Source organism: Sphaerodactylus townsendi, linkage group LG07, assembly GCF_021028975.2.
Source record: "Sphaerodactylus townsendi isolate TG3544 linkage group LG07, MPM_Stown_v2.3, whole genome shotgun sequence".
NCBI lineage: Eukaryota > Metazoa > Chordata > Lepidosauria > Squamata > Sphaerodactylidae > Sphaerodactylus > Sphaerodactylus townsendi.
In genome coordinates, this window is record NC_059431.1 from 1895926 (window position 1) to 2040104 (window position 144179).

Consider the following 144179-nt stretch of genomic DNA (forward strand, 5'->3'; position numbering starts at 1 on the left):
TAGACTTTGAAACATTCATTACATTTTCTTATTTTGCCCTCATCAGTCATATAACATACATTTTGGTTTCAGAGTGTACCTTTTGCACACTCTATGTCATTCTGCCATACTGTACAACCCTGTCTATCGAATATAGTTTTGTACCCTTGTTCAGCTAAACTTGGGACGCTCAACAAACAAAAATCCAGTCCAGGAACACACAACACATTTTGCAACTTTTACCTAGGTATGGTATGTAGGCAGTTCCCCCTTGTACCATAAACCTTTTGGTGTGGTGGCTGCCTTTATTTTGCTCTTTCTGATCTGCGTGGTATAGCTATTTCTCCAGTTTGCTCAGCCCTCCTCTCCCCTGGCTTCCTGATCACTATCACTGTTCTGTTGTTGCTTAAGGCTCGAGCAGATGTGTGACCTGAACAGGGAGTGGGGTTGTGTGCTGTCACTAGGCACTGTGTCATGGCTTACTGGTGGTAAGAACACTTCAGAGTTTTGATGCACATGTTCCCAACCTGTATAAGCTTTCAAAGTTGGTAATCTCATGATAGCAATTCTTCCATGACCCAATGAAAATCTATAGCCTTTGGTATTCTCATGATATCCCAAGCAAAACGCAGTCTCTGCCATTTCTTTGTCCTTTTTCCGTTGTCTGGGAATGAGGACGCTATAAACTCCCAAATATTCTAAGGTGTTTCAGGGAAGGCCTTTTGCCAAACATTCTGAAAAATGGTGTTTCATTGATACTTGAACCTACAACCTGTTTATTACATGTGTGGCAGCTAAGACACCCTCTCCCCAGAAATGGAATGGAACCCTATCATTTATCATGCAATCCCGCATTGTTTGAAGAATGCCTATCTCCTCCTCAGCTAATGCATTTTCAGTCAGTTGGTTCTGATTTGTTCTCCTGTGGCTAATACCTTTCTGTGTCAGCCATGTTTGGAATTTGTTCCCATGAACTCACTTCTGCTTCTGGGATTGCAGGCAAGCTACACCTTGTGAGGGAACTCCTGCTCAATCATTGAGACCCATTCCCAAACCTTGTAAAGGTTTCATCCCATTTCAAATAGCAAGCAGTAAGAATACATTCACATAATCATCAATCAGCAGAAATAATATATATCGTAAGTAACCCCTTCTGCTTGATTGGAAAGGACCAGCTAAGTCTGCATGGACTAGTTCAAATGGTCTTTCCATTTGTCTGTAGCTCTTTTGGGGATTGGATAGGATTTCACCTTAACCCCACTACAGACTGAACAGTCTAGGAACATTTCTTTGTAAGCACTTTACACCTCAAATCACATACCTTTGCCAACTGCTTGATGGTGGCAAACTTGCATGTCCTAGGGACTCTGTGAAGATAGTGCACACAATCATCATGCATAGGCTTATTAGCTAGACTTGGAAACATTCATTACATTTTCTATTTTGCCCTTTATCAGTCATAACATACATTTTGTCGCAGAGTGTACCTTTTGTACACTCTATGTCATTCTGCCATACTGTACAACCCTGTCTATCAAATATAGTTTTGTACCCCTTTGTCTAGCTAAACTTGGGACTTCAAATAAAACAAAAAAAAATCCAGTCCAGGAACACACAACACATTTTGCAACTTTTTACCTAGGCATGGTATGTAGGCAGTTCCTTGCAGCGTAACAGCAGCTGGTGATCCATCGGCCAAGCTGACATGCTTCACACTTGCCTTGGACCTCAGTCAATAGGTGATGTGAGCATTTACTGCATGCTCTGAGCAGGCAGAGTCCAAGAGCCAGATGTGGGTTGGTTTCTCCCAGTCAATAGGTGATGAGCATTTAATGACATGCTCTGAGCAGGCAGGAGCCCAAGAGCTAGATGGGCTGGTTTCTCTTGGACATCGGTTCTCAGCAATGCCGCCAAGTAGTGCTCTCAGCAATGCCGCCAAGTAGTGCCTCCTTCTTTCCTCCCCCCCCGGGTTGTCCTTTAGCCCCCCCCTGTGGGTATCTCCTCGAGAAGATGATTAGTAGAGCCACAACGATCAACGCCGAACTGCATATGACCTTGGACAGTCTAGGAAAGTTGGTTTCACTTTTGCCTCTGGAAACAGCAGGCTTCACTGTGGCTTCAAGGCAAACTCTTTGTTTCTGGAGCTCCAGAAGCCGTGCAGTCACATAGTCTAGGGTCAAATCATCTTCCTTTATGCTCTGCATACTATAGACAAAATTGTCCCAGCTGTCATCTAGGGAAGATAGTACAATATAGGCCCTATGCTGTTCAGTGAAAGTCATGCCTCTGTCTTCCAGCTCGACGAATAGTGTACGCAGCTGTTGGACATGGTTGGCCACATTTTCACCTCCTTTCAGCTTCAAATTGTATATAAACGCCTGTCAAGATTACCTTTGGAACCAGCACCCCTTCTGTGGCATTCTCGAGAAGATGATTAGTAGAGCCAATAACGGGAAACAACGCTTCTCAACCGTATATGACCTTGACAGTCTAGGGAAGTTGGTTTCCACTTTGCCTCTGGAAACAGCAGGCTCTGGCTGTGGCTTCAAGGCAAAACTCTCTTTGTTTCTGGAGCTCCAGAAGCCGTGCAGTCACATAGTCTAGAGTCAAATCATCTTCCTTTATGCTCTGCATACTATAGACAAAATTGTCCCAGCTGTCATCTAGGGAAGATAGTACAATATAGGCCCTATGCTGTTCAGTGAAAGTCATGCCTCTGTCTTCCAGCTCGACGAATAGTGTACGCAGCTGTTGGACATGGTTGGCCACATTTTCACCTCCTTCAGCTCTTCAAATTGTATAAACGCTCATCAAGATTACCTTGGAACCAGTAGTCCAAGTGCCTGTACAGGTCCCTGGTACAGGTCCTTCAATCTCTTCCAGCAGTCAGAAGCCTCTCAGCAGCCGTAGATAGATGAGCTGGGAGTTTTCCACAGCCAACATTATGGACGCCTTGGCTCTGGCATCTGCTCTCTGCTCTGCTGCTGTGCCTGGGTTCGGTGGGGTCTCACTACAGCCCATAAATCTTCACTGCATGAGAAAGCTCTTTACTTTTCACACCTCATGCTGAGTATTCCTGCAGTCAGCCATTCAAAAGGCAAACTGCACATGGTGGATGTCATCGTGTCACACTGCCTCGACACTCTCTAGCTTCAGTGGTTAGGATACTGGGCCCATAACCAAATTGTTGGCCTAGTGCACAGCGGAAGGACTAGGTGCCAACTCACCCTTGCTAGAACAGGAGGTAACTGTTTGCAGTATAAGAAAAAGAAACACTCAGACAGTAGATTTAGTTCCAACAGGAATACTTTATCTCTTGTTTCTCAAAGGAACAAAAATAACAATAACTATCCAGATAGATGAGCTGGGAGTTTTCCACAGCCAACATTAAGTGGGACGCCCTACTCTGACAACAATCTGAGCCCTCTGCCTGAAGGTGAAGGAGAGGTACCTGAATTGCATGGCTCCTTTATATAGTTTGTCTGTCACAAGTTGTGCCTGGGTTCGTGGGTCTCACTACAGCCCATAAATCTTCACGTATGAGAAAGCTCTGCATTTTCACACCTATGCTGAGGAAGTTCCCCTGCAGTCAGCCGTTCAAAAGGCAAACTGCACATGGTGGATGTCATCGTGTCACACTGCCTCGACACTCTCTAGCTTCAGTGGTTAGGATACTTGGCCCATAACCAAATTGTTGGCCTAGTGCACAGCGGAAGGACTAGGTGCCAACTCCCCCTTGCTAGACCAGGAGGTAACCGCTTGCACTATAAGAACCAGCACCACTCAGCCAGTACATTTAGTTCCAACCGGAATACTTCTTTATCTCTTGTTTCTCAAAGGAACAAAATAACAATAACTATCCACTTCTACTCTGACAACAATCTGAGCCCGAACCTGAAGGTGAAGGGGAGAGGTACTGAATTGGGTATGCAGTCTTCTTATATAGTTTTGTCCAGCAAATCATTAGCTAGATGATCTAATCATCCTGGCCTGTGACCTTTTCACTTCTGCTGACTGTTACATGCCAATCACTGCAGACCCAGACAGAGAGGCTCCGACCTTTACAATTCTGCTGACTGTTACGTGCCAATCACTGCAGACCCAGACAGAGAGGCTCCGACCTTTACAATTCTGCTGACTGTTACATTCCAGTCATTCTAGACCAGCATATGACCACCTTGCAATTTTCAATATCCTGACAGTATCAACACTCCACTATAAAACACAGAGTTTGTTGGGGTGGCGCCAAACACAGAACAAGGGATAGGGGACAAGGAAATGGGCAAACAATTGATCTGACTCCAATAGGTTGCCACAGCCTTCAATTGTCACACCATCTGGCAATCGATAACAAAACTACGACATCTCTCTATAAATCACCCACCGGTTATTTGACTTTGGATGACCGTGAACCCACAGGTTACTGGCAGAGGTAGGCATTGTATACCAGTAGCAAATAGTTGGTGTAACCAACATTGTTGTTGTTATGATGATAGCAATCCAATGCTTAGTATCCATCTAGAGTTGCGTCTATAATCTTTAAAAGATATTTTGCTATGCTTTCGCAAAAGCAAGGATCAAGGTTATCCAAGATTAAAGGAATCCTAAGAGCATCAGTTAAATGATTGTATAGGAGTGGAGCAATGATGGGTTGGGTCATTCTGATCTTGGCAAATCTTGCACAATGAAACAGAGCGTGCTCCAGTGTCTCAACTTGGCCCGAGTTGCATGGGCACTAGGAACGTATTCGACAGTCAAACTTACTGCTTTCGGAGGTGCTGGTGATACAATCCTGTCTTGCCTGTGCCGAATACGCATGAAACTGGCCACGCGCTTTCACGTCGGGATTTGGCAAAACTGCGCATGTGCAAAGATGCTGCCATTTCAAACTCATCGAAAGCCATCAGCATCACTATGGACTACTTAGAAAGGGGGTACCCATGTCACATGTGGCAGACAACCACATTTTGAAGTCACAGCTGACTTATTTATTTATTTATTTATTTATTTATTTATTTATTTATTTCATTTTTAAACCGCCCTCCCCCGAAGGGCTCAGGGCGGTGTACATCAACATAATAATACAAATATAAAACAATCTATAACAATTTTAAATTAATAGAATTTAAACAAATTAAAATTTACAATTTACAGTTTACAGATGGCGACTTATCCCAACCCCATTCCCGCCCACGGGAGACCAAGATGGTATGGGGGTCAGATGGTCATCCTGGCTGGCCAAAAGCCTGGCGGAACAGGTCCGTTTCTGGTGCACTCCTGGGCTTCCCCATCGAAAGGCGCCGTTTCGAGGAGTGCCAGGAATGACGCGCGCTGAGGGGGCGCAACAGCGGCAGTGTTGGGGCGGCTGCGTTGTCACCGCCCCTGTAGAGGGGAGTGCCGGGGGACCCCGCGCTACTTGGGGAGAGTAGCGCGCAGCAGCAGGTAAGTGTGGAAACGGCCTTAGATACGCCCGTGCCTCTGAAGTCTCCTCCTGTGAAAACCCTGCTCCATAAATTGAAACTCGTTCAACATGCGGCAGCCAGACTACTTACAGGAACAGCTAGTTGGGACCAGATTACTCCGGTCCTATACCTTCTACACTGGCTGCCCATCGAGTTCCGGGCCATCTTCAAAGTGCTGGTCTTGACCTTTAAGGCCATTAGCGGCATTGGACCTACATATCTGAGGGATCGTGATCTCCTCAGCATCGTCTCTACTAGGGCCCTCCTCGCCCCACGGAGGAACGGTTGCTGGAAACTCTTTTCTGGCCCAAAAAAAAAAAAAAAAAGATCCGGCTGGCATCAACAAGGGCCAGGGCTTTTACTGCCCTGGCCCCTACCTGGTGGAACAGGCTCCCTAAGGAGACCAGGGCCCTGCGGGACCTTCAGAGTTCACCAAATGGTTCACCCAATTGGCCATGCTGGCAGGGGCTGATGGGAACTGTAGTCCATAACATCTGGAGTGCCAAAGGTTCGCCACCACGGTCTTAGGGACTTCCTTCCTTCCACCTTCTTCTCAAGACTTCTCCATCTTACTTTCACCATGCCTGGAGGGAGGATGGGTTTGCCCTGGGTGGGCCACGGAGGGAGGCCGGAAAGCAGGTGGATTCTAATCTGGAGAACCAGGTTTGATTCCCTACTCCTCCACCTGAGTGGCAGAGGCTTATTTGGTGAACCAGATGTGTTTCTGCACTCCTACATTCCTGCTGGGTGACCTTGGGCCCTGTCACAGTTCTCTCAGGACTCTTTCAGCCCAACTTACATCACCAGGTGTCTGTTGTGGGGAGAGGAAGGGATAAGAGCTTCTAAGCCACCTTGGGTCTCCCTGCAGGAGAGAAAGGTGGGGCTATAAATCCAAACTCTTCTTTTTCCTCTTCTCAACAAACCCTGGAGGGTAGGATTTTATGGATGCGTGGTGTATATTTGCAGCTGTTTTATATGATTTGAGGCAGATTTCTCTAGTTCAGCAATTGCATGCTGAGTAGCAAGCGAGCGAGCCGAGGGTGGTGGTAGACTCTCCTTCAGGCTATCTGAGAACAGGCGTGCACGAAAAGAGAGCCGTACTGTGCTGTTTGGTCGGGAAGGTCCACAGCGAAGCAACCTGCCAAAAAGCCAAGGATATTTCAAGAGTGCTTTGATGGTGTCTTCCTGCATGGCTGGGGGTTGGACTCAATGGCCCTTGGGGTCTCCAAGAGTTTGGAGCAGCAGTGGCGTAGGAGGTGAAGAGCTCGTGTATCTAATCTGGAGGAACAGGGTTGGATTCCCAGCTCTGCCGCCTGAGCTATGGAGGCTTATCTGGGGAATTCAGATTAGCCTGTGCACTACCACACACGCCAGCTGGGTGACCTTGGGCTAGTCACAGCTTCTCAGAGCTCTCTCTGACCCACCTACCTCACAGGGTGTTTGTTGTGAGGGGCAGTGGCGTACCTAGACAAAGTGGAGCCCTGGGCAAAACCTGGGTTTGATGCCCCCCCCCAACAACAACAACAACCTTTATTAGGCATTGAAAGAATAAAATAAAACAAGAAAACAAGAATTGGCAGGAAGGGGGTGGATTTAAAAGGAGAATCTGGGGACATTTTTAGGGTGTGCCTGCTGACAGGGGTGCAATTATTAAGATAGCAGCACCAAAATTTCAGAGTATCTTCATGAGCCCCTACTGATGATATCACCCAGGTTTGGTGAAGTTTGGTTCAAGGGGTCCAAAGTCATGGACCCTCAAAGGTGTAGCCCCCATCTCCTATTAGGTCCCCTTTGGAAACAATGGGGGATGGGGACACTCCCTATGGGAGTCCATAACTTTGGACTCCCTAAACCAAACCTCGCCAAACCTGGGTGATATCATTAGGATAGTCTCCTGAAAAATCCCTGAAATTCTGGTGCTGCTAGCCTAAAAACTGCACCCCCTGCAGGCCAAAAACAGAAAAAACACTGAAAATTCAAAAAAATCCCACCTGCATTTTTGGCACCCCCCACAAGGGGGTGCCCTGGGCAACTGCCCACTTTGCCCAATGGGAGAAACGCCTCTGGTGAGGGGGGAATGGCAAGGAGATTGTCAGCCCCTTTGAGTCTCCTGCAGGAGAGAAAGGGAAGATATAAATCCAAACTCTCCTTCTTCTTCCAACTCTAGGATTCTACGATTCTATGTCAACAAACAGTCAAGTTGGTCATTGAAATATCAGCTCCCAGCTCCCAAACATGAGCATGTTTGGTGTTCTGTAGGGCCTCACTGGAAGGCCAGTGCCCTTAATGAGAAGCTGTCAATACGACCACTGGCCATGAATCGTCCGGGGGGCGGGTGGGGAAGGCTGCTTCCCAGATGGGGAGACCTCGCAGTTTGCCCTCGCTTCCCCTCTTCCTCCCCCTGGGAAAGGTAGCAAGACCTTTAGCCTCCTGCAATGTGCTCTTCTGGGGGCTCCCTCCGACAAACCTTAATTCAGAACATCACAGCTCGTCTTTTAACTGGGGTTAATTGTTTTCACTTGACCTGACCTCGGTGGCCCAGGCTAGCCGATCTCATCAGCCTTTCGAATCTGAGCAGGGCTGCCCCTGGTTAGTACAGATGGGAGACCACCAAGGAAGGCCAGGGCGGCTACCTGGAGGCAAACCACCGCTGTTTGTCTCTTGCCTTGAAAACCCTGTGACCAGATGCTGTAAGTCAGAAGTAACTGGGAACTTCCCGTAACCACTCACTGTTTTCATTATAGTGCATCTGTCTGGGAGCAACTGTATTTCCTGGTTCTTCTTGTGGACTCAATTGCAGATGATGGTTTTGCTCTTTTAAGCCTTCATGGACCACCTGGAACAAGGATGTCCCACCTAGAACAAGGCTACTTAGCAGCTGCTTTGCTCTGCAGTTCCTTATAAAAAATATAGCCTGTTTTGCAGAGTGAGGTGTTTGCAATCAGCGGTGGCGAACCTTTGGTGCTCCAGATGTTATGGACTACAATTCCCATCAACCCCTGCCAGCATGGCCAATTGGAGCAGCAGCAGTGGCATAGGAGGTTAAGAGCTCGTGTATCTAATCTGGAGGAACCGGGTTTGATTCCCGCTCTGCCACCTGAACTGCGGAGGCTTATCTGGGGAATTCAGATTAGCCTGTGCACTCCCCCACACACCACCTGGGTGACCTTGGGCTAGTCACAGCTTCTCGGAGCTCTCTCAGCCCCACCTACCTCACAGGGTGTTTGTTGTGAGGGGGGAAGGGCAAGGAGATTGTCAGCCCCTTTGAGTCTCCTGCAGGAGAGAAAGGGGGGGGGGTATAAATCCAAACTCTTCTTCTTCTGCCAGATACATGCATGAGCAGCAGTGGCGTAGGAGGTTAAGAGCTCTATCTAATCTGGAGGAACCGGGTTTGATTCCCAGCTCTGCCGCCTGAGCTGTGGAGGCTTCTCTGGGGAATTCAGATTAGCCTGTGCACCCCCACACACGCCAGCTGGGTGACCCTGGGCTAGTCACAGCTTCTCGGAGCTCTCTCAGCCCCACCCACCTGACAGGGTGTTTGTTGTGAGGGGGGAAGGGAAGGAGATTGCAAGCCCCTTTGAGTCTCCTGCAGGAGAGAAAGGGGGGATATAAATCCAAACTCCTCCTCCTCCTCCTCCTCCTCCTCCTCCTCCTCCTTCTTCTTCTCCGCCACCACTGGTCTAGCTCCTTTGAACAGGTTGCCTATAGAGGCAAAAACTGCCCATTACCAGCCTGTTTTTAGAAAAGCCCACGAGACTGTCCTCTTCCGGAAGGCTTCTTCATGATTCTGCTGCTCTTTGTATTGTCCGTGGGTTCAGCTTATTGTTGGGATTGTGATGTGGATGATGGTTTTCTTTTTTATTGTTATTTTATTGTTGTTGTTCTGTATGCGTTGTAGCACATTTTTTGTTAACTGCCCTCGTCCTTCTATGTAGAGAAAAGCAAAAAATCATATCTCCAGTTCTCTCGATTCCCCACGTGGATGGAAAAGTCTACACCGTGGGGCCACGCAAAACTTGGGTAAATGTTTTTGCAAATCTGGGAAACTCCCATTCAAATCTGGCCATTCTAATGTCAAAGGAGAGGCCTGCCAATATGAAGGCACCTCTGCTGAGAAGCTCTGTCTGCTGTTGCTGGCCACATGATTCCTGCAGGTAAGGGAGCAGAGAGCAGGGCGGTCCTTCAGGTATGTTTGCCCCCAAGCCATTTGAGGTCTTAAAGGGAAGAGCCAGCAGGCTAAATTATGCCCAGGCACAGGGCTGCCAACCTCAAGGAGGCTCCTGGAGTATGGTGACCAGACATCCCGCTTTTGGCGGGACAGTCCCGCCTTAAAACAATTTGTCCCACGTCCCGCGGGTTTTTTGAAACGTCCTGATTTTGGGAAGGCTGCCGTACTGCCTTCTGGGGCGCTCCCATTTCCCGCCCTGTCACAGGGCGGCAGCCGCCCGCCCGGGTCCCAATTTACAAAGGTGACAAATCTGGTCACCTTAGCCTGGAGATCTCCAGCAATTGCAATTGATCTCCAAATGACCAAGATCCGTTCCCCGGAGAAAGTGGCTAGTTTGAACTAGGGTGGATTCTGTGGCACAGAACACTGCTGAGGGCCTTCCCTCCCCAAAGCCCCGCCTTCTTCAAGCTCCCCCCACAAAATCTCCAGTTATTTTCCAACCCAGAGTTGGCAACCCTTCCCGTAAACAGATGGGCAACCAGCGCAGAAAGGGAGAGATTTTCATGGGTTATAATGCTGTAGAGCCCACCTTCCGAAGTGGCTGTTTTCTCCAGGTAAATTGTCATCTGTTACCTGAAGATGAGTTGAAAGTAGCAAGAAAATTCCTAAGAACATAAGAACAAGATAGCTGGATCAGACCAGAGTCCATCTAGTCCAGCACTCTGCTACTCGCACCAGGTGCCTTTGGGAGCTCACATGCAGGAGGTGAAAGCAATGGCCTTCTGCGGCTGTTGCTCCCGATCACCTGGTCTGCTAAGGCATTTGCAATCTCAGATCAAGGAGGATCATGATTGGTAGCCAGAGATTGACTTCTCCTCCATAAATCTGTCCAAGCCCCTTTTAAAGCTATCCAGGTGAGTGGCCATCACCACCTCCTGTGGCAGCATATTCCAAACACCAATCACATGTTGCGTGAAGAAGTGTTTCCTTTTATTAGTCCTAATTCTTCCCCCCAGCATTTTCAATGTATGCCCCCTGGTTCTAGTCATCACCTAGAACTTGGCAACCTGAGATATGACCCCTGTATCCCTGCAGCTGTATTTTTTTTGATTGACTGATGTTTCCAGACCTATTTCATAGGGAGACCCACGTGAAGCGCCTTCCAGTAATTTAATCCGGATGGGACCAACAGAGCTTCTGTGAGTGGCGGAGGTCAAGAGGAGGCCACTGCAGAAGATCTCAGACCACAAGAAGGCTCTGAATTCCTTGAGCTGTGGCCCCGACCAGGACCCTACACCACCGACAATAACATTAGAAGATGAGTCTCTCCTGGAGCTAAACATGAGAACTATACTGAACAGGAAGAACAACAGACTCTAAGAAACACCCCGAATCCCAACCATCTCAGCACAGGGTGAGTCCAAAATTGCAGGTGGCTTCCAAACCTTCCCTCGGATTCTGCAAGTTCATTTGTGTATAAAAGAAACCTTAATCCTCTTCTATCCTTTTTAAAGTCATCCTCTGCGCATCCCGCAAAGGTCCCTGCAGCCTCAAAACTGATGTCATGAGAAGGCTTCACTAATTGAATTACGGTCCGTTTTCTCTGGCCCCAAGAATTAGAAGCAACTAGCGGACATGTCCCTCTCTCCTTGTTTCTGGCCAAGGAGATCAAATGTATCCCAAGGCGTTCAATAATATTGCTACATCTGTGCTCTTTGGCCCTCCCCGATGGGCTGAGTTCGACCTCCCAGAGTTTGAATGTCCTGCTTCCTTTCCAAGTTAGGTCTGCGCTATTGTTTGTGGGAGGGAAGCGACTCCATTCCTTGGAGCTCAGCGGGGATTATGGGAAGGAAAAGCACCAAGCTAGGAGAAGAGGCAAGAGAGGATATTTAGAAGTTTTTATTAGAAGCACGGTTTTTCAGTAGACCAGAGGAGGCGATGGAGTATTCACGCATTCTAAAAGGTTATGTTCAAAATGGGGCAGCTGGCCAGCGGGGGTCTTACCATAAACTGAGGCCTGGTGTGTTGGTCTCACTTTCGGAAGTGATGATGTTGTATTGCTGACAACATGAGAGATGCCAACAGCTGCAGAGCTTGGCAAATAAATCTTGTTCACCAACAAATATGTCAATTCCTTTCACGCAGGGATACCCAGCCTATTATATTACAGCGCTCACAAATCCCATACACAGGAGAGCCTATATGCTGGCTAGATTTAACATCATGCCATCTCCGCTACATAGAGGAAGACTTAAAGGTCTTCCAAGCGATAAGAGGTTCTGTCCCTGTAGCATAGGATAGCTGGATTCCATCCCACACATTCTCCTGAACTGCGTATTATACCAAGAACTCCGATCCAGCCTGCTATCCCAAGCTATAGACCCTATGATTGATTATACTGAATCAGATAAAGTAGTTATGCTTTTAAATTGTCAGGATTTTCATTGTTGCCTCATAGTGGCAAAGTTTTTGTCAGAAGTTTGTAAACTGAATGTATGACAAACGCTAAGTTTTTTACTATTCACTTTTTAACTGGAACTGTATTTTTATACTATTGTGTATATGCCAATAAAGGCTTACTGAATTGAACATGGGAGATGCTCTGGTGTGTGGGAAAACCTCTATGGTAAAACCAGCTTCTACAGCAGAGTTTTTCCCAAATATTGTAGGCGCAGAAGGCATAAGAGGGTTAAAAGCAAAGGTTTTCTTCTTGCCCCCCATTACTTTCTTTCTGTAAAGGGGAGTTGGCAACCATAATGTAGCCGACCAAAGTAAAGATGCAGGCTTGAGAATCTATTTTTTTCTTGTTACTAGGCAAGCTTGATAGCCCAACAGAATGCCCCTTGTTCAGAGTTATACAGAATGTGCAAACTCAACTGTTTTAAGGTCTTACTGCTCCCAGACAGATACCTTGAATTTTAGGGGGCATACCTTTCATGAGAAACATGAAAATGTTTAGGCTCTTTGTCTAGGAAGAAGGGCAACAAAAGACAATAGAGATAAGAAAGAAACAGGCCCTAGTTCGTCTTGCGTCAAAGGATCAGGTGCCGACATCTTCCAATAAGGGTCTTAGACAACCCCAAATGTTTTGGGGAAAGGGAAAATCTCCACCTTTCTGTATGATTGATTGATGATGTGGGCATTTTGGGGTGTATTCTTTTCTGCCATTTTGATGTAACCTGCTATAATGCTATAAAAGTAAGAACACTCTGCCATTTTGAGTAGGCTCCTCTGATACTCTATTGCCCATGGTTGGCTGAATAAAAATCAATTCGATTTTATTCTGTATCGGCTTGAGCTTTCTTGAGCTTCTTTTAATTTATTGGTTAACCCACATTAACAATATCAGTGTCACCCACATAATCAGCAACGTGACGATGTTGCTTCTAGAAATGACATCAATGTGCCAAAGGCCACTAGGCCAAAGCCTCAGTTTACAGTAAGACCCATCACCCTCCACCACCAGTGGCCAGGGAGTAGCTGAAAACCACGAGGTCACACCTGGAAATCTCCCACTATCCAATTGATCTCCAGATGATCAAGGTGAGTTCACCTGGAGAAAATGGCTGTTTTGGAAGAGATGGACTCCATGGCTTTATCCACAGCTGACCCACCTCAAACCCCACCCATCCTAGGCTCCACCCTCAAAATCTACAGGTATCTTCCAGCACAAAGCTGGAAGCCCTACTTAGGGTACACAATTCTTTGTGAGAGACCACATACACAACACCTGGGCTGGGTGTTTCCATTTCAAGGTCTCCTAAGGAGGAGGGCCTGCTGTGTGGTGTTATTCTTGCTCTTTGGTCAGCCTGGTTTCTATTCCCTAAACGCAGAGGTGGGACCCAGCAGGTTCTCACAGGTTCCCGAGAGTAGGTTACTAATTATTTGTGTGTGCCGAGAGGGGGTTACTAATGGGTGATTTTGCCACGTGATTTTTGCCTTAGTTATGCCCCTCCTCTCAGCAGTAGCATGCAGAACTTGAAGCAGTCTAGCAGGAGGTGCACCGGCGTCCGTGGCGGCCTGCGCCTGCGTGCATTCGTTTCCCGCTCAAGGACCGGCACAGCGGCTGCATCCTTGCCACAGCCCTGCCCAGGAATGCCCCACCCCTGGAATGCCCGGCCACGCCCCTGTCATGCCCCACCCATCCCCATTGGCTCTATGCCACAGTTTGAATCCCACCACCATGGGAACCTGTTACTAAAATTTATGGATCCCACCACTGCCTAAACGGATTCTTTGAGGCCACCAGATTCTCTTTGGAATCCTCGCAGGGGTCTGCCACCTGCGGCTCTCCAGATGTTCATGGACTACAATTCTCATCAGTCCCTGCCACCATGGCCAATTGGGGGAATTGTAGTCCATGAACATCTGGAGAGCCGCAGGTGGCAGACCCCTTCTCTGGAGAGCCCATTGTATCATCTCTGGCTCTCCTTCCTCTCCTGCCCTCAGCCGTTTCCTGTAGGGCCCATCCCATTTTCATAACCTCTCCACATACAAGCAGCTCAATGGGCTGATGATTTACAGCCTGCTTTGATAAGAACAAATTTGTTACATTAATGGCCCCCGTTTTGATTTATCGCCTCATGAATCCCATCTGCACAACTGAGAAATTGTTCTCAGGTGGACATACCGGGACGTAAAAGCATCACGGCCCGAGGCAGGGACGGGTCTATAGAACACGAGACGGCGACACGTACAAATTAAGAAGCCTTCCTCAAAAGGAAGAGCTGGTAGAATTCCACAGCGTTGACATTGTGAGATTCCAGCAATGAGTCATTGGAACAGAGTTTTTGGACGCCAGTCTTGAAGAATGTACTGCTTCCTCAAGAAACCTCATATTAGTAATTTGCGGTGGCTGCACCATAAGTTAGTCAACCAGTCCACTCTACATCCAAGGCTAACACACTTGCAAGAATTCATAGAATCATAGAGTTGGAAGGGGCCGTAGAGGAGGAGGAGGAGGAGGAGGAGGAGGAGGAGGAGGAGGAGGAGGAGAAGGAGAAGGAGAAGGAGAAGAAGAAGAAGAAGAAGAAGAAGAAGAAGAAGAAGAAGAAGAAGAAGAAGAAGAAGAAGAAGAAGAAGAAGAAGAAGAAGAAGACGACGACGACGAAGAGGAGGAGGAGGAGGAGGAGGAGGAGGAGGAGTTTGGATTTATATCCCCTCTTTCTCTCCTGCAGGAGACTCAAAGGGGCTTACAATCTCCTTGCCCTTCCCCCCTCACAACAAACACCCTGTGAGGTAGGTGGGGCTGAGAGAGCTCCGAGAAGCTGTGACTAGCCCCAGGTCACCCAGCTGGCGTGTGTGGGAGTGTACAGGCTAATCTGCATTCCCCAGAGAAGCCTCCACAGCTCAGGCGGCAGAGCTGGGACTCAAACCCGGTTCCTCCAGATTAGATACATGAGCTCTTAACCTCCTACGCCACTACGCCAGTTAGACCAACCCCTTGCCTAATGCAGGATCAGCCTAGACTAGAGCATCCCAAATAAGGGTCTGTCCCACTGCTGCTTATAGTGAGAGGGAGCTCACCATCTCCCTAGGTCCGTGGTGGCGAACCTTTGGCACTGCAGATGTTAAGGACTACAGTTCCCATCAGCCCCTGCCAGCATGGCCAATTGCCCATGCTGGCAGGGGCTGATGGGAATTGTAGTCCTTAACATCTGGAGTGCCAAAGGTTCACCACCACTGCCCTAGGTAGCTGATTCCACTGTTGCACAGCTCTTACTGTAAAAAAGTTTTTCCTAATAGCCAGACGGCCCCTTTCCGCCAGTAATTTAAACCCATTATTGCCAGACTTGTCCTCTGCTACCAACAGGAGCAGTTCTCAGCCCTCTTCTAAGTGACAGCCCTTCAAATGCTTAAAGAAAGCAAACATGCCAGTGGTGAGATCCAAAAATTTTAGTAACAGGTTCCCATGGTGGTGGGATTCAAACTGTGGCGTAGCACCAATGGGTCTGGGCAGGGCACGACGCGGGCATGGCCAGGCATTCCGTGGGCGGGGCATTCCTGGGCAGGGCCGTGGCAAGGACGCAGCCGCTGCGCTGGTCCTTGAGCGGGAAACGAACGCACGCTGGCGCAGGCTGCCACGCACGCCGGTGCACCTCCTGCTAGACTGCTTCAAGTTCTGCGCGCTACTGCTGAGAGGAGGGGCGTCACTAAGGCAAAAATCACGTGGCAAAATCACCCATTAGTGACCCCCTCTTGGCACACACAAATAATTAGTAACCTACTCTCGGGAACCTGCGAGAACCTGCTGTATCCCACCTCTGAAACATCCCCCCTCCCCTCTCAAGCCTTCTTCTCCAGACTGAACTGGAAGATCTGGAATTACGGCAGATCTCCCGAAGATAAATATCAGCTCCTCTGCAGAAAATGCCTCCTTCGGAGAGCAGGAGGCACAACATTATATTCCACCGAGTCCTTTCCCTCTCCGAATGCTGCCCTCCTCAGACTCCACGCCCAAATCTCCAAAAAATGTCTCCCCCTGCAGTCAGCAACCGCAGAGACCTTGCTGCTCCCCTTCTGCAACCTCAGAGCGGCTCTCGCCCAGAATATCTAAATTAGCAGGGGATAATTTACTTAAAAAATTAATAGACTGAACCTTCCCTGATATAATTGGCCTGAAAATTATTTTAACCACGTGAACCTGAAATGTGTAAATTAGTTAGAACTAGTCTAATTAGCAACGGGAGGGGGAGCGAAAGAGACTCCCGTACATGTGGAGAAGTTCCTGGGCTGGAACTTGCGGTAGCTGCGTGACCCTCCAATTACCTTGAGTTAATTTGTTTGGCAGATAAATACATTTCACCGGCCTCGCTATAATTAGCTCCTTTAGAATTCTGGGACTCCTGACCAAGTCCAAAAAAATTACCGTGTATGTGCCAAAGCAGGCTTGGGGGGCCGGGGGGGTTCACAATCCAGTGTGTGAACTCAGCAACGAGAAGGCGACCCTTTCTTCAAGCCAGCAACACACAACAAAAGCATCCATCGGCTCCGACTGCTGTAAACAAGAATGGATAATTAAGGTTAAATTAGGGCCAAATTCTGCACAATTCTGCCCAGCGACTGGATCGACGAGGTTCACTGCAGCCTTCCAGATAAACAGGATTCATAGTTCCCATCATTCCCTGCCAGCATGCTGGCAGGGGATGATGGGAACTGTAGTCCATAACATCTGGAGGGCTGCGAGTTGGACACCTAGAGGCTTTCAGGTAGCACCTGCAGGAGGGGTGGAGGCTGAAGATCAGTGGGGGAGTATCCGTTTGGCAGGCAAAAGGTCGAGGTCGTAGGTTCAACCCACGGCATCTCCAGTGAAAAGGCAGTAGGTCAGTGATGGCGAACCTTTTCGAGACCGAGTGCCCAAACTGCAACCCAAAACCTGCTTACTTATCGCAGAGTGTCAACACGGCAATTTAACCCGAATACTGAGGTTTTAGTTTAGAAAAAAATAGTTGGCTCTGAGGTGTGCATTACTCGGGAGTAAGCTGGGTGGTAGTCGGTGGCTTTACTTTGAAGCAACAGCACAACTCTTCCAACGGGTGAATCACGACCCTAGGAGGGTTTACTCAGAAGCAAGCCCCATTGCCAGCAACTGAGCTTACTCCCAGGGAAAGGATCGCGCTTTAGTTCTTCGCATGAAAATCAGTGGGGTTTAACAGCGCTTAACAGGGTTACCTGCACTGCGTCCCCAAAACTAGGTTTAATGCTAATAATCGAGCCCAGCAGCCCAGGCCAGCCTAGATGTGTGTGAGGGGCACTCTGCGCGTGCCCATAGAGAGAGCTCTGAGTGCCACCTCTGGCACCCGTGCCATAGGTTCGCCACCACTGCAGTAGGTGATGTGAAAGACCTCCACCTGGGATTCTGGGGAGCGGCTGCCAGTCTGAGCATCAGTGGCGTTGGAGGTTAAGAGCTCGTGTATCTAATCTGGAGGAACTGGGTTCGATTCCCAGCTCTGCTGCTTGAGCTGTGGAGGCTTATCTGGGGAATTCAGACTAGCCTGTGCACTCCCACACACGCCAGCTGGGTGACCTTGGGCTAGTCACAGCTTCTCAGAGCTCTCTCAGCCCCACCCACCTCACAGGGTGTTTGTTGTGATGGGGAAAGGGCAAGGAGATTGTCAGCTCCTTTGAGTCTCCTACAGGAGAGAAAGGGGGGATATAAATCCAAACTCCTCCTCCTCCTCCTCCTCCTCCTCTTCTTCTTCTTCTTCTTCTTCTTCTTCTTCTTCTTCTGCTCCAACACATACAGAACAACAACAATAAAATAACAATAAAAAAGAAAACCATCATCCACATCACAATCCCAACAATAAGCTGAATCCACGGACAATACAAAGAGCAGCAGAATCACAAAGAAGCCTTCCGGAAGAGGACAGTCTTGTGGGCTTTCCTAAAAACAGGCTGGTAATGGGCAGTTTTTGCCTCTAAAGGCAACCTGTTCAAAGGAGCTACACCTGTGGTGGCGAAGAAGAAGAAGAAGAAGAAGAAGAAGAAGAAGAAGAAGAAGAAGAAGAAGAAGAAGAAGAAGAAGAAGAAGAAGAAGAAGAAGAAGAAGAAGAAGAAGAAGAAGAAGAAGAAGAAGAAGAAGAAGAAGAAGAAGAAGAAGAAGAGGAGGAGGAGGAGGAGTTTGGATTTATATCCCCCCTTTCTCTCCTGTAGGAGACTCAAAGGGGCTGACAATCTCCTTGCCCTTTCCCCCTCACAACAAACACCCTGTGAGGTGGGTGGGGCTGAGAGAGCTCCGAGAAGCTGTGACTAGCCCAAGGTCACCCAGCTGGCTTGTGTGGGAGTGTACAGGCTAATCTGAATTCCCCAGATAAGCCTCCACAGCTCAGGCGGCAGAGCTGGGAATCAAACCCAGTTCCTCCAGATTAGATACATGAGCTCTTAACCTCCTACGCCACTGCTGCTATATACTTGTACTCAGCGTGTCCTGCCAATTCCAGCAACATGTAGTTTTCCTATTTTAAAAATTTTTTGAGGAGTCATCTTGAAAGAAGCTATGCAGGGTGTCTTCCCAAGATGCCTTTTTTAGCGTTCCCAGGATGTCTTATCTAGGCTGTGCGGAACAGACCGCTGTGTGCGTTTGCGCAGACACGTAGTGTGAGAACCGGGGCAATCAGGTTAGAATCCAGCCAACAGAACAGGTGGAAAGTCGGCGCACCACTTTCAGAAGCAATTTGTTTGAGAGGATGTTTCTTTCCAAGGGGAAATTCCAAACTCATTTTCCTGGCACAGACAATGGAAATACCCACCGCTCCCATCCAAAAGAAACTGTCCAGTGCTTTTTAACTAGAAACGTCATTTCAGATTTATGCCTTGACACAGAATGTTGGTTTTAAATAGCGGCAACAACCGGGTTTATTGTTTAGGCTGACAAATTAATGCAAATCTCTCGAAAATGGGAATTCAAACGCTCGCACAAGTCATTTCTCCACAGAGGAGACTTTGCTCCGTTGCAACGAGAAATGCGCAAAAAAAACCCTCAGCCCATGAGAATTTGCACTAAACGTAATGAAACTTTTAACTTCCCTTGACATCTTTATAGACGTTTCACCTGAGTGTTCCAAATTCACATCAAAATGTTGCTTTGGGGGAAATCTGCTGACAATTCTGCCATTACCAGCCTTCCCTCTGCTCTGAAATTTGCACTAAATTTTGCAATTATGAGAGACCCTGAAGTCTGAGGGGAGAGAGATGACAGCCATGAGTTATACGTCAAAAGAGGCAGAAGTTTGCACAGTTATACGTCAAAAGAGGCAGAAGTTGCACAGTGGCGAATAGGAAGGCGCTCCAAAGGGTGATCACCACTGCACAAAGGATTATCGGCTGCCCTCTCCTCTCCTTGGAAGAAATCTATAATGCCCGAAGCCTAAATAAAGCCCAAAATATTCTGAGGGACCCGTCTCATCCAGCACACTCTCTTTTTAAACTGTTACCATCTGGCAGACGATACAGGGCCCTCAGAACTAGGACAAAGAGGCTTAGAGACAGCTTCTACTCTAGAGCTGTGGCTATGTTAAACTCCGCTGCTTCATATTGATGTATTTGGGGCTGTGTAGGGATGGGTGGAGGATGATGATGTATGAGTCTGGAATTGTGTGCATCGAGGAATGCTGCTGTAAATTTCGTTGTGCGTGCACAATGACAATAAAATGCTTATGCTTATGCTTATGCTTTTTGTGGCACATCAAAACCAGCAAGATTTTGCTTTAGTAGAAAGCAGCCTACTGGTCCCTAGTCCATGAAAGTAGAAAACAGGATAACACCGTCTTGGGCCCATTATCCGGGGAGTGCTTATATATAAGAATGTATGTTTTTAAAGTATGCATTAGTCTTAAATATGTAGACTGTAACATCATGTGCATGCATCTGTGCATGTATTTTTATCTGTAATTTTTGAACTTCTTTTTTTTGTAAATCTTTATTAGAGTTTCCCATATAAATACAATAATATATCACTTTCATCTACAATCTTACATCAGAGTTGTACAGTGTATAATAAAAAAGAACTACCAATTGCTTTAATGTAACTCAATATTGCTCCTTTGTTTCTAGTGCTCATTCCCTCCCACTCCTACCCTCCCCACTTACCACCCTACACCCTTGACTTCCCCTCTTATCTATAAGATATTTCGTCTTTCTGAACGACTAATTTCTCCGTTTCCAATAATATAATCTAACCCTTCTTACCTATTTCAATTTATTATTTACATTTTGTACTATATATATAACAGAAACAGTGGTAATTTGCTTAGCATACTAAGCTTTTAACTTCAAAATTTTACAGGAGTTATTGTGATATCATACATTCTAGATTGATACATTGTCCAAGGAAGCCAGATTTCTTCATATTTTTCTGATGGTATTTTCTTAACCTGGAAGGCGAGTCTATCCGTTATATATAGAGTCTGTACTTTCGCACGCCATTCCTCCAGCGTTGGTACTTGGTCCGATCTCCAATGCCTGTAATTTTTGGAATTGCTGCTATAATGTATTTTAATGAATTTTAATGTTTTATCGCTATATTGTATTTACGAGACCTTATATTGTATCTGTTTTATGTCTCATTGTACACCACCCAGAGTCCTTCGGGGGTTGGGCGGTTTATCAAGCCTAATAAATAATAGTAATAGTAGTAGTAGTAGTAGTAGTAGTAGTAGTAGTAGTAGTAGTAGTAGTAGTAGTAGTAGTAATAATAATAATAATAATAATAATAATAATAATAATAATAATAATAATAATAATAATAATGCAGTGCCTAAAGACCTTGGACGGCACTTAAAAACAATCGGCGCTGACAAAATCACCATATGTCAGCTGCAAAAGGCCACCGTACTCAGCTCTGCACGCATTATTCGTCGATACATCACACAGTCCTAGATGCTTGGGAAGCGTCTGACGTGTGATGTAACACAAAATCCAGCATATTGATCTTGTTTGCTGTGTATAACTGTTTTTGTATCAACATAATAATAATAGTTGACCACAGACGTGCTTGAATAATTCTTTCCGTTATATCATACTGAAAAGCAAAGTTCCATTTTCTCTTTAAATTCGTGTTCTGGTTGTCTGTTTACAACAAAGTGAGTCAATTTAGATCTAATGAGGTGCTCTCTCATGTTGCCTTCCCGATTTTCTTGATCGGGAAATCTCTCCATTTTCCAACTGGACGCAACAGTAATTCTTGCTGCTGTTAGTAAATACAGGAATAGCCATTTGACTTATGTGCATGACAGCCAACGATCGATCCATCCTCTGTAAACATGTTTATTCTTTTTTAAAGAACAGCAACAACATCTTAGCCAGGGACTATCCCCACATCTTGTGCAGTGAGTCCCACAGATCTGCCCACGGGAGCAGAGCATTTGCGACCGGTTTGGCTCCTCTCTCCTCTGGGCTAGTCTGTTGATGACATGTAGATGTGTAGCCTTTCGTGATTTGTCCTTATTGTTTTCTAATATTGTAAGCAGCTTTGAGTCCACAGTGAATGGAGAAAAGTGGGCTAAATATTACCCAAATAAATAAATAACTGCCTCTAGTCCTTATAGAGCCATGGTGGCGAACCTTTGGCACTCCAGATGTTATGGACTACAATTCCCATCAGCCCCTTCCAGCATGGCCAATTGGCCATGCTGGTAGGGACTGATGGGAATTGTAGTTCCTGAACATCTGGAGAGCCGCAGGTTCCCTACCCCTGATCTAGTCCAACCCCTTGCTTAGTTGGGTTCAGCCTAAAGCATCCCTGACAAGTCTCCATCGAACCACTACTTGAAGGCTGCCCGTAAGGGGATCTCACCACCTCCCTCGGCACCCAATTTCACTGCTGAACTACTCTTACTATTCAGAAAAATGTTCTAATACCCAACCAGTTGCTTTCCGGATGTAATTTAAACCCATTACGGTGAATCCTTTCCAGCTGTTGGAGTTGCAGAAAGAGGAGGGGATGTCAAACATTTGAAAACACTAATCAAGCAAGGATACAGTGTTGATGCCCCTGATAACAGAGGTTGGACGGCAATTCGTGAAGCAGCCTTTCGTAACAAAAGTGGCTGTCTGAAGCTCTTACTTCGTGCCACACCTTCAGATGACTTCATTAGAGCAAAGACGTTTGACGATACCTGTCCGCTGCACCATTCCGCAAGTCGGGGAAGTTTGGAATGTGTTGCTGTTTTTTTAAAAAAAATCTGGAGCCAATCCTAACGAGGTTACTAATGATGCAACCACACCGTTGTTTCCAGCGGTTGAGCAGGGACACACTGGTCGAATCCCCACTTGAAATTTGCACGCAGATCCAAACCTGTTCGTTGTGAAACCGCGTCCTCTTCATTGGAGTTTCTCCCTCCCCACTGCAGCGAGCACACAGCAGACACACCCGGTTGCAGAACTCTTAGCAATCCCCATTACCAGGCTAGCTCGCTTCGCCAGTCTCCCCTGATTGGTTGGCGTGCCTTGATGGGGTGGGACCTTTTCCCACTGCGGAAACGTACATTGTACACGTTACTTGTGTAAACCATTAACAATTCAAAGTTACGCGTTTGACTGTTTAATGTTTGCATCCCCTTCTGCTGGCCGATCGCAAAAGCGGAAATAAAACCAAGGAAAGGCTGTGTGCACATCGCAGCGCTGATTGGTTGCCCGAATTCCGCTTCACACTCCAGGGTGGGAAACGAGTCAGGGTTTCAACCCTCATCCCTCCCCTCAGATCAGCTCTGAACCATGATAATGGGGTCTCTGCCACTTGCAACCAGGTCCTGCCGGAACGCGGATGAACGGGGAGAACGAGCGCCAGAAACGGAATCTGCCACGCAAGCAATGGGGAGGTCGTCCCTCAAACCTGGTTAGTTTGTGTTCTGAAACCTGGCTAAGACGGTAGTGGGGATTCGACCACTGATGTCATAAAGCTTCTACTTCATCGTGGGGTCCTCTCCTCTGCTTTCAACAGGATCAGCTCCCTGCCTTCCACTAAGTGACAGCATTTCCAATACTTCCAGAGAGCCATCATTTTTCCTTTGGTCAGCCTTGAGTCTACTGCCGATGAGTTGCACAGGGCGCTCCTGGTTTGCGGGTATTATGGGGGGCATTTGTCCTCTGACTCCACACCATTCCTAATTTTGTAACCCTCCACCCTTCCATCACTTGATTGAATTTTTTTCTAAATGAAAAAAAAAACCACACGATGTCTGCCGGGGCAATTACGCCAACCCCGAGAGCTGCCCTATTCAGCACCTTTTAAGAACATAAGAACATAAGAAGGAGCCTGCTGGATCAGACCAGAGTCCATCTAGTCCAGCTCTCTGCTACTCGCAGTGGCCCACCAGGTGCCTTTGGGAGCTCACATGCAGAATGTGAAAGCAATGGCCTTCTGCGGCTGTTCTCCCAATCACCTGGTCTGCTAAGGCATTTGCAATCTCAAATCAAAGAGGATCAAGATTGGTAGCCATAAATCGATTTCTCCTCCATAAATCTGTCCAAGCCCCTTTTAAAGCTATCCAGGTTAGTGGCCATCACCACCTCCTGTGGCAGCATATTCCAAACACCAATCACACGTTGCGTGAAGTAGTGTTTCCTTTGATTAGTCCTAATTCTTCCCCCCAGCATTTTCAATGGATGCCCCCTGGTTCTAGTATTGTGAGAAATTTTTGTGAGAAATTTTTCTCTCTGTCCACATTTTCTACCCCCTGCATAATTTTATAGACTTCAATCATATCCCCCCTCAGCCGTCTCCTCTCCAAACGAAAGAGTCCCAAACGCTGCAGCCTCTCCTCATAGGGAAGGTGCTCCCATCCCTCAATCATCCTTGTTGCCCTTCTCTGCACTTTTTCTATCTCTTCGATATCCTTTTTGAGATGCGGTGACCAGAACTGGACACAGGACTCCAAGTGCGGTCGTTCCACGGCTTTATATAAGGGCATGACAATCCTTGCAGTTTTATTATCAACTCCTTTCCTAATTATCCCCAGCATAGAGTTTGCCTTTTTCACAGCTGCCAGGCGTTGAGTTGAGATAAAAATTGAGATGCCATGCACCTTTTCCCATTTCTTCTACATCCTTTTTGACATGCAGTAATCAGAGCCAAACGAATCACATCTGTATTGCAAACAGGGGCCACGCCAGGGACTGAGCACCCGTGCCAGATCAGACCAGAGGTCCATCTTGTCCCACATCCTGTTTCTCACAATGGCCAACCAGGTGCCGTCCGCAGCCGACAAACAGGCCACAGAAACTCTGATCTCGCACCCCAGTCCTTGGGGTCACAGGTTGGCTGCCTATGAATATTAAGGTTCCCTTTACTCCCCATCATGACTAGTATCCACCAATAACACTGCTTTTCAGTCCACCCATGCTTTCACCATGACCCAATGATTGGTGGCGGACTGAATTAAGCATTCAATTAGCTATTCATTAAATGAAGAAGTATTTCCTCTTGCCTATCCTGAATGGGTTGGGCCCCCCTGAGGTCACTTCTTCCTTTTCATTTTATCTAAAAAAAGAAGAGTTTGGATTTACACCCTGCCTCTCTCTCCTAGACAGAGTTTCAAAGCGGCTTTCAAGCCCCTCTCTCCACAACAGACACCTTGTGAGGCAGGTGGAGCTGGGAGAGTTCTGAGAGAACTGTGACTGGGCCGAGGTTACCCAGCAGGCTTCATGTGGACGAGTGGGGAATCAAACCCAGTTCTCCAGATTAGAGTCTGTCATTCATGTGGGAAAGTGATTGAACACAGTTCTCCCTTGGGTCTCAGGCTGGGGTCTTTCACACGCACACACACAGAGGTGGGATCCAGCAGGTTCTCACAGGTTCCCGAGAGTAGGTTACTCATTGTTTGCGTGTGCCGAGAGGGGTGACTAATGGGTGATTTTGCCACCTGATTTTGGCCTTAGTTACGCCCCTCCTCACAGCAGTAGCGCGCAGAACTTGAAGCAGTCTAGCTGGAGGTGCACCGGCGTGCGTGGCAGCCTGCGCCTGCGTGCATTCGTTTCCCGCCCGAGGACCGGCGCAGCGGCTGCGTCCTTGCCACAGCCCCGCCCAGGAATGCCCCGCCCCCGGAATGCCCCACCCAGCCCTATTGGCACTACACCATAGTTTGAATCCCACCACCATGGGAACCTGTTACTAAAATTTTTGGATCCCATCACTGCACGCACGCACGCACACACACACACACACCACTGCCTGGTCCTTTTTAAAATGGGAGGTGCTGAGGATTGAAGCTGGGACCTTTGGCATGCCAGGCAGATGTTCTGCCGCTGAGCCTGTGTCCCCAAACTGGCCCTGTGATCTGCGCACCCGCTCTGCCCTGGGCTCTCTTTGCTCTCCTGGCCATGGCAACCGTGGCTCTGTCCTTTCCTCCTGGGCTTTCCGTCCTGCTTTTAAAGTTCCATTTAAGTATCTCATAAATATTGAAGGGTTCTGATTTTTTAAACACGAAATTAGTTTGCCACTGATGAGCTATTAACCTTAACACAACGTCCCTCTGTGTTCCCAACATGACTTTGGTTGTGTAACTGGCAGATGGGGGGTGGGAGGGGAGGGGGAGAGAGAGAGAGAGAGAGAAGATGGGATGTTTCAGAAGACTGACCTGATTCCAGCTTCACCTGGGGAAGGGTTGGGCTAGTTTTACAGTCCTCTGTTCAGGTCCCCTGTTTTTTCAGTGTCCAATACAAGCAGAGGCGTATCTAGGGAAATGGAGCCTAGGGCAACATCTGAGTTTTCTGCCCCCTCCCCCCAAGGGCTCCATATTCCCTTGATGCAGGTGTGTGTGGGGGGGGGAGAGAGAGATCAAACCATCTGCTGATCTCATGGAGGAGCACCCAGGTCTACCGCTGAGCAGGCTGGGAGGGGCCAAGTCGGCATGCTGGCACAGGTTCCAGCTCCGGAGGGTCGGTGGCTTGTAGGGCCAGCCCGCCAGCCCATGAGTGCCCTCGCCCTGCCTCGCAACCCCCACGATGGGCACACAGAGATTTTCACCGGGGGAGGCGTGTGTGTGGCTTTGGTGTGTGTGTGTAGGGGGGGTGATTTTGCGGCAAACCCATTCATTCCCACGCACATTTTCCTCCCGTTTTTTCCTAAGAACAGCCCTGTGATGTAGGCTGGCTGAGAGAGGGAGCAACCCACTCAGCCGCCCAGTGCATTTGATGGCTAAGCGGAGATTTAAACCAACGTTAACACACTATATCAGCATGGTGGAGTGGTTCAGAGTGGTGGACTCTAATCTGGAGAGCCAGGTGTGCTTCCCCACGCCTCCACACGAGCAGCAGACTTTTATCTAGAGAACTTCTTTTGTTGCTTGTTTTCTGCTGCCTCAGAGACTAGGACACGTAGTAATGGATTCAAGGCAGTGGTGGGATCCAAAAATTTTAGTAACAGGTTCCCATGGTGGTGAGATTCAAACTGTGGCGTAGCGCCAATGGGGCTGGGAGGGACACAATGGGGGTGTGGCCGGGCAATCCGGGGTGGAGCATTCCTGGGCGGGGCTGTGGCAAGGACGCAGCCGCTGTGCCGGTCCTTGGGCAGGAAATGAATGCACGCAGGCGCAGGCTGCCATGCACACCGGTACACCTCCTGCTAGACTAAGGTGACCAGATTGTCACCTTTTAAAACCGGGACTGCCTTTTGGGGTGCTCCCTGGATTCCCGCCCTGTGATTCCGGGAACCGGGAGCACCCCAGAAGGCAAAATCGGGACAGGTACAAAACCCCGCAGGACGCGGGACAGATTGGTGTAAGGCGGGACTGTCCCGCCAAAAGCGGGACGTCTGGTCACCTTATGCTAGACTGCTCCAAGTTCTGTGCGCTACTGCGGAGAGGAGGGGCGTAACTAAGGCAAAAATCACATGGCAAAATCACCCATTAGTAACCCCCTCTCGGCACACACAAATAAGTAGTAACCTACTCTCGGGAACCTGTGAGAACCTGCTGGATCCCACCTCTGATTCAAGGTGCAGGAAAAGAGATTCAGGAAAACAAACAAGGTGTCTGTTGTGAGGAGAAGGAGGAAAAGGAGTTGGTCAGCTGCTTTGAGGCTGCTTACGGTTGAGAAACGCAGGTTATAAAAACCCATTTTTCTTCTTCTAGTTGACTTTGGTCAGACTGCAGCCCGGTGACCACGATCAGACTCGTGCAAAGAAGCCAAATGGTAGGAAATGCCCCAGAAACGTGGGGTCAGAAAGACAGGGGACCCCTACAACAGGCGATGGCCACCTTTCTACCCCTCATCATCCCCGGAGTAATAGTGAGGGAAAGGCCAAGGGTCAAGTAGAAAATATCTTGTCTGTCACAGGAGACGGCTGCGTAATCTGGAGCGCCTGCCCCCATCACTTGCAGCTCTGATGTTTGCAGGAATAATAGTCCTATCGTTCATTATTACGAGACGGGCTTTCAAGGGAGAAAGAGAGAGCACCGGCTTCCCTCTCCTTTCTGGCGGATTTTGACACTTTGCTCCGTTTCTTCCTCTCCCCTTTCATCTGCTCATTCTTTGCCTTTTGTTTCCTTCCTCGCTTCTCTGCCGTCCTCCAGTTCCTGGTCTATTTGCTGCCGGCCTTTTCAAGTCCCTGCCTTTCATTTGGATTCGCTAAATGTGTCTATTATCGGGTCTCTTTCAATGAAGGCCAGAATATTTACCGTGCGCTCAGTTGCAGGGGTAGCGTTCACTTAGGGGAGTCCAAAGTTCATTTCCCTCCAGCCCTGCATTTTCTTGTCGCCTGCATTCTTCACAAGGACAATTGGCTTTCAGCGCTGCACTCCGGTCCCTTTGGTCACATCCTTTGTCTAATTTTTCTTTCCTTTTTTGGCCACAGTTTCCCTTAAACTAGAAGTTGCTGTTAACTGCATTGGGCAATGCGTGCTATTAAGCATCCTTGTCAGGGAAAATGCAGAGGGATCTAAAGAACTTGTAATGCAGAACATAAAATAACTCCACCTTCAACAGCGGGTCAGTCACTCGTTAATTACTTTACAGAGCAGAATCACCAACCCTTGGGCTTGACCTTTGAGGCTATTCAGATACTAGCGAGAGGCTGAGTGGATTCTGAAACAGAGCATTTTGGTCCCTCATGAGTTAAATGAAGATCCGAGTCTTGTACGGTTAACACAGATCTGAAATCTGTTGCATTTTGCTTTACTTCTCTGTAAGTTCAGCAGCTGTTAGGAAAAGTACTAGAGAGAAACATATTTAGAACTATATACAGTGGTGGGATCCAAAAATTTTAGTAACAGGTTCCCACGGTGGTGGGATTCAAACTGTATGAAGCCAATGGGCTAGCGGCACGCCGGGGCGTGGCTGGGCATTCCGGGGGCGGGGCATTCCTGGGCGGGGCTGCGGCAGTGACGAAAGGCTGCTGCAAGCCGGGTCCTTGGGTGGAAACGAATGCACGCAGGCGCAGGCTGCCAGGCACGCCGGTGCACCTCCTGCTAGACTGCTTCAAGTTCTGCGCGCTACTGCTGAGAGGAGGGGCATAACGAAGGCAAAAATCACGTGGCAAAATCACCAATTAGCAACCCCCTCTCGGCACACACAAATAATTAGTAACCTGCTCTCGGGAACCTGTGAGAACCTGCTGGATCCCACCTCTGGCTATATAATTATATATATATAATATTTATATTATATTTATTATTGTGGATTCTTTATGCCTGGGACATACAATCTTAACTATGTTCTTTTTTGGACAAAGCTCTCAAGTGCTTTGCTAGTTCAGTTCAAAGCTTACAACTCGATGATATTTTTGTTCCTGGGATTTCTCAGTTTATATAACATTTTTATTTATAAATGCTCACTTTTTTTTTTCTCATGCACTTTAAAATCTTGCACTTTGGTTGTTTTAATACTAGTCTATCCACGTGCATTTTACATTATCTTTCAGATTCCCTGACAAAGCTGCATGCAGGAATGCACCGGGACTGTTTTAGTGTCATTGTGTTGTCGAAGGCTTTCTCGGCCAGAATCACTAGGGTGTCGTGGATCTTCCGGGCTGTATGGCCGTGTTCTAGCAGCATTCTCTCCTGACGTTTCACCTGCATCTGTGGCTGGCACCTTCAGAGGATCTGTGTGGTTTCCGGGCTATATGGCCGTGTTCTAGCAGCATTCTCTCCTGACGTTTCGCCTGCATCTGTGGCTGCCATCTTCAGAGGATCTGTGTGGTTTCCGGGCTATATGGCCGTGTTCCAGTAGGATTCTCTCCTGACATTTCGCCTGCGTCTGTGGCTGGCATCTTCAGAGGATTATTTTGCCCTGGGCTCATGGACAGACGGCACATCACTTTCACTGCTTGTTTCCAGATTTTTAAAAAAGGCGGTTTTGGCATCGTCAAAGAGCTGGGGCTGGACTGAGCATAACCTTGACTTTAGGTTTTCGCTATCATAAAATCTGTAATATATCAAATGCTGTGAAAGATACTCTTTGCCTTGAAGGGATCCCACCAAGCCTGGCGTCTCTCCTCAGAGATGGATGACGGGGGAAACGCCTTTCCGAGATTATTTTTATCTGGATGAGATATCGAGGAAAAAAATTCCTATTTCCCCTGCTGATCAGCTGGAGGGCTCTTCCTTAACCTGTTATCATCCCCATCCAAAAGGCACAAAATAGAGAGAGCCAACAGATGGGAGGAACGCCTCAGGAGCAGTTCCCGTGATGCCACACTTGGGCCTGCGTTTCAGCTCCATCCTCTTCTGAGGTTGTCGTTTTTTTGAAACAATAATTCATCCAGAAGTGTGCATCCTTGCCTGTGGCTGGCCTTTTGTGCTAATGTAACCTCAGCTTGTGGGTTCTGTGGGGCAGGACTTGGAATGAGTTTGCAACAACAAATTTTATAAACAAAATGGTTTACTTTCTTAACATCAAACATCAAACATCAACATTTAACATCACACTTCAAGGTCCTGTTCAGGTTTGCATTTTCAAGTCCTTATATTTACAGTCTACTGATACTGCCAAGTCCAATTCTTCTTTGCAAGTGGGTTGGCTCCTGAAGACTCCAAGGGCTTGGTGAACAGGATGCAACATGATGAAGGTTTCCAGGAGAACTCTCACCCATTACAACCACAAAAAGAAACCCTGAAACAATAAACTCCAATATTTACAACATAGCAAAAACAAACAACTACCTTCCCAGTAGTTCCCAACAATATTGCAGTTACCTTAACAAGGTGTTAAGGGCTAATACAACCAAGGTCCGAGTCTGGTAGCCTTGTCTCCTCCAACTACATGAGGTCTGCTGCAGCCTCTTGCTGCTTTGAGTCTCCACCCCTTTCTGGGTCAACCCATTCTGAGCATGGGGGTTACACTAAGTGGGCCTCTGGCCTGGCCCAACAAGTGCATTTTTCCTTTGAAAGTCAGCTTCTGTGTCTGGGCCACTGGACCCATTTGTGTAGGATAGCTCCCTTGGTTGTGGTTGCAAGATGAAGCCTCCCTGGCCAGGAGCAGTACTGTGTGCCTCTGAATACCAGGTGCAATTATCCTCCCTTTCCTGGTGAACTATCTCAGCGGCTTCTGGCTAGTTATGGTAGGAAACAGAGTGGACGTCAGATCTGATCAAAAAGATTCTTATGTTACTGAAAAAGAAGAAGAAGAAGAAGAAGAAGAAGAAGAAGAAGAAGAAGAAGAAGAAGAAGAAGAAGAAGAAGAAGAAGAAGAAGAAGAGGAGGAGGAGGAGAAGGAGGAGGAGGAGGAGGAGGAGTTTGGATTTATATCCCCCTTTCTCTCCTGCAGGAGACTCAAAGGGGCTTACAATCTCCTTGCCCTTCCCCCCTCACAACAAACACCCTGTGAGGTAGGTGGGGCTGAGAGAGCTCCGAGAAGCTGTGACTAGCCCAAGGTCACCCAGCTGGCGTGTGTGGGAGTGCCCAGGCTAATCTGAATTCCCCAGATAAGCCTCCACAGCTCAGGCGGCAGAGCTGGGAATCAAACCCGGTTCCTCCAGATTAGATACACGAGCTCAACCTCCTATGCCACTGCTGCTCCTTACATGGAGGCTTGCCAATTTCCAGGAGGGGCCTGGAGACATCTCGACTTGCCACTCATATCCAAGTAACAGAGATCAGATTCCCTAGAGAAAATGGCTCCTTTGGAAGGTGGACTAAAGAAAGAGGACTCTTGAGACTCCAGATAAGTTATAACTACACCCCATCAGCCTCACAGCATGGCCAATTGGGGCTGATGGGAATTGTAGTCCATAACATCTGGAGTGCCAAAGGTTCGCCACCACTGTGTTATACCTTCTCGAAGTCCCCCCCTTCCCCAGACTCCACCCCCTTAATCTCCAGGAGCTTTCCAAGGCTGTGTTGGCAGCCCTTCACGATGCATCACCTGTAGCCAACACAATGTCTGGCTGGCCAGTGGATTAATGCTGGCAGGTGAATTCAGCTGCACGGATCTCTGCCAGCACGTCAAACGGGAGATTGAGAACCACCATGCCTACCCCAGGGGGCGCACCTGTGCAGAGGAGTGCGGGGGGGGGGGGAGCGGGGGCACCAAAGGATGGCTCTTCATTAATTCCAAAATCTGGCCCTCACAAAGAGGTATCACAAAGGCCATTTCCAGCTCGGCTCTTTGCTTCAATGGGAAGTGGACCTTCTGTTTCCCATATCATCACAGTGCATTTGTGCAACTCCAGGCATTTCCTGTTTTTCTTTTCCAAACCTGAGTTGCTAAAACGTTTTAGGAAAGATGGAGGCAAAGCGTGGATGGCTGCTGCCGTGGGTGGGGAGTCAATCGTTTCCCTGGTCCCACCTGCCCCGCAGTTGTTTCCCCTGTCCCAAAATACACAGCTGGCTTTACCTCCACTCTCCTCTTGGAGAAGAGGGTTTTTTTTTTGTTTCTCTAATTGTAAAAATGAAATCGTGGTGGAAAGCACCATCCAGTCAAGCTGATTTATAGAGACCTGGAGGGGTTTTCAATATGTTATAACAATGTGTGCTTCAAATCCCCTGAATTACCTGCTTTCATTTTTGTTAAAGTCTCTAGACCTTTTTGTTCGCAGGATATAAGAAGAAAGGCACGACGTCTCCTTAACGAAAAGACCAGGGGCGTACCTAGGCAAACCTGAGCCCCGGGCAAAACATGAGTTTGGTGCCCCTGCCATGGATAGCCAGCCGGCCCCTCTCCGCCCCCATGAACAAACAATGATTTTTTACCTGCTGATTGCTGTCGAATCGCCCATGCTGGGCGGCTGCCTCCCCAGGTGACTCCAAGGCGGTGACTCATGCTTAGTGTAACCTCAGCTTGTGGGTTCTGTTTTGAATGAGTTGTAACAACAATTTTAAACAATTAAAATGGCTTTCTTTTACAATTAAAACTTTTAAAATACCTAACATTTAACGCATAATTCAAAGGTCCTGTTCAGGTTGTATCAAGTCCTTCTATTTACAGCGTCTACTGATATTGCCAAGTCCAAATCTTCTTTTGTGTTATTGCTCCTGAAGACCTAAGGCTTTCTGATGAACAGGTTGCACATGATGAAAGGTCTCCAGGAGAACTCTCACCCATTACAATCCACAAGAAAACCCTGGAAACAATACTAAACTCCAACATTTACAAATAATGTTAAAACAACAACTACCTTCCCAGTAGTTCCTCTTAACACATTGAAATTGGTTTCCTTAACAAGGTGTTAAGGGCTTTATAGAAATCAAGGTCCGAGTCTGGTAGCCTTGTTCTTCTGCAAAAGAGCCTTTTCAGCCCCCCCTCTGCTGCCCGGTCTCCACCCTACTTTCGGGCCTTCAACTCCATTCTGGGCATGGGGTTACACTAGCAGCCCTGGCCTCCCAGGCCGCCAACGCCGGGCCTCGCCTCCCTCCTCCTCTCTGATCACCTCCTGGCTGGTAGGTGGCAGCTCCACAGTCGCAAGTCCATGCCACCGGCAGGAGGCAGTGAAGCAAAGTGGCGGCCTTGCGTGTTCTCTCTCGGAGCCACCGCCAACGCTTCCTGAGGGTCACAGCAGGCCTTAGTAATGCGGCCCTCAAGCAGACTTGGCGCTGGTAAGCCCGCCACATTTTGTTCCCCTAATGCGATCTATAATTTAATGTTTCAAGGCAGCTGCCTTCGTCAAATGGGCAGTCCACCCTAAAGGACTGAATACCCTTTATTTTGCCTGGAACTGGGAATACAGAGACCCTGGTGGCAGTAGATTGTTCAAGCAAGTTATATTAGCATAGCAATATTCCACGAAGTTGATTTTTTTAAAGCTGAGAAAACCATGGTATTGTCGAAGGCTTTCACGGCTGGAATCACTGGGATGTGGTGTGGTTTCTGGGCCGTATGGCTGTGTTCCAGTAGCATTTTCTCCTGATATATTGTCGAAGGCTTTCACGGCCGGAATCACTGGGGTGCTGTGTGGTTTCCGGTTGTCTGCCGTGGCCTCGCAGCAGCATTCTCTCCTGACGTTTCGCCTGCATCTGTGGCTGGCATCTTCAGAGGATCTGATGTTGGGAAAGCAAGTGGAGTATATATATCTGTATCCTCTGAAGATGCCAGCCACAGATGCAGGCGAAACGTCAGGAGAAAATGCTACTGGAACACAGGCATACAACCCAGATACCACACAACACCCCAAAGCCATGATAGATAGATAGATAGATAGATAGATAGATAGATAGATAGATAGATAGATAGATAGATAGATAGATAGATAGATAGATAGATAGATAGATAGATAGATAGATAGATAGATAGATAGATAGATAGATAGATAGATAGATAGATAGATAGATAGATAGATAGATAGATAGATAGATAGATAGATAGATAGAGCCAGTGTAGTATAGTGCTTAAGAGCAGCAGACTCTTATCTGATGAACTGGGTTTGTTTACCTACTCCTCCCTATGAATCCTGCTGGGTGGCCTTGGGCCAGTCACAGTTCTCTCAGGACTCTCTCAGCCCACGCAGATGCAAACCACCTCTGAACATCTTGTGCTCTGTCCCCTTAGTCACGAGCAACCCAGCCGCGGACTTGACCAAGACAATTCCCACATACAAATATACAGTACCTCCTCCCCAAACCCTGCTCTCTCTGCAGTCTCCACCTCCACCTCACTCCCAAATCTACAGGAATTCCCCCTGCCCCAGAAAATCTCCGGGAATTTCCCAGTCTTGAAGCTGGCAATCTTAACAAGGTGTCACATGAACTGGGTTGTTGAGGCCCCCACGGGCCCAAATCTGGGATTGTCAGAGACTGAGACCAAACGGGTCTCCTCACGATGCCCTCCCTACATCAGGCATTCCATGGGAATGTCAACTCAATGCATGGCAGCTGTGAAGAAGGCAAACTCTATGCTGGGGATAATTAATTTCTATCTCTTCGATATCCTTTTTGAGATGTTGTGGCCAGAATTGAACACAGGACTCCAAGTGTGGTCGCACCACTGCTTTATATAAGGCAAGCATGACAACCTGTAGTTTTATTATCAACTCCTTCCCACCATCCCTAGCATAGGTTTGCCTTTTTCACAGCTGCCATGCATTGTTGACATTCTCAGCTGGAACCATATCAACTAAGACTTCAACCTTTCCTGGCCTGTGACTGATAGCACTGACCCCTGTAGTGTGTATGTGAAGTTTGGATTTTTGCCCTATGTGTATCACTTACATTTTGCTACATTGAACTGCATTTGCCATTTCTACTCAATTTCACCTAAATTTATCATGTCCTGGTTTTTTGCAATCCTTTGTGGTTCTCACCACCCTACATAATTCTGTACCAAATGTTCTGGGCCATCACACTACCCACCCCTACTCTGTCATTATGGAATAGGTTAAAGAGCACTGGTCCCACACTGATCCCTTTGGGGACAATTCACTCCCACACTTCCATTGTGAGACCTTCCTTATTTATACCCACCCTTTGTTTCTGTCTCAAATCCAGTTTTAATCCATAGGTACTTCCCTCTTAGTCTCCTCTCTTCTCCATTGCTGAGTTTTCAACAGTCTCTGGTGAGGAACTTTGTCAAAAGCCTTTTGAAATCCCAAGCAGACAGTAACCACTGGTTCCCCTTATCCATGTTCGTTTTTTTTACACCCTCTTTCTTATGTTCTTATTCCTAGCCCATAGGCTCATTGGGTGTCCAAGGCCTTATCTATCCACCCCTGCAACTTGCATCAAACGTTTCTCAAGCAAAAATCTCTCCACTCAGTCAGGTTGCCGAAAGCATGGAGGGAACACATCGGGAGCCGACACCAAGGTGGCTCCAAAAAAAGAAAGAAAGATTCTAATGAGTTGCACCATATTTAAACAATATGTAGTTAAGCTTGCCTGCAGGATGTCAAGTCTATCGTCGTCACATATATTTTCAAGACGTCTGCTATAAATTTAGGATCACAAACGACATGGCTTAACAGAAGCAAGGCATGGGGGCTCTTTTCTTTCCCATCTAACTAATCTCCGAGAGGTGACGGAGACACATGGTAGCAATTCCCCGAGGCTGTCTCATCAAAGGAAGCATTGAGTTAGCTAGCTGCCCTGTCAGCCCTGACTCCTGTCAGTCCCAGCTCTTTCCAGGCCCGCAGTTTTATTTCAGACTTTAAGGCAAAGAAAATATAAGAGGCACCAATCCAGCAATAGCCTTGATTGGGAAGAATTCTGATGGAAACTCCCAGTTTTGAGCTTTGCGGCAAAACTCTCGAGAAATCCTCTGTTCCACCTGCACCTGTACTGGGGGTTTTCCGGGACACATTACCGTGGACGGGCTGTGTGTACTTGCACAAGCCTTGGACCTCTCAAGTTGCAGGAATGGGAGCTGATCCCACCTCCCAACCCACCCACCAAACCTAGTGTCAGAACTCACCTTTTTACCCCTTCCAGAATTTTGGTGGGTCTGTGGGGACAGAAGGACAGACTCCTGTTAGGTTAGTAGGAGGATCTGGCATCTCCAGATGCTTGGATCATACCTCATCAGCCCCTGCCAGCATGGCCAATTGGCTGCCATGCTGGCAGGGGCTGATGGGAATTGTAGTCCATAACATCTGGAGTGCCAAAGGTTCGCCACCATGGCTGTATGCTCTCAGAGCATTCCTTTTGGGGGGGCACTCCAGTGTGAGGGGTTAGGGGCAATTGAACCCCCAGCCAAATTCTGCCCCCCCCCCAATTCTGTGGCTGTTTTTTAAAGGTTGGGGTTTAACAGCTTTCTTTTGTTAGTAGAGTTGCCAACCCCCAGGGAGGGCCTGGAGATATCCCAAAGTTACAACTGATCTCCAGATGACATAAATTAGTTTCCCAGGGGAAAATTCGCTGCCTTGCTCACCTGCTGCCTCCCTCTTGGAGAGCTAGGGGCACAATATTGGAGGGATGGTGTGATTAAATTTGGGGGGCCCAGGTGGCCCAGGCCCAGTTCCATCCAGCAGAATGGGCAGCCAGGTGGGAACAAACTCTCTCCCGCCACACAGGTAACTTGGCCACCATTTTCAGGGGGTTTGAAGCGCCGTGCCCTGATGCACCATGGGAACTCGGAGAAGTCGATCTATGGCTACCAATCTTCATCCTCCTTGATCTGGGATTGCAAATGCCTTAGCAGACCAGGTGCTCAGGAGCAGCAGCAGTAGCAGAAGGCCATTGCTTTCACCTCCTGCATGTGAGCTCCCAAAGACACCTGGTGGGCCACTGCGAGTAGCAGAGGGCTGGACTAGATGGACTCCTGTCTGATCCAACTGGCTTGTTCTTATGTTCTTAAATGAAGTCCCCGGGGTTCTTGATAGGATTCCTAACCTCCAGATGGGCTCTGAAGATCTCCAGGAGTTAAAACTGGTTGTGGAGTTCAGTAAGGGGGGGGGCGCAGTTGAGTGCTGAGCTGCCCTTGAACTCCATGCGGGGCTTGGAGGTGGGGGTGCAGCTGGACCCAGACGCAGCTTGGAATTGCTCGCTCACCCCGAACTCCATGTGGAGTTCAAGCAAGGACAGGTTAGGGGCAATTGAACCTACAGCCAAATTCTCCCCCCCCCCAATTCTGTGGCTATTTTTTAAAAGGTTGGGGTTTAACAGCTTTCTTTTGTTAGTAGAGTTGCCAAGTTACCTGTGTGGTGGGAGACACTCTCACTATTTTCCTTATTTCAGCCTCAGTTATACCCTTAGAGAGAATGGGCTTAATTGTTTTTGTACAGTATTGTGTGGGAGGGAGCCTTAGTTAGACCCTGTCCCTTTAAGAACCCCTCTAGCAAGAGTACTACGGCATTTTTTGTTAATTAGCAGTCCTTCTTTTCCAGTTTGTTTTTGTTTTCAGGTGTCTGGAAGGCTGGAGACAGCAATATCCCAGACATCTAAGATGTTACACATAAGGTGTTAGAGATCCATAGAACTCAGAGTAAGGGGAGGAGCTCTGGACTGTCAGCCCCACCACTCAAGCAGCGCCCAAGGCACGAGACCTGGCTTGCCCCACCCTAGTTACACCCTTGACTGCAGGTCAGTTGCTGGGCAAAAATGGCTGCTTTGAAGGATGGACTCTGTATCATGACACACCACTGAGGGACCTCCCCTCCCCAAGCCCCACCCTCCCTAGGCTCCGCCCCAAAATGTCCAGGAACTTGCCAAACCAGAGTGGGCAACTAATGTGTTGTGGGTTTTCTGGGTTGTATGGCCGTGTTCCAGTAGCCTTTTCTCCTGACGTTTCACCTGCATCAGTGGCTGGCATCTTCAGATGCAGGCAAAATGTCAGGAGAAAATGCTACTGGTACATGGCCATACGACCCAGAAAACCCACAACATACTAGTGATTCCGGCCACGACAGCTTTTGACAATACAGAGTGGGCAACTTTGGAACATCATGTCAGAAACAAGAAACAATTCCTTTTTTTTTTCACTTAAGCCCAAGAAGTGGGTGTTTGATTTTTAAAGGAGCAGCAGTGGCGTAGGAGGTTAAGAGCTCATGTATCTAATCTGGAGGAACCGGGTTTGATTCCCAGCTCTGCCGCCTGAGCTGTGGAGGCTTATCTGGGGAATTCAGACTAGCCTGTACACTCCCACACACGCCAGCTGGATGACCTTGGGCTAGTCACAGCTTCTCGGAGCTCTCCCAGCCCCACCCACCTCACAGGGTGTTTGTTGTGAGGGGGGAAGGTCAAGGAGATTGTCAGCCCCCTTGAGTCTCCTGCAGGAGAGAAAGGGGGGATATAAATCCAAACTCTTCTTCTTCTTAAATACACCCAACCTCACAGTGGCTTCTCGCATCCTCCTCCCTGCCTATCCTGTGAAGTAGATTCAGCTGAGCAATTGCAACAGCAAACTTCTGCGGTGGACATCAGGACTTGAACCCGGATCTCCCAAATCCTAGCCCGAAACTCTAATCACTTTGCCTTGCTGGAACATCTACGGTATATCCCGTTGTCCCTCGCCCTGTTTGCAGTAGAGGCACAAATATTTTGCCCAGCGTTTGCCCAGGAGAAGCAGTGGCGTAGTGGTTAGGAGCAGGTGTACTCTAATCTGGAGGAACCGGGTTTGATTCCTCATTCTGCCACTTACACTGGGAAATTCAGATTAGCCTGTACACTCCCACACATGCCAGCTGGGTGACCTTGGGCTAGTCACAGTTCTCCTGAGCTCTCTCAGCTCCACCTGCCTCTCGGGGTGTTTGTTGTGAGGGGGGGAAGGGCAAGCCCCTTTGAGTCTCCTTACAGGAGAGAAAGGAGATATAAATCCAACTCTTATTATTATTATTTTCCCATTGTGAGCTGAAGCCACAAAACGTTTCTGTTTCTGAAATGAACATAAGAACATAAGAACTAGCCTGCTGGATCAGACCAGAGTCCATCTAGTCCAGCATTCTGCTACTCGCAGTGGCCCACCAGGTGCCTTTGGGAGCTCACATGCAGGATGCAAAAGCAATGGCCTTCTGCTGCTGCTGCTGCTCCTGAGCACCTGGTCTGCTAAGGCATTTGCAATCTGAGATCAAGGAGGATCAAGATTGGTAGCCATAGATTGACTTCTCAATCTATGCATTGAGAAGTCAATCTATGCATTGAAGTCAATCTATGCATTGAGAAGTCAAAAATGCATCTTCCAATTGTGGTCATCCTAAGTGGGAAAACCGCTGGAAGGTTGTTCAGGTATACCTGGACCCCCAATGTGGGCAGGACTCAACTGGCTGAGACTGAAGGAACATAGCATAACTTTAGACGCCCAATCCCTGCTGGAATCTTGGGTCCGTGGTTTCCATGGAGCTGTCAGGTAACCTACATCTCTGCCAGCCAGCAGCCATGTCCCAAATGAGCGTAATCAACTCTCTCTCTTTCTCCCCCACAATCATTTCACTCTTTTATTGTCCCAGAGATTTATTTGGCAAGGAGTTTCGTTGCTGGTAGTTTTTGCTCCTAACGTTTTTCCCCGCTTCTCCGGCTGGCATCTTCGGAGGCGCGTCACGGCGAGATGTGTTCCTCTCAGTAGCACAGTTTCCGTGGCACCGTTTCACTGCTCCATAATTCTGGTTATGACAGAGAGGAGTCACAAAATTAATTCCAGAATCAGAATGTGCACATTCCCCCCTGGTCCTAAGCTCTTTCCGTTTGTCAGCACCTCCCCCACTGATTCACAGCGCCAATGCAGCTCTCTCTGTCTCTACATCTTTATCCCATCCATTCAAGAAGAAGAGGAGGAGGAGGAGGAAGAGGAGGAGGAGGAGGAGAATTTGGATTTATATCCCTCTTTTCTCAACCATAAGGAGTCTCAGGCCCTTTCTGCACGGGCCAAATACAGTGCCCTGAGGACGGCAAAAACGTCGTCCCCAGGGAGCTGTTCGCATGGTATGAAGCAGCTGCAAGAAAGCCGCTACCGCTCTCGCTCCTTAGCGGCGCAAAGCAGCCATTTTCCCACCTCGGCCTCTAGAGCGAGGTTTGGGGTGGTAAACGGCTTCCAGCCACTGCCAACAAGTAGTGCAGCTGGAAGGCGCTATATCCTTCCTTCTTTGTTCAATTGACTCTGTTTTTTCTCAGATCACCGGGCGCTGTCGCTGGAGCCTGGGGAGATGCCCCCTGCCCCAAGTATCTCCCATGTCGCTACAGGGTAGGGGGGCGTGTCCTCTGGCTCAAGCGATTGCCAGACGGTCGCAGAGAATGTAGGCCTGATCTGACGACGCGCCTGGCTGGGTTGAATGATCCCAGGGGGGATTGGGTCGGGCATCTGTGGCGCTGAATCAAACCCCAGCGCGGCAGTACAAGGAAACCCATTTTGCAGAGTGACTTTATAGAATCTCTATAATCTCTTCCCACAACTGATTCCTTGTGAGGCAGGTGGGCTGAGAGAGTTCGTAGAGAACTGTGATTGGCCCAAGGTCACCCAGCAGGCTTCACATGAAGGAGTGGAGAATCGAACCTGGTCTTCCAGATGAGTCCACCACACATTTGAAGGAGTGGGGAATCAAATCCAGTTCTCCAGATTAGAACCTGTTCTTAACCGCTACACAACGCTATGTGTCATGCCCCTGGAGACACTCTCACTATTTTCCTTATTTAAGCCTCAGTTATACCCTTAGAGAAAATGGGCTTAATTGTTTTTGTACAGTATACCTTAGTTAGACCCTGTCCCTTTAAGAAGCCCTCTAGCAAGAGTATTATGGCATTTTTTGTTCTACAGTTAGTGTCCCTCTTTTTCCAGTTTTTCTCTATTTTAATGGTGCCCAGGCTGGAGACAGCAACATCCCAGATATCTAAGACAACACACAAGGTGTTAGGAGAGATCCATGGGAACCTAGAGGGGGTAAGTCTCTCAAATAGATTGCAGGAAAAACAGAGCTCAGTTAAGAGGACCCCGAGGAGAACTCAGAAGCAGCAAGAAGCAGAGCAGACTTCCTTGGAAGCAAGCGAGGATGAGTTGGTGTCTGCAAGCTCTTCAATGATCTCCAATTGTTTCCAGCATCACAAGTGTCCTTTATTAGTTAGACATCACGAGAGGAGTCAGAGTCCTAAACTTTCAATACTATTAAACTATGAAGATAGCAAGGTCAATAGGTGGGAGCATCTGAATAGAAGAATCCTCCAACAGGTACATATTCTCCACTTGCTTTCCCAACATCAGATCCTCTGAAGATGCCAGCCACAGATGAAGGCGAAATGTCAGGAGAGAATGCTGCTAGAACACGGCCAGACAACCCAGAAACCACACAGCACCCAATCCTACTGTTCTGCATTTTGGGGCACCTTCCTGACTGCTGTACAGACCAAAGTGCCATTTGTCAAAGCTGTTTGTCACTTCATGTCTTTCTCTGTCTCTTTTTAAATACCAGCTGGGTATAGTGGTTAAGAGCAGGGGACTCTTGACGTGGGGAACTGTTACTCATTAGTCTATGGGTCTCGCATTCTGTTCTGGATGAGTGCAAGGCACCTGATATTAGATCACTTTGGGGAATGGAACACTATGGCTCATTCCGCACATGCAGAATAATGCACTTTCAAACTGCTTTCAGTGCTCTTTGAAGCTGTGCGGAATAGCAAAATCCACTTGCAAACTGTTGTGAAAGTGGTTTGAAAACACATTATTTTGCGTGTGCGGAAGTGGCCTATGACTTGACAATATTGTACAGACACAAAGGAACCTTGATGCAGTCATGCCGACAATCTCGCCTGTGATGCATTTTTGCAGCGTCTTTAGCGGTGCATGCGTGCACATTTACTTATTTAAGTTATCCACTTCATTTCTATCCCAGCTTCCTCTCCAGTGGGGCAAGTGGTTTACGTTGTTCTCCTTCACCCTATTTCATCCCCCAAACAACCCAGCCAGGTAGGTGTGACCAGCTCAAGGTCACCCAGCCAGCGTTCACAGCAGACGTAGGATTCAAACACGGTTCTCCAAGAACCGAGTCCGAAACTCTGACCGCTCCCCGTGGGAAATGCTTTGTTAATTGTGCTGTTAACGTACAGGAGGAAAAAAGGAGAAGAGTTTGGATTGATGCCCCGCCTTCCCCCTTCCTCTCTTCACAACAGACATCTTGTCATTCCTCAGTCGCTCTCCAGAGAGGGCCTGTTCTGTCCTGCTTGAACAACCGTGTTGCTTTCACGTTATGCTCAAGGCGTGGGGTCCAACCAGGCTGTCTGCTCAGGAATTCCCTCGGTAAGCCTCGTGTGTTGCAGAGGGCTGTAAGGTCCACTCGCTCAGTTCACTCTGTTGCATCCTGGCCATCTGTGCCCTAGAAAACCAGTGGGCTGCCCAGTAAGCTATGGAGGACACACAGGGTGACCAACAGTGGGAGCTCAGACTCTTTGAAATGCCCTGACCAAAGAGCGGAGTGGTTAAGAGCAGGTGAATTCTGATCTGGAGAACTGGGTTTGATTCCCCACTCCTCCACCTGAGTGGCAGAAGCTTATCTGGTGAATCAGATGTGTTTCTGTAACCTCAGCTTGTGGGTTCTGTGGGACAGAACTTGGAATGAGTTTGCAACAACAAATTTTAAAAACAAAATGGTTTACCATATAACATCAAACAGCAACATTTAACATCACACTTCAAGGTCCTGTTCAGGTTGCATTTTCAAGTCCTTATATTTACAGTCTACTGATACTGCCAAGTCCAATTCTTCTTTGCAAGTGGGTTGGCTCCTGAAGACTCCAAGGGCTTGGGGAACAGGATTCAACATGATGAAGGTTTCCAGGAGAACTCTCACCCATTACAACCACAAAAAGAAGCCCTGAAACAATAAACTCCAACATTTACAACATAGCAAAAACAAACAACTACCTTCCCACTAGTTCCCAACAACATTGCAGTTACCTTAACAAGTGAAGGTCCGAGTCTGGTAGCCTCGTCTCCTCCAAACTACATGAGCTCTGCAGCCTTCTGCTGCTTTGAGTCTCCGCCCCTTTCTGGGTCAACCCATTCTGAGCATGGGGGTTACATTTCCACACTCCTACATTCCTGCTGGGTGACCTTGGGCTAGCCACAGTTCTCTCATAACTCTCTCTGCCCCACCTGCCTCACAAGGTGTCTGTCGTGGGGGGAGGAAGGGAAAGGAGCTTGTACACCTCCTCCGCCTTCTTCTAGGGAAGTTGCTCCATCATGAATGGTCTGCTCATTGAATGACACCTAGAAACTCCCAGGAAATCCAGGATGTAACCATGCGACCCCTGGGCCACATAAAGCCTACCCTTTCCCACTCAAGCACCCCCCCTAACCGACAGCGTGCTGGGAGGTTACTGAGAAGTACTTGCCCCTATTAATGGGCTCAAGCTTTCATCCGGCTAAAAGATACTCCAGTCAAGTTCAGCCTGCAAGCAGATTCCTGGGAGGGAGTTCCCCACCCCATGCCGTTAGCTCAGAAGCTATTTAATTCTGTGTCACACACACAGCATAATTTCGGTGCATCCTATTTCACGCTCAATTAGTGCCACTTTTATGGGGAGACGGCTCTGAGTGCAGGGCACCGCGTGGGCCTCTCACTCAGGGCTCAAGGAAATTGTCGGCCTCCTGCAACCCTGTTACCATGGAAACCACAAGTAATCAATCCCCCCTCTCCTGGGCGCACACGCGAACGGATATCAATTGGGTTCTACCGCAGACGTTATGAAAGCCTGCCGAATAGCCCATGGGTGGAATACCTGATATGCTTATCAGGGTAATGGGCTGGCAATGACTTGGATGCAGAAACAGCTGGGAAAGAGAATTTGGCCTTCTCCCCGTCCACCGGAAGGGGGTGGTCTCCGGCTCTCTGTACACAATTTGCTGGCATTCATGAGCACGGGGAACGCTGCATTGCCCAGTACGCTTAATAGTTCCTGAGCTGTCCTTGTTAGTCACTTTGTGGAAAAGAGCTTCAAAATGCCCTGACCAAAGAAATAAATACAGCAAGTTTGTTTGAAGTGCATCCTTTTGCTTGAAGTGCAGTGGCGTAGGAGGTTAAGAGCTCGTGTATCTAATCTGGAGGAACCGGGTTGGATTCCCAGCTCTGCCGCCTGAGCTGTGGAGGCTTATCTGAGATTTCAGATTAGCCTGTACACTCCCACACACGCCAGCTGGGTGACCTTGGGCTAGTCACAGCTCTTCGGAGCTCTCTCAGCCCCACCTACCTCACAGGGTGTTTGTTGTGAGGGGGGAAGGGCAAGGAGATTGTCAGCCCCTTTGAGTCTTCTGCAGGAGAGAAAAGGGGATATAGAACCAAACACCTCTTCTTCTTCTTCTTCTTCTTCTTCTTCTTCTTCTTCTTCTTCTTCTTCTTCTTCTTCTTCTTCTTCTTCTTCTTCTTCTTCTTCTTCTTCTTCTTCTTCTTCTTCGAACGTAGCATTTGCAGGCAGACCTCTGACACAGGTGGCTTTTTTAGAAAGCAATGGGGTCAGCTCTGTTGAGGGCACGCATATTTATTTATTATTTAAATTTAATACACCGCCCACCCCCGAAGGGCTCTGGGCAGTGTACACAATGCATTAAAACTTACAGATAAAACCAGTAACAATAACATAAAACCCATAAATACAAATTAAAACAATGCAAAATAAACAACGGTATCAGATGGCGGGTAGCATAACATGTCGTATCGCGAGGGGTGGTCAAGATGGTACAGACAAGATAAACGAAGAGGTGGCTGAAATACAGAATGAAATACAGCTTGAGGTATAGAGGATAGGAACTAGCCTGCTGGATCAGACCAGAGTCCATCTAGTCCAGCTCTCTGCTACTCACAGTGGCCCACCAGGTGCCTTTGGGAGCTCACCTGCAGGAGGTGAAAGCAATGGCCTTCTGCTGCTGCTGCTCCTGAGCACCTGGTCTGCTAAGGCATTTGCGATCTCAGATCAAGGAGGATCAAGATTGGTAGCCATAGCCATGGGATGGCGCTCACTTCAGCGGCTGCCCCTACCCAAAGGCCCGGCAGAATAATTCAGTCTTGCAGGCCCTGAGGAACTGCTCAAGGTCCTGCAAGGCCATAATGGTGGTCAAGAATTCCACTGGGCAGGGGCCAAGATCCGGGTGGAGGCCAGATACATCACAGAGGGGCCAGGGACCACCAGTAGATTGGCCTCTGCAGAGCGCAGAGGCTGTTGGAACGTTCAAGTCAGCCCCTTTCGTCCTCAATGTGCAGTTGCAATGCTGCTATTTCTCAGTACTCGGGGAAAAGTGTACTTTGTTCAGGCACAGGAACACACCATTCCGATAGCTAAGAACTCAGTGTTGGGTTGAACATCAAATTGGATTCCCCTCCCCTCCACTGGGCATCAGCTGCTGGCAAAATCACAGACTTCTCATGTTCATTTTAGAAAGTCACCTCATAAACCCGTCAATTATTTATCGTTTGGATAATTGTTCGTGGTTGCATTTTCCCTTGGGGCGCCCGCAGAAGTGACAGCCAAACATTGCATAAACTTTGCTTTAAGCCGGTGGGAATGAGCTGTTGAATTGTTTATTCAATGCCTGCAGCACTTGGGTCAGACCTCCCTGAAGAGACAGGACTCTGCCACCTTCCAAAGAGGTAACGCATTTTGCAAACATCTCCTGGCTGCTCCTCCCAAGGCATCTAGAGTCCCGCTCAACCTGGCTATCCTCTACAGGTGTTATTAATGGTCTGTTTACTTCTCCGTCCACACTGTTAAGAACATAAGAACATAAGAACAAGCCAGCTGGATCAGACCAGAGTCCATCTAGTCCAGCTCTCTGCTACTCGCAGTGGCCCACCAGGTGCCTCTGGGAGCTCACCTGCAGGAGGTGAAAGCAATGGCCTTCTGTGGCTGTTGCCCCCGATCGCCTGATCTGTTAAGGCATTTGCAATCTCAGATCAAAGAGGATCAAGATTGGTAGCCATAGATGGACTTCTCCTCCATCAATCTGTCCAAGCCCCTTTTAAAGCTATCCAGGTGAGTGGCCATCACCACCTCCTGTGGCAGCATATTCCAAACACCAATCACACGTTGCGTGAAGAAGTGTTTCCTTTTATTAGTCTCAATTCTTCCCCCGAGCATTTTCAATGAATGCCCCCTGGTTCTAGTATTGTGAGAAAGAGAGAAAAATTTCTCTCTGTCCACATTTTCTACCCCATGCATAATTTTATAGACTTCAATCCTATCCCCCCTCAGCTGTCTCCTCTCTAAACTAAAGAGTCCCAAACGCTGCAGCCTCTCCTCATAAGGAAGGTGCTCCAGTCCCTCAATCATCCTCGTTGCCCTTCTCTGCACTTTTTCTATCTCCTCAATATCCTTTTTGAGATGCGGCGACCAGAACTGTTTGTAATGATGTATGTTTTTGTATTTTTTTTATTATAATGGTTTTAGGATGTATGTTTTTCTTACAATGGTTTTAATAAAGATGTTAATAAAGATGTTGAAAATATCAGCTTTTTTCCCCCATCGAACCCAAATGCAGGCCCCAAAAGCCGATGTCCGGCTCCGCTCGATGCCATTTATCAGCCACGCTTTGTCGATGGTTCTGAAGTCGCCCAAGTCAATCCCATCAGGATTAATTTCTCTGGAAACTTTTCGCAAGGCTCTTTATCAGAACCCCGACTCGGAGTGGCCCCGCAGCCCTTTGAAATGTCCCTTCTCCGAACGAAAATCGTTTTGCTGGAAAAGATAACACACAGGCAGGGGAATGGGCGGACGGCCCTGTGGTTGATATATGGGCACTGCTCCGCTGCAGACCGGAACAGAAAGAGAATGCCCTGCGTTTATCTGGGTCCTCTCGGCTTTATATTTCAGGTGGTATCAGCGCTCGAGACACTTCTGGCTCTTTGTGATTAGCCTCGCCTGGGTAAGCCACTCGCAAAAGCCAGCGGAAGGGACAAAGTCTGTCCGTGGTCGGTGGTTTGTGGAGTTTCAGGAGCAAACATGGTTGGCAAACGTGGGTTGCAGGTGAAGACGTTTTTTGGTTTCGCTTGGCATCCCTTCCATGATCTCTCTCTCTTTCCGAAGCAGTGTGTTAATGTTTTGAATGAATCTTAACTATTTTGCATGGATATTAACTGTTTCTGTTTCAGGAGCAGCAGTGGCTTCGGAGGTTAAGAGCTCGTGTATCTAATCTGGAGGAACCGGGTTTGATTCTCTGCTCTGCCGCCTGAGTTGTGGAGGCTTATCTGGGGAATTCAGATTGGCCTGTGCACTCCCACACACGCCAACTGGGTGACCTTGGGCTAGTCACAGCTTCTCGGAGCTCTCTCAGCCCCACCCACCTCACAGGGCGGAGGGGGGAAGGGCAAGGAGATTGTAAGCCCCTTTGAGTCTCCTGCAGGAGAGAAAGGGGGGATATAAATCCAAACTCCTCTTCTTCTTCTTCTTTCTGAACTCTTTTTTAAAGCCGTTTGTAATGATGTATGTTTTTGCATTTTTTTATTATAATGGTTTTAGGATGTATGTTTTTCTTACAATGGTTTTACCATATACATTAAATTGTTAGCAGAGGGAAGGGGGGATTGGTGCCCAGGAAAACACCTGCTCTGGGCGCCCCCACCACCACCCCTGCGCCACCCCTCGTGCCCCACTTACCTTAGCCAGCAAGGACAAAACGTCAGGAGAAAATGCTACTGGAACACGGTCATACAACCCGGAAAAATCACAACACCCTAAAGCAAGTTTGTTTTAAGTGATCAGGCTGAAGGAACAGCCTGGTAGGGCAGGACCGAGGGGAGAGGTGTGGGGGTGATTCTCCGCCCCCCACGTGACCAGCTGGCATGCGCCCGAGAACATGTGACCCGACATGTCCCCGTGAGCGCTCCGCCTCTGATTGTTAGGGGCCTGGGTGGCTGTTGCAAAGGCTGGACTGCTGCACAGAATTCTGTGCCCCCCATAATATGTGAACAAAAGCAAGGGGCCTATTCTTGCAACCGTGTCAGGGTTGGCAGTCAAGATGCGACCAGAGATCAGACAGGCAGGCAGGCAGTTGAGTCAGAAACGAGGCCAGCAGCCAACCAGGGGCACTTTTGCACATGCAGAATGATGCACTTTCAATCCACTTCCAGTGCACTTTACAGCTGGATTTTACTGTGCGAAATAGCAAAATCCACTTGAAAACAAGAGTGAAAGTGGATTGAAAGTACATTATTCTGCACGTGCGAAAGTGCCCCAGGATAACAGCTGATCCAAGCACAGCCAGTCTGAGACCAATTAGATCCCACACAAGTGCAGGACCGTCTCCAGAATGTGCAAAATAGAAATGGCCAGGGTGACATTCTTGTAATAGAACTGATCTGTCGTCAGACAGAATGTTCCAGAAGGGTGCAGGCATAAGGGGATGGATGTCGCCTTGCCTTGCATGTTTGCAATCCCACCTGCCATACGTGCTACATTGCTCGCACTACACTGGCCTGGGAAGCCATTCATGTTGTCATTTAATTTTACACCCCCAGCCCTACTGTGTTAGGGCCGGCATTCAGTTCTGAATTCGAAGTTCTGTCGCATTGCTCATTTGCCTGGTTCATTGTCTGTCTTACACCACCTGCTTACAGGGTTGCTCTCGTCGTTGTGCGGCTACGTACTCTCATTCCTGCTGCATGGTTCATGTGATGCCCTAGAACAGGGGTCTGCAACCTGTGGCTCTCCAGATGTTCATGGACTACAATTCCCATCAGCCCAATTGGCCATGCTGGCAGGGGCTGATGGGAATTGTAGTCCATGAACATCTGGAGAGCCACAGGTTGCAGACCCCTGCCCTGGAATGTCCAGCTGCATAGCGTTGTTCTATAATCTGTTTTGAATCTCCGTGAGTAAGGGGAGCTACAAATGAAGAAGAAGAAGAAGAAGAAGAAGAAGAAGAAGAAGAAGAAGAAGAAGAAGAAGAAGAAGAAGAAGAAGAAGAAGAAGAAGAAGAAGAAGAAGAAGAAGAAGAAGAAGAAGAAGAAGAAGAAGAAGAGGAGGGAGGGAGGAGGGAGGGAGGAGGAGGAGTTTGGATTTATATCCCCCCTTTCTCTCCTGCAGGAGACTCAAAGGGGCTGACAATCTCCTTGCCCTTCCCCCCTCACAACAAACACCCTGTGAGGTGGGTGGGGCTGAGAAAGCTCAGAGAAGCTGTGACTAGCCCCAGGTCACCCAGCTGGCGTGTGTGGGAGTGCCCAGGCTAATCTGAATTCCCCAGATAAGCCTCCACAGCTCAGGCAGAGCGGGGAATCAAACCCGGTTCCTCCAGATTAGAGTGCACCTGCTCTTAACCACTACGCCACGGCTGCTCCTTGCACATACTTCTGGATCCAGCTTCCATAGGCTTGCTGGTATCCTATTCCTGAGCCACCTCTCTGCCCAGACGCGCCACCCAGCTGGAAACCAATGGTGGCCCTTGTCTGAACGTCTTTTCCGAATGGCAACACTTCATTATGATGTGTTCTCATTAAAGCCAGAGATGAAGAATAGCTTTGGGAAAGGAGTGGGCCTCGGACAAAGCGCCCGTCACCCGGGCATCAGAAATCCAATTGTGCCGCCCGCTTTCATCTCCTGTCCTCGCCACTCAGCCTGTCTTCTTGCCCCGTCCTGATTAACTCCCTCTTCGTTTTGCTCCCTCGCCCGTCAAGAGACTGCCACCCTGATGAGCCGATGCCGCCCTGTCTCTTTTCACACGGCTGCCCCTCACGTCGCCGTCTCATTAGCTAGCCGTGGGTGCCGGGCGTCTGCTTGGCAGGCTCACCTCCACGATCATTAGCGACGGGTCTCTAAATGGCCTGACATCCTCGCCTTCCCGGAGGCATGAGAGCGAGAGAGACACTGGCGGAACTCTCCGATTGGGAGACGGAAATCTATTTGTTTAGATGCATAATGAAGGATTCATTTTCAAATGCTACGACTGCCAAACACGGAGGATGGTTAGTTACGGTCACAGCCCCCGGGGCGAGCGTCAGCCCGCCAGTCTCTGCAACTTGGTAGAGAAAGACCACACTTCTCCTCATGCTTTCTGGGAGACAAATCAGAAGAAAGGACATTTGAAAGGCCTCTGTCTTGTACCAAAGGCCTGGCTTCTCATGCCACCTGTGGCAGGAGTGGGCAGAATCATAGGCTCCTTCCGCACATGCAGAATAATGCACTTTCAAACTGCTTTCAGTGCTCTTTGAAGCTGTGCGGAATGGCAAAATCCACTTGCAAACAGTTGTGAAAGTGGTTTGAAAACGCATTATTTTGCGTGTGCAGAAGGGGCCATAGACTCATAGAGTTGGAAGAGACCCCCAGGGCCATCCAGTCCAACCCCCTGCCATGCAGGAACACACAATCAAAGCACTCCTGTCAGATGGCCATCCAGCCTCTCTTCAAAAACCTCCAGAGAAGGAGACTCCACAACACTCCTAGGTAGTGCACTCCACTGTCGAACAGCCCTGACTGTCAGGAAGTCTTTCCTAATGTTTAGATCAGGGGTGTCAAACTCACAGGCCTCCAGATGTTCATGAACTACAATTCCCATCAGTCCCTCCCAACATGAGCATTGGCTATACTGGTAAGGGCTGATTGGGGATTGTAGTTCAAGAACATCTGGAGGGCCGTGAGTTTGACACGTGTGGTTTAGGTGGACTGTCTTTTCCTGCACCTTGAATCCATTACTCCTTATCCTGGTCTCTGGAGCAGCAGAAAACAAGCTTGCTCCAACCTTCAAATATTTAAAGCAGGCTATCATGACACCCCTTAACCTTCTGTTCTCCAAACTAAAATACTCAGCCCCCTAAGTTGCTCCTCATAGAGCATGGATTACAGACCTTTTACCATTTATTTATTTATTTATCTGTCTGTCTGTCTGTCTGTCTGTCTGTCTGTCTGTTTGTTTGTTTGTTTGTTTGTTTGTTTATTGGATTTTAAACCACCCACCCTCGAAGGGCTCTGGGTGGTGTACAGAAGGCCAAAACAATATTACATACAGTAGGCCATTATATTAGACACCATGTTGCCATTAGGTAATTGTTCACCTCTATTAGAATTTCTAAAACCCCAGCAGCACTGTGAGACAACATTATAAAAGTTCATTATAAAAGTGTGGCACCCGTTGCTAAGGCCAGGCGGGGCAGCAGTGCAATTTAGAAGTTATATTGGGCGGGCCAAGTGTGGAACAGCACGCAACACAGGGGCATCCTGAAGGGATGGTTGGCCTCACCAAAAGCCCGGCCTCACAGGGGCATCCTGAAGGGCGGGCAGCCTCACCAAAAGCCCGGTAGAATAAAACTGTTTTACAGGCCCTGCGGAATTCACCAAGGGCCCACAGGGCCCGCACATCTGATGGAAGGGTGTTCCACTAGGCAGGGGCCAGTGCTATAAATGGTCACTGTCCTCCGATCATTCTCCTCTGACCCATTCCATCATGTCAATACACTTCTTGAATTGTGGTGCCCAGAACCGGACACAATTTCCCAGGTGAGGTCTGACCAATGCAATATAGAGACAGTTGCGTCCCTCAATTTAGACATCATACTCCTATTGATGCAGCCCAGAATCACATTGGCTTTCTTGGCTGCCGCATCACACTGCTGACTCACGTTCAGTTTGTGGTCTACTCCCAGATCCCTTTCACGTGTACTGTTGTCAAGCCAGGTGTCACCCATCCTACATCTACGCATTTCATTTTTTCCTGCCTAAGTGAAAATCACGCTTGAAGCAACCAGACGCTCCCCTAAGATTGAAAGTAGCTCTTGGTTCTTTCTCCTGTGAAGAAAGAGCTTGCTTTCTTCTCACTTTCTTCCCCTCCCTATCAAACATCTGCAGACTCTCTTCTTTCTCTTCTGTACAAAGGACCAGATGCACGAATGGATCTGGATGGGGAAAGGACGGCAGCATCGCCCCTTTCCGGCTTCCTGTCGAGCCCTTACTCCCGGAGGAAAAGGAATGTGCCGTTGAGCCTCCACACACACACCCCCACACACACACACACCCCCACACTGCATCAAAATTGCTATTTGCATCTTCCAGGACAAAAAAACACAGAGGCAAATGTACATTTCCACATACCCCCACACCCGTTCAGGGCATGCTAGTATTTAGGTGGAGGGGTTGCTTTAGGTGGAGGGGTTGCTGGATAGCTTTAAAAGGGGCTTGGACAGATTTATGGAGGAGAAGTCGATCTCTGGCTACCAATCTTGATCCTCTTTGATCTCAGATTGCAAATGCCTTAGCAGACCAGGTGCTTCAGGGGAGGCAGCAGTGTTAGTAAGCAGGCACAAAGCTTTCACCTTCTCAGACGTGGAGTTTCCCTTAGGCAGCCTGCAGGGTTACTGGCGCAGTAGCAGAGAGCTGGACTAGATGGACTCTGGGCTGATCCAGCAGGCTAGTTCTTATGTTCTTAAGGCCATTGCTTTCACCTCCTGCCTGTGAGCTCCCAAAGGCACCTGGTGGGCCACTGCGAGTAGCAGAGAGCTGGACTAGATGGACTCTGGTCTGATCCAGGAGGCTAGTTCTTATGTTCTTATGTTCTTATGCTTTACGAGAGCAGCAGAAGGAAGTTTTCTCCATCCAACGTGGCAGACCCGCTCTGAAACAGTAAAATTTTTTGCACTAGCAAGTGTTTTGTGCCTGGCTCCACCCACCAAACTACCATTTTGTGACTGTTCATTCCCCACGCTCTTGGAAAAAATGAACTGGCTTGCAGAAACCTAATGCCTGCTCTCTTCCAACCTCCTAGCCATAACTACAATAGCACATCCCTTTAGTGCCCCAGGCTTGCTAAGTGTTGTGCAGAACAAAAGAATGTAAGAATGAATCATAGAATCATAGAGTTGGAAGAGCCCCCAAGGGCCATCAAGCCCAACTCCTTGCCATGCAAGAACACACGATCAAAGTACTCCCGACATATGTTCATCCAGCCTCTGTTTAAAAACCTCCAAAGAAGGAGATTCCACCACTCTCCGAGGTAGTGCATTCCACTGTCCAACAGCCCTGAGGGTCAGGAAGTTCCTCCTGATTTTAGGTGGAATCTCTGTTCCTGTACCTTGAATCCATTACTCTATGTCCTAGTCCCATGGTGGCGAACCTTTGGCACTCCAGATGTTATGGACTACAATTCCCACCAATTGGCAATGCTGGCAGGGGCTGATGGGAATTGTAGTCCATAACAACTGGAGTGCCAAAGGTTCGCCACCATGATCCTAGTCTCTAAGGAAGCATAAGAACATAAGAACATAAGAACAAGCCAGCTGGATCAGACCAGAGTCCATCTAGTCCAGCACTCTGCTACTCACAGTGGCCCACCAGGTGCCTTTGGGAGCTCACCTGCAGGATGCGAAAGCAATGGCCTGCTGCTGCTGCTGCTCCTGAGCACCTGGTCTGCTAAGGCATTTGCAACCTGAAATCAAGGAGGATCAAGCTTGGTAGCCATAGATCAACTTCTCCTCCATAAATCTGTCCAAGCCCTTTTTAAAGCTATCCAGGTTAGTGGCCATCACCACCTCCTGTGGCAGCATATTCCCAACACCAATCAGCAGAAAACAAGCTTGCTCCCTCTTCGACATGGCATCCCTTCAAATATTTAAACACAGTTTTCATGTCCCCCCCTTAACCTTCACTTCTCTAAACATCCCCAGCTCCCTAAATCTCTCCTCATAGGGCATGGACTCCAAGCCTTTGAACATTTTGGTCGCCCTCCTCTGGACTCGTTCCAGCTTGTCAATATCCTTCCTGAATTGCAGTGCCCAGAACTGAACACAATATTCCAGGAGAGGTTTCACCAGTGCAGAATAGAGAGGCACAATTACATCCCTCAATCTTGACACCATGCATCCTGACATCCTGACCATTTCTAATTTGCACATTCCAGAGACAGTCCTGCATTGGAGTGGGATCTAATGGGTCTCAGACTGGCTGTTGTCCTGGTTGGCTGCTGGCCTCGTTTCTGACTCAACTCCCTGCCTGCCTGTCTCATCTCTGGCCGCATCTTGACGGCCAACCCTGACACGGCTGCACGGCATCCATTCGACATGTATTCGATATGATTGAAGTCTATAAAATTATGCCTGGGGTAGAAAATGTTGACAGAGAGACATTTTTCTCTCTTTCTCACAATACTAGAACCAGGGGGCATCCATTGAAAATGCTGGGGGGAAGAATTAGGACTGATAAAAGGAAACACTTCTTCACGCAACGTGTGATTGGTGTTTGGAATATGCTGCCACAGGAGGTGGTGATGGCCACTAACCTGGATAGCTTTAAGAGGGCTTGGACAGATTTATGGAGGAGAAATCGATCTCTGGCTACCAATCCTCATCCTCCTTGATCCTCTGAGATTGCAAATGCCTTAGCAGACCAGGTGATCAGGAGCAACAGCCGCAGAAGGCTTTCACCTCCTGCACGTGAGCTCCCAAAGGCACCTGGTGGGCCACTGCGAGTAGCAGAGAGCTGGACTAGATGGACTCTGGTCTGATCCAGCTGGCTTGTTCTTATGTTCTTATGGCATCCCTTCAAATATCTAAACATAGCTATCATTCATTGTCCAGTGGTCTGTCTGGCCCAGCATCCTGTTTCACACAGTTGAAAACTGATTGCCCTGGGGAATTCGCAAAAGCAAACAAAAAACCAGGTCATAGAGATCCTTCCTTTGATGTTGCTTCTTGGCACTGATCTTCAAAGGTATGTTGCTCCTGAATGCAGAGGTTCTCTTGAGTCGCAATGGCCAGTAGCTATTGAAAGACCTGTCTAACTCCAGAAATTTGTCTTAACTCTTTCTTAAAGCCCACGGCCAGCACTGAATTCCACAACTCACTGAATAAAGAAGTATTTCCTTCTTTCTGTTCTGAATGCTGACTGAATGCCCCTAAGTTCTAGTATTATGGGACATTAGTTCTTGATCAATCAAGCCTGAACTGTCCCTAGAAGCTAAAATGACCAAACTGAACTTCATACTTCATTCTGTCTCGTTCCTTGCTAGAAAGGTCAAAAGTATTTGCTGAGCAGCCTGTGACAAAAGATCAAGTTTCACCAGTCCATAAAATGGCCCGTCCTCAAATCCCATAGACTGTTACGCTTACTCATAGCTTAGGAGTTGCAAATGTGAACACAACAGCACTGGGTCGCTCATGAGTTGCAAACGTGAATACAACAGCACTGGGTCAGAGCGTGAACATCCAATCCATTTCACTTCCATCTTCTTCCCCTTCACCCTATGTGGAACTTGCAAGTATAAGTGTCAAGAGCTATCGACCCCTGCAATAACTAGACTCTTGGGTTCAGAAATCGGTTTATTGACAGGTTGTTATGAACAGCAGGCAAGCTGGTTTTTGCTAGAACTAAGTTTCAATACATTGTTTCTTGGTTAATATCCCTTCCCTGAACATACCTCTAGCCCCGACCCTCGGAATCCCAGCTGGGTGATATCACTAACAGTGCCCACAAGCAGTGCAGAGTACTCAAGGCCCAAACAAGGAAAACAGCAGGGGCTGACCAGCCCCAGAAGGTGAGAAAGTTTCTGCAGCCTAAAGCAAAAGGAAACAAGCCACCTGCTACTGGTCCTCCCAAACTCTCATCGCAAGAATCAGGAAAGAGATGAAATACTAACAGGTCTTTGCAGGGTCTTAACAGTCAGCTCAGTCCAATCAAAGACCTGTTTTTTATGTGATGTTATAAAAATAGCAGAGTGTGTGTGTGTGTGTGTGTGTGTAGAGCTGTCAAGTCACCAAAGGTTTTTCAAGGCAAGAGATATCCAGAGGTGGTTTGCTATTGGCTTCCTTTTGCATATCAGACCTGCTATTCCTTGACAGTCTCCCACTGAAGTCATAACCAGGACTGACCCAGCCTCAGCTTTCGAGATTTGATAAGACCCAGTTAGCTTGGGCCATCCAGGTAAGGGCAGGCATATTGATCGTTTTAAATCAATATACATTAGCCAGAGATTTATTTTATTATTTTATTCATTATTTGGATTTATTAACCGCTCCACCCCCGTAGGGCTCTGGGCGGTGTACAACATTATTTCATAACACAGAAACTATAATAAGGGAGCAAATAAAATAAAATTAAACAGGCTCCAATAAATACAAAAGCTAAACCCCATTAAAACAGCGAACAATATACAAAAGGTGCCCAGCAATTAAAAAAAAACCCATTTAAAACCCTCCCAAAGGAAAAAAGGGGGTGATGGCGAGTCCCACTGATGTTAAAGGGACCCCCGGAAAAACCTGGAGGGGGAGGGAGCACATCAGCGGCCGGACACTCCAAAAGCCCGGTGGAACAACTCAATCTTACAGACCCTGCGGAACTCACCCAAATCCCGCAGGGCCCAGACAGCTGGAGGGAGAGTGTTCCACCAGGCAGGGGCCAGGGCCATAAAGGTCCTGACCCGAGTGGAGGCCAGCCGGACCATTGAGGGGCCAGGGATCACATCATAGAGTGGAGAGAGGGAGAGGCCTAGGAGGGGTAGTGATGAGGGGAAAGATCAAGAAAATTAACTGAAGATTGGACAGTGAATGGATTCTCTTACTGGTAGGAAAATACCCCTTTATCTACTTATTTTATTTATACCCCGCTTTCAACCCCAGTGAGGACTCACACAGCTTACATTATTCTCACCACCACCATTTCATCTTCTCAACAACCCTGTGAGGAAGCCTAGGCTGAGAAGGTGTGACTTCCCCCAAGGTCTCCCAGGAACCTTCCCAGGTAGAGATTCAAAGTTGGGGTTTGAACTTCCAGAACCTCATCCAGCACTCTGACCTCTACAACCTCATCCCTATGAGTTCAGCTTCAAAACCCCTCTTTTAAGAGAGCCAGCATGGCGTAGTGGTTAAGAGCAGGTGCACTCTAACCTGGAGAGCCGGGTTTGATTCCCCACTCTGCCACTTGAGCTGTGGAGGCTTATCTGGTGAACCAGATCAGCTTGTGCACTCCTCCAACACATGCCAGCTGGGTGACCTTGGGCTAATCACAGTTCTTCAGAGCTGTCTCAGCCCCACCCACCTCACAGGGTGTTTGTTGTGGGGGGGGGGAGGAGGGAAAGGAGATTGTAAGCCCCTTTGAGTCTCCTTACGGGAGGAAAAGGGGAGATATAAATCCAAACTCTTCTTCTTCTAATTCTGGCTCCGTTTTGTGTCAGTCAACTCTGCGAGTCTTTCTTTCTCTGCTGTTTTCCGTTTCCCCTGCTTCTTTTGCTCATTAAACCGAACAGATTCTTTCACAGATAGTTTTGCATCAGCTACATAGAAATGGTTTTCTAATGGCATCATAAAAACAAAATAAAATTTTAAAATGTAATGATGGCAATAAAAACGGGTGGGGAGCCTGATGACGCAAACATTTGAGAACACACAAAAATGGACAGATTCACGCAGGCCTTGTTAGATTCCCGAATGTCAGGCAAGAAATCAGGACCCTGGACAGAGCACAGGAGAGTTGCATTCCGGACTCCAGCCGGCTGGTCCACGGCTGAGAGAGCTGCTCCCACAAATGGGGGGTGGGGAGGAAATCAGTGATGGCGAACCTTTTCGAGACCGAGTGCCCAAACTGCAAACCAAAACCCACTTATTTATCACCAAGTGCCAACACAGCAATTTAACCTGAATACTGAGGTTTTAACTTGGAAAAAAACAGTTGGCACCGAGGCGTGCGTTACTCGGGAGTAAGCTTGGCGGTAGTCGGTGGCTTTGCTTTGAAGCAACCGTGCAACTCTTCCAACGGGTGAATCACGACCCTAGGAGGGTTTACTCAGAAGCAAGCCCCATAGCCAGCAACCGAGTTTTCTCCCAGGTAAAGGATCGCGCTTTAGTTCTTGGCATGAAAATCAGTGGGGTTTAACAGTGCTTAACAGGGTTACCTACACTGCTCCCCCAAAACTAGGTCTTGGGTTTAATGCTAATAATCGAGCCCATCGGCCCAGGCCAGCCTAGATGTGGGGGGGGGCACTCTGTTTGCGCGTGCCCACAGAGAGGGCTCTTGAGTGCCATCTCTGGCACCCGTGCCATAGGTTCGTCACCACTGTCATAGGGGGAAGGGGGGCAGCAATACAACTGCATCCAATGTGGACTTGTCGGTGTGCCTCTCACTCTCGCAGCTTCTGGGGCCAGTACTCTAGGTTGGCAGGAAAGGGCCCTTGCTCCGGGATGACATCCGTGGGACACCTTTCCTTAAGAACAATCAAAACGACACAAAACAGTGTTTGAACAGGAGAACTCTGCATCAGACTGGGTGTTAAAAGGGGGTAGGAAAGTGTTTGTTTACTCTCACATTTCACCAGGGACATCCACCCCAACCACTTGCCAATGTAGCAACCACTGACTTTATTGCCTTCATGTTGACAGCTGTGATCTCAAGGCCTTCTTTATGGGCTTCCTTGGAGAATCCAACAGATTGAAGATGTGCTTGGAGGCTCAGCGGAGTTACTTGCAGAAGAAGAAGAGAAGAAGTGTTTGGATTTATACCCCGCCTTTCTCTCCTGTAAGGAGAATCAAGGTGGTTTACAAACTCCTTTTGCTGCCTCTCCCCACGACAGACACCTTGTGAGGTAGGTGGGGCTGAGAGAGTTCCGAGAGAACTGTGACTGGTCCAACACGTGTGGTTCACCAGATAAGAGCAGTGGTGGGATTCAAATAATTTAACAACTGGTTGATTACAAGCACCATTTTAACAACTGGTTCTGCCGAAGTGGGGAAAACCGGCTGAATCCCACCACTGGATAAGAGTCTGTCGCTCATGTGGAGGAATGGAGAATCAAACTTGATTCTTCAGATTAGAGCCCATCCTGTTCTTAACCACTACACCACGTGGGCTCTCTAGGGGCATCTTGGCCTTCTGGGGTGAAGAGAGTGAGAACACAGACTGCCTTCTCTTTGAAAAACCAGCAGTTAATCAAATGTCTGTCTGATTGCAGACAGACCATAGAAGTCCCTTAAATAGCGGAAAGCATAAGAACATAAGAACATAAGAACAAGCCAGCTGGATCAGACCAGAGTCCATCCAGTCCAGCACTCTGCAACTCCTCAAGTAGGTAACCGTGGGTGCCTTTGGGAGCTCACGTGCAGGGTGTGAAAGCAACGGCCTTCTGCTGCTGCTACTCCTGAGCACCTGGTCTGCTCAGGCATTTGCAATCTGAGATCAAGGAGGACTGGGCAACATTGGTGGCCATAGACTGACCCTCTCTCCATCAATCTGTCCAAGCCCCTTTTAAAGCTCTCCAGGTGAGTGGCCATCACCACCTCCTGTGGCAGCAGATTCCAAACACCCATCACACGTTGCGTGAAGAAGTGTTTCCTTTGATTAGTCCTCATTCTTCCCCCCAGCATTTTCAATGGATGCCCCCTGGTTCTAGTATTGTGAGTGTTCCTTGTACACTATGCTGGATGTTTTCGGTCAAGCGCCACTCTAAAGTTCAGTTAACGTAGTTGCCAGGTATTTCTATTATAACATGCCAAGGTTAGCTGGCGAGGTATCAGTGAGCAAATCCACTCAGAAATTTCACTCGCACACACCTTTACACCATGATTCACACAGCCAAAGAGGATTCTGTCTCCATGCACTCGTATGAGCCCCACACTCAGGGAACTGCGGTCTACTTCATTTCGCATAGGATTGCTCATTCATATATTATTCTAATAAACTGATTCCATCTTGGAATCCATCTTGGATTCCATCTAATTCCATCTTGGGCCCTGCCTACCCCCTCCCCTTTTGGCCTCAGATTGGCCTGTTTTTAACAACTTCTGTTGTTTTAATTTGTATTTATTCCTAATAATTGCTGCTTAGTTTTAATGGGTTTAAGTTATATTGTTGGATTGATTTGCTGTCTTGGAGAACAGCCATATACAGAGTCACTCGAGGCCCTTCAAGTGAGGCCCTATAAATTGAACAAATAAATAAATAAATAAACGGACAAGAAAATAAGAATTTGGATTTATACCTCACCTTTCTTTCCTGTTAGAAGTCTCCAAGTGGCTTACAAACTCCTTTCCCCTTTTTTCTTCCCACAACAGACACCTTGTGAGGCAGGAGGGACTGAGAGAATTCTGAGAGAACTTTGGCCCAAGGTCACCCAGCAGGCTTCACACGGAGGAGCGGGGAAGAAAATCTGGTTCTCCAGATTCAGATCCAGAGTCCGCTGCTCACGTGGAGGAGTGGGGAATCGAAACTCGTTCTCCAGATGGCAGTCCATCTGCTCTTAACCACCACACCACACTGGCTTTCCAGGTACAACTTCCTCAGACTTTTTTGGCACACCTTTCTCTTGTCTCCCTTTCTCACAATCTCCGTCTCAACAACTCTCTTCAAAATGAGATGATCATGTGATTGGTTGTGCTTGTCCTTGTATGCAACCAATGTCAGCAATACATGCAATCCCTCTGATTGTATCACAGCATTTCTTACATGATGGAGTCACGGATACCTACAAAGTCATGTTTGAATTATTCATCCAGTCCCATTCAACAGCCAGGTGGGCACAGAAGTTCAGGACAGTGAACATAGAACATAAGAACATAAGAACTAGCCTGCTGGAACAGACCAGAGTCCATCTAGTCCAGCTCTCTGCTACTCGCAGTGGCCCACCAGGTGCCTTTGGGAGCTCACCTGCAGGAGGTGAAAGCAATGGCCTTCTGCTGCTGCTGCTGCTCCTGAGCACCTGGTCTGCTAAGGCCTTTGCAATCTGAGATCAAGGAGGATCAAGATTGGTAGCCAGAGATCGACTCCTCCTCCATAAATCTGTCCAAGCCCTTTTTAAAGCTATCCAGGTTAGTGGCCATCACCACCTCCTGTGGCAGCATATTCCAAACACCAATCACACGTTGTTTGAAGAAGTGTTTCCTTTTATTAGTCCTAATTCTTCCCCCCAGCATTTTCAATGGGTGCCCCCTGGTTGCAGTATTGTAAGATAAAGGAGATAAAGGAGACTGAAAATGTAGGATGTAGCCGTGTCCAACATGCAAAGGAACCAAGAAGAAGACCCAGCAGCGAGTGAACAAGTGGTCAGCTAGAAGGAGCTGCAAAGTTAGTGACCCCTCCGTCATTTTGGTTAACCACTTGTCTGTCCTTAAACTGATACTCTCAGGCCTAATATCCCTGCTTCTTCTCAGAAATTAATTGCAGACTTTTCCTAGCTAGCAAGAATAGCAAGAATAGTAGCATGCAGCTGTGAAAAAGGCAAACTCTATGCTGGGGATCATTAGAAAAGGAATTGATAATAAAACTGCAAAGATTGTCATGCCCTTATATAAAGCAGTGGTGCGACCGCACTTGGAGTACTGTGTCCAGTTCTGGTCGCCGCATCTCAAAAAGGATATTGAGGAGATAGAAAAAGTGCAGAGAAGGGCAACAAGGATGATTGAGGGACTGGAGCACCTTCCCTATGAGGAGAGGCTGCAGCGTTTGGGACTCTGTAGTTTGGAGAGGAGGCGGCTGAGGGGGGATATGATTGAAGTCTACAAAATTATGCATGGGGTAGAAAATGTGGACAGAGAGAAAAAATTCTCACAAAAATTTCTCACAATACTAGAACCAGGGGGCATCCATTGAAAATGCTGGGGGGAAGAATTAGGACTAATCAAAGGAAACACTTCTTCACGCAACGTGTGATTGGTGTTTGGAATATGCTGCCACAGGAGGTGGTGATGGCCACTAACCTGGATAGCTTTAAAAGGGGCTTGGACAGATTTATGGAGGAGAAGTCGATTTATGGCTACCAATCTTGATCCTCTTTGATCTTAGATTGCAAATGCCTTAACAGACCAGGTGATCGGGAGCAACAGCCGCAGAAGGCCATTGCGTTCACATCCTACATGTGAGCTCCCAAAGGCACCTGGTGGGCCACTGCGAGTAGCAGAGAGCTGGACTAGATGGACTTTGGTCTGATCCAGCTGGCTTGTTCTTATGTTCTTATGTTCTTATGTTATCTTTCCCTCTTTCCTATCCTAAATGTAGTTCCTGGTAAACATTTACCTTTCCCCTTTTTTAATCAGTACGTTAACTGCTTCTCTGTGCCGTAAAGCCCACAAAAATCGGCGAAGAACGGGCCTCCAAACACCCTTGAAGGAATTTAAAAAGCTCAGCCTGGCGAATTTGTGGGGAAATCTACGCCAGGTGCCCTAATGTTGTTGTTGCTGTTAATATTATTAGTTCTATATAATGTCACCCTTCCCCTTCTGGGCTCAAGGCAGCTCAAAACCATTTCTAAATCCAGTAAAACAATTACAACCATTAAAAATGTAATCTAAATCAGATAATCCTGCTGCCCAAAATACAAGATGGAAGTAAAGACAAGTGGGAAAGAGAGAGACCAAAAGATAGAAAATAGTCACTGACTCAACTATATGCTAGGTGGACCAGTTCTGTCTTACGGGCTCTGCAGTAAGTCCCGCAGGTGAGAGGTAAATATTCAAAATCGACAATATCAGACACAGTCTACTAATTCAAGTCCTGTTGGGTTCAGTAGATTTAGGTACTAGGTTTTAGAAGAAGAAGAAGAAGAAGAAGAAGAAGAAGAAGAAGAAGAAGAAGAAGAAGAAGAAGAAGAAGAAGAAGAAGAAGAAGAAGAAGAAGAAGAAGAAGAAGAAGAAGGACGATGACGACGACGACGACGAGAGGACGAGGAGCAGAGGAGGAGGAGGAGAATTTATATCTCCCCCTTTCTTTCCTGTAAGGAGACGGAAAGGGATTTACAATCTCCTTTCCTTCCCCTGCCCCCAACAAACACCCTGTGAGGTGGGTGGGGCTGAAAAAGCTCTGAAAATCTATGACTAGCCCAAGGTTACCCGGCTGGCGTGTGTTGGAGTGCACAGGCTAATCCGGTTCACCTGATAACTTTCCACAGCTCAAGTGCCAGAGTGGGGAATCAAACACGGCTCTCCAGACTGGAGTGCACCCGCTCTTAACCACTACGCCACTGTTGCATCGTGTATTTTAGGTGGCATGAACACATCGCCAGGGCAACTTTCTCTGGATTTAGGCCACAATCCTTGTTACGTTGACCCCCTCCAGAAAATTCAGGAGTCAGAAGGGGGACATTTTGCCCGCCATGGAGGCCATGGCCTGAATCCAGAGAAAGTCACCTTGGAGACCTGAGGGAACCGAGTATCGTCGTGGGTTAATGGGCTATTGCCATAGAAAACAAAGCAAAAGTAATTCCAACCGGATAGAGACGTGCTTCTTTGTGCAGCCCGCCAGCTTCCTAAAAGCATTAACTCTGTGATCCAGCTACCTGCATCTAGTTTTGCACATTACGATGAGGCATGAGTAAATCTGAGACACCAGCCGTGACGGTCCTCATTGCAAGAAAGAAGAAGAAGAAGAAGAGTTTGGATTTATATCCCCCCCCCTTTCTCTCCTGCAGGAGACTCAAAGAGGCTGACAATCTCCTTGCCCTTCCCCCCTCACAACAAACACCCTGTGAGGTAGGTGGGGCTGAGAGAGCTCCGAGAAGCTGTGACTAGCCCAAGGTCACCCAGCTGGCATGTGTGGGAGTGCCCAGGCTAATCTGAATCCCCCAGATATGCCTCCACAGCTCAGGTGGCAGAGCTGGGAATCAAACCCGGTTCCTCCAGATTAGCTACATGAGCTCTTAACCTCCTACGCCACTGCTGCTCTCAATGAAAGGACCTTCATTGGGCAAAATACTATTCCAATATTGCCAGAGGCAAAGAACAGCCTTGTATGTTGTTTGGCAGAGAACACAAGTATCAGGACTTTGATTTTCTGCCCTGAAAAACTAGCCCCGTCCCCATCTGCAAGTCTGGCTTGTCATTGGGGCGGCTTTTGATCTCCCTGCCCAGCCTTCCGTCTTCCCAGACTCCCATGACTGATTGTCGGCCTGAACGAAGGGGAGGCCTCCGCGCTTCAGTCGGTGGGGAGAGCCTTTGAAACGTTGCAGCCTTTGAAAAGCACATCAGCTACTTCGAGCCTCTCTGGAAACTATTTTTGGAATCAATATACATCACCCAACTGATCCGGTGAAGCCACGGGAGAATGGGAACGGGGATCTGAGAAACGGCCGTGGCCATTTTGAAAAAAAGGAGAAATTTATTTGTTTGTTTGTTTGTTTGTTTGTTTGTTTATTATTAATATACCGCCCCATCCCCGAAGGGCTCTGGGCAGTGTACAACATAAAACAGTATATATAACGGGCATTGTTATATATTAATTGCCGCATTTTAATTTATATTATTGAGAGATTATTGTATTTGATTTCATGTTTATTTGTATTTGAATTTCATGTTGTTCACCGCCCAGAGCCCTTCGGGGATTGGGCGGTATATAAGTTTGAAAAGTAAACAGACAGACAGACAGACAGACAGACAGACAGACAGACAGACAGACAGACAGACAGACAGACAGACAGATAGATAGATAGATAAAATCACCATAAATACAATTTCCATAAATACCCTTAAAACAGTAATTGTTTCCAAAAAAGGCGTCTCACGAAAGCCTTACTTAGACCAAAACTTAAACTTAACCCTCCTAAAAAAGCAGGAGGGAGGGAGGTAATGGGTCCTGATGACATTGAAGACCCAGAGAATAATGCTCTTCCAACCCTGTTCCCAGGAATGGCATTCCCTGCAAGGACTTCTGCAGTGGCTTGCCTGGGTGGAATGGACCCACTAAAGGTTAGGGTGTTGTGGGTTTTCCGGGTTGTATGGCCGTGTTCCAGTATCATTCTCTCCTGACATTTTGCCTGCAATCTGTGGCTAGGATCTGAAGAGCCAGCCATAGATGCAGGTGAAACATCATGAGGAAATGCTGGAAGAAGAAGAAGAAGAAGAAGAAGAAGAAGAAGAAGAAGAAGAAGAAGAAGAAGAAGAAGAAGAAGAAGAAGAAGAAGAAGAAGAAGAAGAAGAAGAAGAAGAAGAAGAAGAAGAAGAAGAAGGAGGAGGAGGAGGAGGAGGAGGAGGAGGAGGAGGAGGAGGAGGAGGAGGAGGAGGAGTTAGGATTTATATCCCCCCTTTCTCTCCTGTATGAGACTCAAAGGGGCTTACAATCTCCTTGCCCTTCCCCCCTCACAACAAACACTCTGTGAGGTAGATGGGGCTGAGAGAGCTCCGAAAAGCCGTGACTAGCCCAAGGTCATCCAGCTGGTGTGTGGGGGAGTGCACAGGCTAATCTGAATTCCCCAGGTAAGCCTCCACAGCTCAGGCGGCAGAGCTGGGAATCAAACCCGGTTCCTCCAGATCAGAGTGCACCTGCTCTTAGCCATTGCTCTTAGCCACTACGCCACTGCTACTGGAACAAGGCCATACAACCCACAACACTCTAGTGATTCTGGCCATGAAAGCCTTTGACAATCCATTGTTTCAAAGAGTTAGGCAGCGTACCACAGTTCCCCGCTGTGCCTTTCTCTGCTTCCCCGGTACCCCCCACGTCCGATTGCACCGGTTGCTTGTGCTGTGTTGGTCCCCTCCTGGGGGGTTACAGGAATTTCCTCGATAAAGCAGCCCATGCAACAATAGCCTTGGGCTGGAAAGAAAAGAAAAAATGGACACTTCAGAGATGGTTAGAATATATCTGGGAACAAGTGACACTGGATATTTCCTATATATTAACCAAAAATAAGACGTGGCAAGATAAACAGAATGAAATTTTGAAGATATGGATAATATACATGGACTGGATGAAAGAAGCTCAATGAAGAAATATGGGAGAAGAGGCTACAGAGAATGAACTTACTGCTGTTTGTGTGACGAAACTAAGAGGAAGGTGAAACGGGGGGGAGGGAGAAAAGGGGGGGAGTATTGTTTGAAAATGTATGAAGGAAATTACTATAAACTGTAAAATGCAAATGATACAATTAAAAAAATATTTTTAAAAAAGGGGGGGAAAGGAATTTCCTCGTGTGCCATCCGAAGTTAGGTTTGGATCCTGTAATTTCTTAATGTACTTTTAATTATGGATTACGTTTTGTTGTGTTGGTTTTATCTTTGTGTTGGTTACTGCATTGGTTTTATCTTGTACACCACCCTGAGCCCTCGGCGGGTGGGCGGTATACCAAATTTAATAAAAAAAGAATAAGAAAATGCCAGGAACAAGATGCCATTCATAGGCTTCAGGAAAAATGGTGACTACAGAAGCTCGTCAGCCAATGATGGGGAGATCGATGATATGACTCTTGGTCAGTAATGGCTGGTTAGGGGCACAACTGAATGACCTCCTCCTCTTCTATATAAGCCTGAGAGAAGTCAGACCAGAGAGGAAAACTAGAAGAGAGAGGGTAGGCCCCTGGTAGGGTTGACAGTCTCTAGGGCCATGGTGGCGAACCTTTGGCACTCCAGATGTTATGGACTACAATTCCCATCAGCCCCTGCCAATTGGCCATGCTGGCAGGGGCTGATGGGAATTGTAGTCCATAACGTCTGGAGTGCCAAAGGTTTGCCACCACTGCTCTAGGGCATAGGTGTCAAACTCGCGGTCCTCCAGATGTTATGGACAAGCATCATGCTGGCAGGGGATGATGGGAACTGTAGTCCATAACATCTGGAGGACCGCGAGTTTGACACCTATGCTCTAGGGGATGACTGGATAGAATCGTAGAATGGAGAGGACCATCTGGTCCAAACCCCTGCTCAATGCCAAATCAGTCTCCAGCACCCTTGACAAGGGTTTGTCCAGCCGTTGCTTGACCACTGCCAGAGAGAGGCAGCTGAACCCCTCTCAAGGTAGCTGATTCCACTACTGAACTACTCTCACTGTAAAAAAAAATCCTACTAGCCAGCTGGTATCTTTCAGCCCAAATTTTAAACCAGCTGTTGCAAATAGCAGCCATCGAATCACCAGTGGCAGGCATTGCGGCCGGGGTGAGCAGCCAAGAGGCAAAGAAGGGAGCTTGCAGCTCAGAGGGCGCCAAATTGCAGTGAAGCTGCAATGACTGGCCCAAGCTAAAAGGCGGGAGGAGAAAGCATATAAATGCGCCACGCCCCGAGTCTCGGCCTTCTTGCTCGCCGAGGCTCAAGAGCGGCGTGGACTCCAATTCCATCTCTAACATTTTACTGGTTATCAGTTGACTCGAATTAATACTGTTATTGCATGAGGACTGTACTTCTGTAATGCAGCCCAGAGGGCTGGCAATGGGAATCGCGAACATCTGGGGGGGAGAAGCCCGAAGCTCGGCAGCCTGTCTTCTCCATGGTTGTGCCCTTTGGAGAAGGGGCCGGGGTGGGAGTGGGCCGGGTAGCAAGCCGGTAGAAGCTTAGCTAGTGCCCGGACACCCAGCAGTGAAGGGTTGAAGCCGGGGTATCAGACCCTGGGGCTCCCAGCTTCCTGCGCAATGCCCCGATGGAGATTGGGGACAGCATGATGTTGCGACCCATTTGTCTGCCCAGCTTCTTATATGTTTAAAGTTGTTGGACCAGTTAATAAATTGGGCTGCGGCCCAATTCATTTCCAAACTCTGGTTTGGTGTGTTTATTTGCCGGGGAAGGGTCTACACACCATCTGCACGCAAGTACTATTTCTTGCTGCCAACTGGAGCAGATCCCTGCCCTCCTCTACGCACCAGCCCTTCAAATAAAGAGAACAACAATGTCCCCCTCTTCTTAACCTCCTCTTCTCCAGACTGAAGAAGCAGCAGCAGCAGCATCTGGATTTATCCCCTGTCTTTCTCTTCCGTAAGGAAACTCAAGGCGGCTTACCAACTCATTTCCGTTCCTCTCCCCACTCAAGCAGACACTCCTCGAATCATCATAGAGCTGAAGAGATAGACCTTCACTCAGAAATCCATCCAGTCCAACCCCCTGCCAGGCAGGAAGATACAGTCAAAGCACTCTTGACAGATGTCCATCCAGGCTCCCTTTAAAAACCTCCAAAGGAGACTCCACCACACTCCGAGGTAATGCATTCCATTGTCGAACAGCCCTGACGGTCAGGAAGTTCTTCCTAATATTTAGGCGGAATCTATTTTCTCCTAGTTTGAATCCATTATTACAAGCCCTAGTCTCTGGAGCAGCAAAAACAAGATTGCTCTCTCTTCAACATGACATCCCTTCAAATATTTAAACACGGCTATCATGTCCTCCCTTAACCTTCTCTTCTCCAGACTGAACACACCTAGCTCTCTAAGCCACTTTTCATAGGGCCGTGGTGGCGAGCCTTTGGCACTCCAGAGGTTATGGACTACAATTCCCATCAGCCCCTGCCAATTGGCCATGCTGGCAGGGGCTGATGGGAATTGTCGTCCATAACATCTGGAGTGCCAAAGTGTTCCACCTCACTCACTGTCATAGGGCATGGAATCCAAACCCTGTGAAGTGGGTGGGGCTGAGAGAGTTCAGAGAGAACTGTGACTAGCCCAAGGTTACCCAGCAGGAGTGTAGGAGTCAGGAAGCAAATCTGGTTCACCAAATGAGACTCTGCCGCTCCTGTGGAGGAGTGGGGGATCAAACCCAGTCCTCCGGAGTAGAGTTCACTTTTCTCTTAGCCGCCATGCTGAACAGTCCTAAGTCCTTAAGCCTTTCCTTCTTACGACAGGTGGTGAAAACGCTGAGCACTCCAGATGTTATGGACTACAATTCCCATCAGCCCCTGCCAGCATGGCCAATTGGCAGGGGCTGATGGGAATTGTAGTCCATAACATCTGGAGTGCCAAAGGTTCGCCACCACGGTCATAGGGCTTGGTTTTCAGGAACTACAGCTTCTGGGTTACAACTGATTTGGTGTCAGAGATCAGTTCACCTGGTAAAAATGGTCTATTTGGATGGTGGATAATATGACATCATTCCCTTTGATGTCCCTCCCCTCCCCGAACTGTGCCCTCCTTGGACTCCATCTCCCAAAATCCCCGGGCCTTTCCCAACTCAGAGCTGGCAACTCTACAAGCCAGACTGGGGAAGGGAAGCCCAAAAGAGGGGATTCTGTCTGTTGACCAGTACCATAACCTGTGTTAGCACTGGGGTTTCTTGTTACCTATTGGCTGCCAGGTGCTGTAAGTGTAACCTCAGCTTGTGGGTTCTGTGGGGCAGAACTTGGAATGAGTTTGCAACAACAATTTTTTAAAAACAAAATGGTTTACTTTCTTAACATCTAACATCAGCATTTAACATCACACTTCAAGGCCCTGTTCAGGTTGCATTTTCAAGTCCTTATATTTACAGTCTACTGATACTGCCAATTCTTCTTTGCAAGTGGGTTGGCTCCTGAAGACTCCAAGGGCTTGATGAACAGGATTCAACATGATGAAGGGTTCCAGGAGAACTCTCACCCATTACAACCACAAAAAGAAACCCTGAAACAATAAACTCCAACATTTACAACATAGCAAAAATAAACAACTACCTTCCCAGTAGTTCCCAACAACATTGCAGTTACCTTAACAAGGTGTTAAGGGCTTATACAAATGAAGGTCCAAGTCTAGTAGCCTTGTCTCCTCCAAACTACATGAGCTCTGCAGCCTCTTGCTCACTGGCGTAATGGCCATTGGGCAAGGTGGGCAGCTGCCCAGGGCATCACCTTGTGGGGGGCATCAAAATGCTGGGTTCGTTTTGGGGTATTTTAGTGGTTTTCCATTTTTGGCCTGCAAGGGGCGCAGTTTTTAGGCTAGCAGCACCAAAATTTCAGCGTATCATCAGGAGACTGTCCTTATGCTACCACCCAAGATTGGTGAGCTTTGGTTCAGGGAGTCCAAAGTTATGGACTCCCAAAGGGGGTGCCCCTATCCCCCATTGTTTCCAATGGGAGCTAATAGGAGATTGGGGGCTACAGTTTTGAGGGTCCATAACTTTGGCCCCCCTGAACCAAATTGCACCAAATTTGGGGGGTATCATTAGGGCAGTCTCCTGATGAGACCCTGAAAGTTTCGAGACTGTGCCTTCAGAAATGTGCCCCCCCACAGCCTGCAACCCCCATTGACAGCAATGCAGAAAACTCAATGCAGAACAAAGATTCTTGGGCAAATTTCTAGGATGTTCCTGCAGGGGGCGCATTTTTTGATGTATTGGCACCAAAATTTCAGGGTATCATCTGGAGATGATGGCACCCCCCAGGTTTGGTGCAGTTTGGTTCAGGGGGGCCAAAGTTATGGACCCTCAAAACTGTAGCCCCCAATCTCCTATTAGCTCCCATTGGAAACAATGGGGGATGGGGCACCCGCTTTGGGAGTCCATAGCTTTGGACTCCTTGAACCAAACCTCACCAAACTTGGGCAGTCGCATAAGGACAGTCTCCTGATGATATGCTGAAATGTTGGTGCTGATATGTCTAAAAATGCACCCCCTGCAGGCACCAATGTCCTGGTGGGAAAAAAAATTGGTCGTGGTGGAGTGGCCGCCCATGGGGCGGGGGGCATCCAACTCAGGTTTTGCCCAGGGCTACAGTTTGCCCAGGGCTGCCTTGTTACGCCCCTGCTCTTGCTGCTTTGAGTCTCCACCCCTTACTGGGTCAACCCATTCTGAGCATGGGGGTTACATAAGCATTATTTCATTTTGTTTATAATCCACTGGTTTATTGTTAGTAAACCTTTTCCCCCTTACAAATCCAATTCTGCCCATTGCTTCCAAATCCCTATGAACCGCTACCATTTGGTAAAAAAAAAATAGCTGGGGCAAAACGCCTGGCTAGTTAACAGCGCCGAGCTCAGCCGTTTTTCCGGCTTTAGGAGACGCCTGGTTTTTATGGTGATGTTCATCCTTCCCACTTTGCCATCCTTTCTCCTGCTCCCCTCCCGTGTAGGCTTCTGAGCAGCGGCTGCATCTCCTGAACAATTAGCCGCGCGAGACCCGAACACGGTGGAGCAAAGCCAAACATTTTGCAGCGTACTTCCTTTGCAAGGTGATTGTTTTAAAACTTGCAGGCTCAGCGCTCGGATGTTAATAAATCTTTCAGAAACTCACTTCTGCAAGATCAAAACAGCTTATAAGACGACCTCAAGTCCTTTGCAAATTAATTAAGATAAACGTGATGCCTGAGCAGCGAGATAGCTCACATCTACAATTCCGACGGCAGACTTTGGAGAATATGCCCGCCTTAAAGTTTACTAGCATCGTAGAACGATGAAGATTTTAATTCCGCTCTTAAGCCTCAAAACCTCCCAACACTCAACAGCTTAATGATTTTGCCTGCAGAACACATTTAGGATGAGGATACAAATCCATGCAGGTATTAATATGTTTACTATGGTTTTCATGCCTGTCCTTGAAATGTAAGTCAGATAAAATGAGGAGGGAGGAAAAGAGATTCCATCTAAACATCAGGAAAAACTTCCTGACTGTCAGGGCTGTTCAACAGTGGAATTCGCTGCCTCGGAGTGCGGTAGAGTCTCCTTCATTGCAGGTTTTTAAACAGAGGCTGGATGGCCATCTGTCAGGAGTGCTTTGATTATATGTTCCTGCATTGCAGGGGGTTGGACTTGATGGCCCCTGGAGTCTCTTCCAACTCTATGATTCTACCCATGGTACAAACACACCAGTAAAATTAGAGCAGGAATGAATTTGTTAAAGGGAATCTCTCCTATTAATTCTAATGGCAAAGTTTTCTAAGCAACGTCCCCCCCATCCCCAGCCAACACTAGGTATTCCGACACTGCGTTTGTCATCTGAAGAGTGTGGGACATGTGACAGTGTGTGACAGATGCTGTGTTTTGACAGCGTCTAATATTTAACAGTCTGCATTTGGCACTAACAGACAGCTATAGTGCAATAACAGGCAGCAGCTGACGGAATCAGACCCGGCGTGGTAAGTATTTTGACCAGATTTGACAGCTAACATGTTGAACGAGTCACTATTTGACAGTGTTGAATGGGGGTACTTGCTGTGCAATTTGGCAAGTGTGACATAATACCGGAGGGAGGGCCACACTGGTCTGCGGCAGCAAATGCAAACACAGAAATTCTGGACCACTCTGACAACCACTATGTCAGACTACACAGAGAAGCCCTTGAAATCCACAAGCACATGGACAATTTCAACAGAAAGGAAGAAACCATGAACATGAACAGAATTTGGCTGCCAGTTTTGAAAAACACTAGAGTCAAGACAGTGACTAATCAGCTCCACACAGACACAGGATTACTATAGACAATAAACAATCAAAGGGAACAAAGGCCAGGCTACTTCTATTCAGATGCCCTCACCTATTGACCTTTGCTCACAGGTATGTATACTCCACTTGCTTTCCTTTCCTACTATCAGATCCTCTGAAGATGCCAGCCACAGATGCAGGCGAAACGTCGGGAGAGAATGCTGCTGGAACACGGCCATACAGCCCGGAAACCACACAGCACCCCGCAAACAAGAATCTTGGGGCACTCAAAGACTGGCAGGAGCTGATGCTGGCAGAAGCTTTGGTGGACTGACAAATTTGATTGTAGCCCACCGAAGCTCATGCCGAAATATGATCTTGTTAAGATACCACTACGTCGAGTGACAACTGACTTACGGTGATCCCATCAAAGAGTTTCCAAGGTAAGTGACAAACAGAAGTAGGCCTGTTATGCATGTAGTTCCTGCCCTGTGGTCCACGTGGTATGGTGGTCAAGAGCAGTAGACTCCGATCTGGAGAGTCAGTTTGATTCCTCACTCCTCCACATGAGTATTATTATTATTATTATTATTATTATTATTATTATTATTATTATTATTATTATTATTATTATTATTATTATACACATAACAACACAGCACAAGTGTCTGGAATTCATCTCTGAATATCGAGTCCTTCCCAAGGACCTAGGATATTAGAGGTATTTGCGTAGAATATGCGCAGTTCCTAGAAGTGCTGCTTTCTGCAGCATGTGGACTGATGTTCTGTCCAAGTGTAGGCTTTCCAGATGTTTTTCTAGATTTCTTGGGATTCCTCCTAGAGCACCGACTACTAGTGGGATTACTGTTGTTCTTTTTTGCCACAATTATTATTATTATTATTATTATTATTATTATTATTATTATTATTATTATTATTATTATTATTATTATTATTATTATTTAGATTTAGATTTAGATTTAGATTTAGATTTAGATTTATAGGCCGCCTCACCCCCGAAGGGCTCGAGGTGGCTCACAATACAGCTGTTCCAATAACAGCACATAAAATACATAACTAAAACTAACCACATTAAAACAAATTTCCACAGCAGCAATTTCTTAAAACTTAAATAACAAAGTTAAGAGCAAGCAAAATTAAAGGCAGGCGCCAGATCAAAAAGGCTGGGAGGGGAGAGGCAGGGCCCAAGATGGAATCGAGGCCCAGCCAAGATGGAAAACTGGCAGCCTCAGTGGGGGGCGGTAGATCCACAGCCGGCCTCACCAAAGGCCCGGTGGAACAGTAGTGGACTCTTTTTTGGTGAACTGGATTTGTTTTCCCTGCTCCTGCACATGAAGCCTGTTGGGTGACCTTGGGCTAGTCACAGTTATCTCAGAACTCTCTCCGCCCTAATTACCTCACAAGGCATCTGCTGTTGGGGGAGGGAAGGAAAGCCGCACTAAGTCTCCTTACAGGAGAGAGATCCAAATCCTCTCTTCAATTCTTCTTTCCTTCACAGTGAATTTTTCCCAGTTTTCAGTTCAAACCAGGAATTCTCCTGTCCTACTCCAGACATAGCAAGACCAGGGCGACAGGGGTTGACATTTATCTATACTTATTTTAAATGCTGTTTTGATGTTCACTGCTTGAAAACCCTATTTGGGTGGAAAGGCAGCACAGAAAGGTTTTAAATAAGTAAACATTTGTTTTTAAAAAAAATGCCCCCCATATGCCAGGCCGATAATGGAGCTTTCTCTTCTCCTGTTCATTGGTATCAGAAAGAGAAGTTGAAAAAGGATGGGCAGGAATAGGAATGACCTTCAGCTGAAAAAAGGAGGCATAGAAGAACCTTTGAGAGACTGACTAAGTAAATAGTCTTCACATAAGGAGCACCGTCCTTATGAGGAGAGGCTGCAGCGTTTGGGACTCTTTAGTTTGGAGAGGAGACGTCTGAGGGGGGATAGGATTGAAGTCTATAAAATTATGCATGGGGTAGAAAATGTGGACAGAGAGACATTTTTCTCTCTTTCTCACAATACTAGAACCAGGGGACATCCATTGAAAATGCTGGGGGGGGGGGAGAGAATTAGGACTAATCAAAGGAAACACTTCTTCACGCAATGTGTGATTGGTGTTTGGAATATGCTGCCACAGGAGGTGGTGATGGCCACTCACCTGGATAGCTTTAAAAAGGGCTTGCACAGATTTATGGAGGAGAAGTCGATCCATGGCTACCAACCTTGATCCTCCTTGATCTGAGATTGCAAATGCCTTAGCAGACCAGGTGCTCAGGAGCAGCAGCAGCAGAAGGCCATTGCTTTCACCTCCTGCAGGTGAGCTCCCAAAGGCACCTGGTGGGCCACTGCAAGTAGCAGAGAGCTGGACTAGATGGACTCTGGTCTGATCCTGCTGGCTTGTTCTTATGTTCACAAAGGAGGAGAGAGGTAGACAATGCTTTCTGGTTCAAAGGCAGCAGGCAGTGGAGATACCACTAGCCGGTTGTCCTCTTTACCCTCAGCCATACTTGTTAACTGCTCTGCTATAGTTGCCTGAGACATGAGAACCAGAGCCTGTCAATTGACCACAATTGGCAGGACTGAGGCGCACTGAGGGGAAAGGGGGGGCGTAACTCAAAACATGCCCTAAAAAATGCAGGGATCTCAGCTGCCTACCTTGCTCAGGTAGACAACTGACTGAATCATCCCCAAGAAGAAGAGTTTGGATTTATACCCCGCCTTTCTCTCCTGTAAGGAGACTCAAGGCGGCTTACAAGCTCCTTTCCCTTCCTCTCCCCACAAACCCCTTGCGAGGCAGGTGGGGCAGAGAGAGTTCAGAGAGAACTGTGACTGGCCCAAGGTCACCCAGCAGGAATGTAGGAGTGCAGAAACACATCTGGTTCACCAGATAAGCCTCGGCCACTCAGATGGAGGAGTGGGGAATCAAACCTGGTTCTCCAGGTTAGAATCCACCTGCTCTTAACCACTACACCACACCTGCATGTGAGCTCCCAAAGGCACCTGGTAGGCCACTGCGAGTAGCAGAGTGCTGGACTAGATGGACTCTGGTCTGATCCAGCAGGCTAGTTCTTATGTTCTTATGGCTCTGAATATTAACCTGGAGTTCTGCGGAGCTTCATACTTGAGACTCCTTGTGGGAGCAAGGTGGGGATATACATTTTTGGAACAAACGAATATGCAAAAAACCCACCTTGATCCTTTGGGGTGGAAAGTGAAAGAATGCCCCACATTTTGGGTATCTTGGCCACCTTCGTTGTAAGTTTTCACACCCCACTGGTCGTATCAATCATGTCTCCAAATGTTCGCCACGGGGGACAGAACAGAACAGGAGAAAGAGTTAGGAGGGCAAAGATCTTTTAAACATAATATATAGTCTCATTTACTCGGGCTTTATTCCTGTGTTGGAAGGATGCCCGGCAAAGACTTCCAACACAAGCTGACATTTTTCTGTCTTGCTTTTCATAGTGATGATGAGAACATTTACAGTCTGTTCCGCGGCCAAAGCGGACCCTTCACAGAAGGGGTCTTGCGAAGGACTTCTTCACTGAAGGCCGCCTCTTCCTTTCTAAAGGTCAGCGTCGTCTCCTGTGACTGGTGAGTTTGAGTCGAGTAGGGATTTGAAGTCATTCAGTTTGCCCTTCATTGCTCGATTAAAGTGGTTAAAGTTGTTACTTGTTTTGTAAGGAGGACCCCTCCACACACACACACACACTTAGGCTCACAATCTAAAAATCAGCAGAGTCAATAGGATGGGCAAAGGAGCAACAAAGAGGATGTTACTTGCGCGTTTACTTGCATGTGTCCAGAATCTCTCAATTTTGGTAAGAGAAGAACCTGATTTAAAGCCTTAATTCATGCCCTTAATGTTTAGCTTTTATCTATCAAACTTTTATACTCTCCCCTATTTCAGGGACTTCAGGATGGCTAACATCTTTCTCACATTTTACCATCATGACAACCAGTGGCATATTTTAGGCCAAAAGACACTCAGCTTCACTGCCCGGTGGAGATTTAAATGTAGCTCACCCCACTTCTAATGTGACACTCAACACTGGATCACCCTGCACTTCACACAGTATATGGTCCTATGATGTGATCCACTAGCACTAGAAATAATGATCAAATCCACAGGACATCCCTACCATTTGTCTTCATTGCCATGCCTCAGATATGCCCCTGACCATATAGAAGACTCATTTCACATAGAAGACTCTCCCTCCAGATTCTCAGGGAGAAGTTTTTCACATCACTTAATATTTATGTACATCATGCATCAAGTCACAATAGACTCATGGCAACCCCAGCAAGGGCTCTCAAGGCAAGGAAGAAATAAAGGGGAGTTGCCATTGTCTTCCTTTGCAGAGTCTTCCTTAGAGATCTCCCTTTCAAGTAGTGACCCTGCTTGGCTTCCAGGACCTTAGATCCAGCTATGCCATGCCATTCCACATCTACACCCCCTATTCAGAGGTGGGATCCAGCAGGTTCTCCCAGGTTCCCGAGAGTAGGTTACTAATTATTTGTGTGTGCCAAGAGGGGGCTACTAATTGGTGATTTTGCCATGTGATTTTGGCCTTAGTTACGCCCCTCCTCTCAGCAGTAGTGCGCAGAACTTGGAGCAGTCTAGCAGGAGGAGGTGCACCGGTGTGCGTGGCAGCCTGCGCCTGCGTGCATTCGTTTCCCACCCAAGGACCGGCACAGCGGCTGCGTCCTTGCCACAGCCCCGCCCAGCAATGCCCCGCCCCCAGAATGCCCAGCCCCATTGGTGCTACACCACAGTTTGAATCCCACCACCATGGGAACCTGTTACTAAAATTTTTGGATCCCACCACTGCCCCAATTACCTAAACCTTTAAAACCTGGAAACTGAATCTAGTACCCTCTGCATCCGAAGCATATGCAAAAGCATTCATAGAATCCTAGAGTTGGAAGAGACTCCAGGGGCCATCAAGTCCAACCCCCAGCCATGCAGGAACACACAATCAAAGCACTCCTGACAGACGGCCATCCAGCCTCTGTTTAAAAACCTGCAAAAAAGGAGACTCCACCACTCTCCGAGGCAGTGCATTCCACTGTCTTACAGCCCTGATGGTTAGGAAGTTTTTTCTGATGTTTAGTTGGAATCTCTTTTCCTGCACCTTGAATCCATTACTCCTTGTCTTAGTCTCTGGAACAGCAGTCTTCAACGTGGCATCCCTTAAAATATTTAAACATGGTTATCATGTCCCCCGTTAACCTTGTCTTCTCCAGATTAAACATCCCCAGCACCCGAACTCTCTCCTTCTAAGGCATAGGTGTCAAACTCACGGCCCTCCAGATGTTATGGACTACAGTTCCCACCAACCCCTGCCAGCATCATGCATGGATTCCAGACCTTTAATCATTTTGGTCGCCCTCCTCTGAACCCTCTGAGGAGTCTTGCTCATCTCTTGCAAGCTGAGGATCGTGGCTTCCTTCACAAGTGTAGTCCATGAACTTCTGAAGCACCAGAGTTGGACACCCCTGCTTTACACACTCAATCTATCTCATGTTGGGTATTCCTCTTTTCCTCCTGCCTTCAACTTTTCCTAACATCACTGTCTTCCAGTAAGCCTTGTCTTCTCATAGGCCCCTTCCGCACAGGCAAAATAATGCGTTTTGAAACCACTTTCACAACTGTTTGCAAGTGAATTTTGCCATTCCGCACAGCTTCAAAGAGCACTGAAAGCAGTTTGAAAGTGCATTATTCTGCAAGTGCGGAATGAGCCTTTGTGGGATCAAAGTATAATAGCCTCGGTTTGGTCATTTTAGCTTCTAGGGAGAGTTCAGGCTTGACTTCATCTACAGCTGACTTATCTGTCTGCTGGCAGCCCACGGTATCCCATAACACTCTCTCCCAAAACCACATTTCATAGGAATCTATTTTGTCCTCCACCTGTAGCTTTTTGAGGTGCTGTGCTCAGGGAACGCCAAGGTCATGGCTCCCAGGTAGGAAGATGTAGCCTCACCAGTGGCCACCAGTACGCCTTAATTCTGCAGGCATCTCTGTTCTGTTGGCTGAACAGAAGAAGAAGAAGAAGAAGAAGAAGAAGAAGAAGAAGAAGAAGAAGCAAAGTGTTAGAGGAGGTCAAACCGGTTGGGCCCGATAAGCCCCTACCCTCCACCTTCACAGAGAACTGGAGTGCCGGCATCCCAGCCTCCTGCTGAAACCCTCATGACACATAGGCAGTCACGGGGCTCCCGTTTGTATTAGGAGAGCGGTCACACTGGCAACATCTTGTCCGGTCAATCTATCAGATCCTCTGAAGATGCCAGCCACAGATGCAGGCAAAACGTCAGGAGAGAAACCGCACAGCTCCCCAATGTGTAGATACTTTGCATCTTTTTCCCTTTTTGGTTTTGTAGTGGAATTCTCAAGCTGAGGGGAGATCCTCAAGTGGGCTGTGGCTAGCCTACTGGAAAGCTAGATTCAGATCCCTAATTCAGGGCCATGTAATTTGAAGGCTCGTGAGGCTGCCTGGGTTCTCTGCCTGGTCACCTGGTTTCCACCTTCACCTAGACCTGCAGTTACAGAGTCCCTGAATGGAAGAATACCCCAGTGTTAGAATGGCTCAGTGGACTCATTTGCTAGGGGGCAGCTGGTAGTAGCCTGTCCAGGCTCAAGTAACAAAATACAAAGAAGCCCGCACTGAACAGACCCTTTGAACAAAGCTATGTCCACCTTCGTGGGCAAATCCACACTATCCCTATACATCTCAGAACTGACTTTCTGTTCCAGAGATTCTCAAATTGGGAGGAATCAAGGGTTTGGGTTTGGAACAAGCTGAAGAAAACTTTAGCTTCCTGGGTCTCTCTGTCACATTAAAAACCAAGATGAGAGTTTATTGCACAATGGACAGTAGCCTCAGAACAATGCAGAGCCAGAAGATATGAATAGACCTTTGAGGGCTGGTCAAAGTTCACTCTGTATAGTGAGCTCATATCCTTCCAGCAGAGATATCCATTCATCATTTCAGTGGTTAGGGATCACCCCCTAAATTTATCTCACATAGGGTTGTGAACTTCCAGGTGGTGGCTGGGTCTAAATACTACAACTGATCTGGTGATAGAAATCCAGGTCACCTGGAAAGCAGCTACTTTAGAAGGTGGACTCCTATGGCACTGTCTCACACAAGTCCCTCCTCTCCTCAAACCCTGCACTCCACCCAAAGATCTCTACATGTTCCCAGCTCAGAACTGGCAACCCTAAGCTCATGATGGAGTCAGCCTAAAGCTCAGCTACTTGGAGCTGGAAGAATAGTTCAGTGAGAGTGATGCCAGAACTGTCCTTAAAAGAGCCTTATTCTGCTCACCTTAAAAGGGCAACCTCTCTACTCACCTGGAATCAGAAGGTCCTGGAGCACTGTGTTCCCCTCTCATAGCTGGCCTGAGAGAAGAGCAGAGTTTCAGTGTAGGTTGAAAGAGTTGTATCCTAAGAGAAGGAAGTGGGACCTGAGAAACCCCACAGCGAGCCCTTTCCGTGGGAGAATGGGGGAAAGGATTGAGAGGGTTAAGAGGTTAATGGCACTGTGAGATGTAAAATGTATTATGCCAAAACAACAGAGGGAGGGAGAAGATTGAGTCTAGGAAGGATCTCTTCCATCCATGATATGTTTATTTGAAAAGAAAAAATGGAGAGGCATCTAAACTGGCATATAGAATTTCATATCATTTATTTATTATTACTTAATAAAAACCTTTATTAGACATCTTCAACTCTGGATTAACCATTAAGCACAATAAGCTTAGGGAATCAAGGGGAAAGGGGGAACCACAGAAAGTGAAAAAGGGCACCACCATCACAAAAAACTTGACTGGCTAAAAGTGAAAGGGGCACCGCCAGTCATGAAAAATGTTAGCTCAACTTCAGGTGAACTAGGGTTCCACAATAAAGGCTTCTGTCACATACATGTATATTTTACAGACAGAAACACAGCCAGTACCCTTAACTAAAATGCATAAAGATCAACATGTCTCTATCCAGTCTTAGGCCCCTTCCACACACGCAAAATAATGCGTTTTCAAACCACTTTCACAACTGTTTGCAAGTGGATTTTGCCATTCCACTTCCAGCTTCAAGGCACACAAAGCAGTTTGAAAGTGCATTGTATTCTGCACGTATCGCGGAATGAGCCACAGATGTCTCAACTAGGAAATGTGAATTCTGGCAGCTAAAATTACTGACTATAAGTACGTGCACTGATATAGTAGCAACCACTGGGAACAGCCAGTTTACTTGTATATATGCATTATCACTGCATCAGTACAGTTATATAGGTAAGCACACGCCTATGGCAGATTGATCTAGACCAGGGGTAGGGAACCTTTAACACTCAAAGAGCCATTTGGACCCGTTTCTGGGGAAAAAAAACACTTGGAGCATAAATAATTTTGACATTTAAAATGAAGCATAGTGGTTTTGCATAAACCATTCACAGAAGCTGTGGATGCGTCCACCCTGCTGCCTGCAGAGGCCGGGCAAGGATGAAGCCGGCTCAGCCTAAGCCAGCCCGTCGGGGAAAGCACCTGCCCAGCTCCAATGGGGTGGGCAAGAGGGGAAGCCGTGGCGCAGCCAGCCAGCCGTGGGCGGTTGTTTGTGCCACTGCCCTGCCTGCAGGCGGAGCAGGGATGGGGCGGTTCGGCTCCTTGGGCGCTGCAGGTCCTGGGGCAGAAGAGCCACATCTTGACTCTCGAGCCACAGGTTGCAGACCCTGATCTAGACTGTCAGTAGGCATAAGGCCTATATACACAGTAAAAAAAGTTCTGCTTATTCATAATGAAAAAGAAAAAATGATCTGATTATGACATCCCGCTTAGCTGTTTTTGTTCTGTTTGGTATTTTTGTGCTGTTTGGTATGCTTACATTATATAATCATATATATATGGAAAGTGCTGGAATACTGGGGAGAGATTTGCATTTGCTGTTTCTAAGATGTTTTTTTGCTGTGCACAAGGAATTGTGTTATTATTTTGGTCCTGACCCATGAAGCAAAGAGATTACTATGTATAATATATACAGGTGTTCCCATTTCCTAACACACAGTAATTATATATATTGAGTAACTTAACGTATGGTCATTTTATTCTGTTATTCCAGAGGGAAACCTTTATTTAAGTTGGCCAGCCAGGTGGTAGATACTCTGCTACTGATCAACAATTCTGGCCAGCAATTCGTTTTAATGATGCTATTTGGAGGGGAGGTATTCTAAGCTTCACACCAGACATTCCAAAATGAAACTTGTTCAGTTAAGCGGTGCGCAAAAAAGAAAACAAGCAAAAGAGAATGAATAACATGGAAGGGCCAGGGCACCAAAGTTGGACTGTATGTATGGCAACAGTAGGATTTAACCTGGTTTACCTGGTCATCTTCTAGGCAGCTTACAATGTAAATCGAACAACCATTATAAAAAACACATAAAAGACCACAAAATCACAGTTAGGACTGCCAATAGCTTAAAACTAAAATTAGTCAAATGCAGTCCTAAATAAAAAAAAGTCTTCCACTGCTTCCTGAAAATCGAAAGTGAGGAGACTGTCTGAAGAGCTGTTCCATGTAATCAGGGCTGCCTTCAATAAGGACATTTTTTGTGTGCCAACCAGATGAGCTTTTTTGATTGATGAGACAATCAGCAGGTCCTTTCCTGGTGATATTAATTCCCAGGTAGGATCATATGGAAGAAGATGGTCTTTCAGATACCCCAATCCCAAGTCAAGTAGGGGCTTTAATACTAATATCTTGACTTGGACTTAGAAGCAGATTGGAAGCAGTGCAATTGCTGCATTATTGAGGTCAAATGTTCCAAATAGCAGTCAACCAGAAGTCTAGCTGCAGAATTCTACACGAGCTGCCACTCCCAAACTATTCAAAGTGTTAAAGCCAGAACCAAATTGCAACAGTCTAACCTGGTACTAAGTGCCCAGCTGAATTAGTCTGTTTCCCCCCCTGTAAGTGTAACCCCCATGCTCAGAATGGGTTGACCCAGAAAGGGGTGGAGACTCAAAGCAGCAGAAGGCTGCAGAGCTCATAGTTTGGAGGAGACAAGGCTACCAGACTCGGACCTTGATTGGTATAAGCCCTTAACACAGGGGTAGGGAACCTGCGGCTCTCCAGATGTTCAGGAACTACAATTCCCATCAGCCCCTACCAGCATGGCCAATTGGCCATGCTGACAGAAAACTGATAGAATTATGGATTCAGAAAACAGACCTATAACTATGTTAAGGTAACTGCAATGTTGGGAACTACTGGGAAGGTAGTTGTTTATTTTTTGCTATGTTGTAAATATTTAGGTTTATTGTTTCAGGGTTTCTTTTGTGGTTGTAATGGGTGAGAGTTCTCCTGGAAACCTTCATCATGTTGAATCCTGTTCATCAAGCCCTTGGAGTCTTCAGGAGCCAACCCACTTGCAAAGAAGAATTGGACTTGGCAGTATCAGTAGACTGTAAATATAAGGACTTGGAAATGCAACCTGAACAGGACCTTGAAATGTGATGTTAAATGTTGATGTTATATGTTAAGAAAGTAAACCATTTTGTTTTTAAAATTTGTTGTTGCAAACTCATTCCATGTTCTGCCCCACAGAACCCACAGATAGAGGTTACATAAGCATCTAGCTCCGTGGTGGCGAACCTATGGCACTCCAGATGTTCATGGACTACAATTCCCATCAACCCCTGCCAGCATGGCAGTTGGCCATGCTGGCAGGGGCTGATGGGGTGTGAGATCCTCAGGCTGAAGTCTATAAGTCACTTCCATAATCTATGATATGTTTCCTTTGCTCTATCTGCAAATGTCATATCCTAGAATATCAAAAGAAGCAGAAAATACTCACTGAAGGTCCAGGTGGCCCACCTGCTCCTGTTTCACCATCTTTACCAGGAAGACCCTATAAAGGAAAGAAACAAACATCTTGGTTGTATCTCACACATTTTTATCTTGTTTTATCACCAAGACAACACTCTTAGGGGCCTCCCACCAAAAACTCACTTACATTTTCTTTTCACACAACTTTGTGAGGTATGTTAGGATGAGAGAGTCACTTGAGTGACCCATTTGAACCCAAGTCTCTCTGTTCAAAGACTCTGACTACTATACTTCTGAGTCACAAATTAATATCATTCTCTGTTCTCCTCTGCTTAAGTTTAGGGAGCCTGAATCGGAAAAGAGTTGCATTAAATTTCTTATTTTGTATAACTGGCTGTGGCAGACATTTTACTTTCTGTAACTGTCTACCCTGTGCTACAGCCAGTCATACAAAATAGGAAATTTAATGCAAATAAAATTCAATGCAACTACACAGGAACCTTGATTATAAAGAAAAAGATACTGATAGACTGCCCTCCAATTCTCCACCTTCACTGCCTGAACCAAGCCATCAATGGTGTTCTTTCCACTATCCCTTAGAAAGAGCTGAAAATTAATATTTCAGCAGCCAATAGTAGCTTGAATTGACTGCATTTTTTAGATTTTACTACTCTAGCATAACTTATAGGATTAAGGGCTCTGTGGTGTTGTGGTGTGCTCCTTGTTCCACACGGAGGGCATGCAGGACGCCCGGTCACGTTGATCTCAGAACTACAGGAGTGCAGAGAATTCTTAGTAAGCAGAAGTATAGCCACTAAAATGCTCTTTGTGTATAAAATTTTCCAGAGCAGATTCAGATGTCCTTTGAAGTGGCAAGTTATTGTGAAGTAGTTTTTCCCCTTTAACAATGTGGGGGAACAGTAGAAACTATGCCCCTAAGCTTGGCTACCCGAGAGCCAGTGTGGTAAAGTGGTTTGTGTCAGACTAGGAACTGAGAAACCCAGGTTTGAATCCCCATTCCACCACAGAAACTTGCTGGGTGACCTTGGGCCACCACACACACTCATTCGTGAGCCCAAAAAGTATTCCAATGGGAGACCTCCAAGGAATACCAAGGTTTAGTTACACAGAGGCAGGCAGTGGCAAACCACCTCTGAATGTCCCTTTCCTTGAAAACCTTATGATGTCACCATAAGTCATCTTTGACTTGATGGCAAATCACAACAAAACAAACACTGCCAGAAATATTTGGAGAGGCCCGTGAAGGTATTTAATAATTGTCTTTATCAGCATAATTGATTTGGTGGCAAAGAAAAGATTAAGTGACAACAAATTGATAACTGGATTTGTTCAAGGCAGAGATGAGTTCCGTGAAAGAACAGCCCTATACTGTGAAGCTTAAAAAGCCCCCCAGAATTTAAACCCTTTTTACATAAACTGTGCTCAGGTTATGTAACAAATTACTTGTGGGTCTTTCTAAGATTTTCTACAAGTGAGAATAGTTTCATGCTGAATAAATGTCACACTGCACGCTGTGGTGTCATGGCTAGGTTCAAGGCTGCATCTGGGATTTACTCTCTTTTTTGCACAGGTGTGTTATAAGTACCTGCTGTGAGAACAATGCACCTCCACCACCATCCATGTTATCTGTACTGCAGCTCAAGTGTACAGCAATTGTGTGATGAGGAAAAGGAGGGATTTGTGATACGCATTGGGAGGGAGAAATTACGGCCAGACCTACTTACTAGAAGTAGACCAGGGCATGGGAAGTCCCTTCTCACCCGGCACCGATTCACCCTAGAGGGAAAGAAAATCAAGGTGGTGAAAAGCTGCTTCAAAAAAGGCAAATACGCTGCTACAAATACATTTCCCAGGGTCTTCTGGATAAAATGACCTCCCTCTTTTGATCCTTCCTGCTGATGGAAATTGTGGACATGCAAGAGGTTTCCAGCTGGATACTTCCTTATCGTCATCATGGAGACTTTGCTTCTAGAAAGCTAAGAGTAGCTGTCCCATATGATGCCTATTTGACATTTTCCTTCATAACCTTCTTAGCATCATTCCTTGGGTCAGATTTGTCAATGGATATCACCTGCAGGTTGACTTACGTTAGCACCTTTAGGGCCTGGGAAACCCATCACGCCTGGCTGACCACGGGCACCTTGTGGACCAGGAGGGCCCGGTCGTCCATCTTCTCCTGGGGCACCCTAGGGACAGCAATCATAATTTATTTTGAAAAGTCTGAATGTCAGAGAGCATGTACCAGAGAAGATGCACCTAACTGGCTAGAAGTAGTAACCTGATCCAGAGGAGAGCTACTAGTTCCCTTTGGCTCCTGATTTCCCCTACAGAAAACCTATATCAACTTGGTATTTATTATTAGCTGTTGTACCCTCTCATTACTACCCATTTAGAGGATTCAAGTTCCCAGTGATAGGTCTAAAAAGCTCGCCACTGTCACATTAACACCCACCTACCACTCAGCAACACTCTTCTCAAAAAGACACACTTTCTGTGTCGGTGCCCCCACCACACACATGCACAATATCCCAGATTCATCACCTGAAACTCTGTTTACTGTTCCCCCACACTCCGTATCTGCCTTCGAACCCAAATCCAGCATTTCTGCTCTTTCCCTCCTCTAATTCAGTTCCTTCATTTCCTCCATTCCCACATATTAAATTCTGTGTCTAAATATCTTTATCCAGTGATCTGTTCCTCTGTTTGGCTTCCATCTTTTTTCCAATGTCAGCCTTCCCTGTTATTATGGACAAGACACACACACACACACAAAATCAAATGCCACTTACAGATGGGCCAACTTTGCCCTGAGGCCCAGCATCACCAGGACGACCAGTGAGACCCTAGATGCAAAAGAAAGGCAGCAGGTCATGAAAATGCTTTCTTCACCCTTTTCCTTGTTGCCCACGGACTCCTCCATGTTTATATTAAGAACATAAGAACTAGCCTGCTGGATCAGACCAGAGTCCATCTAGTCCAACATTCTGCTACTTCATGGTGGTGGCCCGCAGGTGCCTTTGGGGAGCTCACATGCAGGAAGTGAAAGCGGCCTTCTGCTGCTTCTGAGGCACCTGGTCTGCTAAGGCATTTACAATCTGAGATCAAGGAGGATCAAGATTGGTAGCCATAGATCGACTTCTCCTCCATGTCCTGTCCAAGCCCTTTTTAAAGTTATCCAGGTTAGTGGCCATCACCACCTCCTGAGGCAGCATATTCCAAACACCAATCACATATTGTGTGAATCTTCATATTCAGATCGAGAAGAAACTTACTGATTAAAATATGGAGTTATAGTGAACCCTGCAGCACTGATTCAGTGCAACAATGAAGCACTTGCGGGGTGTTTAACAATTGGTTAACTAATCACTGTCCAGTTGTTTGAAACAAATGAAATCACCATTGTATTTATTATAGCCTGAAGGCCCAACTCTCTAACTCAGAATAACTAAAGAGGTATTCTGGAGTCCTTCATGGACATTCAAAACCAGGTTTGAACTAACCCACAACATGTCACCGTAAACTGAATCACAGATGCCCACAAAGGGTCCACCGAATGAGCTGAAGGCTTACAATGCAATTTTGTTGCTCACACTTAACAGTCCTGACAGTTCTGTGCAAAGAGATTGAGCGATGAGATCATCTGGGAGTTATTACTTAAACAGCTGCTAGCTCCTCCGGGAAGAAGAGATAGGGGTGGTAAATGAATAAATTGTAGAACAGTCAATGTAGCATAATTGGAAGTGGGAGTGTCTCCTATTTGCTCCCAAGCCTCCTAATCAAGGCCTGATTTAAACATGGTGTTGAGGTAAAAGAACTCATATGTGGGACTTATATGGCATATTATTGGGCTGGGTAGCTACGTTTGCTTTGTTCTGGCGCACTGGTAATCATCTGACCCTGTTAAAAGCTGTTAAGTTTTTCATACGGCTAAAACATTTGGATGGCAGCCTACTCTTAAAATGTCCCTGTATTGCCATTTTTGTAGAAGAAGAAGAAGAAGAAGAAGAAGAAGAAGAAGAGGAGGAGGAGGAGGAGGAGGAGGAGGAGTTTGGATTTATATTGCCCCTTTCTCTCCCTTCCCCCCTCACAACAAACACCCTGTGAAGGTGGGTGGGGCTGAAGGAAACTCGAAGAACTGGCTAGCCAAGGTCACCCAGCTGGCGTGTGTGGAAGTGCACAGGCTAATCTGAATTCTCCAGATAAGCCTCCACAGCTCAGACAGCAGAGCGGGAAATCACACCCGGTTCCTCCAGATTAGAATGCACCTGCTCTTAACCACTATGCCACTGCTGGAGGAAGGAAGAGAGGCTGCTTCTCCATATGTTCAACAGCTGTGGCCACCTATTGTATGTGCTGTTGGCTTCTTGCTTAGCGCAGTAGCCATCAAGAACTGAGGGTTTTTTCAAGTTGCCTTTAATTCGCTTTATTTCTGTTTTCCTTTCGCTAAAAAAATTCTCCTGTTGTTCCAGCATAAAAACAGAAGAAATTCAAAGAAACCTTGCCTAACATTCTTAAAATTAATAATTCATTACAACTTTCAAAAGTTAATTTCATTGTTTCATAATAACAAGGCGAAACCTGTTGACAATCCAAGTATGGGGGAGGGAGGGTTTCTAATAAAGCTGATACTTTTAAAAAATAGTGGTCATAAAACTATTGACTAAATATTATTATGAATGGATTTAAGTAAAAAAGACAAAGCACTTGTTTGGATGTTTTTATGCAGAGGCTCGATGGCCATCTGACAGCAAGGCTGATTCTGTGAACTTAGGCAGATCATTGGGGGAGGAGGGGCAGGTAGGGATGAGCCGGTACTGAGCTCTTGTGGCCCTTTCTTATATGCCCAAGGTAAGGACGATTGGCCCTTTGGGGCAGGAAGGGATTTTCCACCAGGCGAGATTGGCCAGAAATCCTGGAAATTTTTTACCTTCCTCGAGTCTAGGCAAAGAGCAGGGATCACTGACGGAAGGGGTGAGATAGATGTGAATTTCCTGTATTTTGCAGGTAGTTGGATCAGATGACCCTTAGGTCCCTTCCAGATCTATGTTTCTATGATTAATTTTGGATGAGCCAATTGACCAAAGCTTTTTTTCCCCGAACCACCAAATGGTCACCCTTAGCTTTGGAAACCTTTCACTGTCTTTTGCAATCTGATTCTTTCTTTATTAATTTGCTTCTTACAAAATGTATCTCCCCACTAGGGGACTGGACACATCCCAGAATTATAGGTGATCCACCCACTACAGACATCAGTTCCCCTAGAGAAAATAGCAGCTTTGAGGGTTGACTCTATAGGATTATACCCTGCTGAGGTCTCTTGTCTCTGTAACCATGTCCTTACCCAGGTTCCATCCCCAAATCTCCAAGAATTTCCCAAACTAGAGTTGGTTCACCCTAATCTCTAGAAGGAAAAGAAATCAAGGCAGATTGAAAAGTAGGAAGGGATTGCTTTTCATTGTCCTAGAAACTGCAAGGCTGAGCAAGAAAGAAGCCAGAAAGAGGCCTATAACTTTAGTAAAAATGGGCTCTCAGTGCACTTTTTAATGTAAAAATTTATACAATTTTTGTACCCTCTCAAAGTGATTAATCTATATAAATAAAAAGCAAAGTTTGTTACTTAGCTTTAATCTCCGAAACTACTGGACCGAATACTGTGAAATTTTCACACAGCGTGCCTTCCCCATCAGACCATGTTTTCAGCTGTTCAGATACCTGAAATGTCACACCTGGGCCAGGTAAACTGGCCTTTCCTTGAGACAGCCATCTGGTGGGCGGCTTGGCCAACTCACACTGCAGGCGTTACAGGAGGCGGGCCCTGCAGGCGCCAGGTCTTGCTGAGCACATAGGAGGCCAAGCCTCTCTCAGCGTACCTGCTTGGCCCTCCATACCTTCACGATGCAGCTGCTGCCTTTGCTCCACAGCACATACATGACATCACCTAGGGACCCGTTAACAGGAGCAATGCCTGTCCCTGGACTGGCGCCACCTCTCCCCTGTTGCTCATTCCTCTTGCTCCCGCGAGAGCAGCAGACCCTCCATGCCTCTCAGACCCCTCAGCCTCTCCCAGGACACCAGCTCACCCTGACTAACCCTTGGCTAGCTTCTCTGTCGCCAACCAATTACTGTTTAGCCTTTTCCCTCACACCGAGAAGGTGTTTTTTGCTCTCCAGACAAGACAAGGTGAGACATCAACAAGTGGGGTCACTGCTTACTTTCCCAGCCTATGTAATTGTACACAGGGGTGAGGGCCTTTCTGTCCTTACCACCCATGGCACCGATCATTTGTGCCCTTACTCCCATTTCCATTGAGAAGGGGAAAATACTGGAATATCAACACTATTGTTTAAATACAACTATACCACCATCTGGGGTTCAGTGTTTTCTCAAGTTACCTAGATTACCCCAAATAAGGTTATAATACAATCAAGGCACACCACTCATAGTCAGTCTACTTCCCTCTTCTCTTCCCTTTCCCATTTCATCACACTGGGCATGTAGCGTGGCCGGGTACCGCTAGTGAGGAAATAAAAGTGTTTGAGGCAGGCTCAACCACAGAGTGGTACAGTGAGTTGTACAGACTCATGCAGAAGGCGCACTGTGATGGGGCCTTTTGAGGACCGAGTGCCCAAATTACATTCAGCCCGCTTATTTACTGCAAAGTGCCAACATGGCAATTTAACCTGAATACTGAGGTTTTAGTTTAGAAAAAGCGGTTTCAAGGCAGCTTTACTCAGGGTAAGCTTGGTGAAGCAACCGTTTTAGCGGCTTTGAAGGGAGAATCGACCTAGGAGGGTTTACTCAGAAGCAAGGCCAGCCTAGATGTGTGTGTGAGGGGGTGATTTTCCGCTCCCCCTACATGATGAACTCTGTGCACGCGTGCCCACAGAGAGGGTTCTGAGTGCCATCTCTGGCACGCGTGCCATAGGTTCACCACCACTACGATAGACCTGCAGGGATTTATCTTTTGACAGTTGGATGCCTAAGATAAAAAACAAAACTACAAACTCCTTTTGAAGCTGTCTCTCGTTTCAAAATTAGCCTTCCATTTAGTCTTCACGGCTGCTGTTTGAGCACTTCGCTCCCTGAACATTAAGTCAGATTAGAATTACCAACCTCCAGGTGGCAGCTGGAGTTTTCCCAGAATTCAAGCTGATTTTCAGACATCAGTTCCCCTGGGGGAATTGTCAGGTTGGTGGATAGATTCTCTGGAATCCCTTATCCTCAAGAATTCTTCCTCCCAAATCCACTTTCCGGGCTCTATTTGCAAATCACCACAGAATTTTGAAGCCAGAATTGCTTAATAGTAACTCAAATAGTTCTTGAATCCGCGAAATTTGGGGGGGGGGGGTCTATCACTTCGTCGATCAGTATCAAACGAAATCCACCTATTTTGTTTTACACATGCTAAAATGCATGGAGGGCGAGTGTTAAAGAGAACCCCAAATACAGCTGTTGTGGAGTCTATTTACTACCATAGGACAAGCCTGAATGGAAGTGACCTGGGGATAAGCAGCCCTGAAGTGACGCCGTGCAATCACTGCCCACATGGCCACACCCCCACCCCAGGGCAGTTTACTACCCATACCTCATTAGCCCCAACAAAACTGAAGACCAAGAACTATTAATGTGTTTAATTTCCTCCACTTGCTATTATTAGAATTACTGCAAATGTGTTCTGGGACTCTGAGAATATGTAAAATGCTGCTTCGGTGGTTTCAGGGACTAGATCTTTCAAAAGGGTGTTATTCTCAGGGCCCAAGGTCCATATTTAGAGAAATACTGAGCAGCCAGCCACAGTTAGCCACAGAGCATTTTCAAACGAGAGGCTTAAAATGATGAACCTCTTCCACACGGCCTGATTATTGTTAATGCAGAAGAGAGGGGCCATGGCAGAGTGGTAGAACATCTTCTTTGCATGCAGAAGGTCCCCGGTTCAATCACTGGCATCTCCAGCCAAAATATGATGTCAAGAAGCAAGTTCTGGCCAAAATCTTTCTTCACTTGAGACACCTGGCAGCCAATCAGCATGAACAGTATTGAGCTGGATGGGCCAACAGTCTGACTTGTTATAAAGCAGCTCTGAGTGTTCATATATAAGAGCAGCATTTGTAACGCAAATGAACTTTCTAGTCAACTTTCTAGTCAACACAGGTTCAATATTGGGGGAAGCACAAGCCACTTTAAACCTCTTGTATGAATATGCTCATGAAGAAAAACAAAAGAGACTGTCCTCGACAACAGCAAAAAGCAGAAGTTCAGACATACCTCAGAGATGTGTGGTCCTGCAATGAACACATCCCTGAGTTTAATCTCTGCCCAGTGCTAAAAATGTTGGTTGTGTACTGAGAGGGCATTACCATGTCCAGTGAGAACAAAGCCAAGAATGCTGTGTTCCTCCTGCATATTATTCCTAGATAATAAATTATCAACTAAATCCAGCCTCTGTAATAGCAGTAGGTCCAGGTGGGAAGAGACCCGCTCAGTGCACACTGAGTGCAGGATTGCAGCCCCCCCCCCCCCCCCAAGAGCCAGCAGGTCCTCGCGTTGAGACTATCTGGAATCTCCGTGGTATTCATTACTCTCATTGTCTGCTCACACAGGCCAATCCTCCAGAGACTCATTCCCCCATCCAGAGACCCATAGATGGTTTCTTCTCTAGAGGCCTTCAGTGTTCAGAAGGCCTTTCAAAAATCAAATCTCTTCCCTGTATAAGTACCTGTTTAAGAAATGCTATTTTAACTGTTTTGTATGGATTTGAATTAATGTTAATGGTAATTAACTTGAATATTATTAAACACGCGTTGCTGTGGCTCAGTCTGGTGAAGTGGAAAAGAAAGAAAAGGGGAAGCAAACGGTTCGAACATGTGTCATTGCACAATGCTTGCAAGGGAGGGAAGGGCAAGGGGCCCCTAAGCTCCCCTCCCCCTCTCTCCCATTCCAACATGGCAGCCGCCCGCCCCTCCCTAGCGTTCCCCTTCCTCTGCTAGGTGGAGTGGGCCATGTGTCAGGTGGTGGGCCCTGTCTCTTTCCTCCCTTCCCTTGCAGGCAGTGCACAACAAGAGCTGGGAGGCATGAGCTCGTTGTGTTCAAATTTCAGGCATTTGGTCCAGCAAACCCCAGTTCCCTCCCTCACCTTCCCCTTCCTCCACTAGAGTGTTGGGCCATGTCAGATGGCGGGCCCCATCTTTCCTCCAGATGGCGGTTTTCAAGGAAGGCATGGTTGTTTCCCTTGTATCAGAGGGTGTTCCTTTGACGGCAAGCAGATGGCATTGTTGCGGAACAGAACTGTGGTTCCAACTGTCACAAGCATTAGCATGTACACAATAACACAGCACAGTTGTGGCATATATACACAGCAGGAGGGTATGGAAACGGTAGCTGGAAACCTGGCCTTGCGTGAATCACGTGTTGTGTGAAAATTTCAAAGCAATTGGTCCAGTAGTTTAGGAGATTACCTGTCAGCAGAAAAACGCACTGATAGATTTTTATATATATGGATAGGGATGCAGAGTAAAAATATTCTAGTGAAATGAAATCCCTAAACATGTTGACTTGAATTTAATGGAATTCCCAAGTTAAGTGTATGTAGGCTTACAGTGCCATTTCCACACGGTCCAAATATTCCAGAATGGGCAAGTGAAATATCCCAGTTTGTGCAAGTTTTCCACACAGTTCCCGGTGTTAAAGCGGGCCTGCCCGGTGTTGCCCTGCAACATTTCCCTTAGCTCGGGATTTTCAAAAATCGCCAAATCGGCAATTCCTTTAAAATAACCCAGGGTGACCCCGCTGCCGTGCAAACACCACAGGAACAGAACCAGTTTATTTTTCCCACCTCCCCGCTCTCAACCAATCAAGACGTTTGCGCATGCGGGGATGCACTTGGGGTGTAAATACAAAAGACCCAGGCTGTTGCGGAACAAACTGGAGTATTACCTCCTGGTCCTAACTCGGATCCTGGAAAGAAACAGGCGACCATGCAAAGGGAGAAACTGGGATAAAATAGACCCAGGTTAAAAAAAAATTTGATGGTACACAGGGGTATAACTTAGTGGTGGCAGCAATAAGTGAGACATCTTTACACCTGGAGCAAAAAAGTCAACCATGACTCTTCTTAATTCTCTGGCTTTCACACTCATTGGAATCTGCGTCATACACAAACGATTGCCGCTTTGTGGGGAGCCCAGCCCTTCAAACAGCAGCTGCCATTTTCAATTCCCAGACTGAGCTCAGACTGAGTTCTGGGCCCTTCTGTCGATTATCCCTAGCTGCAGCTAGTCCATGAAAGAAGGCTTTCTCAGGATGGGGATAATATTCCCAAATGATGATGTGGTACCAGGTTAGTTTGTCGCTGAATCTGAAGATTCTTGGGACCCTTTCATACACCCTGCCCTCCCCACTCCCACACCTGTTGTCCAGTTCCACTCTGGATCTTACCCTAGCACCAGGCAGGCCAGGCTCTCCCGGACGTCCAGGATCTCCACCAGCTCCTTTGGGACCCCCAAGGCCAGGAGGACCACGTTCCCCAGGAGCACCCTGTTCAGACATGAGTAAGCAAGAAATATATTATCCCGGAGTCTATTTGAGAGGTATCACAACAAACTCCTCCTTGCTGGATTTGAACTGATGGTGTATAATCCAAAGGTTTGGGGAACCGTCAACGTAGCCATTTCTGACAGCTACCTAAGCATAGAATTACAGAGAAAGAAACAAAAAAATGCAATTTAACCGGGAGCTAAGCACCCATCCCTCCTTTGACTTATCTTCCATTTACCCAAGAAAACAAGTAAGGTTAGACACTCACCTTGGGACCAGCTAATCCATCTTGACCTGGGAAACCACGATTTCCAGGGGCTCCCTAAGGATAAGAAAATGATGACAATGATTAGAAGAAGGTTACTTTAAGTAGTCTGAGGAATACAGAATAATTCTCACAACTAGTAGTAAGTTAAAATAGGGATCATGAACACCATCCATTTCAGCAGAAAAAAATACATGGCTCTTTTAAAAACAAGGAGCAGCAGACTCAAGATCCTGCTGGCAGTGGAACAGAATACTGTGTGAGCTAAAAGAGGGACACGCATTGTTTCCTGGACTTCTGCTTGAAGCCATCGTGAACCCAAATAATATAACTATTATAGATTGCAACCTTCGAAGTTTGCACACCAGAAAACCATAATGGCTTAAGGGCCACCTTGCATATTATGTTGCTATACTGTAGAGATTGTAACAGTACCTCTACAATCATAAAAACGTAAACACTTTTTAAAGTGTTTGCAATATGACTCTTCTCAAGGAATTGTAGCTAGCTGTTACTCCCTTTGGATAGCAAGCCCAGGTTTGTCAAGGAACTCCCTTTGGACAGCAAGCCCAGGTTTACTACTGGGTAAACATGAGAGATCATTCTCAGCACCTCTGAGTTTGCATTCTTTTAAAAAATGCTACACTGGATATCTAAAGGCTAATCTTCAAAAAGATGTGCAGATGGTAACTGCAATCCCAAGGACCGTGTCTGTATGGCAACCAGATGCATAGCAAGGGGGGAAAGCGCTCAGTAAATACTGACCTGGATAGACAAAGGATCTCAGTCAATATTAGGCAACTTCATGTGACGCAGTTCCCCTTTTTTGGTCTGCCACACACACTCAGTCTAACAGTAGATACAATTTGCACATGGTACACTACAGAGATGCTAGTATGGCTAAACTCTTCTGACATGTTTGGCCTAAAAATGCCACCCACTACAAAGGGCTGTCCTATAGGACCTCCTATGTGACCCAGCTTATATCATAGATGTTAAAGCCCTTCCCCATGGAACATTTCTGTGGAACATTCTACCGCATTTGACTTCACCTACCCTTTCCCCAGGTGGCCCAAGTGGTCCTGCTGCTCCTAGCTCCTGCAGAGTTCCTCTCTCCCTTCTTCACCAGCTGGTCGGGACATGCTTGTTAGACCCTGCAAGGACCCTGGAAAAAAAAAGAATCACATAGGTCAATTATGCCCAAGCTGTTGGCTGCGCTGTGGAGGTGAATGTCCACTGCGGCAAGATTTCTTGTACGGACATATTTCCTCTAGCCCTGCTTTCACTTTCCACTCTCTCCGCAGCAAGCAAATCCACTTATAGCATGATTTTAATAAGCAGGACAGATTTGACAATGGGCACAGCTTTGTCCCAGTCTTCTTCCCTCCACCCGCAGCCAGCCTACCTAGTCTTACCCCCTCCCCCCGCATTGTTTGCATACTTCCCCCTTGCCCTCCTCTTTGTTGCCAACTACTTCCCACTTCTTGTCCTGCAGTATCACTTCTATCACTCGTGGCCTCCTCACTCCTGCATATCTTTAGATCTTTAAATTTTAAAAAATCTTAAATAACCATATCAATAGATTGATAAATCTATACTAATACTAAAAAAAGGTAAAAATAACAAGGCCGGTCGATCAGTCCAAATAACAGTTGCCTACATGTGATCAACAAACTAGGATATCTCAGCCTACATTGGTTTTACTCTGCTTAATCAGTGAATTCAGACCACACTGGGAAAAGCCCAGTGATCTTGATGCTTGTGTTTACAGTACATCAGGAGACTGACAATCATGAACCTGGGGAGCTTTGCAAATGGCAGTTCACATTGTCCTTTTGCAGTGTTCACACTACCATTTGATAGGAAAGGCTCCTAAAAGCAGGGGAAGGTTGAAACTTCTTCCCCCCTCACAATGTGGTCTAGTCAAACTAGGGTAGGTCTGTACGATGAAAATTACACTTAGAAATTAAACAATGGGAATTCTGTTTATGGGACACCAATATCATGCATAAGTGTGTCTTTCAGTGCTAGGGTCAGTGAATTGAAAGGGCTGTAGAAGCCTGAAAATTTGAACAGAGGGGCAAAAGGCCACCTACTTGAATGCTAGACTACTTTCTAGAAAGTCACATGGTTAGATACTTACGGGTTCACCTTTGGGGCCCTGTTCACCTTTGAAGCCTCCAATACCGGGCTCCCCCTGCAGAGAATTAAAAAAACATAAGCCTATTAGATATCTCAAATTATTAAAGTCACCGATTGTCAGATCTAGTCTTTCCTCTAACCACTACACCACACTGCCTCTTCACTGCATTGATCCAGATCTGCCTCTTTCAGTAGCCATAGATATAGTCACTTTGAAGCAGACTTCGAAGGTTGAGCCTAACCTTCATCTGGGGTTTGCCTAATTTCACATCCCCACATGGTGGCTCTTGCCCACCCTCCTTATAAACTTGGAAGACCTGTACTGATTGAATCAAGGAATTCCAGCAACGATCAATTGCCTCTTGTTGATTAGTCCGTAGTTGCAATGCTAATTGCGTTTTTTAGCAGTAAAAAAAAAGTAGAAAGATGTGGGCAAGGCTATCCATTTTGGCTTATAGTTTTTGTAAATTTCCCGCAGTGAGTGTTTTATGGCCATACTCCTAGAGCAGAATTCCAACCTCGCATTGGAGATTTGTGGAGCAGGATACATTCTTGCGTTGGGACTGTTGGATTAAATCCTTAATTTTTTTGGTGATGTCATCAAATTTTAAAACCATCTCATCCGGGGATGGAGCACTTAGCTTGGAAGACCTTTAAGTCTTCCTCTATGTAGCGGAGATGGCATGATGTTAAATCTAGCCAGCATATAGGCTCTCCTGCGTATGGGATTTGTGAGTGCTGTAATATAATAGGCTGGGTATCCCTGCGTGAAAGGAATTGACATATTTGTTGGTGAACAAGATTTATTTGCCAAGCTCTGCAGTTGTACCTGCTAGCATGGACAATGGATTCCTCCACACATTCTCCTGAACTGCGAATTATACCAAGAACTCCGATCCAGCCTGCTATCCCAAGCTATAGACCCTATGATTGATACTGAATCAGATAAAGTAGTTACGCTTTTAAATTGTCAGGATTTTCATTGTTGCCTTATAGTGGCAAACTTTTTGTCAGAAGTTTGTAAACTGAATGTATGACAAAAGCGAAGTTTTTTACTATTCACTTTTTAACTGGAACTGTGTTTTTTAACTGGAACTATATTTTAACTGGAACTATATTTTAACTGGAACTATTGTGTATATGCCAATAAAGGCTTATTGGATTGGATTGGATTGCCCACCACCTTACGGCTAATGGGTCCTTAGGAGGTACTCATCACAGATGGGAAATCACCAAGGTGACTAGGAGCAGCCATAAAGACTAAGATGACAAGGAAGAACTTATTGCATGATCAGAGGAAGAGTCCAGGTAGCATCTTATTTTTTACCAGGAGCCTGTAAATTAACACAAGAAGTCTACAAGCAAGAAATGAGAGCAACAGCCCCCGCCCCCCCCCCACTCCTTGCTGAGAGCTGTTCTACTCCTGCTACTGGTATTCCAGAGATAAAATGCACTGAATTTTTGTAAGCATTTGCACATTTTATTTATTTGTTTTCCATTCTGCTTTTTGTTTTGCAAGCATTTGCATTTATTTATTTGTTTCCATCCTGCTTTTCATCCCCGGTTGGAACTCAAAGCTACTTAGAACATCGTGAACCCTCCTTCAAAAGCAGCTTAGAACCCATCATTCTCCGTCCTCCCACATCAACCTGCAAAGTGGGTAAGGCTGAAAAATTGGTGATGGGCTCAAGCTCCATGAGTAAAAAAAAATGGGAGTTTGAATCGGGGTCTCCCAGAATCCTTAGCTGTTTCCATATAGGGAGTCATCTGGTAGCCCTCATCTGCTTTTCCCCATCTGCAACTTATTAAAATAATCACACACAATATTAAAAATGAGGCAGAATCACAGACTGACCCACAGGCATTATAAAGCTGGCCAACGTATTTTCAAATCCTTCCCTAAACATCCCTTTGTACCTTAGTTACTCTAGAACAGGGGTCTGCAACCAGCGGCTCTCCAGATGTTCATGGACTACAATTCTCATCAGCCCCTGCCACCATGGCCAATTGGGCTGATGGGAATTGTAGTCCATGAACATCTGGAGAGCCGCAGGTTGCAGACCCCTGCTCTAGAATGTCATCTCACCACCTCAGAACTTACAGTGCACTTCTAAACAGAGTTGCACCTGTCTGAGTCCACTGAAATCAATGGGCTTAGAAAGGTGTAATTTGGCTTAGAATTGCATTTTTTTTTCAAAGGACATCTGGGGGGTGGGGGTGGCTCAGGCATAGATAGCTGTTCAACACCACAACAAAAACAATGCAAGATCTGACTCAGCAAAGGAGCTGGGGAAAGGGAAAAAATGAGGATAATCTCCTCTCTGGGTTTTGGATTCACTCAGAAGCAGTGAGGTTCTCCCCATTTCTGCATGGTGGGAGATTGACTGGGACTGCTGGAATCCTCTTCGTAAGTCAGAAGACTCAGGGAAGGAACAGGGTCTGCCTGCAACACTTATTGATAATGGCTAGCTACCAGAACAAGCCAAAAATTGAGGCCCATGCCACAACCTCAGAAGAAGAAGAAGAAGAAGAAGAAGAAGAAGAAGAAGAAGAAGAAGAAGAAGAAGAAGAAGAAGAAGAGGAGGAGGAGGAGGAGGAGGAGGAGGAGGAGGAGGAGTTTGGATTTATATCCCCCTTTTCTCTCCTGCAGGAGACTCAAAGGGGCTGACAATCTCCTTGCCCTTCCCCCCTCACAACAAACACCCTGTGAGGTGGGTGGGGCTGAGAGAGCTCCGAGAAGCTGTGACTAGCCCAAGGTCACCCAGCTGGCGTGTGTGGGGGTGCCCAGGCTAATCTGAATTCCCCAGATAAGCCTCCACAGCTCAGGCGGCAGAGCTGGGAATCAAACCCGGTTCTTCCAGATTAGATACACGAGCTCTTAACCTCCTGTGCCACTGCTGGAAATAGGCAACGCTGCTTATCTCAACTCCTAAATCTCCCTTTAATGCATCCCGATGAAATGAAAAGGGTCAAAGACCTTGACGTCAGGAGCCCCCACCCCGCCCGTCTTCCAGGCAGCTCATAACCCTGAGTGATGGCGTCTCCTCCAAGGCACACTACCCTTTTCGAGATAAATGAGGCTTATTTCCAATTTTATGGATGACTGCTGAAAGGGGATTGGTGGGGAGCAGAATGATCTGGAGGGAGAGAGATAAATAATCTTCAAATGGAACAATTAAGAATCGATTGTGACACCCTCACTGAAAAGCCCGATAATTTGGACTTATCTCTGATTAATAAGGAAGGAGGCTGGAGGGCCCTCGGGGCTGTGGAGAGCCGCCCCCTGCTCGTGTCACCAATAATCAGCAATTGTTCCATCTCAACATAATTTATCTCTCCTTTTCTTCCTGGAGTCTGCTCCCATAAACGGGAGCCAGAAAGCAGCAGCGACCTCTACGGAATCTCTCCGCTTTGAGTTTCGCAAAGTTTAAAGATCTCCAGATAGGTGGTCTTTCAAAAATAATACGTTCTCAGACCTCCCTTGTCAAAAAAGTTGTTTTCGCTGCTCCCTCCTCTAAAATCAGCCTTTCTGTTGGTATGGCCAGAGGGACTCCAAACCTCCTAAATAATTCTGTTGGAAATTAGTGAGGTTTTCCAGAACTGCTGGATCCAAACAAGATGCTTTGCAAGATGCAGCCCCTTCACTGGGCCAGTTCTGGGAAACATTCTTGCAAATTCGGGTGAAAACTGGCATGAAGTTCCATTAGACTTGTGGCAACCCCGAGTCAAGGCAAAAATTGGTCAGAATGGCTTACCTCTTGTGTAGCAACTCTGAATGTCCTTGGTTAACCCTGGTTAGCTTCTGAGATCTGACAAGATGGGACCAGACCTTGCAAACTGGTTAAGATCAATACATTGTTCTTATGTTCTTATGTTCTTATTCAGCCTGCATTGACACATACCTCTTGGCCCGTTGCAATGCCCTTCCATCAGCCGTATCAACAGGGAGATTCACTAAAACCCCTTACCGCCAAAGGCTATGCATATGCAATGGGAATTGTGTTGACTCTAAAGACCATATTTTACTTTATTGTCCACTTTACACAGTACCCAGAGTCAAATACTTGTCACCCCTGCTACTCAAAAAAGAGTATGCATCTGACTTGCAAAAGATTCCCTTTCTGTTGGACAGCCCCAGTAGTGATGCAAACGATGCAGTCACCAAATTTTTGGATTTGTACATAAAACAGCACTTTAGGAGCAAATCCTGAACATCAGCCTTCTCTACCTGTACATTTATTTTAGTTTCCCTCTACTTGGTTAAGTGGATCTGTGTATATAATGTTGTTATGCCAATAAAGGTTCTTTGTTTGTTGTTGTGTTGTTGACACATAACTCTAATTTTTGTTTGTGAAAAAATGGAGGATATGGAAAAGCAAAATATTCCAGAATCTCCTTCATTCCCTCTTGGGTGGCTATGAAATAAACATCCCAACCTCTGCCGAGTTTTGCAAGGAAGGAAGAATTCTTCTAGACAGGGTTTAAGCAATCTTATCCTCACATTTACAACGTGACGACGTGTATCCAGACTGCCCACTACTACAACGGATCTCCAAGCAACAGAGATTAGGTCACCCGGAGGAAATGGTTGGTGTGGAAGGTGGCCTCTATAACATTATGCCACATTAAAGTCCTTCCCCTTTCCAAGGCCCAACCTCACCAAGCTCCGCACTCATAAAAACATAAGAACATAAGAACTAGCCAGCTGGATCAGGCCAGAGTCCATCTAGTCCAGCTCTTTGCTACTCGCCGTGGCCCACCAGGTGCCTTTGGGAGCTCACATGCAGGGTGTGAAAGCAATGGCCTTCTGTGGCTGCTGCTGCTCCTGAGCACCTGGTCTGCTAAGGCACTTGCAATCTGAGATCAAGGAGGATCAAGATTGATAGCCGTAGATCGACTTCTCCTCCATAAATCTGTCCAAGCCCTTTTTAAAGCTATCCAGGTGAGTGGCCATCACCACCTCCTGTGGCAGCATATTCCAAACACCAATCACACGTTGCCTGAAGAAGTGTTTCCTTTTATTAGTCCTAATTCTCCCCCCCCCCCCCCCAGCATTTTCAATGTGTTAAATAATTATTAAATGTCCTCAAAATCTTCAGTATTTCACAGCGTGGATCCGGCTGCTGGTAAACCCAACTTTCTCCACAGACTTCCTCTGCCAATCAAGAAACTGCAGAAGATAATAGCTAATCCCCCCCCACCCCGCAATAGCATGCCACCATCCCAGTTAAAAGATAAAGGCTTACCACAGGTATATTGCTAATAACATTCTACACAGCTTCATATTTCAGCCACAGCCCTGCACAAAGAGAGCAGTGATCAGCTATGAGCAAATCTATACTATTGGCCTCATTTTCAAAACAAAAACAAATCTTTTTCATTGCATTCACAACCAGAATCAACCGGCTGTTGTAGGTTCTCTTTTTTTTATTGTATTGAATAGAACTAAAGTTACAATCAGATCGTATTTACAATTATTCTTCTATCATATAAAAAGAATAAAGCAAAATGTGCATAATTTACATTTAGGAAATTAGTACAAAAAAATAAAGAAATGCAGAACGTTAGAAAAAGAGAGTTATTAGGGTGCTGAAAGAATAAGGAAGAGACAAAAAGAAATGGAAAGAAAAACAAATCAAAAACAAGACAATACATAGAAGATTTCCTCTTAGCTCCTCTACTATTTACAAAATTCTTTCTATGTTCACGTTCAGTTCGCTATTTTCTAATCAATCAGCATTGCAGGTATATAATCAACTTTTTACATTCTTATTCTGGTTGTAAAAAGTTTACAAGTGGTTGCCATACATCCAAGAAATTCTTAAAGCGATTTAGTTTTTAATAAGTTTGATAGTTCGTCGTACGATGCGTATTCTATCAGTTGGGTCAACCAGTCTTCCACAGATGGAAATGATGTCGTCTCCCATTTCTTTGCAAATTATATTCTTGTCACTGTTATCATGTACAAAACTTTCCTTTCCATTTTTGATTCCATTATATTTAAAAGAAAAACTTTCTGGTTTGAATGATAATTCTCTATTAAATTTTTAAAAAATATATGCTATTCCAAAATTGCTGGCTTATTGCACACTTGTAGGTTCTCTGGGTTGTGGTGCGGTAGTTTTTGCTTCTAACGTTTCGCTTGCATCTCTGGCTTGCGTCTTCAGAGGCATGTCCTGTTAAAATGTGTTTCTCTGTGTAGCACAGTAAGAGGAAAAACACATCTTACCATGACACGCCTCTGAAGAAGGCAGCCGTGGATCCGGGTGAAACGTTAGGAGCAAAAACTACGAGCCCACGGCCACACAGCTTGGAAAACCCACAACAGTCAGATCTTTCCATTATTCAGTATCATCAGAAAATCAAACTGAGGCTCATTCCGCACATGCAGAATAATGCACTTTCAAACTGCTTTCAGTGCTCTTTGAAGCTGTGCGGAATGGCAAAATCCACTTGCAAACAAATGTGAAAGTGGTTTGAAAACGCATTATTTTGCGTGTGCGGAAGGGGCCTGAGAGCCCATGGGAAGTATTACAGGAATGGACTGATCTTCCCTACTCTCTCTCCTCCAGGATTATATAAAGAGTGTGTGTGTGTGTGTGTGTGTGTGTGTGTGTGTGTGTGTGAGAGAGAGAGAGAGAGAGAGAGAGAGAGAGAGAGAGACCAATTTCTTTCCCCACCATTGTTTCTTTCTCTGCTGCCTGGAATATATTCAGCCTTTATGGAACCAAGGGGGTGGACAGGTATGTCTTTTCTTTTCTTTTCTTTTCTTTCTTGGTTAATTTACAGTCAGTGCACTCCTAAGAATGAATGCTTTCCTGGGAGTAAGGCACACTGAATAGACCAGAGTAGGATTCTGGGCAGTGGTGGGATCCAAAATTTTTAATAACAGGTTCCGACGGTGGGGGGATTCAAACAGTGGTGCCGCCGCACACGCGCCCCTCCAGTCCCCATTGGGCAGGGAGGTTGCTTTAGTAACCCCTTCTCGGCACTCAGAAAAAATTAGTAACCACTTCTAGAGAAGGGGTGAGAACTGGTTGGATCCCACCTCTGATTCTGGGGGTTTTTGTGCAGTGGCTGCTTGTGGCGTGGCTGTTGGCTTTGCAGTGTGGTTTTTCCCGTGGTTTTCTGTTAGCAGGGGAAGTCTCTTGCTGTGAAGCATCCTCAACCGCACCAGTCCAATCCCCCATATTGCCCGACCGCTGCTACCTTGTCGTGTCTTTGCGGCCTGCCTTTGGATAAGCGTTTCGCTTCTCTCGCCTTTTCGCTTTGTTTCAGACCATATGATAAGGCCTTTGCTCCAGTCGTGATTGCGCGCAATAGATCACATCAATTTCATGGATCTATTGCACTGTGTGTAGCCCTGCAGCATGAACATTTTAAAACACAGCCCGTTTAACCCTGGTTGGAAGGGCTTTGCGTGGGCAGGGGGAGGCAAGATGAGCTGGAACATTCAAAGGAAGCTTAACGCAGCCAAATTCCCTTCGCCGTCCCTGCGAAGGGAAGGAAAAGTCACACTTTGCCCAGTTTTGGAAACTGCGGAGCTTCTCTGATCTGAGAGCGTGGTGACTTCCAAAGAGGGGGAAATTAGTTCACAATCAAGAATCCAAAGAGAATGTGTGCTTAATGTGAGGCAGACCGCCAGTGCATGAAAGGTCTGAGTCAGCCTCCTTATGTTGGCTCTGAGGCAGGTGAGGAGGAACTCCCTCCCTTCCCAACCCTGCCTGCCACAGGACAGTTGGTCGACAGGCAGAAGTTCAACTAGTGAAGAGTTCTCCACCAAAGGACCTGGGTTGGAAAATGGCCCCCACCCATGAAGCCGCAGGGGCCTGCCAGAGAGGAGGGGGCCGAGCATCGCCATCCGCCTGCAAGCACTGCTGCCTAACAGCTTTGTGGCAAGATAGGGATGTTCGGCTACTCAGGAGAAAGAGAATCCTTCAGCACCCGGCTCTATTTGTCAAGGGGACGCGAGATTCACCGAAACAGAGCATTATTCAAACGCCTCTAAGAATAGGCCGAAAGCAAATGAAAAGTGTCTGCTTCAGACAGAGACTCCTGAATCTTAATGTCCCACTTAATGGCCTCCATTAAGAATGGTCTGTGTTCATTTTCACTCTCTCATTTCTCACAGACAGGCTGAGAATTGGATTTGACTTATCTCCGCGAGAAGCGTGCTGAGGGCAATGCCTCTGGGCATAAGCAAAGGGCTGCTACCTCCCTGGGGTGAAGCTAAGGGCCAAACGGAGACACAAATCTTCTGTAGGGTTTTAAGGGGCCAATTAGGAAACCCCCCCCCCCACCACAGCCTTGCAGGTCAAGGAGCAGCAGTGGCGTGGGAGGTTAAGAGCTCGTGTATCTAATCGGGTTTGATTCCCAGCTCTGCTGCCTGAGCTGTGGAGGCTTATCTGGGGAATTCAGACTAGCCTGTACACTCCCACACATGCCAGCTGGGTGACCTTGGGCTAGTCACAGCTTCTCAGAGCTCTCTCAGCCCCACCCACCTCACAGGGTGTTTGTTGTGAGGGGGGAAGGGCAAGGAGATTGTCAGCCCCCCCACCCCCCCCCCCCCCCACCCCCCCCCCCCCCCACCCCCCCCCCCCCCCACCCCCCCCCCCCCCCACCCCCCCCCCCCCCCACCCCCCCCCCCCCCCACCCCCCCCCCCCCCCACCCCCCCCCCCCCCCACCCCCCCCCCCCCCCACCCCCCCCCCCCCCCACCCCCCCCCCCCCCCACCCCCCCCCCCCCCCACCCCCCCCCCCCCCCACCCCCCCCCCCCCCCACCCCCCCCCCCCCCCACCCCCCCCCCCCCCCACCCCCCCCCCCCCCCACCCCCCCCCCCCCCCACCCCCCCCCCCCCCCACCCCCCCCCCCCCCCACCCCCCCCCCCCCCCACCCCCCCCCCCCCCCACCCCCCCCCCCCCCCACCCCCCCCCCCCCCCACCCCCCCCCCCCCCCACCCCCCCCCCCCCCCACCCCCCCCCCCCCCCACCCCCCCCCCCCCCCACCCCCCCCCCCCCCCACCCCCCCCCCCCCCCACCCCCCCCCCCCCCCACCCCCCCCCCCCCCCACCCCCCCCCCCCCCCACCCCCCCCCCCCCCCACCCCCCCCCCCCCCCACCCCCCCCCCCCCCCACCCCCCCCCCCCCCCACCCCCCCCCCCCCCCACCCCCCCCCCCCCCCACCCCCCCCCCCCCCCACCCCCCCCCCCCCCCACCCCCCCCCCCCCCCACCCCCCCCCCCCCCCACCCCCCCCCCCCCCCACCCCCCCCCCCCCCCACCCCCCCCCCCCCCCACCCCCCCCCCCCCCCACCCCCCCCCCCCCCCACCCCCCCCCCCCCCCACCCCCCCCCCCCCCCACCCCCCCCCCCCCCCACCCCCCCCCCCCCCCACCCCCCCCCCCCCCCACCCCCCCCCCCCCCCACCCCCCCCCCCCCCCACCCCCCCCCCCCCCCACCCCCCCCCCCCCCCACCCCCCCCCCCCCCCACCCCCCCCCCCCCCCACCCCCCCCCCCCCCCACCCCCCCCCCCCCCCACCCCCCCCCCCCCCCACCCCCCCCCCCCCCCACCCCCCCCCCCCCCCACCCCCCCCCCCCCCCACCCCCCCCCCCCCCCACCCCCCCCCCCCCCCACCCCCCCCCCCCCCCACCCCCCCCCCCCCCCACCCCCCCCCCCCCCCACCCCCCCCCCCCCCCACCCCCCCCCCCCCCCACCCCCCCCCCCCCCCACCCCCCCCCCCCCCCACCCCCCCCCCCCCCCACCCCCCCCCCCCCCCACCCCCCCCCCCCCCCACCCCCCCCCCCCCCCACCCCCCCCCCCCCCCACCCCCCCCCCCCCCCACCCCCCCCCCCCCCCACCCCCCCCCCCCCCCACCCCCCCCCCCCCCCACCCCCCCCCCCCCCCACCCCCCCCCCCCCCCACCCCCCCCCCCCCCCACCCCCCCCCCCCCCCACCCCCCCCCCCCCCCACCCCCCCCCCCCCCCACCCCCCCCCCCCCCCACCCCCCCCCCCCCCCACCCCCCCCCCCCCCCACCCCCCCCCCCCCCCACCCCCCCCCCCCCCCACCCCCCCCCCCCCCCACCCCCCCCCCCCCCCACCCCCCCCCCCCCCCACCCCCCCCCCCCCCCACCCCCCCCCCCCCCCACCCCCCCCCCCCCCCACCCCCCCCCCCCCCCACCCCCCCCCCCCCCCACCCCCCCCCCCCCCCACCCCCCCCCCCCCCCACCCCCCCCCCCCCCCACCCCCCCCCCCCCCCACCCCCCCCCCCCCCCACCCCCCCCCCCCCCCACCCCCCCCCCCCCCCACCCCCCCCCCCCCCCACCCCCCCCCCCCCCCACCCCCCCCCCCCCCCACCCCCCCCCCCCCCCACCCCCCCCCCCCCCCACCCCCCCCCCCCCCCACCCCCCCCCCCCCCCACCCCCCCCCCCCCCCACCCCCCCCCCCCCCCACCCCCCCCCCCCCCCACCCCCCCCCCCCCCCACCCCCCCCCCCCCCCACCCCCCCCCCCCCCCACCCCCCCCCCCCCCCACCCCCCCCCCCCCCCACCCCCCCCCCCCCCCACCCCCCCCCCCCCCCACCCCCCCCCCCCCCCACCCCCCCCCCCCCCCACCCCCCCCCCCCCCCACCCCCCCCCCCCCCCACCCCCCCCCCCCCCCACCCCCCCCCCCCCCCACCCCCCCCCCCCCCCACCCCCCCCCCCCCCCACCCCCCCCCCCCCCCACCCCCCCCCCCCCCCACCCCCCCCCCCCCCCACCCCCCCCCCCCCCCACCCCCCCCCCCCCCCACCCCCCCCCCCCCCCACCCCCCCCCCCCCCCACCCCCCCCCCCCCCCACCCCCCCCCCCCCCCACCCCCCCCCCCCCCCACCCCCCCCCCCCCCCACCCCCCCCCCCCCCCACCCCCCCCCCCCCCCACCCCCCCCCCCCCCCACCCCCCCCCCCCCCCACCCCCCCCCCCCCCCACCCCCCCCCCCCCCCACCCCCCCCCCCCCCCACCCCCCCCCCCCCCCACCCCCCCCCCCCCCCACCCCCCCCCCCCCCCACCCCCCCCCCCCCCCACCCCCCCCCCCCCCCACCCCCCCCCCCCCCCACCCCCCCCCCCCCCCACCCCCCCCCCCCCCCACCCCCCCCCCCCCCCACCCCCCCCCCCCCCCACCCCCCCCCCCCCCCACCCCCCCCCCCCCCCACCCCCCCCCCCCCCCACCCCCCCCCCCCCCCACCCCCCCCCCCCCCCACCCCCCCCCCCCCCCACCCCCCCCCCCCCCCACCCCCCCCCCCCCCCACCCCCCCCCCCCCCCACCCCCCCCCCCCCCCACCCCCCCCCCCCCCCACCCCCCCCCCCCCCCACCCCCCCCCCCCCCCACCCCCCCCCCCCCCCACCCCCCCCCCCCCCCACCCCCCCCCCCCCCCACCCCCCCCCCCCCCCACCCCCCCCCCCCCCCACCCCCCCCCCCCCCCACCCCCCCCCCCCCCCACCCCCCCCCCCCCCCACCCCCCCCCCCCCCCACCCCCCCCCCCCCCCACCCCCCCCCCCCCCCACCCCCCCCCCCCCCCACCGACAGGGGCTGATGGGAATTGTAGTCCATGAACATCTGGAGAGCCACAGGTTGCAGACCCCTGTTCTATTTAGATGCCCTCACCTATTGACCTGGCTGTCTTCTTTGTTACTCACAGAAAATGTTTCTTCACCCACCCTGGACACTCCAACAGGTAAATATACTGCACTTGCTTTCCCAACATCAGATCCTCTGAAGATGCCAGCCACAGATGCAGGCGAAACGTCAGGAGAGAATGCTGCTAGAACACGGCCAGACAGCCCGGAAACCACACAGCACCCAAGTCTCCAAGCAGCTTACAAACTCCTTTTTCTTCGTGTTGTCGAAGGCTTTCACGGCCGGATTCAACTGGTTGCGGTGGGTTTTCCAGGCTGTGTGGCTGTGGTCTGGTGGATCTTACGTTCCTAACGTTTCACCTGCATCTGTGGCTGGTATCCCCAGAGGTTGGTCTGGAGCGTGAGCTATATGGCACGGTACCCCAATAAGGTCCCCAAACCTCAACCTCCTCAGGGATTACCCCCAGATGTCTAGCAATTTCTCAACTTGGGATAGCCAGCTCTACATCCGCTGGCAAATGTGGCCAGAAATGCAAGGAGTATGTGTCCCCCTCCCTCGCAGCCTGAGCCACATGGCACGTGGCAATGAGGCCGCCCACGTGTGCCGGGGCCTCTTCACAATGAATGCCCCTTTCTGAATAACCACAGATTGGAATCCTTTCATTACAGGTTCGAATTGGCAGGTTCTGCCCACCCCTGTGAAAAAAATTACTTTTGCCATGCCTCGTAAGACCTTTGCAAGACCTTGTCAACTCACAGGACAGACGAGGGACAGAAGCACTCAGACGGGCGGGAAGCAGACCTGGCGCTGTCGAACCCGGTGTTATTTAAATTGCGAGTCTCAGTTTCGCACAGCGGCGAAGAGGATGATGATTTGACGACTCCTCTGCCGCCGTCTCTCATTTCCACTCACCCGGCAATCCTCGCACTTTGAGAGAAAGGCCCTTCTGAGAGGTGACGTGCAGGTGTTATTTTTCCTTCCAGGTTACAGCTCTTGATGTGATAATTATGCCAAACTCAGCAAAGGTCTCTGCTCTTCCCCTAGTCTGTTCTCTGCACTCAAAAGAAAACCGTAGATTGTTGCTGAGCGCCCGGCCTTTGTCAGTTTCTCCCGGCAATCTGCAATCAAGATGTAAACACTAGCAAGCGGAAAGATTCTCAGTGCCACGGTTTTTTAGATCATGAGAAGAAGAAGAACAAGAAGAAGAAGAACAAGAAGAACAAGAACAAGAAGAAGAACAAGAAGAAGAAGAACAAGAAGAAGAAGAACAAGAAGAAGAACAAGAAGAAGAACAAGAAGAAGAACAAGAAGACGGAGGAGGAGGAGGAGGAGAAGGAGGAGGAGGAAGAGGAAGAGGAAGAAGAGGAAGAGGATGATGGGAACTGTAGTCCATAACATCTGGAGGGCCACGAGTTTAACACCTATGGTTTAGCCTTTCTGTTGCCCTGTCCCATTGGCATTCAGACCATTGATGGCACCTCTGGCCAGCTGTGCCTCCTTCCCCCCTCTCCCATCTTGCAATGACTTCATGGGTCTTGGCTGCCAGTTTTCTGCCACCTGCCACCTGCCCTCTGGCCACTTTGGTCCCAGAGCAGATGACCCCCATAATCCGAGGAGAGAAATGTGTTATTAATATAAACACCCTCATCAGAACTGCCCTCCCCAGCTGTAACACAAGCCGGCAAAGCATTTCTTCTGTTCCAGGCCAGGCCCGTTCCCTTCGGGACAGACCCAACAGCTTGCTTCTGAAATTTTACTCCGCCAGCGGCAAAGGCCAATCCAGGTCTGAAACCAATTTAAGATTTCCTCCTGTGCCTGGAAACAGGGGGCAGCCAGGCCAAGAAACCAGAGAGGCACGAGGGTGAAACTCCTTCCACATCAAGGTCATCCTAAAGGAAAGAAACTTCTCAGATAATTATTTGTTTTCTGCAAAGGGAGATGATGGGGATCTAGTAGTGTTGATAGTATCAGATGGGGGAAGGAAGTCTCCCAGAATCACAACTGATCTCCAGAGGAGGAGGAGGAGGAGGAGGAGGAGGAGGAGGAGGAGGAGGAGGAGGAGGTTGGATTTATATCCCCCTTTCTCTCCTGCAGGAGACTCAAAGGGGCTTACAATCTCCTTGCCCTTCCCCCCTCACAACAAACACCCTGTGAGGTGGATGGGGCTGAGAGAGCTCTGAGAAGCTGTGACTAGCCCAAGGTCACCCAGCTGGCATGTGTGGGAGTGCCCAGGCTAATCTGAATTCCCCAGATAAGCCTCCACAGCTCAGGCGGCAGAGCGGGGAATCAAACCCGGTTCCTCCAGATTAGATACAGAAGCTCTTAACCACCTACGCCACTGCTGACAGTGATCAGATCCCCTAGAAAAAATTCCTCTATAGCACAGGTGTCACACTCCAGATGTTATGGACTACAGCATGATGCTGGCAGGGGGGATGATGGGAACTGTAGTCCATAACATCTGGAGGGCCGCGAGTTTGACACCTATCCGAGTGTATGGCATTCTATCCTGCTGAGATTCCTTCCAGCCCCAACCCTTGAGCTCCCCAGGATCCACACACAAATACACACTCTGCTCACCCAAATACACAGGATTTCCAAACCCAAAGCTGGCAGTCCTAGACTCCAGCTTGCTTTAGAGTTCACCTACATGTTGGAAGAAGCAAAGTCTAGTGTACAAAGGAACTGAGAAGAAGATCCAGCAGGTGAAGGGCAAGCAGTCAGCTAGATGGGGCTGTAAAGTTAGTGACCTCTCTGTCCTTCTGTGCCACCTCTTGTCTGTCCTTAAACTGATACTCTCAGGTCCTGCTTCTTCTCAGAAGTTAAGTGCATATTTTCTCATCCCTTGCTAGCGAGTTGGCGGTGGGCTATCTCAGGCCTTTCTCTTTCCTCTCTGAAATGTAGTTTCTTAATCAACATTTACCTTTAGTCCTTCTAATCAGTTGATGCTTCTGTGTGCAGTGATCTGCTAGCATAGGTTATGGGCCCAGAGTCTGCTAACACAGAAGCCTCTCATGGCTGTTGAAAGGAACTTTGACACTCAAAAGTTTGTATCCCTAAAAACTAGTTGGTCTCTAAGTAGTTGTGTGTGTGAAGTCACTCTTAACTGATGGTAGTTCTGCAGGGTTTTCAAAGGCAAGAGATTAACAGGAGCGGTTTGTCTATGCTGGATTCTGCCATCCACGGCTTTGGACCTGCATACCTGCCTCTCCCCATATCGCCCCATCAAGCCCCTCCATTCTTCGGAGGAGGACCTGTTGGTGATCCCTGGCCCTAAAGCAATCAGGCTGGTGGAACATGCTGCAGAGGGAGATCAGGGCCCTGTGGGACTTGTATAGTTTCCGCAGGGCCGGTAAGATGGAGCTGTTCCACCAGGCATTTGGCCAGCGTGGTTAGGATCATTGCTGTTGTTACATCTGGCCTCCTGTGGGCGCAAGAGTGGGTAGGGGGTGGGATGGTGCCATCTGCTTTTATATGGTTCCTGTTTTATTTTATGCTGTTTTTTATCTGTTGGTTGTTGGTTTTTGGATGTTGGTTTATTTTATGGTTGTTCACCACCCTGAGTCCTCCGGGGAGGGCAGTCTATAAGACCAATGAATGAACGACCGACCGACCGACCGACCGACCGACCGACCGACCGACCGACCGACCGAACGAACGAACGAACGAACGAACGAACGAACGAACGAACGAACGAACGAACGAACGAACGAACGAACGAACGAACGAACGAACGAACGAACGAACGAACGAACAGAGGAGACATCTTTAGGACATTATAAAAAGATCAGTTTTGGCATTTTGTGTTCCCGCAGTGTGTGAGAACACAAACAGCCCCAGCCAAAATGGATCTTTTTTCCCACTTGCTGCACAGAGCTCTTGTCAGTTTCACAGCTGCCCCTACCATTTTGTGTGCTGAAGTGGATTCTCCGTGAAGATTTTAATTTCATGACTGTTGTTCTTGTTGGTGGAAAGTTTCCAAATAGTATGAATAGATTACTCAAAGACTACAAATACAACTAAAGCTGTAAAGACCTAAATCATATTATTCCTGAGTGTCATGCAACCTTCATTAAATGTTAGTCAGCAGGCAGTTGCTTGACAGAAAAGGCACTAAATACCCCAAAAACAGTGGTGTAGCTTTTGGAGGACAGGGGGGGCTGGAGCCCTGGATGCCACTTCCTCAGAATGCATTGCAGGGTCACGCCTCCCCTTGCTACTGTACCCTGGTCCCGAACTCCAGGAGGCACCTGGGAGTGGGACCAGCCAGTTCGCCCCACTCCCAATCTCCATGCGGAGATTGGGAGCAGCAAGGGGCCATCTGACCCTGGCCTTAGTGAGACTTCCAACCTGCAGTCTGCAGCTCGATCTAAGCCTCACTGAGGCCAGAATCAGACTGATCACCAGGGGCTGTTGGCTTTAGCTTTATACCAGTGATGGCGAACCTTTTTGAGGCCGAGTGCCCAAATTGCAACCCAAAACTCACTTATTTATTGCAAAGTGTCAACACGACAATTTAACCTGAATACTGAGGTTTTAGTTTAGAAAAAACGGTTGGCTCCGAGGCATGCGTTACTCAGGAGAAAGCTTGGTGGTAGTTGGTGGCTTTGCTTTGAAGCAACCGTTCAATTCTTCCAATGGGTGAATCACGACCCTAGGAGGGTTTACTCAGAAGCAAGCCCTATTGCCAGCAACCGAGCTCACTCCCAGGTAAAGGATTGTGCTTTAGTTCTTTGCATGAAAATCAGTGGGGGTTAACAGCGCTTAACAGGTTTACCTATACTGCTTCCCCAAAACTAGGTCTTAGGTTTAATGCTAATAATCAAGCCCAGCGGCCCAAGCCAGCCTAGATGTGTTGGGGGGCACTCTTCTTGCGCGTGCCCACAGAGAGGGCTCTGAGTGCCACCTCTGGCACCCGTGCCATAAGTTCACCATTACTGCTTTATACTGTTGGCTCCACCCCCAAGCCCCAAACTCTGTTTTATAAGGCTATGCCCCTGCAGCAAACAACATTTCAGATTGGTCGCTGCATCAGTCTGCAGCCAAAGAGCAAGATTTGAGTCCGGTAGCACCTTAGAAACCAACAAGGCTTTAAACTATTGAGACTCAAAGCTCCAGTTTCAAGTGGGAATGGAGAGCTCTGAGACCTCCTATCCCAGTCTGGTTATGTTGGAAAGCCTGTTGCAAAGAAGGAACTCAAGATGCAGAAGGCCGGTGCATATTGAAATTAGCCTGTTTCGAGGGGAAATGGTGGGAGGCAGAAAATTAGCATTTGTAGCGAGATACAAATCCTGCATCTCTATTCAGCCCCACAGCTGGGAACGAACCACTGTTTTATTTATTTATTTTATTTATTCTTTGGATTTTTATACTGCCCTATCCCCGAAGGGCTCCGGGCGGTGCACAACACACAATCACAGTACAATCATAAAATAACTAAACCTTTAAAACAGTGGTAGGAACAATAAAACTAAGTGGAATAAACGTAAGAAATATAACAAGTGGCGTCCGACAACCCCATTTTTAAAATCCTCTCCCAAGAGGGACGGATGGCGAGTCCCATTGGATGACAAAAGGCCTAGATGTAAAGACCCAAGAAAGGGGGGGGCACCATCAGCGGCCCTGTGGAGCAGCTCGGTCTTGAATTTGTGAATGAACTCCAGTTCGGCAATCTCCTGTTGTAATCTCCTCTTGAAGCTTATCTGCTAGATCAGCAATAGAACCTCCTACTAAACAAAGGGAGCTTTAACTCTTGAAACCTTGGAAATCTTGACGATTTTTAATGTGCCGTTGGACTCCTCATCTGGCTCTCCTAGTGAAGGAAAAGTCATCAGATTTCATTCAACCTTTTGATGCTTCCAATAGATTTCTTGGAAGCAGGCTCCCCAAAGCAAAAGTCACTTGAATGACCTTGTTGGTTTAACTCAAGAGGAATGACACTTCCAGCCCTCCGTTCCAACCATCCTAATGACCGTTTGACTATTCAAAATTGCTTCTTTTGCATTTGGAAGGGAGTAGAGCCAGGAGACGGAATGTCAGCAATTTCATCTCACTCAGGTCAGGTTCTCTGGCACAGTGAAAAGGACGGCCGCTGCCAGGATTATGCAGGGTGCGGAAGGTGATTGACATCCCATCCCTTGGTTTGGCATGGGCCCAGTTGAGTGGTAGCGAGGCCAAGTTTCCTGCTCCTGAGCTGTGGGTTCCTGTTGCTGCTTATTCGAGTGGTGGGAGCAATCAGGAAGGCATGCCCTGACATCATAGTGTCGTAGAATCACAGAGTGGGAAGGGGCCATAGAGTCCCACCCCTGGTTCAAAGCAGGATCAGCCTAGAGCATCCCAGACAAGTAAGCTGACCAGACGTCCCACTTTTGGCGGGACAGTCCCGCCTTAAAACAATTTGTCCCGCATCCCATGGGTTTTTTCAAGTGTCCCGATTTTTGGAAGGCTGCCGCACTGCCTTCTGGGGCACAAGGCAGTGCAGCAGTCTCCCGTGCATGCGGCCGCAGGAGCACTGCCTTCTGGGGCGCTCCAGAAGGCAGTGCGCCCAAGAAGGCAGTGCACTCCTGCGGCTGTGCGTGCATGCACGCGCATGGCCGCCCGCCTACCCGCCCGTCCCGGTTTACAAAGGTGACCATCTGGTCACCTTACAGACAAGAGAGGGAGTGCATCACCTCCTTAGGCATCTGGTCCTCCTGTCGCACAACTCTTAATGTACAAAGGTTTTTCCTCATATCCTTTCTGCCCATAATAGAATAGAATAGAATAGAATAGAATAGAATAGAATAGAATAGAATAGAATAGAATCTTTATTGGCCAAGTGTGATTGGACACACAAGGAATTTGTCTCCGGTGCATATGCTCTCAGTGTACATAAAAGAAAAATACATTTGTCAAGAATCATAAGGTCAAGAATCATAATTTAAACCCATTCTTGTGAATCCTGTCTTCTGCTGCCAACTGGGACAGTTCCCTGCCCTACTGTGTGCCCTGGTCTTTTTCAACTAGACCAGGGTTGTCAAACATGTGCCCTAGTAGATGGATCAGGCCTGCAAGTCAGTGGAGCCAATCTGTCCCGCCTCACTCCTGATCTGGCCTGGTGAGCCCAGCCATCGGTGTTTATTTTATGTATTCATGTTTATATTTCTTCCCCCCTATCTCCGAAGGGTTTAGGGCAGTGGTGGCGAACCTATGGCACGGGTGCCAGAGGCGGCACTCAGAGCCCTCTCTGTGGGCACGCACACACATAGTTCATCATGTCGGGGAAGCTGGGCCACTGGGCTCGATGTGCGCGCACCGCAGCAAACAGGGAGGACTCAGCTGGCAGACCTAGTGCCTGTGCTCTGGGTGGCTGCTCCGGGGGGGGGGGGCGAGGCAGCAGAAATGCTAGAGAGGCACAGGGTCGTGATTCACCCGTTGGAAGAGTTGCACGGTTGCTTCAAAGCAAAGCCACTGACTACCATCGAGCTTACTCCCAAGTAATGCATGCCTCAGAGGCAACTGTTTTTTCTAAACGAAAACCTCAGTATTCAGGCTAAATTGCCGTGTTGGCACTTTACGATAAATAAGTGGGTTTTGGGTTGCAATTTGGGCACTCGGTCTCGAAAAGGTTCGCCATCACTGGCTTAGGGCAGCGAACAACATATCAAAACATAGGTTACAAGGATAAATAGTCAGTTCAGAACACAATAAAACTCATAACAGAATAAAGATGGGGACTGCAATCCCAGTACTGAAAGCAGGAAGTGAGGGCGGGGGGGGGGGTTGCCTCACCTTACTCACAGGCCTGATAAGTCTTTGCAAGGCAGTCACCCCACCCACTATGGCATAGGTGTCAAACTCACTGCCCTCCAGATGTTATGGACTACAGTGCCCATCATGCTGGCAGGGGTGATGGGAACTGTAGTACATAACATCTGGAGGACACGAGTTTGACACCTGTGTGCTATGGGCTCGCCAGTCCTGGCACCACCACCCCATGCCATTCTGGAGCCAGCTGAGGCAGCCCCCTTCCCTCCCTCCCCGCACAAGCCTGGTCCGGCCAAGTCATATTTATATCATATCCAACCCTTGCAACAAGTGAATTCAACACCCCTGCTGGAAATCTCTAAAATGAGACCTGAAATTAAATCTGAGACTGAAGAACAACTTTTCCAAAGCTGGTGCTCTTATAAAGGCATGGAGAACACCCTCATACCAGAGGTGGGATCCACCAGGTTCTCACCAGTTCCCAAGAGTGGGTTCCTAATTATTTGTGTGTGCCGAGAGGGGGTTACTAATTGGGTCTGCTTTTCCATTAGAAATTCCATTAGGTCCAAAAAGCATAAAGTCCTGTTGTTTCCTATGTGGCTGGTTAGAGAAGGTAGAAAACGGGATAATTCTTTCTGTTCGGCTGTTTTAAAAACATGTTTTAGAAATATGGTCAAGTTCCTTGTTTAAGGAAAGTATCCTCCTTTTGATTTCTAGAAACAAAATTAAGTATTTGAAAGTATTAAGTATTTGACGGGCAGTCAATTAGAGGAGAAGTCGTTGTTTCTGTTGGCAGTAGACGATAGGACTTGCTAGAATGAGTTTAAATTATGGACAGAAAGATACCAGCTGGACATTAGGAACTTTTTTTTACAGTAAGAGTTTTTTACAGTAACAGAGAAATTATTAATGCCCCGCCCCCGGAATGCCCAGCCCCGCCCCCGTCATGCCCCGCCCAGCCTCATTGGCGCTTTGAATCCCACCACCATGGGATCCTGCCACTAAAACGTTTGGATCCCACCACTGCCTCAAACCCACGTGCAGAACTTTCCTGACTGAGTGAGGGTCAGGTCTGTGCAGCCGCTGAGTTCTGCCCCTCGTGTCCGGATGTTATGAAGTGTGAGAGAAACTGGTGCTTGTTCACCTCGGCAGCCGGCTGGAAAATACCGATTGCAGCAAGAGCATCAAGCCATCAATCTAGTCCTGGAAACGTGAGGCTGCCAGCTCAGGAAAGCTTGCCTCCGCCGCTTTCTGCTTTTCTCGATGATAAATGGAGCTTGCAGCGTTGTGGGTGACCCCCAGTTCACTGGCTTTGTGCGAACAGCCCTTTATGAGCTCCACCGTGTGTGACAGAAAGATCTAGGCGATTGGAAGGCAGAGGTGAGCAGACCACGTGGAGACAGAGAACCGCGTGCCCGGGAGGGAATGGGCCTCTTCCAGCATTCCCAGCAAGTCTGTGTCGTGATCTGGCGAGGGCTGTATGTGCTCCTAGGATGGGGCGCCATAGCCAGGAGATCCGTTGCCCGCGCGCTTCCGCTCAGCTGCAGATGCATGCCTTTATCCAGAGCAACATGCGCTTGAGAAAATGAACAAGGACTGCACTCTGCCCCTCTGCGCCGGGGCTGAGGATGCTTGTCGAGAGGTTAGTTTTGACAAGAGGCCGCTCTCATGACTCACGAAGAGCCATTATGATGGAGTGTTTTCCTTGGGTCTTTTCGCTCTGCAGCGGGGTCACGGCGAGCTCTCCTTACATTTCTCTGTTTACATGCCTGCTGCACAGTTGGCCTCCATTTCCGAGCCACTCTTGGTCCTCGCCACAATCCAGGCTTTGTTTTTAAAGCCCTTTAAATGTTTATATTGATATTTCTGGGCTACATCAATATCTCTCTGTTATATATTTTTGTGCTCTTTGCAAAAGCTGACCGTAGATCCCCCAGAAATGCCCGGAAGGAGTGGGGACGGCGAAGACCAGAAGAAGCAGGATCCCGAAAACGAGAGAAAATTGAGGGACTGGAGCACCTTCCTTATGAGGAGAGGCTGCAGCATTTGGGACTCTTTAGTTTGGAGAGGAGACGTCTGAGGGGGGATAGGATTGAAGTCTATAAAATTATGCATGGGGTAGAAAGTGTTGACAGAGAGAAATTTTTCTCTCTTTCTCACAATACTAGAACCAGGGGGCATCCATTGAAAATGCTGGGGGGAAGAATTAGGACTAATAAAAGGAAACACTTCTTCACGCAACGTGTGATTGGTGTTTGGGATATGCTGCCACAGGAGGTGGTGATGGCCACTCACCTGGATAGCTTTAAAAGGGGCTTGGACAGATTTATGGAGGAGAAGTCGATCTATGGCTACCAATCTTGATCCTCTTTGATCTGAGATTGCAAATGCCTTAACAGTCCAGGTGCTCGGGAGCAACAGCCGCAGAAGGCCATTGCTTTCACATCCTGCACGTGAGCTCCCAAAGGCACCTGGTGGGCCACTGCGAGTAGCAGAGAGCTGGACTAGATGGACTCTGGTCTGATCCAACTGGCTTGTTCTTATGTTCTTATGTGATGCTGTAACACACAGCGCGCAAATACTGAAATCTCTGCTTAGACATAAACTTCCCCTCACTGCAGAGCAGAGCAGCAGTGTATAACCCGCCAAGAAAATTCAACAAATTCTATGTTCAGCAAAGGATAAGGGGGATCCTCTAACTCAGGGGTCTTCAAACTATGGCCCTCCAGATGTTCATGGACTACAATTCCCATCAGCCCCTGCCAGCATGGCCCGGTGGCAGGGCTGATGGGAATTGTAGTCCATGAACATCTGGAGGGCCATAGTTTGAAGACCCCTGCTCTAACTTCTGCAGGAATCTACCGGGCACCGTGCAGCTGCGGAGCAGGGATCACAAAACCCAGGTCCCAGAGACGGACCAAAGAACATGAAAGGCACTGCAGACTAATTCATCCAGAAAAATCAGCAATAGCAGAACACGTGCTAAACCAAGCTGGGCACAGAATATTATTTGAAAACACAGAAGTTCTGGACCACTCTGACATCAGAATACACAGAGGAGCCACTGAAATCCACAAGCACATGGACAATTTCAACAGAAAGGAAGAAACCATGAAAATGCACAAAATTTTGCTGCCTGTACTTAAAAACACAAGTATCAAGACAATGGTTAGTGAACACCACCCAGATACAGGATGTCTCCAGGCAGGAAGCAATCAAATGGATTACAATGCCAGGCAATTGCTATGCAGATGCCCTCACTCAATGATTATACAGCTTCAGTGTTATATACATATGCTAAAATGGGTGGATTCCACTTAACACATGCAAATTACCCTTTACACTTTTAACCACTGCAAATGGTTCTTTCTCCAACCCTGGACGTTCCACAGGTATTTATACTTCACTTGCTTTACTGCCATCAGATCCTCTGAAGATGCCAGCCACAGATGCAGGCAAAACGTCAGGAGGAAATGCTACTGGAACACGGCCATACAGCCCGGAAACCCAACAACACTCCATGATTCCGACCGTGAAAGCCTTTGACAATACAGTGTATAATCGACCTGTATCTGAGCTCCTGTCAAAAACTACCTGAGCTATACCACTACATTTAGAAAACATTTCGGCCTCCATCCAAATTGCTAAAGATGTTTCAGGATCTAGAGGGAACTTTGGCGCTCCTCAACCAACGAATTGCCTGGGCAAAGTTATTCTCTGCTCTCCTCCCCCCATTTCTGTCAATAACTGGATCCCCCAGGGCCAGAGGGGGGGCTCCTTTGGACCTCCACATCCTCTTTGCCTGCATGTAACAGTCAGGTATGTGCAGACAAACTCTTAAAAGAAATGAGCCCAGGTAGCAGAGTAGTAAGATTTTCAGGCTAGAATCCGGGAGATCTGAGTTCGGATTGCCGTGTGTGGCCATGAAGTTTACCTGCTGCCCTTGGCCAGGAACTTCCTCTCAGCCTGGCTTACCATGAAGGCTGTTGTGAGGATAAAGTGGGGGAGAACAAAACTGTATATGACAACCTGAGTTCCAGGAATGAAAGACGGGCAGGATAAAAACGTGATTGGCGAATAGTTTACTCACAACTCCTTGAACATCTCTCAAAATTCCTAAAGACAATCTTTCAAATTATTTCTGATTTTGCTTTAGGAGAAACTTAGAGATGTGAAGAAGTTCATGGGGGAACTTTTTTATCCCTACCAAAGTTGCTTCAGGTCCTCTTAGAACAGGGGTAGGGAACCTGCGGCTCTCCAGATGTTCAGGAACTCTCCAGATGTTCACATGTATGACTATCTGCCACTAGGACAGAAGTCGTGGGTGTGCCCTCGCTGCAATGAGCTCCCTGGCACTCAAAGGAATGTGTCGTTCTCTTGAAGCCAAGGTGGCAGACCTGGAGAAGCTGAAAAGAGGCAGAGAGGGTGACGAACTAAAGGCTCAGGGACCTAACGGCGGGTCCCGACTCCCTAAGGTGACATCTCTTCAGATGTCATGGAGAATAGCTGGCCTTGGGGATGGAGGGTGCCAGTCTCCGAGGTGGGGGAATATGCTCCCTTAGATGGGATCCCTTCCTTAACTTGCTGAGGTGATCAGCTATCCTCGCGACTGAGGATACCCTCGGGAGGTGGGGAAGGCTCCCTTGGCAGTGGAGTGATTCGATCATTAGAAATGTAGAGAGTTGGGTTTGTGAGAGGCATTATTGATGACCGCGCGGTGACTTCTGCCTGCCTGGTGCGAAAGGTTGCGGATGTCACGCTTACGTCTAGATAGGCTTTTAGACAGTGCTGGGGTAAGGTCAGCAGTTGTGGTCCCACATTGGCACCAATCGACATTGGGAAATGTAGCCCGGGGAGGTTCTGGAAGCTAAATTTAGGCTGCTAGGAGGAAAAGGTTGAGGAGTCAAGGACCTCCAAGGTGGCACATTCTCAGAAATGCTACCCGTTCCTGACGCAGCGCCAGGGCGAGCTAGGCAGGAGATGGAGATACAGGAGATCTCAATGCATGGATGAGAGGTGGTGTAGGCAGAAGGTTTCAGATTTGTCAGGAACTGGGGAACCTTTACACTGGGACAAGTGGAGGCCTGTACAAGCGGGGCCGGGCTTCATCTTAACCAAAGAGGAAACCAGGCTGCTGGCTCAACATTAAAAAAAAAGGTGGCAGAACAGCTTTTAAACTGATCACTGAGGGAAAAGAGCCGATTGCAGGAGCTGGGAGTGACTTCTCGCTGTCTCGAATACACAGCATATCTATGGGGATGCAGACAGAGAGGGAGGAGTTTTTCTAAATCAACCACATACAAGTGAGGAACACTTAGCATATGTGCATGTGACAAGGGATAAAGTGTCTACAAAAAGACTTTGAGGGTAAAGCAACACATAAACTCAGTGTTAAGGACAGAGAGCAGGGTATACAGGTGTCTCTATATACGCTAATAGTAGAAGCATTAGAGCCCTAAAATGGGGAGCTAGAGTACAGAGTTTTGAAGGAGGACTTTGATATAGTAAGGCATTACAAGAGACGCATGGTGGAATGAGGGGAGAACCAGTGGGATGCTGTTATACCAGGCTACAGGCTCTATAGGAAAAGGATAGGACGAGGCGCATTGGGGGGTGGAGTTGCCCGCTACATCAAAGAGAGCATGGTATCACACATAAAATAGACAATGCAAGGGCTGGTTCCCCTACAGAATCACTGTGGATATCAATACCAGGTGTGAAGGACAGTTTTAATATTAGGAATATATTATAGATCCCCTGACCAAAGTGCACAAGAGGATTCTGAGATGGAAAAAAAAAAAAAATTAGGAGAGGCCAATACAAAACAAAAAATGTGAGTAGTGGTAATGGGTGATTTTTAACTATCCCCATATAAACTGAAAAAAATGCATGTTCAGGTCACTATGTGGTAAAAAAGGAGAGAGCATTCCTGGATATGCTAAATGACAGTAACCCTTAGGAGCAGATGGTTGTGGAACCAACCAGGGGAGAGGTGATCCTAGATCTAATTCTATGTGGGACCCAGGACCTGGTGCAGGAAGTCAGTGTTGTTGAGTCGATAGGGAACAGCAACCACAATGCTGTCCGAGATTCAGTATCTCAACATGCGAGAACAAGTGGCAACTACTAATGTAGTTGTGCAAGCTACATTCGCCTTCAGAAAAGGGAGACTCTCAAAGATGAAGGGGGGGGATAGTGCTTGGGAAGCTGAAAAGGGAAAATCAAGAGAGTCAAAACTGTCCAGGATGCTTGGAGGTTATTTAAAACACAGTAATAAAGCTCAGCTGGAATGTGTTCCACAGGTTAGAAAAAAGGCAGCACCCAGTCAAAAAGAAAGCCACCATAGTTGCTTTAAGAGAGGTTGAGGAAATTATCAGAAAAAGAAAATGTCTTTTTAGAAAATGGAAGTCCAGTTTGGCTGATGAAGAATATGAGAGGAACACAAATGGTGCCCAAAAAGCAAGTTAGCTGTAAGGGAGGCAAAAAAAGGATTATGAGGAGCAGCATGGCTCGCGAGAACATCAAGACCAGCAACAAACAGTTCTTCAAGTACATCAAAAGCAGGAAGCCAGCAAGAGAGCGGTAGGCCCGTTAGATGACAAAGAACAAAGGGTGTGCTAAAAGATGGCAGGGAGATTGCAGGAGAAGCTGAATGAATTCTTTTGCATCTGTGTCTTTCACCCAAGAGGAGGTGAGGAACATTCCTGCACCTGAACCAAGCTGTAGGGTAGAATCGAGGAACTAGCGAAGATAAGTGGTAGACAAGGAAGAAGTTCTGGCAGCCATTGATAAGCTAAATGTTGCAATCCCTGGCCCAGATTGCATTCACCCAAGAGTTCTTAAGAGCTCAAACACATGAAATTGCTGATCTTCTCACTTTAATATGCAACTTATCCCTGAAATCAGGCTCCATCCCTGAAGACTGGAAGATGGCCAATGTCACACCAATCTTTAAGAAAGGATCGGGGGACCGGAAATTACTGAGCCAGTCAGTTTGACATCTGTTCCTGTGGCAAATTAGTAGAATCTATCATTAAAAGATAAAATTATATAAAACATGTAAGAAAAGCAAGACCTGCTGAGAAAGAGTCAGCATGGCTTTTGCAGAGGTACAAATCCTGGCATCTTGCCCCTGAAACTTTACTAGAGTTCTTTGAGGGTGTAAACAGGGCATGTGGACGAAGGGGTGAACCGATTGGACATTGTCTACTTGGATTTCCAAAAGGCTTTTGACAAAGTTCCTCACCAGAGACTGTTGTTATTGAAAACTCCCTAAGCAATGAAGAGGAATAAGAGAGGGGAAAGGATCCTCCTATGGATTAAAACTGTGGTTGAGAAACAGGAAACAAAAGAGTGGGTGTAAATGGGAAGTTGTCACAATGGAGAGATGTATGGGGAGGTGGTGTCCCCCTAGCAAGCGATCCATTTTGGGGACCAGTGCTCTTTAACCTATTCATAAATGACCTGTAAAAGTAGGGTGCCAGGTAAGCGTGGTGGCCAAGTTTGCAGATGATACCAAATTATGTAGCAGGGTGGTGAGAACCACAAAGGATTCTACAAGAGCTCCAAGCGGACCTTGATAAATTAGGTGAGTGGGCTCAGGAAATGGCAAATGCTACGGTTCAATGTAGCAAAATGTAAAAGTGATGCACATAGGGCAAAAAAAAATCCAAACTTCACATACCTGCACAGCTACAGAGGGGGTCAGTGCTATCAGTCACAGATACCAGGAAAGGATTTAGGCGTCTTAGTGGATAGTTCCATGGGAATGTCAACTCAATGCATGTAGCAGCTGTGAAAAAAGGCAAAACTCTATGCTGCTTGGGGATCATTAGAAAAGGAATTGATAATAAAACTGCAAAGATTGTCATGCCCTTATATACAAAGAAGCAGTGGATGCGGCCATACTTGAGTACCATTGTGTCCAGCTTCTGAGTAGCCGCATCCTCAAAAAAAAAGGATATTGAGGAGATTAAGAAAAAAGTGCAGAGAAGGGCAACAAGGATGATTGAGGGACTGGAGCACCTTCCTTATGAGGGAGGAGGCTGCAGCGTTTTGGGACTCTTTAGTTTGGAGGAGGAGGTGGCTGAGGGGGATATATGATTGGAAGTCTACAAGAATTATGCATGGAATTGTAGAAAATGTTGACAGAGAAATTTTTCTCTCTTTCTCACTGGCTATCTACTAGAGACCAGGGACTCATTCATGGAAAACGCTGCTTGGGGGAAAAGAATTACAGGACTAATAAAAGGAAACACTTCTTCACGCATAACGCGTGTGATTGGTGTTTGGAATATGCTGCCACAGGGAGGTGGTGATGGCCACTAACCTGGATATGTAGCTTTAAAAGGGGCTTGGACAGATTTATGGAGGAGAAGTCGATTTATGGCTGCCAATCTTGATCCTCTTTGATCTGAGATTGCAAATGCCTTAAAGCTTTCTGAACCGAGGGTGATCGGGAGGCAACAGCCTTGAGAGGCCATTCTTAGCACCACATCCTGCATGTGGCGGAGCTCCCTACAAAGGGCACCCTGGTTGGGCCACTTTCACGGTAGCAGAGAGCTGGACTAGATGGACTCTAGTCTGATCCAGCTGGCTTGTTCTTATGTTCTTATGTTAGGAACTACAATTCCCATCAGCCCCTACCAGCATGGCCAATTGGAAACACTTCATTCATTCATTCATTCAAACATTGAACTTCTTGAAATTGTGGGAGTGCGTTCATAGTCGACTCACCATTCATTCGTTAAGATTACGTTAAGTTCCGTTAAGTTAAGTTACCGTTGGATTAGATTGGATGGATTAAGTTCAAACCTTCTAAGACGGGGTAGGAACTATAGCGGCTCTCAGATGACTTCAGGAACTACAATTCCCATCAGCCTCTGTCAGCATATTGGTGGAAACACTTCATTCATTCATTCATTCAAACATTGAACTGCTTGAAATTTGTGGGAATGGTTCATAGTCGACTCACCATTCATTACCGTTAAGATTACCGTTACCGTTCGTTCGGATTCGTTCAAACCTAAGACAGGGGTAGGGAACCTGCGGCTCTCCAGATGTTCAGGAACTACAATTCCCATCAGCCTCTGTCAGCATGGCCAATTGGAAACACTTCATTCATTCATTCATTCAAACATTGAACTTCTTGAAATTGTGGGAAGTCGCGTTCATGAGTCGACTCACCACCATTCGTGCCGTTCGTTAAGATTCTACCGTTACGTTTGTTAGATTCCGTTCGTTCGTTCAAACCTTCTAAGACAGGGGTAGGGAACCTGCGGCTCTCCAGATGTTCAGGAACTACAATTCCCATCAGCCTCTGTCAGCATGGCCAATTGGAAACACTTCATTCATTCATTCATTCAAACATTGAACTTCTTGAAATTGTGGGAGTGCGTTCATAGTCGACTCACCATTCATTCGTTCGTTCGTTCGTTCGTTCGTTCGTTCAAACCTTCTAAGACAGGGGTAGGGAACCTGCGGCTCTCCAGATGTTCAGGAACTACAATTCCCATCAGCCTCTGTCAGCATGGCCAATTGGAAACACTTCATTCATTCATTCATTCAAACATTGAACTTCTTGAAATTGTGGGAGTGCGTTCATAGTCGACTCACCATTCATTGGATTACCGTTGGATTACCGTTAAGTTAGTTAGATTGGATTGGATTCGTTAGTTCAAACCTTCTAAGACGGGGTAGGGAACCTGGGCTCTCCAGTGTTCAGGAACTTCTTCCATCAGCCTCTGTCAGCATATTGGTGGAAACACTTCATTCATTCATTCATTCAAACATTGAACTTCTTGAAGAAATTGTGGGAATGCGTTCATGATGGAGCTCACCATTCATTAAAATTCGTTAGTTGGATTGCCGTTTGTTAGTTGGATTCGTTCGTTCAAACCTTCTAAGACAGGGGAATTGCCAGGAACCTCGCGGCTCTCAGATGTTCAGGAACTACAATTCCCATCCGGCCTCTGTCAGCATGGCCAATTGGCCATGCTGACAGAAGAGCTGATAAGCCAGACCTGAAGCTATCTGAGCGTTATTCTAACTAAGAACTGAACAAGCTTCGAAGCAACAACTGGCTAACGCAATAACCAATCGACTATGAATACCTAATCAATTCAATATTCGAATGAATGAATGAATGAATGAATGAATGAATGAATGAATGAATGAATGAATGAGAGTTCTTGCATCTAATAAAGTGAGAATCATTTCCTGAGAACTCATGGTGGATTAACAGTGCAGTCCTTAGAAGAGTTAAGCCAGTCTAAGTCCATTTGGAATAACTTTGCATAGGATTGCATTCCGAACGTTGTTGGCTTTTAACACTTCTATTTTGTTTTGCCCGAGAAGAAAAGTCCTTCAAATTACACTTCAGGCAAATCTCCACTGGCAGGTTTAGAAAGCAAGTCTGTGCGGAAGGGCCACCCTCTGCCCCGGCCCCTCCCCTGCTTCCTTTGATGCTTCCACCCACCCCAAAATGTCTTCCCCCTCTGACCCGAACCCAGCTGGGGGAATCCGACTCCAAGATCCCACCGATCTTCATTCCCAGCAGTATCTTTTCCTTCTTCTCTCTCTCTCTCTCCCCCCAACCCGCCCCAATTTTGATTAAATCCTTCTGGTGTTTCTCATGATCCTTCATGGCTTCTTTTTATAAAAAAAAAATATCCTTTTTTCAAAGGAAATAGTTCTCTGTCACTTGAGGAGATTTCATCACCTCTCCTGTCCTCCGCTCCTTTCCAAACCCGTCCATAAGTAGATTAATATGCCTCGGTGCCGGGCGGGCTCTCCGGGGCCAGCCTCTCTTAACCCCCTTCCGCCCCAAGGAGCCGCCACGTACTGATGCTCTTTGTTTCCGAGCGCATGAACCATTTTTGATCCACAACAGGAAGCTGCCCCTTACCCCGCAGACATTTATTTTCTTTAATAGTCTCTGGTGAGGAACCTTGTCAAAAATACACACACACACACACACACACACACACAACCCTTTGGAAAATTGTGCCCAGGAGTTTCGCTGATGCTTTGTTTCCATTAACTCTTCCACGACTTCCTGCCAGATGCAAAAACACAACCTGTGTTAGGCACCCAGGATCGGACCGGAGCACAATGCCGGACTCCTTCGGCCGCCAGCCTCGGGGTTGCCAACTTCGGAGTGGGACTTTTTTGGGGGGTGTACTCCAGGAGAGTCGGCAGGAGTAAGAATGCTGTATTAGAACTACCACTACTGTTGCACTCCGGCCATAACTAATCTTTCAAATGCGTATATCTATATACATGAATTTATTTCAACTTATTTTTTAACAACCATCACAAATAGATTCAGGATAAATCGCATTAATTCAGGTAAGTATTTAGTTCATACTCTCCCATCAGTTCAACATCCTTAAGGTAAGTAGTCAATCAATGCGAAACCATGTATATACATAAATATATTCAGTCCATCTTGGTTCATCAACATTTTATATGAATCCACTCAGGTAAGTATTCTATGCATTATTCAATGATAAATCAAAAAATTGTGCACAGGCATAAGTCAAATTCTTTTAAACATAAGAGAGCATTAGCCTAATCCGGCGTTTTTTCGGTAAAGCCCTGCATCAGCCCTCACGAGTTGTGATATAATTTATATTGGCTTCATATGGGTACTTTTCTCTCAATCTGAGCTGACATATCCCATCATGCCATGATCTAGTTGAAATAAGTTGAAATAAATTCATGTATATAGATATACGCATTTGAAATATTAGTTATAGCCAGAGTGCAACAGTAGTGGTAGTTCTATTATTATTAATAGGGTAGAATACTATACCATCGACCCCCCCCCCCCAAGCAGCCATTTTTCTCCAGGAGGTTGATCTGTACAGTCCAGAGATCAACTGTAATCAAGGATGTAGGTAATGGGGGTGGGGTTCTTGGGTTTGAACCCCCCCATTCGTGTCCGAAGCTCCGCCCACCCGTTTGTGGGTTTTAAAACATTTTAGTGTTTTTTTTTGGTTTTAGCCTGCAGGGGCGCATTGTTTAGGCTAGCAGCACATACTTTCAGGGATTGTTTGGGGGGGATCTCCTGATGATACTACCCAGGTTTGGTGAGGTTTGGTTCAGGGGGTCCAAAGTTATGGACTCCCAAAGGGGGTGCCCCCATCCTCCATTGTTTCCAATGGGAGCTAATAGAAGATGGGGGCTACACCTTTATGGTCCATAACTTTGGACACTCTGAACCAAACTTCCTAAACTTCTAGGAGAGTCTATTCTTGGGTTTTGTGAGTTTGGTCAGAGTTAAAGCTATGGTCTCCCAAAGGGGTGCCCAGTGACTTCCAATGGGAGGTAATAGGAGATGGGGCTACATCTTTTGAGGGGTCCCTTAACTTTGGGCCCCCCTGGACAAACTTCACCAAATTACAAGATTTGGTATCGTTAGGAGAGTCTCTAAAGATACCTAAAAGTTTGGTGCTGCTAGCTAACAATTGCTGCCCTGACAGCAGGCACGCCCCCCAATTTCCCCGGAGTCTCCTTTTAAATCCACTTGCTAGGCATGGATTTAAAGGGAGGAAATCGAATCTGATTTAGAAGAAGAAGAGTTTGGATTTATAGCCCTCTCTCCTGTAGGAGGCTCAAAGGAGCTTACAATCTCCTTGCCCTGTGCCCCCCCCCGAATCCCCCCCATAAAATATCTATACCTACGTCCCTGGCTGTAATTCTCAGAGATCTCCAGGTGCCAGAGTCCAGTGTGTTGACATGTGTGTGGACGGTAGCAGAGGGAAAATCCAGGCAGCATTCAGAGTCAGGGGACGAGGCTTACGCCAATCCTAATAGTCTTGCCAGAGCTGAGGTCTAGGATCCCACCTGATGGGCTCAGCGGTGATGGGCACAGAACAGGTTGCATCCTAGCACTCTGCTCAGCCAATCAGGTTGCATCCTAGTGTAACCCCCATGCTCAGAATGGGTTGACCCAAGAAAGAGGTGGAGACTCAAAGCAGCAGGAGGGCTGCAGAGCTCATATGGTTTGGAGGGAGGCAGGCTACCAGACTTGGACCTTGATTGAGTATAAACCCTTAACACCTTGTTAAGGTAACTGCAATGTTGTTGGGAACTACTGGGAGGTAGTTGTTTATTTTTTGCTACGTTGTAACTGGTGGAGTTTGTTGTTTCAGGAGAAGCTGTTTTGTGGTTGTAATGGGTGAGAGTTCTCCTGGAAACCTTCATCATGTTGAATCCTGTTCACCAAGCCCTTGGAGTCTTCAGGAGCCAACCCACTTGCAAAGAAGAATTGGGCTTGGCAGTATCAGTAGACTGTAAATATAAGGACTTGAAAATGCAACCTGAACAGGACCTTGAAGTGTGATGTTAAATGTGGATGTTATATGTTAAGAAAGTAAACCATTTTGAAAATTTGTTGTTGCAAACTCATTCCAAGTTCTGCCCCACAGAACCCACAGACAGACGTTACACTAGCACTCTGCGCAGCCAATCAGGAAGCCCTCCCCTGGCCCAAGGCTTCCTTGAACCTTTTCCACCAGGTTCTTCTTGGGTAGAAGTGAGACTTCCCACGAGACTGGACAACTGCTCGGACAAACCAACGAGCCAACGAACGAACGGACGACAGTGTTTGCCAGCCCCTTTGACGGAGATATAAACAGGGGGATTTGAATACAGATTAGTAGTGGGCCATTTGGACCACCAATTTTATATTCCAGTTTTATGAATTACTTGTCCTATCAGTGTGGAGACCTGATTTTATCTTATGGTTTTAACATTCTGCATTTGTAAAATCTTCGCAGTGTTAATAATGTTCCCCAATTTTATTTGGAAATTGTGCATTGTGGTTTTATACTCTGTATTGAATAATTTCTGGTCTTCAACTGCAGTAAAGCTGATTGATTGATTGGGCCAAAAGCAAATTGGGAGCCAGTGCAGATGGGCCAAACAACATCTCTGTTGCAACGTTTGGTACCAACTGTAGCTTCTGGACACTCTCCAAGTGCAGCTGTAACCTCTATCTGTGGGTTCTGTGGGGCAGAACGTGGAATGAGTTTGCAATAACAAATTTTTAAAAACAAAATGGTTTACTCTCTTAACATATAAACATCAACATTTAACATCACATTTTAAGGTCCTGTTCAGGTTGCATTTTCAAGTCCTTATATTTACAGTCTACTGAATCTGCCAAGTCCAATTCTTCTTTGCAAGTGGGTTGGCTCCTGAAGACTCCAAGGGCCTGATGAACAGGATTCAACATGATGAAGGTTTCCAGGAGAACTCTCACCCATTACAACCACAAAAAGAAACCCTTAACAAGATGTTAAGGGCTTATACAACCAAGGTCAGAGTCTGGTAGCATTGTCTCCTCCAAACTAGCTCTGCAGCCTTCTGCTGCTTTGAGTCTCCACCCCTTACTGGGTCAACCCATTCTGAGCATGAGGGTTACACAGCCCCACATGCAGTGCATTGCAGTAGTCAAGTCTAGATGTCTTCAGAACATGCACCTCAGTGCCATGATTTTTTGGCCAGGGAGGCCCCAAACCAGCTCACCAGCTGTCAATGGTCGAGAGAGATCCCTCACTCTCTTGCAAGGAATTTGCGAAGCCACGCACCACCCAAACAAAGAAGCTTTCGAGCCGCACAATTCTCAGTATCGTTCTGTCAGATTCATGGGGGGGGGGGGTTTAAACCAGAACGCTTCATGTATCCCCAGGAGCCCCTCTTTTTAAAGTAGTGCCTGATGCGGGAGTTTTTGTTGTTGTTTTTACCTTTGCTACTTAGCAGAAGTGGTTCCCGTCGGACACAAGGACCAGTTCTACAAACAAGCCAGGAAACAGCTTGGGAAAAGGAAAACTCCCGGAGTTCGGGGTAGCAGGAGGCCAGGAGTGTCTCACGCTTTGGCTGGGAGCCAGTGTTTTTATTTGCCGTTCCTGAAGCACTGGTTTTAATTACCCAAGAAGCCGGCCCGTTCAGTTCCCATCAATCTTGATCCCAGCTCTGCAATCTCTTTGCTATTCATCAACTTGACCCAAAGCCAGCAAGACTCTTTCACCTGCCTCTTCCCCCCCCCCAAAAAAAAAACTTAAGAGGGAAAGGAAAAGACTGCCTCTCCGGGTGGGGGAGGGGATGACCCAGCACGAAAGGGAAGGCCGGGAAGGCAGATATCCTTGCAGGCACCAGAAGAAATCCACTCCCAATGCAAGGTAAGGGTGCAAGCTCCGGGTTGGGAAATAACCGGACATCTTCAGGGCGGAGCCTGGAGCGGGAGGGGCTTGGGGAGAGGCGGGACTCCAAAGCAGACGTTTTCTCCAAGGGGGAGCCGGTCTCGTTCATCTAGAGATCAATTGCAATGCAGGAGATCTCCATCTGCATAGGCAGTGGTGGGATTCAGCCGGTTCGCATCGGTGCAGTAGAACCGGTAGCTAATTTTTTGTCTCATCCAGTGAACCAGCTGTAATCCCACCACTGGCAGGAGGTGGCCTGAAGGAAGGCGGGGGGGTGGGCACAGCGGCGACAGGCCAGCTTCTGGACTAGCCTGCCACTGCGGTGCCTCTGCATCCCCTTAGCCCAGGGATCTGCAACCTGCGTCTCTCCAGATGTTCATGGACTACAATTCCCAGATGTTCATGGACTACAGATGTTCATGGACTACATGCTGGCAGGGGCTGATGGGAATTGTAGTCCATGAGGCTTTTATCTGGAGAGACGCAGGTTGCAGACCCCTGCCTTAGCCCTTCAGCTGGAGCAGCCTGGCACAGCTGAGCCGAGGGGCAGCGCACAGCAGGTTCCCTGGCTGCCCTTCAGCCTGGCCCCATCAGGTTGCTCCAGCTGAAGGACCAGCCTGAAGGGCGTGGCCCAGCCCTGCCAGGCTGCCCAAGACAGCTGCCCTCCTGTGGACCCGCTCATTTGGGTGTAGGAAAGCATTTGAGTTGACCGGCCGTGTATTTTTACTGCAGACGGGAGCTCTTCCGTAGGCGTCCAGCGTTTATATATCTTCATGAAAGTTACGAGCGGCTCTTCCTATTACTGAAAGGGCTCTAGGCAGCAGACATAAAGAGGAGAGGACTCTAATTAAACATTCCCCCTTTTTTCCTAGGGCGTGATTGCCCTTAATGGTTTGTTGATTTGAATAAAATGTTTCATCCTTAACATTCAATTTGTAAAAGTGTAAGAAATGGACGGGGGTCCCTGGAAAGCGACCCTGAATCCCTGGGAGGAAGGCAGGACAGAAACGAAGCTGGAGAGAGGAAGAAATCGGATCCCTTCGCCGTTTGTTATAAGGCTCAGTTTTCCAAGCACTGGGGGTTCTAATGGCACCTCAATATTTGCACTCCTGCCTCTGACTTTTTGCATGGGGGAGGGCATCCTCTCCCTTTACCTTTTAACTAAATCTGTGGTTTTTCAGTGAGAGCTTTCTGGGATGACAATAATAGTCCCATTGTCTAATTATACTAATGAAATAACCTGGAGTGCTGATTCTCCTGTTAGCGCTGGTAGGGTTTGTGTTCTGTGTTGTTTTTTTGGTACTGTACATTTCCACCTTATTTTTAGCAGCTGATCATCTCCAAATATTGAAGGGCTTTTCTTTGGGCAAGGCTAAATGCTTTTTCCCATTTATTTTTAACAAATGCTTATTAAAATAAAGTTTTAATGTGGTAAAGCAGAGTTTCGTTCAGTAAGAAGTGAATTTAGCAGCTCGGTCAGTACCAGGTAGGGCGCATGGCCTGAACACCGAAAAGTACAGACTTCTTATAGTAAATTTTTGAGGTTACATCATGGATGGACTTATACAATAACAATACAGGGCCATCAAAGGCCATTGAGCTTCTTCTTCCAAGGAATCCAGGTTTTTGGACTCTTTAGTTTGGAGAGGAGACGTCTGAGGGGGGGATAGGATTGAAGTCTATAAAATTATGCATGGGGTAGAAAATGTTGACAGAGAGAATTTTTCTCTTTCTCTAATAATAGAACCAGGGGCATTCATTGAAAATGCTGGGGGGAGAATTAAGACTAATATAGGAAACACTTCTTCACTGGTGATTGGTGTTTGGAATATGCTGCCACAGGAGGTGGTGATGGCCACTCACCTGGATAGCTTTAAAAAGGGCTTGGACAGATTTATGGAGGAGAAGTCGATCTATGGCTACCAATCTTGATCCTCCTTGATCTGAGATTGCAAATGCCTTAGCAGACCAGGTGCTCAGGAGCAGCAGCAGCAGAAGGCCCTTGCTTTCACCTCCTGCAGGTGAGCTCCCAAAGGCACCTGGTGGGCCACTGCTAGGAGCAGAGAGCTGGACTAGATGGACTCTGGTCTGATCCAGCAGGCTTGTTCTTATGTTCTTATGATCAGGAAACACCTTCAGATAGTCGTCGTCATGATAACGCAGATGTTTACCTGCTGGCTCTTATGCATATTCACCTTGACGTTCCGCCCTGTATTTAGCTGTTAATGGGTATTTCTAACTTATAGTTTGGGGAGAGACTTTTTAGTAAGGCTAGGTAATTATATTATTCTTTCCTGGGTGTGCATGACCATTACTTGAGGCTATGTCAAGATGCAAAAGGGGTTTGCCTGATTCATTAACTGTTTGCATCCTGGGGCACTGTGTAGTTTCCGGGCTGTATGGCCGTGTTCTAGCAGCATTCTCTCCTGACGTTTCGCCTGCATCTGTGGCTGGCATCTTCAAAGGATCTGAAGATGCCAGCCACGAATACAGCCCCAGCACTTGAAATACTGGCTCGTAACCGAACTCCCACAGGCCCTCTGAAGATGCCAGCCACAGATGCAAGAAGCGGCGTCAGGGAAGAATGCTGCTAGAACAAAGGAGCCGTTACAGCCGGAAACCACACAGATACTACAGAAGATGCCAGCCACAGATGCGAAGCGTAGCGTCAGGAGAGAGAATGCTGCTGGGAACTGCTGACATTACAGCCGGAAACCACACAGAATCCTCTGAAGGTACCAGCCACAGATTTTGGGCAAGGAAGCGGCGTCAGGAGAAGAATGCTGCTAGAACAAGAACCGCCTGCCCGGAAACCACACAGCACCCCAGTGATTCCGGCCGTGAAAGCCTTCGACAATACATGTTTGCATCCTGTTTCTCTGAGTCCACCTTTAGCATGATCTAATACGCTTGTGACTTAGTAATGCATTTTACCGTAGGAAGGAAAACCTTTTACAGAAAACCAGAATAAATTCTACTAACACTGTATGTCTATCAAAAAATTATATTAAAACAAAATTATTATTATCTGTCCCTCTGGTTACACTTACACGTACAGGGAGATGGAAAGAGCCTCAGAATGTGGCTACTGATGGAGGGTGAGGGGTGAAGGGCAGCCAGATCTAAATTAGGAAACTCCTGGAGATTGGGATATGGAGCCTTGGGCAGAAAGAGACCCCAGTAGGATCCAGCAAATTAAGGTCAGGTTGCAGCCAGGATAAATGAACCTGGCATAGCCCCAGGCCAGTGGAGGGATCCAAAAATTTTAGTAACAGGTTCCCATGGTGGTGGGATTCAAACTGTGGTGTAGCGCCAATGGGGCTGGGCGAGGAGACGCGGCCAGTGATGGCGGGCATTCAGGGGGGGGTGGGGGCATTTCCACTGGGGCGGGGCTGTGGCAAAGGGCCTTGGCCATTTCGCATGCGATCGCCCAGGTGGGGAAAGCGAATGCGCAGAAGCGCCCAGGCTGCGCATGCCGGTGCACCTCCTGCTAGACTGCTTCCAGTTCTGCTTGGCTACTGCGAGGAGAGGAGGAAGCGTCACTAAGGCTGCAAAACTCAGTGGCAAAATCACCCATCAGTAACCCCCCTCACCGGCACACACAAGTAATTAGTAACCTACTCTCGGGAACCTGTGAGAACCTGCTGGATCCCACCTCTGCCCCAGGCCATTCATCCTATAATTTTTAATTTACTCCCGCAATGCGTAGCTACGCAGGCATGCACGGGTGAGCCCCCCACAGGCATGCTGTCTGATGTCACGACCCTTTGCGCCTGCACGCCAACACAGATGGGCACCAGGAAATGCTAAAAAAAAAAGGAACGAGCAGCCGAAAAAAGTGCCCCCGGCCGTTCGTGCAGATGCAGCTGCAACCTAAAAGAATCGTGGATAGTGCAATTGTTGTATAATCCACTTTGGGGGAAATATAGCACAGGGCAGACTCACTTTAGGGGCAGGATCCATGCGAGGTTCCCCCACAAAATGGTTTTCCCGTTGGTATCCCAGGTTTAGGAAAGGAGTTGATCATAAAACTGCAAGGATTGTCATGCCCTTCTATAAAACGATGAATGCTGACCGCGCGAGTCCTGTGTCCAGTTCATAGTCGCCACATCTCAAAAGAATTGTCGAAGAGAGATAGAAAAGTGCAAAGAAGGGCAGCGAAGGATGATTGAGGACTGGAGCACCTTCCATATGAGGAGAGGCTGCAGCGTTTGGGACTCTTTCGTTTTGGAGAGGAGATGTGTCTGAGGGGGGATAGGATTGAAGTCTATAAAATTATGCATGGGGTAGAAAATGTTGACAGAGAGACATTTTTCTCTCTTTCTCACAACACTAGAACCAGGGGGCATTCATTGAAAATGCTGGGGGGAAGAATTAGGACTAATAAAAGGAAACACTTGCACCTGGCGTGTGATTGAATTGTTGGAGATAATGCTGCCACAGGAGGTGGTGATGGCCACTCACCTGGATAGCTTCGAAAGGGGCTTGGACAGATTTATACTGGAGAAATTAGATTTCTGGCCACCAATCTTGATCCTCTTTGATCTGAGATTGCAAATGCCTTAACAGACCAGGTGATGCGGGGCAGCTTCAGCGCGGGAAGGCCATTGCTTTCACATCCTGCAGGTGAGCTCCCAAAGGCACCAGGTGGGCCACTGCGAGTAGCAGAGAGCTGGACTAGATGGACTCTGGTCTGATCCAGCTGGCTTGTTCTTTTGTTCTTCTTATGTTCTTATGTTTATCAGCCCGTGCGGAAAGGGCCATACAGACAACCCTCCAAAGCAACTGAGCTCTGTAGTCTGGAAATGAACTGCAATTTGGGGGGATCTCCCAGGCCCACCTGGAGGCGAACTTCAACCACTATTACACCATATGGTTATAAGTATCCGTGTACGATTACAATTCAATCCGCTTCCCAATCAAGCTCTATTCTATTCAAATGCAAGAATCTCATCAATCATTTCAACTTCAATGCGTTTCCTAAAAGAACCTCTTATACAACAATCAGAACGACAAATTAACAGAACCCCGGGCTAATTGCCTCCATATGTACTTTCGTTGCAACACATAAATACCAAACTTCACACAAATACAATCACTGCCTCTTAATCCAAATATACATCGATCTTATTGTACAATGCAAAGTGTTCAGAGATTTGCAGAACATGCATAGCTGTTCAGGTTGACCGCCCAGGTTTGATCTCAAGACATCTTCCTTATGGCCCGAATCCATATGCCTCAAGTCTGTGACTTCTTAATTAACATGCAGACTCAAAGGCTCATTCCTCATGGGCCAAAAACAGCGGTGTGAAAACGGTGTGAAAATGGTGTAAAAGGGTTTAAAACAGTGTAAAAGGATTTATACTGTTTTCACACCGTTTTCACACCACTGTTTTTGGCCCATGCGGAATCAGCCAAAGTCATTCAAAATGTGACAGACACTTTCAGGGGCAGCCTTCCAGCGGTTTTCTCTCACATGATGCTTTCGTAGAATCATAGAGTTGGAAGACACCCCAAGGGTCATCAAGTCCACCCCCTGCCATACAGGAACACATAATCAAAGCACTCCCGACATATGTTCATCCAGCCTCTCTTTAAAAACCTCCGAAGAAGGAGACTCCATCACACTCTGAAGTAGCGCATTCCACTTTTGAATGGCCCTGACTGTCTGGAAGTTTTTCCTGATGTTTAGGTCGAATTTCTCTTGCCTTACCTTGAACCCGTGACTCCTGGTCTTAGTCTCTGGAGCAGCAGAAAACAAGCTTTCTCCCTCACCAACAGCAAGAAGAAGAAGAGTTTGGATTTATATCCCCCCCTTTGCGAGGGACAGAATTTTTTCTCTCTTTCTCACAATACTAGAACCAGGGGGCATCCATTGAAAATGCTGGGGGGAAGAATTAGGACTAATCAAAGGAAACACTTCTTCCTTAACAGCGGTGGTGTTTGGAATATGCTGCCACAGGAGGTGGTGATGGCCACTCACCTGGATAGCTTTAAAAGGGGCTTGGACAGATTTATGGAGGAGAAGTCGATCTATGGCTCCCAATCTTGATCCTCCTTGATCTGAGGTTGCAAATGCCTTCACAGACCAGGTGATCTGGAGCAACAGCCGCAGAAGGCCCTTGCTTTCACCTCCTGCATGTGAGCTCCCAAAGGCACCTGGTGGGCCACTGCGAGTAGCAGAGAGCTGGACTAGATGGACTCTAGTCTGATCCAGCTGGCTTGTTCTTATGTTCTTATGTTCTTAGAGCCCAACTCTGGTTAGGAATGGACGGGAAATGAATTTAATAAAGTTGGTTGGAACTTGATGACACTTTTGCAGGTAAATAAAGCAATCACAGAAAGACAGTCTTGTTTCCAGTGCTCTAACCCTATAGCAGGAACCCAATCAGATGAAAACGGGGTGTGTTTATCTTAGTGGTGTATCCCAAAAATCCTGAAAAATGGCTGAATTTTAGAAAGGTGAGGAGGTGAGCAACTTGGTTTGGACGATGATCAAGACTTATCTCCCAATGTGACAAAAGGCCCGTGAGAAAAGTTGGGGCTCCAGGAAACAATTTCCACCTTTGAAGAAAAAAGAAAGAAAACTCAGGAGGCAAAAGCATTTCCCCATTTGGAGACACCTGATTTGATTTTATTGTCTCTTTCCAGCTATTTGCATGTTGTTAAAAGAGAAACCTTTTAGTGTAAATTACCCTGTCAGCCTCACGCGCAAGTTGTTCGGAACAAAAGGGAAACAATTATGAATTTACGGTGTTCGCAAAACACCAGGCAAAAGAGGGAAAATGCTTTGTTGTGATTGGCAGCGGGCGGCTCCCCAGCAGGCAAAGCCCCTTCTGTTGTCTCCTGGAATGCAGAGAGCTGAAATTTGCCACCCACCGGTTCATTTCTTAAGGCTAAGTTTGGCTGCGTTCCCAACGCAGAAGCTGGAACGCTTCGGATCCGTTTCACGCAGTAGCTGAAAGATCGCTGCGTTAAAATTCCACCTCCATTGCCAAGGAATTGTGGAGGTCTAAGTATGTAAGCAACCAGGTTGTTCAATGTTCAACAAAGACTTCGCTTGTATTCAAATTGCTGCATTCTGTAAGATAAAAACCTAGCTGCGTGTGCCTTTTTTTTTTTTTTTTTTTTTTTTTTGTTTTTTTTTTTTTTTTTTAGTAGTAGTAATAGTAGCAAGTTTATTGTCTTGGCCATAGGCCTTCACAATCTCCTCGTACACAACATAATACAATTAAAACAGACACAAAAAACACCCCATGTATATTGACATAGCCAAAATGGACTAAATTAGTACTAATACAAATATCCCTATCAAATAGTACAACACATAAGAACATAAGAACTAGCCTGCTGGATCAGACCAGAGTCCATCTAGTCCAGCACTCTGCTACTCGCAGTGGCCCACCAGGTGCCTTTGGGAGCTCACCTGCAGGAGGTGAAAGCAATGGCCTTCTGCTGCTGCTGCTGCTCCTGAGCACCTGGTCTGCTAAGGTATTTGCAACCTCAGATCAAGGAGGACCAAGATTGGTAGCCAGAGATTGACTTCTCCTCCATAAATCTGTCCAAGCCCCTTTTAAAGCTATCCAGGTGAGTGGCCATCACCACCTCCTGCAGCAGCATATTCCAAACACCAATCACACGTTGCGTGAAGAAGTGTTTCCTTTGATTAGTCCTAATTCTTTCCCCCAGCATTTTTCAATGGATGCCCTGGTTCCTAGTATTGTGAGAAAAGAGAAAAAATGTCTCTCTGTCAACATTTTCTACCCCATGCATAATTTTATAGACTTCAATCCTATCCTATCAGGCGTCCCTCTCCAAACTAAAGAGTCCCAAACGCTGCAGCCTCTCCTCATAGGGAAGGTGCTCCAGTCCCTCAATCATCTTTGTTGCCCTTCCTCTCTCCATCTTCGGTTGACCACATCTTTAAGTACACAAACCATTAACATTTCACAGTTCATGGTGTAAAGTTGTGAGGTGTAGCCATATCGCTGTTTCGACTTGACATTTATTAATGGTAAAAAGGCAGGCAACCCATCTGGATCCTGAACAATTCTCGCACTGCATCATAGGATGCGTGTTCACGCACTGCATCATGGGAATCAGAGTGTTGTTTTTAGGGGAACAATTTGCATCCCCTGGACAGCAATGCGACTCTTGCCTCACATCCTGAAAAAGACCTGGCTGCAGCATGTATGTAAATGTCGTGTGTTCAACAAGTCACGACTTTGCCCATGATTCTGCAACCTATAAAGCTATTTAGGCAGCAAAACCGGCAGAAATGTTTTCAACCGGGGCTGTCCCTCAGTTACCTGGTGCAGCTCAATTCAATTCAATTCAACCTTTAATGGCATACAAGCATAGATGTCAAACTCGTGGCCCTCCAGGCGCCTCATATCTGCAGAACCGCCTCTCCTCCTAGGCTTAGCCACGATAGCTTTGTTCCTCTAAGAAGGTCCTTCTAAGGGTGCCAGTTTGCAAATGGGTATGACCAACCGCTGCCTGTCCATGTGCCTTCTCTGTAGTGCCCCCTCCCTTGTTGAATGGCCTGTCTGAGGAGGTCAAGAAGGGTCCCCCACTTCTGTCCTTCCACAAACTATGTACAAGAGAACTTTCAGTGTGGTGGTTTTATGGAACTGTGGACTATTCCACTGTGCTTGTAACCCCCAAGCTCAGAATGGGTTGACCCAGAAAGGGGCGGAGACTCAAAAGCAGCAAGAGGCTGCAGAGCTCATGTAGTTTGGAGGAGACAAGGCTACCAGACTCGGACCTTGGTTTGAATAAGCCCTTAACACCTTGTTAAGGTAACTGCAATGTTGTTGGGAACTAGTGGGAAGGTAGTTGTTTGTTTTTGCTATGTTGTAAATGTTGGAGTTTATTGTTTCAGGGTTTCTTTTTGTGGTTGTAATGGGTGAGAGTTCTCCTGGAAACCTTCATCCTGTTGAATCCTGTTCACCAAGCCCTTGGAGTCTTCAGGAGCCAACCCACTTGCAGGAAGAATTGGACTTGGCAGTATCAGAAGACTGTAACTAGAAGGACTTGAAAATGCAACCCTGAACAGGACCTTGAAGTGTGATGTTAAATGTTGATGTTTGATGTTATATGTTAAAAAAAGTAAACCATTTTGTTTTTAAAAATTGTTGCAAACTCATTCCAAGTTCTGCCCCACAGAACCCACAGCTGGAGGTTACATGCTCACCTTGTATTATCTTTTTTGCAGTATGTTCTATCTTGCTGCCAATGTTTTGTTTTTCTAGGTATGTGATACCATTTTCTGCAGTGATTAACATCCCATGTCTAAAGCTCTACTACCGATTATCATCACCTCAGTCCTATTACATTGCTTATTAGGTGCCTCGTCCTATTGACTGTATTGACATACACTGTGTAATGTACCTTGAGTCTCAGAAAGGGGCTGGGGTTCAGTAGAGGAACCTCTGATCGGTTTCCAGAAGGTCCCAAGTTCGGTCCCCATCATCTCCAGGTAAAAAGGCCAGGCAGGAGGTGATGGGATAGAACCGTGGTGGCGAACCTTTGGCACTCCAGATGTTTTGGACTACAATTCCCATCAGCCCCTTCCAATTGGCCATGCTGGAAGGGGCTGATGAAGAGTAACCAATCCTCAGGCTTATCTAGATGCCGCCGCCACCTGAGACTAAGGCTCAGCTGCCACAGGAGGTGGTGATGGCCACTCACCTGGATAGCTTTTAAAAGGGCTTGGACAGATTTATGGAGGAGAAGTCGATCTCTGGCTCCCAATCTTGATCCTCCTTGATCTGAGATTGCAAATGCCTTAGCAGACCAGGTGCTCGGGAGCAGCAGCAGCAGAAGGCCAATGGTTTTTACCTCCTGCAGGTGAGCTCCCAAAGACACCTGGTGGGCCACTGTGAGTAGCAGAGTGCTGGACTAGATGGACTCTGGTCTGATCCAGCAGGCTAGTTCTTATGTTCAGCCTGAGACCCTGGAAAGCAGCTGCCAATCAGAGCAGGCATTATTATTATTATTATTATTATTATTATTATTATTATTATTATTATTATTATTATTATTATTATTATTATTATTATTATTTATAAATATAAATAATAATAATAATAATAATAATAATAATAATAATAATAATAATAATAATAATAATAATAATAATAATAATAATAATAATATTTAAATTTGGTATACCGCCCTATTCCCAAAGGGCTCAGGGCGGTGTACAGATAAAACATCATCTAAAAACATACATATAATTAAAACAACAGTCATATCTTAAAGCATCACCCGCACCCTTACAATGAAAGATAATGAAAGATAATGGGTCCTGATGGTGTTAGGGCCCATGGGGGTAAAGAGGAGGGGGCAGGGAAAGATTGACTTTGTTAGGTTCAAGAGTCCAATTCAGTTAGGTTCAAGAGTCCAATTCAGTATCCGGCAGCTTCAGGTGTTCATGCCTGCAAGGCAGACTGTAAATAAGGTAAATAAAATAAATTAATAAACAAGGGCAGCGGCGTGAACACCACACGTACTGCAGGTACAAAGATATCCAACGTAAACATCAGATCCAGACTTCAAACAAAACAGAGAGGTGGTCAGAGGAAGGCCTCAGTAAATGAACAATTTGATCATGGTAAACTTGTATGCCAGTTGCGTTTCTTCCAAAGACTGCAGCATCCCTGGCAGAAGCCCCTGGTTTCAGAAATGGGAGAGGATCCCAGAGGGGCAGATAATGCCAGCCACACCTTCCCCGTGTTCTCTGCCATGCTCAGGTTTGGCCAGACCAATTGGCAGAGTGCTCCTTCAGTCCTCCAACCTCAATACCTCCCCCCCCCCCCAAGGTGGTATTATTCAGGGCCTGCTCACGTGTTCTCCGGCTGGGCTCTGGGGCTCTGGTGCCATGAACAGCCAGGGCCAAGCTAATAGTCTGCAGATGGAGCATTACCAGAGATCTGCACCTACTTGCCAAATTTTAAACCCACTTGCCAAAAACTGTAGGGAGACCCACCAGGGAGAACAAGAGATGGTGAGGTCGGCTTTTCTGTTTAGCAGAATGAGAACTGAGTCAATCTACTTTGTGGCGAAGCTTCCCAAACAACTTCACGGATAAGAACATAAGAACATAAGAACAAGCCAGCTGGATCAGACCAAAGTCCATCTAGTCCAGCTCTCTGCTACTCGCAGTGGCCCACCAGGTGCCTTTGGGAGCTCACATGTAGGATGTGAGAGCGCCAATGGCCTTCTCGCGGCTGTTGCTCCCGATCCACCTGGTCTGTTAAAGGCATTTTGCAATGCTCAAGATCAAGAAGGATCAAGATTGGTAGCCATAAATCGACTTCTCCTCCGCATAAATCTGTCCAAGCCCTTTTAGAAGCTACTCCAGGTTAGTGGCCATCACACCACCTCCTGCTTGGCAGCATATATCCAAACACCAATCACACGTTATGCGTTGTGTGAAAGAAATTGTTTCAACACTTTAATGAGATCCCTATTTCTCCCCCCCCCCCCCAGCATTTTTCAATGAATGCCCCTGGTTCTAGTAATTGTGAGAAAGAGAAAAATTTCTCTCTGTCAACATTTTCTACTACCATGCATAATTTTGCCTTGGGCTTCAAGTCCTTATCCCCCCCCCTCCAGCCATGCCTCCTCCTCCAGAACTAAAGAGTCACTGGCAAAGCGCTGCAGCCTCTCCTCGCTTAAGAGAAGGTGCTCCAGTCCCTCAATCATCCTTGTAATTGCCCTTCCTCTGCACTTTTTCCTATCCTCCCTCAATATCAAACTTTTTTGAGATGCCACGTGACCAGAACTGGACACGAGTACTCCAAGTTAGCGGTCGCACCACTTTCTGCTTTATATAAAGGGCATGACAATCTTTTTTACCAGTTTTATTATCAATTCCTTTTCTAATGATCCCCAGCATAGAGTTTGCCTTTTTTTTCACAGCTGCCATGCATTGAGTGGCGAAACATTCCCATGGAGACTATCCAACTAAGAACCTTCAAATCCCGCTTTCCTGGTCTGTGACTGATAGCACTGACCCTGTAAGCGATGTATGTGAAGTTTTAGTTTTTTGCCCCTATGTGCATCCCGCTGCATTTTGCTTGCACATTGAGACTGCATTTTGCCATTTTCTGGAGAGCCCACTCACCTAATTTATCAAAGGTCCGCGTGGAGCTCTTGGCAATCTCTTTGCAATCCTTTGTGGTTCCTGCACCACCTACTACATGAATTTGGGATAAGAAGTTGCATATTAATTAAAGTGAGAGAGATCAGCAATTTCATGGCTTGAGCTCTTTAAGAACTCTTGGAGTAGAATGCAATCTGGGCCAGGGGATTTGAAGTAACATTTAGTTTATCAATGGCTGCCAAGGAACTTCTTCCTTGTCTACCACTATCTTCGCTAGTTCCCTCGGATTAAGCCTGCTAAGAAGCTTGGTTCAGGTGCAGGAATGTTCCTCTCCACCTCCTCTTGGGTGAAGACAGATGCAAAGAATTCATTCAGCTTCTCTGCAATCTCCCTGTCATCTTTTATCACACCCTTTGTTCCTTTGTCATCTAGCGGGCCTACCGCTTCCCTTGCTGGCTTCCTGCTTTTGATGTACTTGAAGAACTGTTTGTTGCTGGTCTTGATGTTGCAGCCATGCGTTCCTCATAATCCTTTTTTGCCTCCCTTACAGCTAACTTGCTTCTCTTTTGCCACCATTTGTGTTCCCTCTCATATTCTTCATCAGCCAAACTGGACTTCCATTTTCTAAAAGACATTTTCTTTTCCTGATAATTTCCTCAACCTCTCTTATTAACCATGGTGGCTTTCTTTGGGACTTGGTGCTGCCTTTTCTTACCTGTGGAACACATTTCAGCTGAGCTTTTATTACTGTGTTTTAAATAACCTCCAAGCATCCTGGACAGTTTGACTCTCTTGATTTTCCCTTTCAGCTTCCTGCGCACTATCCCCCTCATCTTTGAGAAATTTCCCTTTCTGAAGGCGAATGTAACTACATTAGTAGTTGCCACTTGTTCGCATGCTGAGATACTGAGTCTGACAGCATTGTGGTGGCTGTTCCCTATCGGCTCAACAACACTGACTTCCTGCACCAGGTCCTGGGTCCCACATAGAATTAGATCTAGGATCACCTCTCCCCTGGTTGGGTCCACAACCATCTGCTCTAAGCCACAGTCATTTAGCATATCCAGGAATGCTCGCTCCTTACTATGACCTGAACATGCATTTTTCCAGTTTATATGGGGATAGTTAAAATCACCCATTACCACTACATTTTTGTTTTTGTTGGCCTCTCTAATTTCTTTTTCCATCTCAGAATCCTCTTGTGCACTTTGGTCAGGGGGACGATAATATATTCCTAATATTAAACTGTCCTTCACACCTGGTATTGATATCCACAGTGATTCTGTAGGGGAACCAGCTCCCCTTGCATTGTCTATTTTATGTGACACTATGCTCTCTTTGATGTAAAGGGCAACTCCGCCCCCAATGCGCCCTGTCCTATCCTTCCTATAGAGCCTGTAGCCTGGTATAACAGCATCCCACTGGTTCTCCTCATTCCACCATGTCTCTGTAATGCCCACTATATCAAAGTCCTCCTTCAAAACTCTGTACTCTAGCTCCCCCATTTTAGGTCGAATGCTTCTACTATTAGCATAGAGACACCTGTATACCCTGTCTCTGTCCTTAACCTGGGATTTATGTGCTTTACCCTCAAGTCTTTTGTAGACACTATCCCTTGTCAGATGCACATTGCTATGTTCCTCGCTTGTATGTGGTTGGATGCCTAAACTGAGTGCTGGATTACCTTCCACATTCCTCTACATTTCTCCTATGCAAATGAAATTTCCCCCCAGCTATATCAGGAGGGCATCATGCGGGTATGAGAGTTGCTGCCACTGAGTTTATTTCAGGGCGTCTGGTTCTATGATAGGGTATACCAACTCTAGCTTGGGGAATTCCTGAAGTTTTGGGGGTGGAGCCTTGGGGAGGTGGGGCTTAGGAAGTGGAGGGACTTCACCAAGGTATGATGGCATGCGTCTTAGTTGATC

At 47.9% G+C, this 144179-nt stretch overlaps 1 protein-coding gene and 1 long non-coding RNA gene across 2 annotated transcripts; one reads left to right on the forward strand and one right to left on the reverse strand.

Annotated features, from left to right (window-relative positions):
* Positions 1-20891: 20891 nt before the first annotated feature.
* On the forward strand, positions 20892-30700 carry LOC125437242. The gene is made up of 3 exons (XR_007245153.1): positions 20892-21086; positions 21528-21529; positions 30663-30700. It is a non-coding gene; the product is annotated as an uncharacterized LOC125437242 (long non-coding RNA).
* A 27200-nt stretch (positions 30701-57900) lies between these two features.
* LOC125436372 (collagen alpha-1(II) chain-like) lies at positions 57901-95826 on the reverse strand. The gene is made up of 10 exons (XM_048503301.1): positions 95821-95826; positions 95580-95633; positions 94493-94534; positions 93440-93493; positions 93073-93171; positions 85428-85481; positions 84726-84824; positions 84359-84414; positions 82646-82699; positions 57901-58042 (listed from the first exon to the last, which is right to left on the reverse strand). Exons 1-10 carry the CDS (start codon positions 95824-95826, stop codon positions 57901-57903), a joined length of 660 nt encoding a protein of 219 aa, XP_048359258.1.
* Between the last annotated feature and the right edge of the window lie 48353 nt (positions 95827-144179).

Excerpts from the sequence above, each read along its gene's own strand:
- LOC125436372 (XM_048503301.1), bottom strand. Across the intron at positions 85,482-93,072 it reads CTGGCCTGCCTGGTGCTAGG|GGTCTCACTGGTCGTCCTGG; the intron begins GTAAGATCCAGA and ends TTTTGCATCTAG. Across the intron at positions 82,700-84,358 it reads CCCTGGTCTACTTCTAGTAA|GGTCTTCCTGGTAAAGATGG; the intron begins GTAGGTCTGGCC and ends TTTCCTTTATAG.